At 43.7% G+C, this 144,179-nt stretch overlaps 3 protein-coding genes across 4 annotated transcripts; 2 read left to right on the forward strand and 1 right to left on the reverse strand.

Annotated features, from left to right (window-relative positions):
• Nucleotides 1-19,787: 19,787 nt before the first annotated feature.
• On the reverse strand, nucleotides 19,788-46,571 carry LOC117348545 (zona pellucida sperm-binding protein 3-like). Its single transcript, XM_033920790.1, has 9 exons — nucleotides 46,416-46,571; nucleotides 44,194-44,372; nucleotides 32,094-32,206; nucleotides 29,647-29,750; nucleotides 28,656-28,827; nucleotides 25,025-25,136; nucleotides 21,541-21,739; nucleotides 21,134-21,277; nucleotides 19,788-20,291 (listed from the first exon to the last, which is right to left on the reverse strand). The coding sequence occupies exons 1-9, from the start codon at nucleotides 46,477-46,479 to the stop codon at nucleotides 20,134-20,136; spliced, it is 1,245 nt and encodes a 414-aa protein (XP_033776681.1). The 5' UTR covers nucleotides 46,480-46,571; the 3' UTR covers nucleotides 19,788-20,133.
• A 4,424-nt stretch (nucleotides 46,572-50,995) lies between these two features.
• LOC117348019 (cobalamin binding intrinsic factor-like) lies at nucleotides 50,996-91,471 on the forward strand. 2 transcript variants are annotated; one of them, XM_033919597.1, is made up of 9 exons: nucleotides 50,997-51,186; nucleotides 58,154-58,342; nucleotides 62,913-63,062; nucleotides 67,038-67,187; nucleotides 72,638-72,834; nucleotides 77,213-77,396; nucleotides 85,539-85,683; nucleotides 86,680-86,798; nucleotides 90,877-91,471. In XM_033919597.1, the coding sequence occupies exons 1-9, from the start codon at nucleotides 51,066-51,068 to the stop codon at nucleotides 90,936-90,938; spliced, it is 1,317 nt and encodes a 438-aa protein (XP_033775488.1). In that variant the 5' UTR covers nucleotides 50,997-51,065; the 3' UTR covers nucleotides 90,939-91,471. The 2 variants fall into 2 exon arrangements, with proteins under 2 accessions (XP_033775489.1, XP_033775488.1); XM_033919598.1 differs by lacking the exon at nucleotides 85,539-85,683 and having other exon boundaries at nucleotides 50,996-51,186.
• A 21,574-nt stretch (nucleotides 91,472-113,045) lies between these two features.
• On the forward strand, nucleotides 113,046-139,213 carry TMEM176B (transmembrane protein 176B). Its single transcript, XM_033921106.1, has 7 exons — nucleotides 113,046-113,198; nucleotides 124,427-124,658; nucleotides 128,138-128,248; nucleotides 131,358-131,414; nucleotides 135,507-135,719; nucleotides 138,284-138,403; nucleotides 139,107-139,213. The coding sequence occupies exons 2-7, from the start codon at nucleotides 124,446-124,448 to the stop codon at nucleotides 139,206-139,208; spliced, it is 816 nt and encodes a 271-aa protein (XP_033776997.1). The 5' UTR covers nucleotides 113,046-113,198; nucleotides 124,427-124,445; the 3' UTR covers nucleotides 139,209-139,213.
• The last annotated feature ends 4,966 nt before the right edge of the window (nucleotides 139,214-144,179 follow it).

The raw sequence follows: 144,179 nt of genomic DNA on the forward strand, positions 1-144,179 counted from the left end.
AGACATGATGTCATCTGCGCCAGTGGCGTACCTAGCATGTGTGACATCCGGGACCCATCATTTTTTGGCACCCACCCCCATCTGTACGAAAAATATGATTTATAGTAACAAACCACATGTCACACATGAGTACCTAGGAAAAGGCAGCATCTTACATACTGCAGTGAGAAGTACAGCAGCAATACACCCATTGTAAAGCTAAACAAGCCAGACTAGTACAGATCAATCCTGCAGTCAAGTCTAACAGAAAACCATGTCTTTCAAACACACAGAACACAGAAAACACCTTCGCCTAGTATGGAATGTCATCACAAACTTACCCCTCCCCCTTTTACAAAACTGTAGTGTGGATTTTAGCCACGGTGGTAACAGCTCTGACGCTCATAGAATTCTGAGCATCAGAGCTGCTACCACCACGGCTGGCACTAAAAAACGCTCCACAGTTTTGTAAAACGGGGGATAAAATAGAAATACATAGACAAAGGTTAAATTGAACCTACAAGAAGCTGGACTCTGCATACAATGCAATACCACAGAAACATAGAAACATAGAAACATGGAAAATGACGGCAGAAAAGGGCCATAGCCCATCAAGTCTGTCCACCCACCTAGGCTTACTTTCCTAGAGATCCCACTCCTAACGACCCTACTCCTTAACTCTACCCTCTTAGGGATCCCACATGGGCATCCCATTTACTCTTAAAATCTGGCACGCTGTTGGCCTCGATTACCTGTACCGGAAACTCGTTTCAATGATCAACCACTCTTTCGGTGAAGAAATACTTCCTGGTGTCGCCATGAAATTTACCGCCCCTGATTTTGAGCGGATGCCCTCTTGTGGTCGGTGGTCCTTTAAGACAGAAAATATCCTCTTCCTCTTCGATACGTCCGGTGATAAATTTAAACGTCTCAATCATGTCTCCCTACGCTCTTCGAGGGAGTAGAGCCACAATTCATTCAGCCTCTCTTTGTACGAGAGATCATTGAGCCCTGAGACCATCTTGGTGGCCATCCGTTGAACTAACTCGACTCTCAGCACATCTTTATGGTAATGTGGCCTCCAGAATTGCACACAATATTCCAGATGAGGTCTCACCATGGCTCTGTACAATGGCATTATGACTTCAGGCTTCCGGCTGACGAAACTTCTACGGATACAACCCAACATCTGTCTTGCCTTAGATGACGCCTTCTCCACTTGATTGGCAGTTTTCATGTCTGCACTAATGATCACTCCTAAATCTCTTTCCGTTGAAGACCTAGCCAAGGTCTCACCATTCAAGGTGTATATTCTGCATGGATTTCTGATGGCGAGGTATATGACCTTACATTTCTTAGCATTGAAGCCCAGCTGCCAGGTCGAGGACCAATGTTCCAACAAAAGCAGGTCCTGCATCATACTATCGGGCAAATTGCAATTGCTTACTATATTACATAGTTTGGCGTCATCGGCGAATAATGTTATTTTACCTTGAAGCCCCTGAGTCAGGTCCCCTAAGAATATGTTGAAAAGGAGCGGGCCCAAGACCGAGCCCTGCGGTACTCTACTGGTCACCTCCGATGTTTTAGAGATGGTACCATTAACCACCACCTTCTGAAGTCTACCACTCAACCAATCAGTGACCCATGCAGTGACACATGTCTCCTAAAGCAATAAATAAATAGAAAAATTTTGTTCTACTTTTGTCTTCTCTGGTTTCTGCTTTTCTCATCTTCTTGTTAGTCTCTTCCTTCCATCCACTGTCTGCCAACTCTCTGCCCTATATGGCATCTTCTCTCCTTCTTTGCCCCTTCCAGAAACTGTATGCCTCCCCCTTCCATCTCTCCTTTCACCCCCATTGGGGGGTGTCTCCTCTCCTTCCCCCCTGCTCTGGCATCTCTCTCTCCGCTCCCTTCCTCCTGTTCTTCCCTGGTCTTCCTTCTCAATTTATTTTCTGCCTCTGTCTAAATTCTTTTTACTATTCAGTCCTCAATTTCCCTCTTTCACTGTGTCTACCTATAGCATGTCACCTCTTTCCCTCACCCCTTCCAGTAACTAACTCTATCCTCTTCCCTCAATCCTGCATGTGCCTTTTTTTTCTTTCTCCTCCCCACTTCCTTCCAGCATCTGCTCTCCCTTTCCCTCACATTTCATTCAGCTCTTCCTCTCCCCCACACATCCATTCAGTGTCTGTTTCCCTTTCTCTACCCCTTCCATCTACTGTTCACCCTCTATCTAACCCCTTCAATTCACTGCCTTCTGTGCTCTTTCTATCCAGTGTGCACCCTCTCTCTCTCTCTCTCTTCCATATGGCATCTTCCCTCTTTCTATGCTCCTTCCATAAACTATCTATCCCGTTCCCCTTCTCTCCTATGTACATGATTGATTTCAACTATGTTACCTCTCCGTTTTTCTCTCTCTGTCACCACCCCCTCCCCTATGCTCTGGTATCTCTCTCTTCTCCTTTCTTTCCTTCCCACCTCACGATCTGGCATCATCCCTTCCCTGATTCCCGGCATCTCTCTCCTTTCCTTTTCTTCCATCTCTCCCTCCCGCTCCATGCTCTGACATCTCCTCCTTCCTTTCCCCCTTCCTTTTCCCTTGATCTGGCATACCTTCCTCCTTCCCTCCATGTCCTGGCGTCTCTTCTTCCCTCCAAGACCTGGCATCTCCTTTCATTCCCTCCAGTTGGGTACAGCAACACTCTCCCCAATTCTCTCTCCGTCTTCTCCCTTTCCTCCTTCTGTCACCCAAGGTCTAGTGTCCTGAACTTCATCGGACAGCAGCAGCATTCACAATTCACTGCTGTTGCCCGCTTCAGCCTTCCTCTCTGTCGGGTTCTGTCTTCATGAAAACAGGAAGTAGGCAGGACCCGGCAGAGAGGAAGGCCTGAAGCCGGCAACAGCAGTGAATTGTAAAAGCTGCTGCTGCCCAAAGAAGGTAATGGTGCCAGGGCTTGGAGCACCGAGGCAGACTGCTTCTCCCCCCTCCCAGCCGACCCCCCCCCCTCCCAGTGAGAGCAGCAAACTTCCCTCCAGTAGCGTTGGCTGGTTCGCAGCTTTCTCCTGCCGGTGAAGCGTCACTGATGACATCATCAGTGACGCGGCAGAGGGAGGAGAAAGCCGCGAAGCAGCCGACGCTACTGGAGGGAGGTTTGCTGCTCTCGCTGGGAGGGTGGGAGCGCGATAGGGACTGGGCCAGCTGTGCACCCCGCCTAAGGCTGCACCCAGGGTGGGTCTCCCTCCCCGCCCCCCCTTGGTATGCCACTGATCTGTGCATGACTGGATCCGAATTGTTTTATCCTCAATCCAAACAAGAAAGTCACTTGCTGGAACACTGGCAGCGCCCAAGCCCTGTCACTGACTTCATCTATCCAGAGTACCACTATAAAACTGGTGACGCGTGTTAGATACCCAAGCACTATCATTGATCAAGCCCTTAGTTTTGAACAAAAAATCTCAGTGCAGAGGTCCAGACAGGGCCCTGAGCTTGTTAAACCTGGGAGGAGAGTAGCCGGTACCAGTAGACTGCATACAGGATGTGCCTCTCATAGTTAATCAGTGCTGGCGCCTCTCCTCCTGGCTAGCGTCTCGCAGCACACCCCGAGGATAGGGTGGTGGATGCCTGGAATGCCTTCCCGATGGAGGTGGTGCCAGGTTGACCTTAGGCGCTTTTCAGAAAGAAATTAAGACTGTAGAAGTCATACTAAATTTAATCATTTTATTCTGACTATTCTTGAGAAATATGTTGTACTTTTACTATTTGTAATTTTGAATTCGCCGATTGTCCAGTTCTCTTCAGTGTAAACCGCCTAGAAATCGTCCGATTGTGGCGGTATAGAAGAATAAAGCTATGTTATGTTACGAGTTACACTTATCACAGCACCAGCACCCCTGGACCAGCTGATGATTTTTGTTCATTAAAAGCAGGTGCTTCTTTGGAGAATCACCTTTCGATGACAGAGAGCTCATTGCACTAACATTTTATTAATAATAATAATTTATTTTTATATACCGCCATACCTGAAAGTTCAAACACAATCATGACGGGAATAGCTATCCAAATGATCACGCATAACTGGAAGTGTCACGACAGACTTAATTACACACTTTGGTGGGCAAATGTGTGTACCACATATAAATATGAAAGAATGAATGCGGAATGTTTGGGCTTTAGTAATGCATTTAATAAAGTCTGGAGCCCATTGACTACATTTGTTAACTTACAATAATGGCCATGTATCTTTCTTTCTTTTTCTTAGATTGCCTTACACACCCGGGGAGAGGGGGTGGGGGAATTTATTTTGAAGATTAAAATTATTTAATTATAATATTGTAATAACACAATATGTCTTATTGTATTAATAATTGGGAGGGGCGTGGGGAAAATGTTTGTTCTAATGTATTACTTGTGTAATAATAGTGCGTTTTATGAAATTTTAATGTTAAATTAATTGTAATGCACTGTCAAAGTTAGAAAATCAATAAACATTTAAAAAAAAAACCATATTGAATCTTCATATTAAGACATTTAATATTGTTAATATTAATAATTGATGGATGGGAGGGGTTATAGTTATGGTTCTATATTTTCTGCTTGTGATAGTGTTTTCTTTGTCATAGTTCATGTTATTATTCTAATGTATTGCACTATTGTATTTTATTAAAATAATAAAATTATTTAAAAAAACCCACAACAAACCCCCCCCCCCAACATTTTAATAGTAATGACCTTGTTGTACTACATTTGCAAGATAGAGCTGGAGGTTGGTAGGACTCGGAAAAGACCACAGTGAGTCCTTCAGATAATTGGGTGGTAGAATACCGGAACTGGTTTAGTGACCATCGTTAAAGGCCCAGTAAGTTTTGAGAAGCCGTTACTTAGGTTAAAGTCTCCCAATAGCAGCACCTCCTCTTTCCTTCCAAACTTTTGGATATCCACAATCAGATCCTTATCAATTTGTTGCGATTGAGTCGGAGGTCTGTAGAATACACCCACGTAGATAGAAGTTCCGTCTTCTCTTTTCAGAGTGATCCATATCGCTTCTTCCTTTCCCCAGTCCCCGCTGGGACACTGCTAATTTGGCAGATTGACCTTGTGTAGTGTCTAACATGCCAGGTGCGGTCAGATGCTGCCATCTTGCAAAACAGTGTTTGGAGATAGGAGAAAGTGGGCAACTTTGAAAAAGTTCTTGGGGAGGGAGACTGTCGGGTTTTCTGAAGTGGGATATCAGTGGGGGGGGGGGGTCTACTTAGTGCCTCTAGGGCATTTTTGTTAGGATTGGGGGTAGGAATGGAGGGGGGGGGGACAGGAAACTGGGATTTTATAGGGGGTCAGGAATGAAGACTGAGTGTCAGGTGGCCCACTGGGCTGCTAGTGCGGTTTTGGGGATGGGGGAGAGTTCGGGGTGAGTGGGGAAGCCAAGGTGTTTAGCCTGTTTGTCTCCATTCTCCCAATAGAAAACAGAAGGGAAGACTGGAGATACTATATGTAGCCATTTGCTACATTGCGAGTTAAATGATGTGTTAATTTCTTGGAACAGGTCTATAACTTAATTAAACATCTTGGTCCTGTGTGTTTATTGTTTATCTTTTTTAATTAAAAAAGGTACCAACACCTTTTGTCTGCAGGCTTTTCCAGCTGTGTACAACATAAGAACATAAGAAATGCCACTGCCGGGTTAGACCAGTGATCCATCATGCCCAGCTGTCAGCTCCCACGACAGCCCTTAGGCCAAAGAACAGTGCCCTGAGATTAGCCTTACCTGCACACGTTCTCGTTCAGCAAGAACTTGTCTAATTTTGTCTTGAATTCCTGGAGGGTGTTTTCCCCTATAACAGCCTCCGGAAGAGCTTTCCAATTTTCTAACACTCTCTGGGTGAAGAAGAACTTCCTTATGTTCATACGGAATCTATCCCCTTTTAACTTTAGAGAGTGCCCTCTCGTTCTCTCTACCTTGGAGAGGGTGAACAACCTGTCTTTATCTACTTTGTCTTGAGTCCCTGGAGGGTGTTTTCCCCTATAACAGCCTCCGGAAGAGCTTTCCAATTTTCTAACACTCTCTGGGTGAAGAAGAACTTCCTTACGTTCATACGGAATCTATCCCCTTTTAGCTTTAGAGAGTGCCCTCTCGTTCTCTTTACCTTGGAGAGGGAGAACAACCTTTCTTTATCTACTAAGTCTATTCCCTTCATTATCTTGAATGTTTCAATCGTGTCCCCTCTCAGTCTTCTCTTTTCAAGGGAGAAGGGGCCCAGTTTCTCTAATCTCTAATAAAACATCTTGGTCCAGTGTGTTTCTGGTGATCGGATGCAGATTTGGTGCGGCTTCAATAGATTCCTGACTCTCCTGGGTCCAGTTCGAAGGATGTCCCCTGTCTACCCCCACTACCACCATCACCATCTTCACTTCACTTTAAGGATTAGGAAAACCCCACTTTGCTAAGAGGTCATCCCCTGCCTGTGCTCCATATTATAATTATCCAAAGGAAGTATACTGGCTTAGATCACCAGAGCATTCTGGCATTATCATGACAGGAAGTTTCCTCCAATCTGCTGCCTTCTATCATTGCTTTCCCAGTGTTGAAGTATGCCCTACCAGTAAGTTCCTGAAAAAAATAGCTGTACTTGCTCGTCACTGGAGGTCTCTACATTTAGAATATATAATTAAAAATTGGTATGTCACTATTTAATATCCTCTAAAATAGTGGTAAACATCTGCTCTGACAACAGACATATCCACACAAGGTTAATCAAAAGGAGATTAAATCAATTAAATGAAGGAAAGAATCTCAGAATTGCCACTCCAAGGATCATAACGATAATATCCATATACGGAATTGTGGCATGGGTATCTTTCATTGATCCAAAACCTTCATATACTAAAAATGATCTTTTTTTTGTCAATTTACTGAATCTGATATTTACTACTCGAACACTATTTATGCCAGGGGTAGGGAACTCCGGTCCTCGAGAGCCGTAGTCCAGTCGGGTTTTCAGGATTTCCCCAGTGAATATGCATTGAAAGCAGTGCATGCAAATAGATCTCATGCATATTCATTTTACACCTAAGCAGCAACAAGACCAGCCACAACCACCGAGAGAACACAGACCCGATCCTACCAAGAGTGTGAACTCTTCCCCCCCTGCAATCCGCTATGAAGATCGACTGTCGGCTCCGGGCGGCTTTCCCGCAGAGGAGAGAATCCTGCATTCATCGTGGGCCTCATCTGGGGCAGCCTCCTTGGAGCGGCTGGGGCACGGGCAGTGTGTCTGGGAGGGAATGCATGGATGGGAGAACATCGCAGGGGAGGAGACATAGACATCCTGGGACTGTCGGCCAAGTCTCTTCCCTGAAGAAGCCCTTTTTCTGGAAACTAAAATGTTGTTAAAATGTTTATTTTTATTTTTCCTCTAACTCTACTTTTCACTTCTCTATTACCCTCCAGGTACTTTAGTTAGATTGTGAGCCTTCGGGACAGTAAGGGAATTTTTCAAGTACCTTTCCTATTTCTAATCTTAATGTATATTTTCTGTAAACCGCTTAGAACCTAACGGATGTAGCGGTATATAAGAAATAAATTACATTACATTACATTTTCTTAATTTAAATAATTTCTTAGAAAAAAACTTGGCCATATAACACCCATGGAAAACACTATTTATAATTGCAACCAATATTAGCGGTTGACAATGCTAAACATTCCTTAGTGCAGGGGTGTCGAAGTCAGTCCTCGAGGGCCGCAATCCAGTCGGGTTTTCAAGATTTCCCCAATGAATATGCATGAGATCTATGTGCATGCACTGCTTTCAATGCATATTCATTGGGGAAATTCTGAAAATCCGACTGGATTGCGGCCCTCGAGGACCGACTTCGACACCTGTGCCTTAGTGTATAAAAATATTGGCAACTATTTGTGCTATAAGGTCACAACCAACATTGATAGCTGTAGGCAAAAAGCACTTATCTTTCAGCTTTGTGTCAAACGGCACTGTGAAGCCTCATTCAGTAGTATCTGATGGGGACCTGTTTCTCCGCTAACATGCGGCTTCTTCAGGGTTAACAAATCGGGCTACAATCTTAGCATTAACACACCATATACTGTGTCTGAAGTGTCTTTGATCTCTCTTTTGGGAGGGTTTACTTATCAAGAGGGTGGCAGGTCAAATGCGCGCAAGACAAAAACGCGCTGACAAAAGCGCCAAGACAAGTGAGCGCAAGGATAACAGCGTGCAAGACAATTGAGCACAGGGACAACTCAGTGCAACGACAATTCAGCGCGCCTCAAAATGGCGCATGGCGGAAGTCACGCGCACGTTCACCACATGGTTCCCTTGCCTCTTTGTGCTTTGACTATACGTCACGTGAATGCATTTTCGTTACTATGGTTACGTTTCCTCTTTATATATGTGCTCGGAACAGCCCGCCTTCCTTTCGCTGCCTGACCGTGTCCGTTATAGGTAAAGCTCTGGTTTTGCTAGAACTTGCTCTATAATTTGTCATGCGCGGATTTCACTCGCCTTTGGCGAGAGCAACCATACTTCCAAATTTCTCCATTTGCAGGCATGTTTATATTTTTGGTTCATGGTTCATAGACAAAAGCACGCGGAGAAACGGCCGCGGACAGTATATTTTCATTTCCTTACTTTTGAAAGCTATATAAGATGCGCGCCACAGAACTGCGAGATAACCGAGGGTATAATAATAAAACGCCGAGTGCGCTCGTTCAGATTAAAGTTTCGTTGCTTGTGGTGGTTTGTACACTCGCATAATTAACTTTGACCCGAGTGTAGCGACTATAACGGAACGCTTAGCGCACATGCGCGGATCAAAGTTTCGTCATTCTTGCACCCGCATAATAAAAGCGCGAGAAGGGTGATTTATGCTATGAATATTATATATCATTTAATGCTCTTTGTGCTTGTTCTCAAATTTGGGTGGGAGGGAGAGGGGGGAAAAACATATTCTTTGATTGTGATGTCTGAGATATTAATTGTATGTATAATTTAATGCAGTTATAGAATAGAAAAGCAATAAAGATGTAAAGAAACATTTTTGCATGAGGTAAAAACTCTTATGCCAGCAAGACTAGTATCTGAATATATTTAATTTGAGGGTTTATCTATATATATATAAAATCGGATGTATGTATGTATGTGCCGCGATCACGCAAAAACGGCTTGACCGATTTGAACGAAACTTGGTATGCCGATCCCTCACTACCTGGGGTGATATGTTCTGGGGGTCTCACGGCCCACCTACACATGTGGGCGGAGCTACAAACAGAAAATCAGATTTCACCCATTCATGTCAATGGAAAAAATGTAAAAAGCTACCATTCTCACTGTGACCAATTTGGACGAAACTTGGTATGCAGATCCCTCACTACCTGGGGTGATATGTTCTGGGGGTCTCACGGCCCACAACTCTATGTTGCTTGCTCAAGGGTGGGTTCACCCAAGAATTTATTTGTTCTTGCTCCAGGAGGTGAAACTAAAATTGTTGTTTATAATCACGTTTTGCGTTAGTTGTATTGTATTCATTTTGTCAAATATTTCACATTATAATTTGAATATTGTACTTTTTATTAAGCTGTAAAACAATAATTTCATTCACCACTATAAAGTATCTTTATTTCAATCCGTTATTGTGTTATTGCTATTATTAAATACCCGTGCAACGCCGGGGCATCAGCTAGTAGTTTTATAAAGGCATTTCATATCAGTATTCCATAAAGACAAATAGGTGCCATTGTCTGTTGCAGGTATCGTTCATAAGAGGATATTCACATTTACAGGTATATGAATAGCTTCATTTCATATCATAATATCCTTCATTTTGCTAAATCAGAACAGTAGGATAGGATCATTATGCTGACGGTGGGGCTTATTGGTTTAAACTTCTTGGCTTGAGTGTGTAGTTGTAGTGAGGGTGATTGTCTACCATTGTAGTGGGTCCTTTTTTTGGGCCTCTCTCCCTTCCTTCCGTCTGTGCTTAGGTATAGTGACGTTTTTAATCCGTGATGGTTGTCAAGCCATAATTCTACTATTGGAGGTATGATTTTAAAGGGTCCTGTTTGTCATATCTATGTGCTAACTTTATAAATTCTAGTCTTGTAGGGATGTGCTGAGGGATAGGGATTTGCTGAAACCTGTGTGTTGAGAAGCAGTTAAAGCTTGGAGGTATTATATTCAAGGTAAATACAGAGGTATAGGGATTTGTATTTCATATGTATGTAATAACTTCATATAATCTACTATTGAAGCAGATGACAAGCAAGAGACTACATTCAATGGACAGTGTTTTCCTGCCAGGGATCGCACCCTTGCAGGTATAATGTCTTGTGCCATAGTGCTGAACTCTATATATGTATGGCCTAACCTCAACTATTTTACCCTTGCAGGCTTTTTGTATGCTGGAGGGGGGAGGGGAGGGGCTAACATGAAGTTCACATGCATGTTATAACTCTTGCAGGTACTGGTTCAGGGTGAAAGGTCAAGTACCAGTCCTGAGGATTTCATTGATATACTTCCAGTCTTACGGGTATGATGTTCTTTTGAGTAGTGCACTGTTATAGGGAATTGTAAGTCAAAATAGGATAATATTATAAATTGTATGGTTTCAGGGGTTGTTCATTCTGAGTGAACTGCCATAGAGATGGAAGTAATAACTTCACAGCGTGGGAAAAAGCACTGGGTTCATAAAGGACATTGTTATCATCGTGACCGAGTTATGGCAGACGGTTCCACGTCCTGGAGGTGTGTGCGCTGTGACTGTGTAGGCAGAAGAAAAAGGCACGTCGATGGATCTTCTATTAAGATAACGGCGCATGTGCATGCACCCAACAACGCAAAAATAGCTGCTGAAAGAATGATGGGAGTCATACGTGAAAGAGCTGTGACCACAGTTGAAAAGCCCCGACAGATCATTCTGGGGACAACAGCGGGTTCAACGTTAGAAGCAGCTACATTATTGCCTGCACACTCGTCCATGCAGAGAACAATCAATCGAAAAAGAAAAGCAGGGCATCTAGCAATGGGTAATGCCAGGTCAATAAGAGAGATCCAAGTTCCTGAGCAGCTGCAATGAACCACGCGTGGTGAACAATTGCTTTTGTGGGATTCTGGTGAAAATGATGAGATACGCATTTTCATTTTCACAACCCAAGCAAATCTTGAGGTATTGGAGCAACATGACCATTGGTTCATGGATGAGACATTTAAAGTTGCACCCCATTTGTTTGTACAAGTGTTTACCATCCATGCTTTTGTAGACAATCGTGCACGTCCCATGGTGTATGTGTTGTTGAATAGTAAAAGGGAGGAGGACTATGAACGTGAAACCAGAAACACGTTGGCACCATTGACTATTCTGATGGACTTCGAGAGAGCAAGCCATGGACTTTGAGAGATGGACTTCGAGAGAGCAAGCTTCGAGAGATGGACTTCGAGAGAGCAAGCTGCCAGCAGAGTATTTCCAAATTTAGACAATATTTTTCTAGGCATTTAAACTAGAAGGTGGGGGTGGTGTATGTACGAAGGACAATTATAGAGACCACCCCCGGCAAAAGAAAAGATGTGATAGTAGTAAAGGCTGCAACATAAGCAATATCAGCAACTCATTTCTTAGTATTGCAATGGAAAGTGAAACGACACAAAAATCCATACGAAAAAGGAGATTATCACTGAAAAATAGCTGGAAAGCGATGACCACAAATGCTCGCAGTCTAAGCAACAAAGTTCATGATCTGCAAGCCCTGATATTAGAGGCAGATCTAGATATTGTTGCTATCACAGAGACATGGTTCAGTGAATCACATGGATGGGATGCAAACATACCGGGATATAATCTTTTTAGGAAGGACAGAGATGGTCATAAAGGTGGAGGAGTAGCTCTCTATGTAAAGATCAATATCCAAGCGACCGAAATGCAAGGGACCTGGGGAAAGGAAGAAGCGATATGGATTGCTCTGAAAAGAGAAGGTGGAACTTCTATCTATGTGGGTGTAGTCTACAGACCTCCGACTCAATCGCAGCAAATTGATAAGGATCTGATTGTGGATATCCAAAAGTTTGGAAGGAAAGAGGAGGTTCTGCTGTTGGGAGATTTCAACCTGCCGGATGCGGACTGGAATGTTCCGTCTGCGGAATCGGAAAGAAGTAGGGAGATTGTGGATGCCTTTCAAGAGGCTCTGCTCAGACAAATGGTGACGGAACCCACAAGGGAAAAAGCGATATTGGATCTGGCCTCACAAATGGAGAGAGTATCTCTAATGTTCGAGTGGGTGCTCACCTGGGTAGTAGCGATCATCAAACGGTTTGGTTTGATATAATGGCTAAAGTGGAGAGCGGCCGCACGATACTTAAAGTCCTAGATTTCAAACGTACGGACTTTAATGCAATGGGAAAGTACCTGAAGAAAGAGCTGTTAGGATGGGAGGACATAAGAGAAGTGGAAAGTCAGTGGTCTAAGCTGAAAGGAGCGATAAAAATGGCTACGGACCTTTATGTGAAGAAAATCAATAAAAACAAGAGAAAAAGGAAGCCGATATGGTTCTCCAACCAAGTGGCTGAGAAAATAAAGGCGAAAGAGTTGGCGTTCATGAAATATAAAAAAACCCAAGAAGAGGAGAGCAGAAAGGACTACAGGGTGAAACTGAAAGAAGCCAAGAGAGAGATACGTTTGGCGAAGGCACAGGCGGAAGAACAAATGGCTAAAAATGTAAAAAAGGGAGATAAAAATTTTTTCAGATATATTAGTGAAAGGAGGAAGATAAAAAATGGAATTGCTAGGCTAAAAGATGCTGGGAACAAATATGTGGAGAGTGATGAGGAGAAAGCAAATGTGCTAAACAAATACTTCTGTTCTGTGTTCACAGAAGAAAATCCTGGAGAAGGACCGAGATTGTCTGGCAAAGTTACACGAGAAAATGGAGTAGATTCTGCGCCGTTCACGGAGGAGGGTGTTCATGAGCAACTTGAAAAACTGAAGGTGGACAAAGCGATGGGACCAGACGGGATCCATCCCAGGATACTAAGGGAGCTCAGAGAGGTTCTGGTGAGTCCTATTAAAGACTTGTTCAACAAATCTCTGGAGACGGGAGTGATTCCTGGGGATTGGAGGAGAGCGGATGTGGTCCCTATTCATAAAAGTGGTCACAGGGATGAAGCAGGAAACTACAGGCCGGTGAGCCTCACTTCAGTTGTTGGAAAAATAATGGAAGTGTTGCTGAAAGAAAGGATAGTGTATTTCCTTGAATCTAATGGGTTACAGGATGCGAGGCAACATGGCTTTACAAAAGGTAAATTGTGCCAAACGAACCTGATTGAATTTTTTGATTGGGTGACCAGAGAGCTGGATCGAGGACATATGCTAGATGTAATTTACTTGGATTTCAGCAAAGCCTTTGATACAGTTCCTCATAGGAGGCTGTTGAACAAACTTGAAGGGCTGAAGTTAGGACCCAAAGTGGTGAACTGGGTCAGAAACTGGCTGTCGGACAGACGCCAGAGGGTGGTGGTTAATGGAAGTCGCTCGAAGGAAGGAAAGGTGACTAGTGGAGTCCCTCAGGGTTCGGTGCTGGGGCCAATCCTGTTCAATATGTATGTAAGTGACATTGCTGAAGGGTTAGAAGGAAAAGTGTGCCTTTTTGCAGATGATACCAAGATTTGTAACAGAGTAGACACCGAAGAGGGAGTGGAGAATATGAAAAAGGATCTGCAAAAGTTAGAGGAATGGTCTAATGCCTGGCAACTAAAATTCAATGCAAAGAAATGCAGAGTAATGCATTTGGGGATTAATAATAGGAAGGAACCGTATATGCTGGGAGGAGAAAAGCTGATATGCACGGACGGGGAGAGGGACCTTGGGGTGATAGTGTCCGAAGATCTAAAGGTGAAAAAACAGTGTGACAAGGCAGTGGCTGCTGCCAGAAGGATTCCGGGCTGTATAAAGAGAGGCGTAGTCAGTAGAAGGAAGAAGGTGTTGATGCCCCTGTACAGGTCATTGGTGAGGCCCCACTTGGAGTATTGTGTTCAGTTTTGGAGACCGTATCTGGTGAAAGACGTAAGAAGACTTGAGGAGGTCCAGAGGAGGGCGACAAAAATGATAGGAGGCTTGCACCAGAAGACGTATGAGGAGAGACTGGAAGTCCTGAATATGTTGAGCCCTGAATACCCTAGAGGAAAGGAGAGACAGGGGAGATATGATTCAAACGTTCAAATACTTATAGGGTATTAACGTAGAACAAAATCTTTTCCAGAGAAAGGAAAATGGTAAAACCAGGACATAATTTGAGGTTGAGGGGTGGTAGATTCAGGGGCAATGTTAGGAAATTCTACTTTACGGAGAGGGTGGTGGATGCCTGGAATGCACCACCGAGAGAGGTGGTGGAGAGTAAAACTGTGACTGAGTTCAAAGAAGCGTGGGATGAACACAGAAGATTTAGAATCAGAAAATAATATTAAATATTGAACTAGGCCAGTTACTGGGCAGACTTGCACGGTCTGTGTCTGTGTATGGCCGTTTGGGGGAGGATGGGCTGGGGAGGGCTTCAATAGCTGGGAGGGTGTAGATGGGCTGGAGTAAGTCTTATCAGAGATTTTGGCAGTTGGAACCCAAGCATAGTACCGGGTAAAGCTTTGGATTCTTGCCCAGAAATAGCTAAGAAGAAAAAAAAAAAAATTTAAATTGAATCAGGTTGGGCAGACTGGATGGACCATGCGGGTCTTTATCTGCCGTCATCTACTATGTTACTATGCTGCAGTTGCTGGCTGCCTGTTCCATCTGGGGCAATCATTGTGGTGCAAAATTCAACATGAGGGATTGACCGCTAACTATAGGGATGAGAGAATAAGATTGCTCACCAAAATGCCGTTAGCATTAAGTTTTGCTGCTGTTGAAGATGTTACCGAGTGTTTTGAGACGTTGGAGGAGACTCGACCAGATGAACTATTGGGAAGACAATTACATCGGTAGATTGCGGGAAAAATGGGAGACGTATCCCACCTTTTCCTATTTCTCTGTGGAATATGCGCTCCCGTGTTGAAGATGGACTGGCTCGGACCAACAATTCAGTGGAAGGTTGGCACCATGCATTTCAATCTTCAGTTTCATGCCATCATCCAACCATCTTTAAACTCCTTGAGCATATACAGCATGAGCAAGATGACACAGAACAGCTGCTTGCTCGATTCCAGGCTGGTAACCGCGCAGCAGCCAGCAGTAAGTGCCTTGACACCACTCTCAGTAAGTACCTATTAAATACATGTGCTGTTTATATATATTTATAATATGCATGTTTGTTGCGCGGAAGCCAATAATATGTATGCCTATTTCATCCGCATTCCATGAAATTGCGCACTGCCTCTTCATCCACCTGCTGGAAAATTGCGCAGTTCATAATTGTGTCCCTCCGTGTTTTACTTCTTTGAGTTAAATACAGGGGTAGGCAACTCCGGTCCGCGAGAGCCGTATTCCAGTTGGGTTTTCAGGATTTCCCCAGTGAATATGCATGGAAAGCAGTGCATGAAAATAGATCTCACGCATATTCATTGGGGAAATCCTGAAAACCCAACTGGAATACAGCTCTCGGACCGGAGTTGCCTACGCTTGCTTTAATATAATGTTCAACATATCCTCTCTCTCTCTCTCTCTATCATGCCTCACTCATTTCTGTCCATTATATAATAGGTGGAGGATTTGAAGAAAAAGGCATGGGAACTCAGGCTCCACCATTCTGCCTGGGTTCAGTCTGTGCGAAATAATTTGGATAACACACCAGGTATGTTACAGAAACCTAAAGGTGAGGTGTAAGGTGTGCAGTCATAATATCTCTTTGGACTAATAATTTTTTTAAAGCATTAACAGTTCTTCATTCCATACCTATACTTCTGACATTACATGCATTTATTTCTTCAGATGGCAGTGATCCTACCCCTGACCGTCCTTTCATTATTCCTCACCAACGCCCCACTTCCCAAACCCCTTCCACCTCTGCCCAGTCCCATCCCACTGCCCCCCCAGACGCCCTCGCCCACCCCATCCAAGATCCCCCTAAGAAAATGCCCCAAACCCAGCCCTGCCCTGCCCCTTCATTTCCAATGCCGGGTTCCCCATCCTTCCTACGCCCTACCCCCCATTTCACCATTCAAATTTTCCCCCCACAATTGTACTCCCTCAGCCCTCCCTCATCCCCCATTCTTGAATGGTTCAGCGAGCTCTCTGTGGAAAGTGGTACGTGTTCCGATATTTTGAATATGTAATTGCCTTTTCAATTTCAAACTGCTTATAATGGTCTTTGTCATTGCAGATATATTGGCATCCCCCTCCTCTCACACCCTATCCTCTGTTTCAACCCCCCCTTCCCATTCAAAGCCACACCCAATGTCCCACCTATTCTACCCCCCCCCCCCGCCGCCGCTCCACCCTGGATTGTGGGAACAACCCCTCACCACCAACCACTCCTGCTGCAGCGACCACTATTGCGGTTCACACTGCCACAAACACTGATCCTCCGCCCAGTTCAGTAACAGCAGAGGACATTCCTACAGTGGTGGGAGTCCTGAATGCAGATGTGGGGAACCATTCAGGACCTCTCTCAGGAGGTGGTCCAAGCAGTCCAGAACATCAGAGGGGCACTACAGAACATCAGGGACAAACTTGGTGGTGCCCCTCCCACCCCGTGAATGTCTCCCACTGTTACTGATGGAGCTGCACCCTTTTCCCCACCCACCCACCCCTCCTCCCTTCCCTACTCCCTCCCCCTTCTGCCCTTACCCCTCCTGGAAAAAACAAAAAAAAAGGAAAAAAACAAAACAAGTCCCACTCCTCCTCCCTTCCCAATTCCCTCCCCTCTTCACCCAATCCCTCCACACTCCCACCCCCTCCACATCTGTTCCCCACCCTCTCTCACATAAAGCCATCTTTTCTCCAGATTCCAGCATCAGGACTCGCCTACTTCCTGCTGTCTCCTCGGGTCTCCAATCCTCCTGTAAGTGGCTCTCTCTCTCTCCCCCCTGGGCCCAGACGGGTGCTTCCTATCTCTCACAACTGTGCTTTCTTCCTGTGCTGCATCATCACTCCAGCATCGGGACTACTACCTGCAGCAGCCATCTGACCACCAGCATCAGGACTTGCCTGCGTCCTACCGTCTCATCTCACACGTCCGGACTCCACCTGCCAGCTCTTCTTTAATTATCAGAAAAATATGACATCATGTCTGATACTTTTAAAAAGACATTTTGATATACAGTTTGTTGAAAAGGAACCACAACTGTGTACAGGATAAATGCAAAACCTTATGAAACATAATTTTACATGGCTGTCAAGCCCAGAGACAGCAGTACAGCACAGACCTAGGTAGAATTTGTAAAGCTACAAGTTAGACGGCTTATCTTGTTTACAGAGCTTTTTAATAGAGTAGCAACACTTATCATTCCTAACCATTTAAGTATAAATTAGATGAAATGTATAGAGGTGTTATGTTATCATCTTTCCTTTCGTGCCCACACAATGTGATTGCTGTATTTTGTAAAAATGTGATAAACTACTTACCATTAATAAAATAGGGAAACAGGTCGCCTGAAATAATAGCATGAGAATAATCTTTTTCAGGATCCCACTCCCCCAAATGCACTCCATTATCACCAATAGTGAAGGGGTTCAAAAACCTCACAGTGGAGTGTGGTATGTGTTCCCATTCCTATATTTATTACAATGTAAATGTAATAGGTACTTACTGAGTGAGGGGTCAAAGCACTGGAGTTTCCTCCACTCCCTGTCCATTTCTACAATGTTCCTGTGCTTGCCCTTGCAGTCATAGTATCTCTGTTGACTAATTTTTTTTTTTTTTTTTTTTTTTAAATCAGCCTGCCTGACATTGCTTCCTGGATCTCTCACCACCTAAAACAGAGTATGGCTCTTTATCTTTCCACCTAGACCTAATGATAGACTGAAGGTCAACCAATAACATTTGTACAGTGGCCTCTTATGTTTAGTAGAGACTCTTAGCTCTTGAAATGAGAAAACTGCACAGGAATGGAGCGTTATGGAATTCCAGATGCCTAGCTACGCAATTAAGAAGGAAATAATTTTTGAAATTAAGAGCAAGAGTCATAGCTCTTGAGGCATCTTTTTACTTAAAATTTCCATGCAAATGTCTTGTTAAATTACAAGACATTGAATATATATTTTGGGATCCAATTCAATTGCAACAATTCTTAATATCTAAAAAAGAAATGATTTTTTCCTTAATGCTTATTAATGACTCATATATAGGTGGATTTAAGATTCCCAAATAGTATTGAATGGTCAAGATTCTTTAAGAATCAAAACCAATTCTTAGTTTCCTTTATTTTTGTTAGTTGGACAGTTGTATGCCTCTCCACTCATTGTAAGTGGGGATGGAGGCGATTGTGAAGATGGAATTTATCTTAGGTATGTTGGGAGTCCATGGGGGGGATGGATAAATGTCTGTCCCTGTGCAACTTTCTACTGAAAAGTTCTTTGATTCGGGCAATATGAACTCATACCTAGTAAAGCCACTAGAGGTCTCTAAAGCCTTTCTTTTTGCAGAGGAAAATAGAGAACCGTTAAACTAGTTGCCTCTTCAGACAATCAGTCAAAAGCAAAGTCTTCACCATTCCTCTAGTCATGGAGACATTGAGTGTGATTTCTGAAGCGGAGATGGTCATACTTGGGAGTAGCGTGTGTTAGTATTGCATGCTAAGAACGTAAGAATTGCCATACTGGCATAGATTGCAGGTTCATTCCAACAGTGGCTAGTTCTTATCCTAGGAATAAAACAGTGTATTTCCCACATGAGCTTTGGAATTGTTTTGAGTGGCAAATGCAATTGTGTAAGCCCAGGGATATTTATTTTAAATGAAGCTGGGGGAGTTCATAAGTTTCTTGATTGATGTACATTTTATATTTTGTATGTTGATTATAGCTTTGGTTTATAGTAGTATATAAAAAAAGTTTTAAAATAAAACCTTAATAGCTTATGGACTTGTTTTAGAAAGCTATCTAAACCCTTTTTTAAACCCTGCTAAACTGCTTTCACCACATCCACATCCACATCCACATCCACCACAGTGTTGAGTGAAGAAGTATTTTCTCCATTCTACTCCACTTCTCCATTCTACTCCACATTCCAGTGTTGAGTGAAGAAGTATTTTCTCCATTCTACTCCTTGAGACGACTACTCCCCTGCGTAGTTGTCTCAAGGGAGTGTGAGTGTGAGTGTGAGTGTGAGTGTGAGTGTGAGTGTGAGTGTGAGTGTGAGTGTGAGTGTGAGTGTGAGTGTGAGTGTGAGTGTGAGTGTGAGTGTGAGTGTGAGTGTGAGTGTGAGTGTGAGTGTGAGTGTGAGTGTGAGTGTGAGTGTGAGTGTGAGTGTGAGTGTGAGTGTGAGTGTGAGTGTGAGTGTGAGTGTGAGTGTGAGTGTGAGTGTGAGTGTGAGTGTGAGTGTGAGTGTGAGTGTGAGTGTGAGTGTGAGTGTGAGTGTGAGTGTGAGTGTGAGTGTGAGTGTGAGTGTGAGTGTGAGTGTGAGTGTGAGTGTGAGTGTGAGTGTGAGTGTGAGTGTGAGTGTGAGTGTGAGTGTGAGTGTGAGTGTGAGTGTGAGTGTGAGTGTGAGTGTGAGTGTGAGTGTGAGTGTGAGTGTGAGTGTGAGTGTGAGTGTGAGTGTGAGTGTGAGTGTGAGTGTGAGTGTGAGTGTGAGTGTGAGTGTGAGTGTGAGTGTGAGTGTGAGTGTGAGAAAGGGCAGAAATATAGAGCAGAAATTGGGATAAAAATACTTTTATTTCAAGAGCTGAGACAGCTCAGCAATCATCTCTTTTCCAAAGTGATCCCAAATGCAAGGAAACTTTCTGGAACTACTAAACATCTGCCCAGTTTTTAGAAAGATATTTACAAGAATGTTTTCCTTGCCCTTTATGGGGTACAAGAAAAATTTATTCCGTTTACTGGTAAATCCTATGTTCTGATGAGTGTACTCCTGAAAGTTAAATGGTGCCTTGGCTCCCTGGCAAAAAGCCCCCCAAAAAACAAATCCCACCCAAAAAGAAAACTGTTATTTTAGAGTAGACATCTATTTTACTTCTTCCTAGAACTTTCATATTAAAAGGAAAGTTTAACACCATTACAAGATGACAGTCTTATAGAATTCCATGCATGGCCATCTGATCCTTTGCATCTTCTGAAGGACTTGCGAGTGGCTGATAGTCTCGGCGAGCAGCCCAACACCCAATGAAGCCCAGGATAAAGGCCAGCATGGCAAGTAAAGGCAGACTCAGCATCTTCCAGTCTGGAAAGGCTAAACACAAGGATTAGTTCTCAATCACATTCATTGCATCTAGCATGCCTGCTTTTTTTTTTTTTTTTAGTATTTATACCACTTATAAGTGGTGTACATTCAGGCACTCAAAACATTTTTCCTTGTCAGTCCCGGTGGACTCGCAATCTATCTAATGTACCTGGGGCAATTGGGGGGGGGGAATTAAGTGACTTGTCCAGGGGTCACAACACTCTTGTCTCCACAAAGACCTGTCTTGCTTTTACTTGGACTTCTTCCATCACCTCCCCCACAGCCTTTAGTGGAGCCCCTCTGCATTCAAGCTTAAGCCGTTTTAGGGGCGAGGGCCTATTATCTGGTCTTCCCACGTCTTCCCTCTTAAAACATTTCCTCCATGCCAAAATAAAAGGCAGAACAATGCAATACTCTAGTGCGGTAAAAGGGGTGGGGCAGAGCATTCCCCCCCCCCCAGCGGATGGTCCGCACGCGCAGTGTTCTGGTGTGCACATGTCTCAAATGCAATCTCCCCTATACCACTCTCACAGGACCAGGAAGTTGACATCAGGGAAGGCTCGGCTGGTGAGTAGCAGCAAGTAGGAGACCTGCTCACTACCAGGGAAGACTAGAAGATACAGGTGAGGGAATACATGCTCTTATGTTAATATAAGACAGAGAGCAGCTATCCTGGTACTAGTACTGCTGATTGGATGGCCACAATCTGCTTATCCCTAGTGCAGGGGGTCAGCCGCCATTCATGACATGTTAGCCATACTTAGTCCAGAGCAAACCAAGATAAAAAATTAAGCTCATGCTTCAGTGGCACCTGGAAATGACAAGTCAAAATGAAGGTCTCTATTACCCACCTGAGGACGTGCGCGCCGTAGAGTCACCACCTACAGTCATTGAACGCAGCATCACTGCCTGGGCAGATTTCAACGTGTCTAAACCCATTTCAGTTGGCAGGATGAAGATTGGGCCCAGCGATACATTTACCTCCCAGTGAGAACCTGAAAAAGTTTTATACATCAGATAAGAGTGACTGAAGTTAAGACTAGTGAACCTTCTCCCCACTCACCCTATCCTAACCTATACTACCAGCATTTACATAAAACCCATCTAGCACGACCGGTCCCTACCCAATCCCCTCCAACCCTCTCTATACCCTTACCACACTCTAATGTCTAAAATGCTTCTAATTTACCCAATTAGCTCCAGAGAGCAGTTGAAAATTTTAAGTGAGTGTCTGGCCAAGACTCCCATTCAAACTTGCCTTCTAGCACCAGCTGTCGTCTCCTCCTCTTTTCCATGGTCCTGCAGCCTGCGGCGGAGTTACAGCAAGAGCAGTCCTCTCTTGGCTCCTCAGAGTAGAATGTAGTGCTAGAGCTGTTATATGAGCATGCCTTGTTCAACCTGACCTGGGTTATGGTGGTATCGACACTCACCACCTTTAGGTGGCATAACAGAAAGATCTAAAGCAAGAAAAATCTTGGTTACTTTTGAAGGAAATTAGCAGTTATTTGTACCGACTCACCTTATCAAGTAAAGCTCAAAAGACGCTTACAGAATAGCTCAATAAAATTATGTTTCACTATACAAAAAGTGAATGGGTGCGCACCATGTAACACAAGGACACATGCTATGTGTAGTCAGGCACTGGAGGAGCAAATAGAGGTAGGGGGATACGACTAGCCAGCATGAAGTGGGTGACTGGTCAATAGGGTGGGTCTGGGTAGGCTCAGGTCAAGCCAGCGGCACCACCTCCACTCTCTTCTTCCCCGTTGGCCTTCATCTGGTGCACTTCAGTGGCATCTCCAGTGACTACAGCAACTCGCTGCTTGTGTGGCCTCACAGGCTTTTCCTCAGCCATGTCCCAACAGAGAGAAAAAAATTACATCAGCAAGGGTGGAACGCAGTGGAGAGAAAGCCTACAGGGTCACAGGCAGTGCATATGAGTTGCAGTCGCTGGCAATGCCACCGAGGTACACTAGATAGAGGTGGGGATAGGGAAGCTGCTAATCTGTAGGTTGAGGAGAGGTATGATATCTACAGGGGTGGGGTGTTTGTGGTGTAGCTGGTTTAAAAAAAAAAAAGTTTGGACAAGTTCCTGGAGGAAAAGTCTATAGTCTGCTGTTGAGACACATGGGGGAAGCAACTGCTTGTCCTGGATCCATGGCATAGAATGCTGCTATGATTGGGGGGTTTTGCCAGGTACTTGTGCCTTGAATTGGCCTCTATGAAGATGGACCCTTGGTTCTTATCTTAATAGTGCCCATCCAAATACCAGGTCTGGCTTTGTCACCCACCCAGGTACCCTTCTGTTGGTGCTGTTCCTGTTGACAAAGCATTTTCCTTATAACGCAGTAGTTTTTGCCAGCGCCATGTTTTATTAGAAACCAATCTGTTGCTGTATTCAGTTCTCACAGCAGCTTCTTGATTTTCATATAGGCTCCATCAGCTGAGTTGTGTTTGGGGATTCCCATTTGCACTAGAGTTCTCCATAGTTTGTGATCCACAGTCTAAATTTGCTCTAGTCAATGAAGCAAAGGTATAGGGATTTTTGGTATTCTTTGCTCTTCTCCAATAGCCATCTAACATTGCTAATGTCTTGTTCCTCGACCTTTTCTGAAGCCAGGCTGAACTTTGGATAGTTCTGGCTGGATAGTTCTGGCTCAATCTACAATTGGAGCCTTTGTTGTATTTTCAGCAATATTTTTCTGGTGTGTGGAATTAAAGCAATTGTTCTGTAGTTAGTCCTGGGCATCACCTTTCTTTGGTATAGATATGAACAGTGATACAATCAGTTGGTCATGCTTTTTTCCTTCCAAATCTGTTGAGTCGAGTGAGGGACATAATAGCACCTTCTGAGCCTTTTATTAATTCAATTGGAATACCACTGATAGCAGGTGACTTGTTTTTGTTAAAGCTGCTACAACTTAAAAATATCTGGTTCTTTGGCTTCAGTTTCCAGGTTAATTTCCCCAATGTTATCCTTATTGCCTTGTTTGCATAAATTTTCCATATATTCCTTCATCTCTAATGCTTTCTGGATCATTCAATATCATTCCTTTGGCGTGTAAGCCTCCCCCGTTGAGGTTGGAATTTCTGCTGCAATCTCTTACCTCCTGAAGAGAGAATCTGGTTTTTCCATTTACAGGTTCTGATTCAATTTTCCAGACAAATATCCTTGAGATATCATTCTTTGTCTTGCTGAACTTGACGTTGAAACACTTGGTTCATTTGTTAGTTTTGCTTGTCTTGTTTCTTCTGAGATCCAAAGCGGTTTCTTGGCTTTTTGTTCTTCTGGAGTGTTTTAGCTTCATCACTCTGTTAATAAACTTGAATAAACTTGATAATTATAGTTTTGTGTCATTCCATAACTCTATCTCCTGTATCAAACAAGGCAAACCTGTTTAGTTTTAATAATAATAATAATAATAAACAGTTTATATACCGCAATACCGTTAAGTTCTATGCGGTTTACAAAAGATTAGTGGAGTACAAGTTGAGTTAACTTAAGGGATGTGGGAACAATGGGGAGAAAGGGCAAGAGAGGGGAAGGAGGGAAGTGGGTCAGCTGTCTAGGTCTTTCAGGAATAGGTGGGTTTTGAGGCTTTCCTGAATACCTCATAAGTGGTGGGCAATAGGAGTTTTATCCAATAGTCAATAGTCTGATGGAATGTTTTCGATGTCTTCGATGTCTTATTTTGGGAGGTCTCTAATGATGATCTTGCAAAGCTTCACTTTGATCTTGCATGTGAAAAATTTGGTCGCTTCCACAATCAGCTCCTGGTTTAGTCCTCGCAGTCAAAACTCTGTAAATGCTAATTTATAGATGAACTGTATGAATGTTGCTGTAACCTGTATCACTTATGTAGCTTGTTTTGTCTATATATGTTACCTTGTAACCTGTTCTGAACTGTCCGGGGAGGACAGAATATAAAATGAATTAGATACATCTCTGGTGCAGTGTGTCTGTAGAGCTTAAAAAAGTGTAAGCCTGAAAAGTGATATTTCCAGAGGGCAGAAACTGTGCATAGAGTAATGTACACGAGTAAAAATGAAGCAGGTTTATATTTTATGAACATTTGCAGTAGCAATATCCGATTTGGCAATATTTATTCCAGCACGTTCCAAAATAGACGTTAGGTGCTAAAGTGTGGGAGTGTGGGGGTGCAGTGGTTGAGAGCTGCAGCCTCGGCAACCTGAGGTTATGGGTTCGAATCCCACACTGCTCCTTGTGACCCTGGGCAAGTCACAATCCTCATTGCCCCAGGCACATTAGATAAAAGTGGGATCCTGCCGGGACAGTTAGGGGATAATGTTCAAGTATCTGAATAATTTGCAATCTTCATAGAAATTGTAGGATATGCAGAATATAAAATTTTAAAAAATAAATAGTTACAATAAGATTTGCAAGTAAGAAATGGGACGGTATCTCAAGGCAGACGGAGTCAGCTTTTCTGCACAAAAAGGGTGTTCAAAATACATCCATGGTTTTTGCTCTGAAGCACCCACAGAGCTGGATCCTGAGCTTGCAAAAACGCTGGCGCACCAAACCTGAAGCATTAGACCGATTTGCCTACTGGGGAACGCCCTCGCATCTACAAATTGCGTCAAACATATGAATTTGTTTTTCTCTCTAATGGCTTTTTTTCTCCGGGGGTGTTGATGACCAAGTGCCTTGGTTTGATTGGGCAGTCTGAATTCAGACATTATGGGGCACACAAGCAGTCATTTTGCCCCCAAGTAGATACCTGTTTGTCCAGGGTCCCTGCAAAGGTGAAAGCATCCAACTGGAAACGGAGGAAGTCATCTCCCCGTGGGCTGACAAACTTGGAGCGACTCTGCATCCCATCCACCAGACACCTGTGGAGTTAAGGCAGCAAGACTGGCTTCTTAACTTATTACATAAAAAGAATGAAGACTCTTACCATATACCCTTATTAACAATTGAACTACTATTACTATTTATCATTTCTATAGTGCTGAAAGGCATATGCAGTGCTTTACATTTAAGCAAGCAATAGATGGTCCCAGACAGGACATATAGGGTTGGGGAGTTTTCTTGCAGAGAATGATAGAAAGGGCATAGGCGAGAGAGGTAAGTGGGATTTAGGAGTTGAAAGTAGCCTTGAAAAAAAAAAAAAAAAAAAAAAGGATATTTTAAAGCTTTGATTTCAATATTGCTAGAGACAGCTTGACTGACTCAGGCAGTTCATTCCAGACATACGGTGCAGCAAGATGAAGGGACATAGTCTGGAGCCAACAGCAGAGGAGAAGGGTACAGATAAGAGGTTCATGTCCATGTTGGGGCAGTGGGTGGAGATGAGTGAGGAGAGATATTGAGGGGCTGTGGCGTTGATGTACTTGGTAAGTCAGTAAGAGGGAAACTGTATACAGAAAGTGGATGGGGAGCCAATGAAGTGACATAGGGGTAATATACAGTAGAATTTTGAATTGATTAAGGGGGAGAGATGGTTGAGTAGAAGACATGATAAAAGCAAACGCAGTAGTCTAAGCAAGAGGTGATAATATTAAAGAGGCAGTAGTAACAAGGTTTTAGTTATTTGTTGGCTCTCAATAGAGGAGAGGAGTCAAAGACGACCCTGAGGTTATGAGCCAACAGGACAGGGAAGAGGAGAGACTAGTCCAGAGAGAATGGGGAGAGTGGGGAGGTAGATGCGTTTAGGTGGAAAGATAAGGAGCCATACTCTGTTTTACGTGGTAAGAGACATCCAGGATGCAATGTCGACAGGCAGGCTGAGATCTGGCCTCGATTCCTTTAGAGATGTCTGGTGTGGAGAGGTAGATCTAGGAGTCATCAGCATAGAGATATTGAAAGTCATGGGAGGAGATCAATGCTCATGAAGGGCCAGGTCAAATGCAAGTGGACATCAAGTTCTGCATTAGCTAAGAGGCAAGAGATCTGTAGCAGCTCTGCTTGATATGGGGGGGGGGGGGGGGGTTGGGGGTTGCGTCTTGTTTGTACCTTTGCCATTTCCAGATCAGAGGAGGGCTCTCGATCAGTAAGACAGATGCCTAGGGCGAACCATCCCAAAACAGATAAAGGCCAAAGACGCTTCAGGCAGTACAATCTAGAATGATTTGCTTTGCAAATGAAAATCGGGGCAGCATTTAATGATATTGGCTTTTCTTTGAAGAAAAATAAATAAGACAGGAGGGAGCAATTTGGGTAAATTGAAATGAATATAGTGTCTTCCACCCAGTAATTTAGATGCATGTACATTGTTTCCAGAGCACATGTACAGTACAATGCAAGGGGAAGCAGTAGGCAGGAAGGTATGCTCAGATTTCTTCCTACTGGTTGGACCACTTTACTTTCCCAAGGCTTCCCTCCATGAAAGCAGTGATCAAGATTCGGTGTAGTGGTGCTGAGGTTCTGATGAGTTAGAAATAGGGCTCAAAGAGTGTGTGAGAGCTTTCAAATGAGTGAGACTAGGTATCTCTGGTAAGGTAATGGGGAGGCCCATTGTGGAGGGAAATGAGACTGCCATGCAATCCCAAACTAAGGGTATTTGTCTTGGGTTCTTTGGCCCACTGTACCATACAAGGAAAAATGGGTCATTGAACCAGTGCCTGGGTAAACCCATCGAGGTAACTGAGGAGACCACACATATGATCAGAGGAGCACAGGAAGCCACTAATCCTGGAAAGATACATATCCACTGGATCTGAGCACAGATTACAACATAAGTTCAGCCCATTTTTAAAAGGTTTTAAGATGAGTTTCCTGGCAATTAAGTCCTGGAAGATTTTAAGCCAAGTGTTGAGTTTTGGCCTTCTGTTGTATGTCCAGCTTAAAGATTAGCAAACCTTTGGTTCAGAACCTCATGTCTAACATGGAAAGAGTTTAAGTACTGGTGAATAGAGCATATAGATTAGTTCAACAACCCCCTTCCCTCCAGTTATACTGATCCAGAACTGAAAAAGTGCTTAGTGCAGTATTCAGTGAATCACCCTATAAATCAGTATTACCTCCTAAAAGCAAATGGACAACTCCAGACTGGCTAGGATTACAGTACAGACATGTCAAAAGGGTACATGTTTTGTCCTAACCCAGAAGATATTTTGCTTTTTGCAGATCAGTCTCTTCACATCAAGAATATCAAACCGGATGGGGGTATAGATAACTCCTTCTAGCATACCACCTCCTGAAAGTGTCCTGCAGAAGAGATGGGCTAATGACTAGCAGTTGAGAAAGCCAAGAACTCTGCTAGATCAGGGAATGTTCACCAAGGTTAGACTTCTGCTCTAGCTAATGAGCAAGTCATAGAAACATAGAAATGACGGCAGAAAAAGTCCGTTCAACTGTGCTCCCACTAGGACCATCTTGAAACCAACTGATTAGCAGAGATACAGTATTAAAAACTCACTTAGCACCATGAAATTATAGTACCAGCATGCTGGATGGGATGAAGTGAAATCCTTGTTATATAGGAGTTAACTCTATGGTTTCCAACTAGTGACAACCTGCTGATGTGACCAGTCTCCTCACATTGCATTTTTAAAACTCTTGGATGATCTATACCGGTGGCCTCCAACCTTTTTCATGTAAAAGGCTGCAGTATGAATGAGAAAAGCTCCGAAGGTCACCAAAAGATTAAGCTTGATAGCAGATGTTTACCACTATTTTAAAGGATATTAAATAGTGACATACCAATTTTTAATTATGTATTCTAAATGTAGAGACCTCTAGTGACTAGCAAGTACAACTATTTTTTTCAGGAACTTACTGGTAGGGCATACTTCAAAACTGGAAAAGCAATGATAGAAGGCAGCAGATTGGAGGAAACTTCCTGTCATGGTAATGCCAGAATGCTCTGGTGATCTAAGCCAGTATACTTCTTTTGGATAATTGTAATATGGAATACAGGCAGGGGATGACCTCTTAGCAAAGTGGGGTTTTCCTAATCCTTAAAGTGAAGTGAAGATGGTGATGGTGGTAGTGGGGATAGACAGGGGACATCCTTCGAACTGGACCCAAGAGAGTCAGGAATCTATTGAAGCCGCACCAAATCTGCATCTGATCTCCAGAAACATATTGACTGGTGTGCCGAGACCTAAATTGCTCTTCAAGTGGAAGTACTAGTCACATGCCGTTTTATAGTTTGAGTGAAGAGGGTGAACTTTAACTTTCAGATAAGTTAGTTTTCTACTCGATCCACTAAAGGCTACTTTAACTGTTCATTTAGAAAAAAGAAACCTAGAGCTTGGACCTATTTTGGAAGTGAACAGGCAGAGGCAGACAACCTCCTAGCCCCTTTAACCCATGAGTTGTGTCTCTAGCATCCCAGAGCTTCAAGATGCAGTGAGGAGCATAGTCCTTGGGTGCTATGTAAGGGCCCATTATCCTGCCGTACTCACCCATGGTCTGTGATGACCTCATACTCGAGGGTGGAGTCTTCACTTGGCCTTGCCACACACTCGTCCACATAGATCCTCAGTGGTGTGTGGTGCAAGGTAGTTACCGATGCCTGGATATTCAGTAGGTCCCCATAGAAATGGCGTTCATTCTGTTGAGGCACTGTCCATGCATCTGGAATCAGGAGAGAAAGGGGACTCTGGTCTCTGTTTCCTGTTTTAGAAATGGCTACACCTTGATCCCCAATAAAATAAGGCTGCCTTTCTCCAACTACAGTAGGACATCTGATCACTGGGTCAACTCAAGGGCAATCATGTGTCGGCTGCATGTATAGCGTTCTCCCTGAGCTAGGGTAATGGCAGAGCAAATAGGAGGCTTGAAGCTGAAGTCAGAATAAAGAAGGCATAAATTCCAACCTAATAGTCTTGGGAATGTTGTACTAGTGTTTTAATATTAAAACAGGTTCAGACATAGGACACCTCCAGTTGAGACCTAAGTGTAAAAAAGGTTTTATACCAAAGGACAAACATGGGTGCCCGAGAACCTTGAATGAGAATCTCTAAGTGTGGCCCAGCCCCCTGGGCAAAGGAAGACCTTTTTCCTCGAGATGGCAGTAGTCCTTAAACTTAGCAGCTTCCAAAGAAGTGTGCGTGCGTGCGCGTGTGCTACCTGTCTTTACATCGTCTAAGTCCCATTCGATTATCCCTGCCCTAACCACTCCTCCCCAAAAATGCTTTTCAGCTCTGGGCTCACAGCAGGATTCAGAGGCCTAAGAAATCCCTGGATATGTCTAAAAAGCCATTTCGATTTATCAGCACTTGATCTTTTAGATCGTCCAAGTGCTGACTTGGGTGGGTTTTTACACGTACGGTATTTAACTTTTGATTATGAACCCCTTGTCGTCTAGTTGGATGCCAAAACAGATTTACACTGTCAAAAGGATCCCTTTCTCCATTTCAATCCACAAAGAATGTGCATTTGTCAGTCACTTACTGTCATACAGCTGCAGCATGAAGTCCAGTTGCCCCCTGCCATGATAGGTTGATCTGTAGGGGTTCCATGTGGGTTGGATACCCAAAGAGGAGGTATTCCCAGTTCTGAAACAAAGAGATGGTGTTTACGAGTTGACTATAGCAGACCCCACAATTATAAGAAAATGCTGTAGTCTCTGACCTTTTCCTGTCCCTCAGATCAGCCATACAAGAGCTGATCCGAGGGACTTCCCAGGCCACAGATGCAGTCCTACAACTATGGCCAGAAGACTCCATGATACCCAATGTCAGCTGAGCAATAGAGGCATGCGTGTTATTTGCTCCTCAGCATTAGAGAATGAAATGGAAACAAGATTTTCTGTATCCATGCAGGAACTCATTTTCCTGACCCTGCTCCATCTTCATCTGCACAAGCCTCAAAACACTATAAGTGCTCGAGGGTTGTACAGTTAAGGCAGAGCTTAAAAGAATGGGGCAGGGACAGCGACAACTCACAGGGACAAGTTTGTTCCCGTGCATCATTGTCTACTCATCTTGGCCTGCTCTGATCAGGGCTGGCCCCAACCTCTAGGCAAAGTAGGTAGTCACCTAGGGCAGCAAAAAAAAAAAAAAAAAAAAAAATTATGGTTAAAGTAGTGTGTAGCTGTTCGAACTTGTATGTTTATCTGCAGGAAGAATGGGCAATTTTCAAATAGCTCATGTACCTTTGTAAATAGCTTTCAGAAAATATTTACAAAAAGGTTGTTTTAATATTAAAAGTCCAAATATGTTTTTATAAAATTGAACCCTCTAAAATCTAGATCATAATTGAGTTTAGTTATCAAAATCTTGGAGGAGTGGTTACTAGACGTCTATAGTTAATTGACATGAGGTGAAAGGCTGGAGGATCTCCTAGGGTACTTAATATTCTTGTTATCAGCTCCATCTGCAGTGCCATTGAATACAATCTGTCCATCTTGCAAAGAATAACCTTTTCAATGGCATTGGATGGTGAGGCAGCCGCCACCTCCCTACATTTGGCTCAGTGTATAAGGCAGAACAGTCGCTCTCATTCCTGCTCTGTATGGGTAGGGCTCGTGCAGGAGTTTGCTAACTTGGGTAAGGCTGCCAACTGGATCCAGATTTGCAGGACAGGGTTGATCCAGTCCTGGATTTGCTTTGTTCGATGTAGGGAATTGCATTCTCTATGAAAAACAAGGCTAGAAGTACTAGAATGCAACAGAGTAGATCCAAGACTGGATCAACCCTGTCCTGCAAAGCTTCAACCTTGCTATCTTCCCCCTCTCAATTATCTTTCATGCCACCTCTTATGTCTAGATTAAACCATTATGATAGTCACTCATGCTAGAAAAACCCTGTAAAGATGTAGATGGACAATATCCCACTTAAACATTAAGAACCAGATTCAGTAAGCATAGGTGTTGGAACAGGGGGCATGCCTCCCACCCCAAAAAAATAAAAAAAATAAAATTGGCATGTTATGATGTCTTCCTACCACCTTCTGTGCAGTTGTTCACCTCCTACACACCTCACTGCCAGACAGCCCCCAGATCTACTTTCTTTGGTCATGCCTTCCTTGTGCATGCAAATCCAAATTGGCACTGATGCAAGTTTAGTTGGGGGTCATTTTACAGAATCCAGGGGAAGCCTATTTTGTATGCATTACTGCTAACCTTTAAATCAAGGCTGTCCACTCTTCAGGATTCATTGATAGACTGATCATGCCTTACAACTCCTATAGATCACTGCGATCAACTACCCAAAATCTTAGCCATATCTTCATTGCATCAAATAGTTCAAGATACCACATGCAAGGCAATTTTTTCTGTAACTTTCCCTTCACTATGGAATTTGTTATGATCCCTTCATGCCAAATCCTCTTTAGATAATTTTAAATCTAACCTGAAACAGATGCATTTGACACTCGCTAATTTCCACCATCTATGAAGAATTTATTCTCTCCCTATTGTATTCACTCTTTCTGTATTTCTATCCGTCATTGTATTTCCCCCTCCTAACCAAATATGATTTACGTGCGTTTGAGTTTTGTATTTGGTACCCCATATTTATTTTTTGTGTACACCACATGGATATCTGATAGACAGGCTATCAAATTTTAAATACTTGATTTAATGAAAGCAGTTTCAAGAGCCATTTTTGAAAACTATGTTCCCTCCTGCAAGTGGTTTATGGCTGTCAGGATCTACCATTTGCATTGGCTGCAGCTTTCCCCCCCTTTCCTCCCTCCTTGCACTGCCCTTCCTTTCCCCCCTCCCTCCCTCCACTGCCTTCCCTTTCCCCCCTCCCTCCCTCCACTGCCCTCCCTTCCCCCCCTCCCTCCCTCTTTGCACCGTCTCTAGGTGACCACCTTGTTTTCCCAAAGGTTAAGCCAACCCTCTGCACAGAATCTTACAGCCACTTACCTCTCGTTTCCACTCCTAGACTCACCTGGGGTAAAAGCAGCTCACAGGCACCGATATGGCATTGGCACGCTGAATGACCCCCGTGTTTGATGGTCGATAATGCAATTGGTTCTCGTATTGGATACTGTTTGGTAGAAACTGCAGAGGACAATTTATTTAACTTCAGCACCTACGACTGTAGACCTGTACAGTGGCATAGTGAGGGTGAGCAGCGCCCTCTTCCCCCCGCCACCCATGTGACCCTTCCCCTGTATCTTTATGACTTCGGTGCATGCAGCCAACTTGCTGCCCGCGTCTGCTTCTGCGTTAGACATCACTTCTGGGATCCGCGCTTAGGAATCGACAGAATGTGCCAAAGCCAACGCAGGCAGCAAGTTGGTGGCTGCTCGGGCCAAAGTTAAAAAGATATGGAGGAAGGGGGCAGAAAGGAGGAGGAGCACCAATACCCCAAGCAAGATGGTGCCCAGTGCGGACTGCCATCCCTTACTAGGCTACTGGACCTGTATGAGATATCCAGTAAATGTATAAAACTCTACTTTTGAGTATCCCCCCCCCCAAGTCTGTTTTCCACTATAGAGCACTCTCGTAACCAACCACCCTGTCCCATGAACAGTTAAGTTCTGCAAATAGCTTTTAAAACAGAGTGAAGGGTTTTTAGCATGGTCACATGATACCCAAACCTGAATTTCTCACTTCTGCACTAGCACAAATACCCTAAGGAACTTGCAGTCGTCACCCCAGTCGTCACCCCACTTGCAGTCGTCACCCCACTTGCTGAATCCCTCCCTCCTTATTGGGAGCAAGACCTAATTACAGCTTTTATTACCCAAAATGGTTTCTTCTGTTGCCCTAAAGCAGGGCCACAGGCATGTCAGGTTTTCAGGATATCCACAATAAATATACATGATAGATTTGCATCTCAAGGAATCCATCTCGTACATATTCATTGTAGATTTCCTGAAAACCTGACCTGCCTGTGGCTCTCAAGGACCGGAATTTCCTACCCCTGGCCTAAAGCAGTCTTTTCTAGCATGAAAACCTGGCAAAGACAGTATGGACCACTAAGCAGACAGACAAGTGTGAGGAATGAATGCCATTTGTGGAAAATATGAGCATAACATCTCTTTAATGTGTTTCAAATTAATCCATTACGCACAATCAAACCCAAAGTAATATTATCAGCTCATACATTCTAGGATATCTAGTCGTTTGATCAGGGCATTCTGAGTTAGTTATGATTATCAAAGGAGACAATTCTGAAAGCTTCACCTGAACAGTCCTAAATTAAAAATGGCATTTTGCAGGATCACAAGTTTTCCCCCACAAATGGTTCACACATCTTAGTTGTGCTCATAAGCTTTGCACCAGAATTTGCACCATTGCAAAACATTCTGGGTTCCTCAGAACCATCAAAATACGCCCAAGCCCTAGTGCCAAACTTACATCCCAAAGCAGTGTGGGTGTTTTAGTTCCCGATTCTACCCGTTAATCAGTTCAGCGGCTCCCATGAAGCACTAGGCCGAGGTTGGCAGGCATCTAGGACTGGTCTACTTGAAGCTCCCTCAGAGCAATGACATTCAAACCAATGGAGGAGTGGTCTATTCTGGAGAAGCAGCCCAATAGAACAGAAGCTCTAGGTTTTGGAGCGAAGCATATATCCCAGAATTCAGTGAGGCATTAAATCTTCCCTCAGGCCCAGGACAAAGAGGCTCTACCCTCAAAGGAATACGAGTAAATTAAACACATGGGATAGCTTGTTATCTTGGGAAAAAGTGGAAACCGAAGCCAATGTCAGACTTCTACAGTGTCTTTTAAAACTTTATACTGTTTACAAAAAAAAACTAAAAACTGTTTCCATCAAGTAAAACAAACCAAAACAAAAATCTATATAAACAGTTTCTTCTCTGCAAATAAATTGCAAGGATACAATAGGAAAAATGATTAAGTAGACTTTCTTCAAATACCGACTAATAAAAACTCAGTTGCTACAATTTTGTGATTGAACTGCTTCTTACAGTCACAATTGGCCCACCAGAGCTTTCTACATTTTAACCCCAGCAATACAGAAAATCATCGCTCTAGTGTCTGCATAATTTCCCTGCGCTATCGGAATAGCTTGATTTTCAGATCATAATGATCTATTAGGCTTATAGAGTCCCACAACGTTATCAAAAGTACCATGCATTTGATGGTAAATAGTCTGGTGGACCTGAAATACAACTGGTAACCGATGTAATGGCTTCAGAATTGGCGTGATGTGCGCCATCTTGTCAACTCCAGGGCAGGATTAATTTGTCGAGGGCCCCTAGGCACACAAGTCCACTGGGCCCCCTGCCCCGCCCCACCATGCGCCCAGGCAGAAACAGCAGCACCGCTTGCACAATTACAGTTCCCGTTGCCTTTCTTACCGGCGTTGCTTGCTTGTCTTACTTTCCGTCGATGGGGGGAGCGGGGCCGCATTGCCGATCGGTGTGGAGCCCGCATTGCCAATCGATGTAGGAGGGGCCCATCGCCGTTTGTGAAAAACAATGTTGATGCCCTCCTTCATCGGGTCCCCCTGACCATTTCGGGCCCTAGGCACGTGCCTACTTGGCCTATTGGTTAATTCTGCCCTGGTCAACTTCCATTACCCATTAGAGGCATTTTGTACCAATGTTAACGCTCTTCCTCTCGGATAAAGACTGAAAGATTTGACAAGGGGGATGGAATTTGATAAATTGCCTTTCTGCAGTTACAATCAAAGCGGCACACCTTCTGGTAGCTGACCCTGCAGCTGCTCAACACCACTGTGCAGCTGGTGGAACTGGGACCATCACCTTTTCCCTCCCTCACCTTTTCCCTCCTTTTTCCTTCCCTCCTTCACTGCTGCTGCTTTTCCGAACCAGCGACTGTCTTGTATATTCCTTGGGCTGCTAGCCCATACCCTCAGATGTCACTTGCTCCAGGGCAGAGCTGGCAGCCATGGGTATGTACAAGGTTCTGCAATCATATTTTGGTTTGCCACCACTGCTGTTGGTTTGGGAAAGTAGCAGTGGGGACGCAAGGGGCAGAATAGGGGCAGACACTAGGTGGAAAGGGGGAATAAAGAAGTAGGACATGTGCTTGATGGGGGGGAGGCTAAAGCTAATGAGATACTAGGGGCATAAGAGGAAAACGGAAATGAAAGGAGAGCTGGGGTGAGGGAAAGTTAGCAAGCTGTAGATAAATAGTGAAGTGGGGGAAATTGAGGATTGGATGTAAGAAATAATTTAATCTAGACAAGAGGCAGAAGATAAAATTGAAGAAAAAAAAAAAGAAAGAGAAAAACTGACAGGAAATCCTAGCAAAAAAGGAGCAAAGAGAAAATTAGGAAAGCAGAAACCAGAGGCTGGGACCAACACAATCGGAAAAACACAAACAAAAACCCTCGCAAAAGGTAAAATGTCCCCCCCCCCCCCATTTAAAAGCAGTGTGGTAGCTGTGTTAAACATGAATAAAAATAATGTTATCCTTTTTGATTAATTTTTAGATTTCAAAACCTCCTCCCTCAGGTCAGGACAGGATACCATGACAGCCATATGCTGTCCTGACCTGAGGAAGAGGGTTTTGAGAAATAATTGAAATTTGCATTTAGTCTGATGGTGTTTTCTATTCTTTGTATTTTCTTAGTTTATAATGTGGTGAATGAAATATTTGCTTTTGAATTTTGAATTTTACATCTGCTTTTTTTTAAAATATTTTTCAAAGTATCAGGGGACGTGCATCACAAATTTTGTTTATCTAGTGTTGCACTGTATGCAAAGTCTGGCTTCTTGGGGGTTCAGTTTAATTTTATTTCTATTTTTAGTTCATGGTTGTTCTGTACTGGGCAAGGGCCTGTGTTCTTCATGTTTGAAAGAGACATGGTTTCTTGTTAGCACTGAATTCAGGATTATTCTGTACTAATCTGGCTTTAGTTTTCCATTCAGTGTCTTGATCTTTTAGTGACCACTGTAATGCTCTTATCCCACTAGGTCCTTGAAAGACTCATGGAAGTTATGCCACTCAGGATCTACAGATCCATGTCAGAATACCATATTTGAGGGGGTACCGAAATTAAGTTCTGAGCATTATTTTGCCACTGTAGCTGAAAGTGTTCTTGTGTTGATAAGTGCCAATTTGCAGAAACAAAATTCTCTTTTGACATTGTTTCAAATCATTGATAGATTCACATCCCCATCACTCTCTTCTTGGTTGAGCCAAGAACTTCAGCACCCCCTCCCCCCATCATCACTCTTCTTGGTTGAGCCGAGAACTTCAGCACCCCCCCTATCATCACTCTCTTCTTGATTGAGCCGAGAACTTCAGCACCCCCCCTATCATCACTCTCTTCTTGATTGAGCCGAGAACTTCAGCACCCCCCCTATCATCACTCTCTTCTTGATTGAGCCGAGAACTTCAGCACCCTCTCCCCCATCATCATTCTTCTTGGTTGAGCCAAGAATTTCAGCACCCCCTCCCCCCATCATCACTCTTCTTGGTTGAGCCGAGAACTTCAGCACCCCCTCCCCCCATCATCACTCTTCTTGGTTGAGCCGAGAACTTCAGCACCCCCTTCTATAGTTGTGACCCCCCTGAAAAATGCCTCTGCCACAGAGTAAGACTGAATTTTTTTTTTTTTTTTTGGGGGGGGGGGGCTGTCAGAGTGCATGTACTTGTGGATGTAGCATAAAATGATTTTGGCTAGATTTAGCAATTCTAAAATAATTGCCTGAACCAAAGTGTGTTTCTAGGAGACTAGCTAGATATATGCTGTAAATCCGAAACAAAGGAGTTAAGCACCTAGTCATGGAAGAAAAAAAAACAACCCCAGCTACAACTTCTCCCTCCGTATTCACGGTGGATGCCGGTGGAACATAGCTGCGAATGTGGAAAAACTGCAAATAATTTATGTTATTCGCATTTTTCTGTAACAGCCAGTAGTTTTGTGATTAAAACTGCGAATAACTTTTCAAAATGTTGTACTGTTTTCTCAAAAAGGAAAAAAAAAGAAATGTTCAATACTGAGACATCTGTACTCAGGCAGTGTCTTCATCCTCATCGTCCTGTACAAGTACTGCAGGAGGAGGAGACTAAGCAGATAAGCTAGCACCAGGGACCTGTACGCAGGCAGTGATTCGACAAATTATCAGGCAAGCAGCGATTCCCAGCAATTTTCTGGGTAATAGCGATTTTCTCCACGCATGCTGGGAAGCGGCGTTTTTCAGGGTGAAAGATTTGAAGCATCGATTTGGTGGGAGAAAGCATGGAAGCGGCGATTTTCAGAGTGAATGTTGGTAAACGTTAAAAACGTATTTTGGGTACAGTAAGAGGAAAGGAACTTTAATCATAATGTAATTTGGGGCGGCGGAGCCAGCATGCGAAAAATCACGAATAAGTGAAACCACGAGTGCAGAAACTGCAAATACGGAGGGAGAAGTGTAGTTTAACAGAACTTCTCTGCAAGATACTCCCCTGGTCTACATGGACGTTGCTTAGTAATCGAGGAGCTGAAACTCAGGAACAAAAGAAAAACAAAAAACTTAAAGCCATTTAAAACAAAGACAAAAGCCAATGAAACCTTCCAGACAAAAAGAGACCCTATAAAAAGTCAATCAGGCACTGCCCTGCTAGTAAATCAAACACAAAGCAAACCAGATGACCTCAATTATAATTCAATCAGGCACTACACCCTGCTTATAGAAACAGAAAGCTTTGAATTTCTGAGAAGTGATTGGAATCTATGCCAGACTCCTTGGGGATTGGACATTTCCTACCTACCAAACATCAATCCCCCATAATCCATAGAAGAGGAAAATTCACCTAGGCTTTCTCTTGGGATTATCGCTGAACACTGGACACCACATCTTCCTGAAGTATCTCCTCCACAGGCCATGTGCCCCTGAAGAACTTTGCAACTAGCATGGCCCTGCACCCAAGTGAGTTACTTTTAATCCAGTTTAAAATCATTCTGATTCTCTAGCAATATTTTAGCTTGTGGCACATTTCCCTTGTGCGAGATCCCTAAATTGTGTCTAAAGTTTACTGCTTGCCTGCCTGATCTTATACGTTTTTGCTCTGCAAAAATAAAATTCTAATCTTTAAATACTTTAGGTTTCTGTTATTATACAGAGCTAAGCTTTAAATAGGCAGTGCATTCCCCAAACATTTAATATAAAATAGTCTCTAAGATACAAGGTACAGAATCTTTCCAACACAGATAGAAGAGATAAGTGGAAGGCGTTGGAGGCCCCTTAGCCAGAGTAGAAGGGGTACAGTATGAAAGGGGAGTTAAGTTTTAGCCCAGAGGTGGGCAACTCCAGTCCATGAGTGCCAGAATCCAATTGGGTTTTCCGGATTTCCCCAATAATATGCATTGAAAGCAGTGCATGAAAATCCGTCTCAAAATGGACACAATCCAGGAGGAAAGAATTTTTGCAATTTCGTTCTAAAGTGATTTCCTTGGGGGCAATTTTTCAGTTAAGGTTCCCTTGCAAATGTTTTTATTTCCCATCAAGGGAATAAATATATATTTTTTGAACCTGCCCAATTAGGTTTTTTTCTTGGAGTAAAAACCTTCAAAATCATGAAGGGTGTAGAAAAAGTAGATAGGGACAGATTTTTCAAATTATGGGGAACTACAAGTACAAGGGGGCACTCTGAGAAATTGAAAGGGGACAGGTTTAGAACAAACGCCAGGAAGTTCTTTTTCACACAGAGGGTGGAATGCGCTACCAGAAGAAGTGATAATCAGGAGCACGCTACAGGGCTTCAAAGAAGGTTTGGATAGGTACCTAGAGGACAAAGGGATTGAGGGGTACAGATAGGAGTAGAGGTAGGTTATAAGGATAGGATTAGAGGTAAGTTACAAAATTAGTCTGGGACCACTGTTCAGGCGATAGGCCTGATGGGCCGCCGCGTGAGCGGACCGCTGGGCAAGATGGCACCTTCTTATGTTCTTACTCCAACGCAGCCAGAATGAATCAAGTTTAGTGTGGAGTTTTGTTAAATAGTAGGTTAATAGATAAGTGTACCTCTTGTTCCTTAATTGGGGGATCTAACAGTAATCGCCTTCTTTACGTGAAATAAATCTAGACCAGTGGTTCCCAACCCTGTCCTGGAGGACCACCAGACCAGTCGGGTTTTCAGGATAGCCCTCATGAATATGCATGAGAGATCTGCATATAATGGAGGTGCCAGGCATGCAAATCTGCTCCATGCATATCCTAAAAACACGTCTGGCCTGGTGGTCCTCCAGGACAGGGTTGGGAACCACAATCTAGACAACTGAGAAGACTCAAAAAAAGGTATACTCAACTCCTTTAAAATTCACAAGACATTTACAAGGCAATCTGAGTGGAAAAGTAGCACCCAACTTTAAGGGCTCCTTTTTCAAAGGTGCGTTAGGGACTTAACGCGGGGAATAGCGTCGCTAAAATACCACGTGTGCTAGCCGCTCCCACCACCTCTTGAGCAGGCGGTATTTTTTTGGGTAGCACGCGCTAATCCTGTGCATGCGTTAAAAAATGCTAGCGTACCTTTGTAAAAGACCCGAGGTCTAAGAATTAGGAAATGCTTTCTTTTCCGATGGGTTATTCCAGCTACATTCTTATCTTTTGAATCTAAAGCTAATTGTACAAAAAAGTGTTTAGATTAAACTGGAGTAAAGTTAAGAGATCCAATTTTTTTTCTTACGCTCTTTCTCCCTCAAATAGTGGACTGAAAAACAACAAAAAGTGAAATATCTGTTTATTAATGTGTTATGGTTATTTTTGGATGTTGTTCTGTTTAATGTGTATGATTTTTGTGATCATGGAAATTGAAACTAATAAAAATAATTAGAAAAAAAAAAAAAGGTCAACATCTAAATACTGCTCCTTGTCTTACTTTTTTCTTTTTACTTATATCCCCTCCCCCCAGGGGGTTTTCTCGTTTGTGTCTTGCTTTTCTCTCTTAATAGAAAACTATATAAGTTGGTGGCAATTCAAATGTGCGCAGACAATTGAAGACAACCGAGCGCAAGACAATTGAGCGCAGCTCGCTATTGACTTGCGTACTATAAAGATTTGCGCGCATCCGACTGTGTATTTGTCTTGTGCGCAAATGACTTATGAACCATATAAGTTATATATTGCTTTGTACATTTTTCCTTTAGTCAATGTTGACTAAATTATATCCATTCAGTATTTCTTGTCCAACGATATTGGTTGTATAGAAATGATAAAATTAAATTAAAAAAAAAAATTAAAAAAAGTACGTATTACAGCATAGCATACGCCAACATCTTAATAGGCAGCATAGCGTACAATCAAAGGTGGAACAGATACGATAGTGCAACAGAAATTAGATTGGGGTGGGCAACCTCAGTCTGAGGGCTACAACCCAGTCAGCTTTTCAGATCTCCCAGCGATTCTACACGAGATCTTATTTCTTCTGTTTTCAATTCTCCCAAGGGAGCTCAGAATGGTTTACATGAATTTATTCAGGCACTCAAGCATTTTTTTCCCACCTGTCCCAGTGGACTCGCAATCTAATGTACCTGGGGCGATGGGAGGGGGTTAAGCAACATGCCCAGGGTCACAAGGAGCAGCATGGGTTTGAGTCCACCACCTCAGGGTACCGAGGCTGTAGCTTTTAACCACTGTGTCACACTCCCCTGAACACAATGGAGGCAGTGCACGCAATTAGACCTCAGGCCTATTCATTGAGGAAATCCTGGAAGTCCAACTGGGTTATTGGCCCTCTAGGACCAATGTTTCCCCCCACACCGGAGTTAGAGGATAGGGAGGACGCAAATAGAAGTATGGCTGCCAACCATTTTTCTACAGATCAGGCACGTCTTGTACAAAGGAGCATAAGAACATAAATGCCTCTGCTGGGTCAGACCAGAGGTTCATCGTGCCCAGCAGTCCGCTCACGCGGCGGCCCAACAGGTCCAGGACCTGTGTAATAGTCCTCTATCTGTACCCCTCTATCCCCTTTTCATTCAGAAAATTGTCCAATCCTTCTTGAACCCCAATACCGTACTCTGTCTTATTATGCAGAGCAGAGAGAATACCTGTTTGGCAAGAGAAGTGAAACACGCCACTGAAAACATCGAGAGGATGACTCAGGAAACCAAGGATTGGTTTTTAATATCTTTAAAGTATCAGTTTTTAGACTCATTTTTATAATCTTGTTATGGTACTTACTGTATTTTGTGCTCCAAAATGCATTCCCCCCCCCCCCCCAAAAAAAAAAAAAAAGTGGGTGGAAGTGTAGGTGTGTCTTATGGAGTGCATATAACACACCCCGGTACCTTGTTTTTTAAAAAAATAATTCTGGCGGTCCAGCACTATCGGCAGGAGCTTTCTGCGCTCCTGCCCCTCCCTCGCTGGATAGCTGCCTCCTCATCTCTTGCGGCCGAGAGGTGCACAAGGCAGGCGTGAGCTTTCATGCTCCTGCCTGGACCTGTGTCCTTCCCTGAATGGCTACTGTTAGTTCTCGCAAGAGATGAGGCAGCTGTCCAGCGAGGGACCCTCTGTCCAGTGAGGGAATCCCTCCTTAAAAAGAGGGACATCTGTGACTGGTATGCTCTACCTTCAGCAGACTCCATGTGTGCCTGTCACAGCCACCTAATATGATAGTAAAGGGCCATCCTCTGCCCCTACCTATCAGGTAAGTCTGGTATTAACAACCCGCAGGCTCTAATGTTGCAACCGAAGTGGGGGGATGTGTTGTGAACTCACACAGGAGACTAATCCTTCCTGAAGTGTCATCCTCAACCCTACAGCTATCCAGGTATCCGATCACATTGAGTCACATACCAGCCAGGCATCTGTTTCCCGAAATATATTACCACACTGATGACCTAATCCATTGTGGTGAAATATAAAAGCTGGCTATCGCAGTCTGCCGATTTGTTGTTAATAGGAGGGTTTCCAGAAAACTCGTTTCTATTTGTCAAGCTTTTCACAGCCCAAAATCCCCATGATGCTCAATAGACCTTGGCAAGTTGCCTGGAGCATGCCTCGAACATTTACACAATACCTTAAAGCCAGGTCACCCTATGATAAAACTTGGTTCCTGAAAGGAAACAGGTTTGGCCAAGGTCACAAACAGCAATTTATTATTATTTTGTTTTCCAGTGGGAGAGACTGGAACCAGCCCTATTTCCTTGTTGGTGTTCTGGAGGGTTTATCTTTCCATTCTCTTGTCTTGTTTTTACATGACATCATATGTACCCCACATTGTCCTCCTGAAGGAGGTTCAGTGTGGTTCACAAATTCTAAGAGGCTGGGCATATGCTGGGAAAATACAAAAACAAAGTTACAAATATGGAGTATCATTAACAAAATCCTAACCCCCCCCCTCTTTTATTAAGCCATGTTGGAGGTTTCTATGTCTCAGACTGTTTTCAACTCCTAACTCCTCTCACTTTGGGTTTTGCATTCTTGTGTGGGCTCAGGCGTACCCAGCAGCATACATCTGTGTTACCGACAGGGATCCCCCCCCCCCCAAGTCCCACCAGTTGAAGATCTTTCACCAGATCTCTGGGCCATCTGAACATTGGCAGTCAGTGGCCATGCTCCATCTGCCGACGCCGATACCAGCGCTTTGCCTCCTAACCCGCCCCTTCTACCCCATACATTCAGTTCTCATGTATTCTCAGCTTTTTTTTTTTTTGGGGGGGGGGAAGATGGGGGCTCAACCCATTTCATCCCTGGCCCTCCCTAGATATTTTCTTTTGGCTATGCCACCAAATCATAGGTGCCAGCTTCCCTGTTTTTTCCTGTAGCTCTGCAGCATGGAACTTCGCTGCCCCAGATCTACTGACTTACAGGGAGAACTATTGGGGGTGCTCAGACACTAAAGAGCTGGCACCCATGATTGGTGGCATAGCCAAAAGAAAATATCTAAGGAAGGCCAGGGATGAAATGGGTGAGACCCCATCTTCCCCCCCTAAAAAAAGCTGAGAATACATGAGAACTGAGCGTATGGGGTGGAAGGGGTGAGCCCCCATCACCATCCCCCCCATAAAAAATATGTAGGTCTGGGAAAATGCATCCTGAGGGAGGTGAGAGGGTGTGTGTGTCATGATGGAGAAAACAAGACATGAAAGTGAAGGAGTAAGGCTTAAAGCAAGACGAGAAACTATGAACATACTTGGAGGAAAAGAAATGGATGAAGGAAGACTAGAAGAATTCTTTAAGCGGAGGAAATTGGAGGTCAGAGAAAACCAAGACCAAGTGGCGAGAAGACTGAAGCTAAGCTACAGAAACAAAAAGTTGGAACGTTGTTTTAAGATTTTAGTAAAATATTTCTGGGCTGGATCAAAGTTTGGCAATAGCTATATTTTGCCCTTCTCCTCCAGCCCCGTAGTCATCAGAATAGGTTATGGTACTGGAAGGACATGGGAGAGGAAGGGATTGTGCCAGTATTTGGAAACTTATCTTTAAAACTGCTTCTTTTTGGCAGCACGAGTCTGAAATTAAAAAGTGAATATAGAGCACCACTTTTTTTTTTTTTTAAATGCACAAAACCCCCCACTAAATTCCTTTGTTACATAGACACCTAGAAATATGATGGCAGATAAAGGCCAAATGGCCCAGCCAGTCTGCTCATCCACCATCTCTTCTCCCCAAGAGATCTCACATGCCTGCACCACGCTGTCTTGAATTCAGACAGTGTCTCCATCTCTACCGGGAGCCTATTCCATACATCTACCACCCTTTCTGTAAAAACGTAGCTCCTTTGATTACTCCTGAGTCTATCACTTCTTAACTTCATCCTATGCCCTCTCATTCCAGAGCTTCCTTTGAATTGAAAGACTTGCCTCATGGGCATTTATGCCATATAAGTATTTAAATGTTTATCAAATCTCCTCCCAAGTATGCATATCGAGATCTTTAAATCTGTCCCCATATGTCTTATGACAAAGACCACTGACCATTTTAGTTGCCTGCCTCTGAAGAGATGGGGGAGGGGTGAATGATGTAGTGGTGGGCATAATGCCCCCCCTGTTGCCATCCCAACTGTTTACGTCTAGAGACGCCACTGATCACACCACCATCGATAAACTTGCGAGACGGTGCAACTGGCCCTATTGGCAAGGCAGTCAACAAGCAAGCATGTCCACGCTGCCTTACCTTCCTGACTGCATCACAGTCTTGCAGCAGATAGTCAAAAATGAGTTTGTCCTCGAGCTCTTGGGACACCGAGCAATTCTTTCCAAGCACCAGTTCCTCTGGCCGGACCAGTACACCAGTCCCAAAGAGATCCATTGCCACAGTGATAACCAGTCGGGAGCTGCCACAGTTCAGCGAAACTTAAAAAAAACAAGGAATAAATCATCAATTTTCCATCAGGCAATGGGAACCCATGCCAGGATTTCTTAATCACCACTATAGGACCTATAAACTAGAGCTCCTTCCAGAGAGAAGCTCCAGGTCAAAGAACCTGTGCTCTTTTCTAGGAATCCTATGCAATCCAAAGGATGAAACGCCCCCTTCCCCCCCCCCCCAATATTAAGATACAAGCCAATTCTTAAGGTAGCAGAACACCGTCACCGTACAATGTTGAATACAAAAAAGGAGAAAAACCTCAGCAGAGTTAGTAGGCCTATATTACCAGCGACACTTATCTTGCCCTCATCTTCAATCACAGATTTAAAAAAATATCCCCATTTATTTCAGTGCAGTGGTTAGATCACCCCAAGTTTGCGAGTTCAAATCCCACGCTGCTCCTTGCGACCCTGGGCAAGTCACTTAATCTTTAACCTTACCCTGCAGCTAATTGCTTGATTCTTTGATGTTTTAAGTTGGACTTTGAAGAAGCAGAGCAGTATTTAGCAGGACAGGAGGGGGATTAAGAGCCGGTGAGGATTCATTCCCTTTCGGGGATCTAAGGCTTTCCCCTTAGCATAATTTAAAGTGCCTGATGTAGGAAGATGTTTTTCCAATGAGTGTATGTGTCCATTTCAAGACTTCTTAAACACATTTGATAAAGGTATTATTGGCATTGGAATTTGATCTTTTCTTTCTCATTCCTGTATATGATTTTTGGTGATACAAGTCACTTAATCCCCTATTGCTCCAAGTACATTAAATAAGAGTGTGAGCCCACCAGGACAGATGGGAAAAATGCTCGACTACCTGAATGCAAACCACTTAAAGCTATAATAAATGGTATATAAATACGTAAATAAAAATGTGATCTGAACTAGAGAGTTGCACGGGGACAGAAATCCCACCCATCCCCGCCAGGATCCTCTCCATCCCCACCTGTCCCCATCAGGATCCTCTCCGTCCCCACAAGGAATTACCTCCATCCCCACCCGTCCCCATAAAAAGCAGCAGTTACTTCTAACAGGATCATCAATTCCACAGTTTCTTTTGTGTTTGCCCTGCTGTTTTCCTTGTGGAATCTCTTTTTTTGTTTTCTGTTCAGGTAATTAACTTATAAACCCCCCTCTTTTACTAAGGCTGACGTGTCCATTATATTATACGGACGAACCCTGCTTCCAAAGCCTTCCATCCCCGTGGGAGTCCCGTGGGCTAGAGGGGGGGGGGGGTCCCTGTGGGAGTCCCGTGGGTTAGGGGGGATTCCCACAGGACCCGCAGGATTCCCACTATCCCCATTCTCGTGCAGACCTCTAATCTAAACTGCACAAAATACGTTCTTCAGGCTCCGCAACATTAAACAGAGGAACACTTATCTCAGCACTAAGTGTTTTTTGACTTAGGATTGAAGCCGAGGGCAAGATGAGGGTCGCCTGCAAGGTAAGCGCACTAACCCCACCAAGATTTTGTCTCCCTTTTTGTATTCAACCTCATCACCAATCAATGTCCCACTACCTTAAGAATTGGCTCTTTTATTTATTTATTTTTTTAGAAAGACAGGCTCAGACAATTCAAGTGAGGCTATAGTTTTAAAATAGTCATATAAAAAGGATCGCAAATCACTGAACAGCTTGAGCTAGAGAGCTCAAAATACATATAGCCACCTCAGAGAGGGAGGGAGAAAAAACACTTATCAGGAAATTAATTGTACCATATAACAGAAAGTACTTGCTTGTCCCATAAAAAAGCAACATATAGCAATACAGGATTATTAAAAGGTGAAGTTGAAGTCAGACACTGCTTTAGCACATCAAATTGTCTGTCTCCACTTCATCACTTTGTAATGCTACAAGTATATATGTATTTCATTTCTATATCAAACTACAAAGTTAAAGGAAAAACTTAATTTAGCATAATAAAAGCTTACTAGTACTTAATACCTTCAACACAACTTGTTAACTACTACTGCAACCCAAACCCCCTTACCAAAAACATCATTTCAACACCCCAGGTCTTCAGTCACTTTTTACCTGATGCATTCTGGGCCAAAACACAGCAGACCCCTAAGAGTACCCATAGCGGCAAGAGAACCATCCTAGACCTGTCTTTCGTCAGCAGACTACAGCCCTAATTGCAGGAAAAAAGAAAAAGCCTCCACCTGCACCTGCTTTATACTAATCTCCCACAGCTATTCTGGCTCAGTGAATTATCAGGTGCTTCCAATTCACAGAGAAAGAGTTTTGTAATGTTCTTGGTGCACAGAACCAGTTCTTTAAGGGAGGGGGGGGGGGGTGGTTCATCTCACTTCCAGAGAAGCCACTAATGAAATCTAGCTTAGTTTCTAGCTATAAACCAGGCACAGCACAGTAGTTTTGTTCCAGATTAACGACAGCCTTTAAGGCAGGGGTCCCCAAATTCCCTCCTTGAGGGCCGAATCCAGTCGGGTTTTCAGGATTTCCCCAGTGAATATGCATGAGATCTATGTGCATGCACAGCTTTCAGTGCATATTCATTGGGGAAATCCTGAAAACCCGGCTGGATTCAGCCAAGGAGAGACTTTGGGGACCCCTGAAGTAGGTTACCATATGGCTCCAGGAAAAGGAGGACGGATTGAGACATCCGGGCCTTACTTCCACTGAAAGCAGTGGAAGTAAGGGGGTCAGATTAGAGACATCTGAAGTTTACTTGCATTGAAAGCAATGGAAGTAAATCCTGGATGTTTCAATCCATCCTCCTTTTTCCGGAGCCATATGGTAACCTTATAAAAGCCTTTGGAGCAGGAACCATTTGGGCTGCTATAGGGATACAATCAAATGTGTGTACTGTTTTCCTACAATGTAATTGCTAGCTGTTTTTGGGCTCTGTTTTTGTGATATAGCTTAGTCTCTATGGGGTTTTTTTTGGGTTTTTTTTTTTGGGGGGGGGGGGGGTTTCTCCTTTACAGACGTAGGCAGCATAATGAGGTGGGGTAATAGCACAGTTTATTGCCCCATATGTTAAAAGCATGTAGAGAGCTGGGAGGGTGTGGAGGCAGGGCCGGTGTTAGACATGGTAGAGCTCAGGGCAGAAATTGAAAACGGGGGCTCCAAACAAACCCTACCAGCAAGCCGTGCCGTGTTGAGCAGTCTAGGGCCTCCTTTGGCATGGGGGCCTAGAGCAGGGGTAGGCAATTCCGGTCCTCGAGAGCAGGAGCCAGGTCAAGTTTTCAGGATATCCACCATAAATATGCATGAGATAGATTTGCATCTCAAGGAAGCAGTGCTTGAAAATCCATCTCGTATATATATATATATTCATGGTGGAGATCCTGAAAACCAGACCTGGCTCCGGCTCTCGAGGACCGGAATTGCCTAACCCTGGCCTAGAGCAATTGCCCTGTTTGCACCCCCTAACACCATCCCTGACTGGAAGTGGGCTTATTTAGCCCTCCTAGACCAAAAAGATGTTGCACCGCCCTCTCCCTTCTTTACAGGATATCTGTGGACAGTAGCTATGACTGTCCACAGATATCTTGGATGATATCTTGGATGATGGGTGATACTACTTACACACACCCTTGAACACAAGAATAGCCATACTGGGTCAGACCAATGTTCCATGTAGCCCAGTTTCTATTTTCCAACCGAGGCCAACCCAGGACACAGATCCTGGCAGAAACCCAAAAGTTACCTATCCCAGGGCAAGTAGTGACGTCCCCATGTCTGTCTCAATAGCAGACTATGACCTTTTCCAAATCTTTTTAAAATCCCGCTATGGCAACCGCTGTTTCTCTTCCGGCAACAAAGTTCCAGAGCTAAATTTTTCTTTGCGTGAAAAAGTATTTCCTCTTATTTGTTTTAAAGGTATTTTCCATGTAACTTCCTTGAGTGTCCCCTAGGGGTCCTTTTATCAAGCTGCGGCAGGGGTTTTAACGCACGTAATACCGCGGCTGCTAATGCCTGCATTGAGCAGGCGTTGGGTTTTTTTTAGCCGGCCGCAGGGGTTAGCGCGTGATGAAATGTCCGACGCGCTAACCCCGCTAGCGCGGCTTGACAAAAGGACCCCCTAGTCTTCATAATTTTGGAAAGAGTAAAAAAATGGATTCACTTTTACCGGTTCTACACCACTCAGGATTTCGTAGAACTTCATCGTATCTTCCCTCAGCTGTCTCTTTTCCAAACTGAAGAGCCCTACAATGATGTAGCGTGGCTTGTAGCCCCGGCCATGGCGGTGACAGCTCCTACGCTCATAGGAATTCTACGAGCGTCGGAGCTGTTGCCACCGTGGCTGGCACTAAAAATGGAATCTAGATGGTTATAGCCCCCGAAAATGGGAGCATATTACTTGAAACTTCACTGGCTGCCGATTGAGGCCAGACATGAAGTCTGCAAACCAAGTGGAGCAAGCTTCATCCAAAGCAAGGCAAATCATAGGTTGCATACGCAGGAGTTTCGTCAGCCGTAAACCTGAAGTCATTATGCCACTGTATAGATCCATGGTGAGACCGCACCTGGAGTACTGTGTGCAATTCTGGAGGCCGCATTACCGCAAGGATGAGCTGAGACTGGAATCGGTCCAGAGAATGGCCACCAGGATGGTCTCGGGACTCATGGAGCTCCCATACGAGGAGCGGTTAGGGAAGTTGCAGCTCTACTCACTCAAGGAACGTAGAGAGAGGGGAGATATGATCGAGACATTCAAGTATCTCACGGGCCGCATCGAGGTGGAGGAAAATATCTTCTTTTTCAAGGGTCCCGCGGCAACAAGGGGGCATCCGTGGAAAATCAGGGGCAGGAAATTACATGGTGACACTAGGAAGTTCTTCTTCACTGAAAGGGTGGTTGATCGCTGGAATAGTCTACCACTTCAGGTTATTGAGGCCAGCAGCGTGCCGGATTTTAAGGCCAGATGGGATAGACATGTGGGATCTATCCGCAAAGATAGATAGGGAGGGTCATTAGAGTGGGCAGACTTGATGGGCCGTGGCCCTTATCTGCCGTCTACTTCTATGTTTCTATGTTTAGAGTTATGTTTAAGTTTGCTTGTATCTGTTTCAAATCTGTTTTTGGCTTGTCACCCTGTCTCCCATTTTTCTCTGAACCACCCAAACCCACGCAGAGTTTTTTAATTTACATTTCCTGTTAAATGATGTCGTTACAAAAGATTTCTGGAGAGAACTCTATCTTTTCAAGCTGCTATAGTGAATGGTTGGTTTGGTAAAATTATGCTAGGATCTTCGTATCTTGAATTTAGAAAATTATTGAAGACCCAACTATTTGAAAAATTTGCATCCTAACTGGTTTTCTCTTTTAAAAAATTCCATGCTTCTTTTATGTAATGTATCACCTTTTAATTTGCATTTTTACTGTACGATCGGTTCTTATTTGCTGAAAACCGTTCAGAACCATTCTTTTAAATTGTACTTTTCTTTTAAATCATATTCGCCACTGTAGGATCAGTTCCTATTCATTGTACATTGCTTAGAATTGTATTTTCCTTTTAAATTGTATTCTTCACGGTATGACTAGTTATTATTTGTTGTAAACCGCCTAGAACCATTTTTTAGATGGGCGGTATATATAAAAAAAATTATTATAATTATTATTATTAAATGCTGATTAAACATATCACACACAGTCTTGGCGGAGGGAAAGGGGGGACAGTAGACTACCAGGCTTTTTTTGGGCTACATTTATAACAGTGGTCTCAACTTGCGGCCCGCCAGGTACTAATTTGAGGCCCTTGGTATGTTTATCATAATCACTAAAGTAAAATAAGTTTCTTGATCATATGTCTTTAGCTATAAATGACAATACTATTATTAAGACTTAGCCGAAAAGAAAGATTTATAAACTATAAAGAGTTTTTACCTCATGCAAAATTGTCATTTCTTTAATAAGACATTAACTATTTTTTCTGAGGCCCTCCAAGGACCTACAAATCCAAAATGTGACCCCCGCAAAGGGTTTGAGTTGGAGACCACTGAATTATAAGGAGCTGTGGCTGGTGGCAGGTCCGAGAGCTGCTTTATTGCCCTGTCAGTGCCTGAGCCAATCAGCTCTCAGATCCTGCCAGTACGTAAGAACATCAGAACATAAGCCGTGCCTCTGCTGGGTCAGACCTGAGATCCATCATGCCCAGCAGTCCGCTCATGCGACGGCCCAACAGGTCCAGGTAAATATTGGCCTTGTAAATGTAGGGTTGTTCCTTTTTAAAAATCACCCAGAGAGGTCATTTTAATATCAATGACCTCGTTAGACTACAGTTTTAATATTAATGCCCTCATTGTACTAAATTTGCATACCCCCTCCCCTTTTACAAAACCACGGGCGTGGTTTTTAGCGCAGGCCAGCGCGCTGAATACCATGCGCTGCTCCCGACACTCATACCCGACACGTGTCCAGTTATGGCATCAGTTAACCAGATAAGCGCCTTTGAACGCTAGCTGGGCTGTTTATTGTACCAGTTGGGAATTAGAAGTCAATAGTGTAAATTATTGTGTAAGCTCATTTTGTGCTTAACCTGTTCCGAAGAGTAACATTGACACAGCAGTTTTGTTTGTTCTCACCCACTTGCGTCTGGTATGACATGACGTAAGATAAGCGATTATGAATAACTTCAAAAGGAGGCGAGGGAGCACGTTGGTAGAGTGTGGTATGCTTCTGGGAGGGGGCAGAGAAGGTATTTAGACAGGACATGACATGAGACTTTCTCATTCACCAGACTCAGCTGGAAAAATCCCCACGATGCTGCTGCTGCTGCTGCAGGCCTCTGTTTTTGTCCTGCTTTCCGTCTCCATACGAGATGTTTCTGGACTCTGCTGTGAGTACCCTGAAGCTTTGCTTTGCTTCATTTCATTCCCATTTTCCTGTGGTGCATTTCTAGTAATCCTGGTGCTGGAGAAAGCTGGAGTTTCTTATTTTGAAAGATCTTTTTCTCTTTTTAAAAAAAAACTTTTTATTTATAAGATTTTCCAATTTTACACTCAAGCATTCACATTTACCACTTCATACAGATCACATAGCCAGTTTTGATAGTTGAAAGACTCAATTTGAGGTTGGTGTTCATGATAGATATGGCCTGCCAGAGCGCTTCCATATGTATTTTATCTGGCTTTTTCAACTCCCCAAAACTGATGGTATTACCTCTTGAAGCACCTCTCACTTCTCCTTCTACGGTGCTGGGAGAATGCTGACATAAATCACCAATACCTTCCTCCTTAGACTCTAGTGGTGGTGCCTCTCCACTGCTAAAGTGTAGCCTTCCCTCAAAGGGCAGCTGAACTCCGGCGTCTCCCTGCACCAAGTCACTTCTGGGTTGGGGAGGAACCAATCTCTGTTCCAGGCTCAGTGACGCCCGGGCAGCTCCCGCGCCGAGATCTCCTGAAGAATCCGGATTCTCCTCCAAGGTAAGACGGGTCTTCTCATCTGAACGAGCAAAAGCGCTCGTAATCATTGTTCGAACCAAGCACTGGGAGGTTCCAAGCGCCAGAAGGTTAGGGCGGGAGGTTCCTTTTCTCTTTCCTGTTTCCACCGGGAAAGAGTCACCACAGCAGCGTCCGCTCAGGCAGACGTCCTCGACGCCAGCTTGATCTCTTCCTCGAGATCTTTTTCAATGGCAAATGTAACCCTGGTCCGGCTCACACACCGGCCAGTTTGTTGGATCGGGCACCCGCAACCAGGACTTGCAAAAATAATTTATTTGGAACAGTCTTAAAGTCTATGAGCTGGGCGCAGGCTGGGGCTGGACTTACTCTGGTAGGCCGAAGGATGACAGTCCCAGGGTTCAATCTCCACACTCAGTCCTTTACTTGATCACTTATCAAGGAACCAAACTGAGACCAAGGTGCAATTGATAACTAGAATTTTTACTTGAACATGATTGCAGCGTCAATGCACAAACTATTTACAATTTCTTTGCTGTGGATACTGAACCTGGTTTTGCAAGCTGTTTATGATAAAGTGGGGTTACCATATGGCTCCAGAAAAAAGAGGATGGATTGAGACAAGTAGGTCCAAGTATATCTATATAACAGTGTGTTTATCTGTTAATGACATAGATATAGTAACATAGTAGATGACGGCAGATAAAGACCTGAATGGTCCATCCAGTCTGCCCATAAGTTATACCCATTAAAAATACATGATTAAATTAACTTGTCTCTTCTTTGATATTTCTGGACCATAGACTGTAAAGTCCACCTGGTATTGTCCTAGGTTCCAAATGCTGAAGTTGCCATCTAATTAAGCCATTGTGACATCACTGCTGAGGTTGGCTCTTAGGCATTGGTGGAATGAGGCATTATGACATCACAATCTCAGCTCTGGAATGTTGCTACTCTTTGGGTTTCTGCCAGGTAACATAGAAAATGACGGCAGATAAAGACCTGAACGATCCATCCAGTCTCCCCATAAATTATACCCATTAAAAAATACATGATTAGATTAACTTGTCTTTTCTTTGATACTTCTGGGCCATAGACTGTAAAGTCTGGCATTGTCCTAGGTTCCAAATGCTGAAATTGTCATCCAAGCTCACTCCAGCCTATCCAACCATCCCGTTCTTTGCAGGACATCTACCGTAAAGTCTGGCCAGTAACATCCTCATGTTCCATATTAGTGGAGTTCCCATTGATGTAGGATTTCCCCGGACCTGTCTTCCTTTTGAGGACATGTCCGGGGGTCCGGATGGCTTTTCAAAACCTGGCACTTTGTCCAGGTTTTGAAAAGTTTTCCTTCGTGCAGTAGAGCACCCGTGCATGCGCGGATATAACGCGATGATGTGCGCGTGCGTGCGCGTGATGTCATCGCGACACATTCGCGCACGCGCGGATGTCCTGCCTGACGAGAGCAGTGGGCGGGGCTGGGACAGGATTGGAGTTGGGGTTGGGGGCGGGATCAGGGTGGAATTGGAGGCGGGACCAGGGTGTTATAGGGCAGGAATGGGCGGAACTGGGCGGGCATTGGGGCAGGTGTAGGGGGATCCGGATTTTCCAGATGGAAAATCTGGTAACCGTACATTGATGCCCACCCCAGTCCATCATACACCAAATCACCATATATGGGACACAGACCGTGCAGGTCTGTCCAATACCAGCCTTAGTTCTTTAATTTAAGTCCTTCGTTTTCTAATTGGAGGTCTTCTATATTTATCCCACGCTTTTTTGAAGTCCATTGCCGTTTTCCTCTCCATCACTTCCCTCAGGAGGGCATTCCGGGCATCTACCACCCTCTCCGTGAAGAAGAATTTCCTAACATTGCTCCTAAGGGGTCCTTTTATCAAGCTGTGGTAGGGGTTTAAAGCGCATAATACCGCGCATTAATCCACCTTCCACGCTAGCCGCTAACGCCTGCATTGAGCAGGCGTTAGTTTTTTAGCCGGCCGCGGGGGTTAGCAGTGATGAAATGTCCGATGCGCTAACCCCGCTAGCGCGGCTTGATAAAAGGACCCCTAAGTCTTCCTGCCCTCTAGTTTTAGGGATACTTTGCTATACGTTCTACTCCCTGTTTCCTCGGTATGAGGTACAGAGAGAAGACATTAAGGGCCCCTTTTACATAGCTGCGTTAGCGATGGTGCCGCAGTAAATGCACCGAAGCCCTTAGGAACTGAATGGGCTTCGGTGCATTTCCAGAGGCAGCATCCCTTCCATGACTTTGTAAAAGGGGCTGTAAATATTGATGCTGCCGAGAGTTTTGCGTTATAAACAGGACTTCTAATAACCTCAGTTTAAATCTTCTGTACGTCTCCAGAAAACTTCAAAAATGTCAATAGAAGTCTTCCAAAATTAGAGTTACCATATGGCTCCAGAGAAAGGAGGACGATGAAACCTTCCGCCCAATGTGCTCTATTTTGTCGAATCCTTTTAGTATTTTAAAAGTCTCTATCATATCCCCTCGCAGTCTTCTCTTTTCGAGGGTGAACAAACCCAGTTTTCCAAGTCGTTCCTTGTAGCTCAAAAGGTATGGAGAATCTGAGCTACAAGGAACGACTCGGGAAAACTGGATTTGTTCACCCTCGAAAAGAGAAGACTGCGAAGGGATATGATAGAGACTTTTAAAATACTAAAAGGATTCGACAAAATAGAGCAAGAAACATCATTATTCACATTGTCACATGTGACACGGACGAGAGGTCATGGACTGAAACTGAGGGGCACCAGGCCCAGGACAAATGTCAGGAAGTTCTGTTTCACACAGCGTGTGGTGGATGCTTGGAATGCTCTCCCGGAGGAGGTTGTGACGGAGACCACCATTCTGGGATTCACCTTTTCTTGCAAATCACATTGAGGGATACGGGTTAACAAGGTCTTCATCAGGGAACACCTAGCTTAGCCTCCGCGTGTGCGGGTCGCCGGTCTAGATGGACCTAAGGTCTGATCCGGTGAAGGCATTTCTTATGTTCTTATGGATGCTAGGAATTGTTAAAAAAGGGATGGGTAATAAGACTAAGAATGTCATAATGCCCCTGTATCGCTCCATGGTGCGATCTCATGTGGAGTATTGCGTTCAATTCTGGTCTCCTAATCTCAAGAAAGATATAGTGGCGCTAGAAAAGGTTCAAAGAAGAGCGACCGAGATGGTAAAGGGGATGGAACTCCTCTCGCATGAGGAAAGACTAAAACGGTTAGGGCTCTTCAGTTTGGAAAAGAGACGGCTGAGGAGAGATAGGATTGAAGTCTACAAAATCCTGAGTGGAGTAGAACGGGTACAAGTGGATCAATTTTTCACTCCGTCAAAAATTACAAAGATTAGGAGGACACTCGATGAAGTTACAGGGAAATACTTTTAAAACCAATAGGAGGAGATTTTTTTTCACTCAGAGAATAGTTAAGCTCTGGAACGCATAGCCAGAGGATGTGGTAAGAGCGGATAGCGTAGCTGGTTTTAAGAAAGGTTTGGACAAGTTCCTGGAGGAAAAGTCCATAGTCTATTATTGAGACAGACATGGGGGAAGCCACTAGTTGCCCTGTATTGGTAGCATGGAATATTGCTGCTCCTTGGGTTTTGGCCAGGTACTAGTGATCTGGATTGGCCACCGTGAGAACGGGCTACTGGGCTTGATGGACCATTGGTCTGACCCAGTAAAGCTATTCTTATGACGGATTGAGACATCCGGGTTTTACTTCCACTGCTTTCAATGGAAATAAAACCCAGATGTCTCTATTTGTCCTCATTGATTCCATTGCTTTCAGTGGAAGTAAAACCGTCTAAATGTCTAATCCGTCCTCCTTTTTCTGGAGCCATATGGTAACCCTATCCAAAATGATCTAAATATTGAGATGGTTTAATTGGCTTAATCTCCCTTTTATCCTACTCTCAAGGCATTGGTTTCAGGTTCCACAGGCAGAAACGGTAATGCTATTTATAAAATGATAAGAATGTGTGTTTTGTATGTGACTTTGATGCAGGTGTGCTCAGGCACAGGTTTTGGGAAGAGGTCAGGCAGAGTCTTGATTTAAACGTATAGAGGGCCATTTTTGAGAAGGACATAAAAGTCTGACTTGAACATTTCCCACACGATGTCCAAAGTCGGAAGCACAGATACGTCCATTTTCGAAAGCTGAACCACTAGAAGTCCAAAAATATTTTGGGGGGAAGATCACCTAGTTGGTTGTCTTAGCCGACAGGACTTCTAGCCCTTGGGATGCCAAACTTTATGCCCCATTTTCGACCACAGAAACTTCCAAGTTGAAAATGTCCAAATTTAGATCATTTGGACATGGGAGTGCCCATCATTGTGATGGACTGGCTACACAGACATACCAACAGAGCATTGGGCTACCTTCCATAGCAGTGGAACATCTTCCCATATGAGTGACCTTAGGCACCTGAGCCAATCAGAGTCAAAGGTCCCTCCCAGTGCATCCTGGAGAGGAAGGCCTATCATTTTGAAGAGGCAGGTCTGCCGGCAAGAGGGAGTGGGCATCCCTCCTTTTGGATTGTCATCTAACAGGTATGGAGTTGTGGGAGGGTGTTGGGGTTCGGAGTGGGGTGTGGGGAGTTCAGGGAGGTGTTGGGGATGTGGGTGACCCTGAAGGCAGGATGGAGAGGCCATCCCTCCTACCGCTATTTAATTTAAAAGTGGAGGTGTCAGGGGTTCGCAGGCGGTGCCGGCATCCTTCCTGCCGCTCTTTAATTTAAAGGTGGGGTATCAGGGATTGGGGAGGGGGGTTGCCCGGTAGCAAGAGGGAGTGGGTTTCCTTCTGCCACTCTTTAGTTTAAAGGTGGGGGGTCCGGGTGGCTGAGGCAGGAGGGAGTTGACTTTTTTTTAAGTTAGGGGGTGTGGGCAATCATCAGGGGGGTCCCGGCATGGCTTTAAAAAAAAAAAGGCACAGAGGTTGTGCGTGTATAACACACGCACATCAGTGCTCATGAAAAAAACCAACAACAACTGCTCTTCTGTTCCGAACGGCTGAGCGACAAGAGGCTGCTTCAGGGTTTCTCCTGCCACTCAGCTGTTTGGGGCTTCCCCTGCCAGCTCTGCTCTTGTGCCAGTCGCTTTCTCCGACGACTGATCGGATGGGATTACAGTGGAACTCCAGGAAACTCATTTGCATGCAAAATTGTTTTTGAACATCTATCACCATTTTCAAATTGGACATTAATCTGCCCCCACAGGATTTTAATAACGATTTTTGTGCCTGCAGCCCTCAGTGAACGCAGAAATCTCCTCCCTCACAGGAGGACGTGTCTGGGGGTCCGGACCCGGCTTTTCAGAACCCGACACTTTGTCCAGGTTTTGAAAAGAAATCGCATCAGGAGGGGGCAACCGTGCATGCAACACGGTGATGCGTGTGATGTCATCACGTCACATGCGCAGATGCCTTTCTGCCTGATGAACAGGCAGCGGGGGAGAGGCTGGGGTCGGAGCTGGGATGTAACGGGGCAGGGATGGGTGGGACTGGGCAGGCCTGGGTTGAGTCTAGTGGTCCGGATTATACTGACGTAAAAATCTGGTAACCCTGCTCACAGGTATATAAAGGAGGTGCTGTTTCTGGCGACACGATTGCCGTATCTTTCATGGTGCTCGCCGGAAAAATACGACCGCATTACCACCGCCTTCCGAGCACGCGTACAATACAAATTCAACTGCACCCTATTCAAAGCCCTAAATGGAAACGGACCAAGCTATCTAGGCAACCGCCTAATCAGGAAACGCACATCCAGACCAAGGAGAAGTCAGGCACACTTTACCCACCCCCCAATCAAAGATATACACTTCTCCCTCGTCATTCGCGGGAGATACGGGCAGAGCCAGACCGCGAATGCCGAAAATCCGCGATTATCTGGCTCTGACCCACCCCCACCTCCCTGCCGCCTTCCCAGCCTTACCTGGTGGTCTAGAGGGCTTTTGGGGCAGGAGCGATCTTCCTACGCTCCTGCCCCGTGCAGATCGCCATCAGGAAATGGCTGTAGGGAGTTCCCGACGTAGTCTCGAGAGGGAGGGGGAAGTGTACAAAGCAAAAAAATATAAGACGGACTATTAGCCATCAGAGCAGCGAAACTAGACTGCCGCCTCTCCAATCTGTTGACTATGACACCCAACTACAAAACATTCAGGAAAGAACTGAAAACTTTTCTATTCAAGAAATTTGTCAAATGATCGAACTAAACCCGATCGACCCTCCACAGACCCCCGACGCATACAACATCTCTTAACCATGTATTCTCCCTGGAAATGCCCAGGCCAACTCTTGTAAACCGCCTAGAACTGAAAGGTATTGGGGGGATAGAAGACACCAATGGAATATAATATTTGTGGTTTCATGCTTTTTCTTTTTTTTTTTTAGCTGTCCCAGCTGATCAGCAGTCTCAAGTCACTGCTCTCCTGCACCAGATGATCAGCTCTGTGGGCACAAGCAGTCTGCCGGATCCTAGTGTCCTCTTGGCCATGAACCTTGCCGGGAAGTTAAATGCGGACGCCGAGAAGCTGCTGGTGAAGCAGCTAAAGGAAGATGCAGTGAAGAGAATTTTAAAGAGTGAGAATTCCCATCCCTGCAATTTGTCATCCAGCCAGTCTCAATCTTTCTCTCCTTTCCTCTAGGTCTCTCACGTTCTTCCTTTTGTTCTCTTTGGTTTTTTTTATTTTATTTTATGTTTCTCTCATACTGTCCCTTTTTTCTCTCTGTTTCTAATTATGTCACTCTTTGTCCCCCGCTCCCCCCTTTCTCTCTGCCTTTTGTTGTTCTCCATCTCTCCGTCTCTGGTTTTCTTTCCCGCCTTCAGCGCCCCTTGTGATCACATGGTCACACAGCGATCTGTCGTTTGTTCATGGACCGCACTTAGAGGTTACCAGGCGTCCGGATTTCCCCAGACCTGTCCGGAGGTCCAGTTAGCTTTTCAAAACCTGGCACATTGTCCGGGTGTTGAAAAGCTTCCTCGAAATTGCATTGGGCACGCGTGGATGCCCTCCTGCCCGATGAGAGCAGGCAGCGGGGGAGGGGGGGGGCTGAGGAGCCCGTATTTTACTAAAGTAAAAATCTGATAACCCTAACTGCAGTACAAGCACAAGGCTCCTTTTAGATCAGGGCTGCCTAAGTCCGGTCCAGGTTTTCAGGCCATCCACAATGAACATGCATGAGAGAGATTTGCATACCAAGAAGGCAGTGCAGGCAAATCTCTCTCATGCATATTCATTGTGGATATCCTGAAAACCTGGCCTGACAGTAGATCTCGAGGACCAGAATTGGCAGCCCTGCCCTAAGGATTGTCAGGGCTGCAGGATGATTTCCAAGGCTATTGGGGGGGGCGGGAGAGGGGAGGTGTCTGGCTTGTCTCAGGGGGAGGGGGATGTAAGGGACTGGCTTAAGAAGCAGATATCGTGGTCTCCCTTCCTTGAGGGAGGGGGGGGCCTCCCTTTCTTGGGAGAGTGTCGTAGTCTCTGGTTTGCCTGGACCATCAGGGCTATGGTTTTGGTCTAGTGGATCACCAGGCCCCTTTGTGAAGGGGGCCAGGAGGGGGGTCTACTAGACCGCCATGAACATTTTTTTAAGGTCAGAAAGGGGTCACCCAATATTTGGGTTTTTTTTACTTTCTTGTAAGTGCCCGGACCAATCAGGAAAGTTAATTCAAAGTAATGAGTAGCAAATTACTGCTACAATTTTGACGCAGCATGAATCTGCACACTTGTTACTCCGAGTATGTCCACGCTGGTTTTTCAGCGCTGGATTTGCTGTAGAGTTCTCTCTACCGCAAGTATTTTTTTTAACATGTGGGCACTGGTATAGGCTGCAGAGATCCTGGAGGCTACCTTCAGATCTGCAAGTGAAACGACATCGCCAAGGCTATTACCAAAGCAGGACGGTAACTTGTTTCTCTGCTTTGACGCAGTGGTTAAAGCTACAGCCTCAGCACCCTAAGGTTGTGGGCTCAAACCCACGCTGCTCCTTGTGACCCTTAATCCCCCCCATTGCCCCAGGTACATTAGGTAGATTGTGAGCCCACTGAGACAGACAGGGAAAAATAGTGGAGAACCTGAATAAATTCATATAAACTGTTCTGAGTTCCCCTGGGAGAATTAGTATAGAAAATTGAATAAATAAAGTGTGAAAAGCTTCAGCCTCTGATAACCAGAGCTGGTATTGTGACATCATAATGCCTCATTCCACCAATGAGAGCCAGCCTCATCAGTGATATCACAATGGCTTCACTGTCCTATACTTGGCTCACTTTGATTTCTAGAGTGGTTACAGCTACAGCCTCAATCCCCTGAGGTTGTGGGTTCAAACCCACGCTGCTCCTTGTGACCCTGGGCAAGTCACTTAATCCCCCCATTGCCCCAGGCACATTAGCTAGATTGTGAGCCCACTGGGACAGACAGGGAAAATGCTTGAGTGCCTGAATAAATTCATGTAAACTGTTCTGAGCTCCTTTGGAAGAACAGTATAGAAAATTTAATAAATAAATACTGTGAAAAGTTTCAGCCTCTGATAACCAGAGCTGATACTGTGATGCCTCATTCTACCAATAAGAGCCAACCTCATCAGTGATGTCACAATGACTTGATTATCCTATACTTGGCTCACTCGATTATGATTTCTAGAGTGGCGCAGTGGTTAAAGCTACAGCCTCAGCACCCTGAGGTTGTGGGTTCAAACCCACCTACTCCTTGTGACCCTGGACAAGTCACTTAATCCCCCCGTTGCCCCAGGTACATTAGATAGATTGTGAGCCCACCGGGGACAGACAGGGAAAAATGCTCCAGTACCTGAATAAATTCTGAGCTCCCCTGGGAGAATGGTATAGAAAACAGAATAAATAATTAAAAAAAAATTTTATTTGCTGCTTCTCAGGTCTCTCTTACTTCTCTTTCTGGCTGTAGTTTTGCTCTCTGTCTTTGGCACCTTTACATTACATTACATTAGTGATTTCTATTCCGCTTGTGCCTTGCGGTTCTAAGCGGATTACAAGTTAGAAGACTGGACATTTCCAGTAGCATTGCAGTACATATAAACAAGAATGCGTTAAGTTACAATTGTTGTTCTGGACTTTTCCAGGATAAATTGGTAGTAGATAGTAGATAGTGATAGGTTGTTTAGACGAATAGAGATAATATTGTCCGGATTCTGTTGTTTAGACGAGTAGAGATAATACTGTCCGGGTGTTTCTGGTGGTGGTGTTTGGGTAGTCATGAGAGCATTTTCTAATACTTTTGTGAGGTTATGATGATGGGAAGTGTTTTTTGAAGAGATGAGTTTTGATTTCTTTTCGGAATGCTTTAATGTCTATTGATTTGGTCAGTAGATTGGTGATGGTAGTATCGATCTTTGCTGCCTGTGTCGCTAAAAGGCTGTCATATAGTTTCTTTCGTCGTGTTCCTTTGAGAGGGGGGTGAGTGAATAGGCTCTGGGTTCTCCTTAATCTGTGTGAGAGGTTACGGTGTAGTCTGTTGTTTAGGTAGCTGGGTGCTGTTCCATGTATTACCTTGTATAGTAGACAGTAGAATTTGAACTGAGATCTTGCTTTTATTGGTAGCCAGTGTGAGTCTAAGTATGCTTTGGTGATGTGGTCGTATTTGCCTAGTGAGTAGATGATTCTGAGGGCTGTGTTCTGAACTGTCTGTAATTGTTTTATCATGTAATTTGGGCATGATAGGTATAGGCTGTTACAGTAATCTACAATACTCAGTACTAGGGATTGTACTAATATCTTGTATTGATCTTTGTTGAAGAATTTTCTTATTTTTCTTAGGTTACGTATTGTGAAGAATGCTCTTTGGATGATTTTGTGGATTTGAGACTGCATTGTGCAATTTCTGTCTAGTAGGATTCCCAGGATTTTGAGTGTGCTTTGCATTGGGTACTTGATTGTGTTTACTTCTAGTTCTGTGAGAGATGGTTTTTTTTCCCTTTCCAGTAGAAGGAATTTAGTTTTTTCCGAGTTCAGTTTTAGTTTATGACTTGACATCCATTTTTCTACCGTTTCCATTATCATTTTCAGGTGGTTTGTGGATAAGGGGTCTTGAATATTAAAGGGGAGGAGGATAGTTATATCATCTGCGTAGCTGAATGATACTGTGTTTAGGGCGTCTATGGTTATGCCTAGGGATGCTATGAAGAGGTTAAATAATATGGGTGATAATGGTGATCCTTGTGGTACTCCACATGGGTTTGACCATGGGTCGGATATGTGCTCTTTTGATTTGACTTTGTAAGTTCGTGTTTTGAGGAAGCTTTGGAACCATTTGTGAACTTTACCTGAAATTCCTATTGCGTCTAATATCTGGAGTAGTGTGTGATGGTCAACTAGGTCGAATGCCGCAGAAAGATCGAGTTGAATGAGAAGCAGCTTGTTTCCTTTGCTGAGGTGTTGTCGGGCAATGTCTAATAGTGATACCAGTAGAGTTTCTGTGCTATGGTTGGATCTGAATCCAGATTGTGATGGATGTAGTATGTGATGGTCTTCAAGGTAGTTGGAGAGGTGTTGTGCGACAAGGCCTTCTGTTATTTTAATGTATAGAGGGATTGAAGCGATTGGTCTATAGTTTGCAGGATTATCTATAGGACCTTTGGGATCTTTTAGGATAGGTGTAATTATGATTTCTCCTAATTCCGGTGGGAAATGACCTTCACTTAGTGTTGTTTGAAGCCATAGTGTGAGGCTAGCTTTAAATTTGGTGGAAGCTGTTGCTAGTAAGTATGAGGGACAATTGTTCAAGTCACATGAGGATTTGCTGTATTTTTTGTAAAGCCTGTTCAAGTCTGACCATTGTATCTTTGGGAAGTTTGTCCATATCCTGTCTGCTGGGATTGCTTCATCTGTTTTGGGATTGATTCGTATTTCTTCTATGTTGATTCTTGGATTGTTGAATGTGGATCTGGTTGTGATGATTTTGTGTTTGAAGTGATCCGCTAATTGGGTGGCTGTGGGAGTTTGGTTTCCTTGGGTGGCGAGAAATGGTTTGGTATCGGTGAGATTTCTTAAGATGTCAAAAAGTATTCTTGTATCAGGTTTTTCGGTGCTGATGAGTTTGGAGTAGTAGTTTTTTCGTTTTTCCTTTAGTTTGGTATTGTTGTGCTGATGTATCTGCTTATTTATTTCTATTTCCAGAGCAGAACTTCTCCTCGGGGAAAGTTGCGCTCTACGTCCTTGCTCTCAGATCATCTTGTGAAAATCCCTTCAAAGTCTGTGCCCTGGACAAAACGGTTGACCTAGTGTTAGAGCTGGAGTTGAAAATGAAGGAGGAGATAGCACACATAGGTAAGAAGGGGATCCAGAAGAGCTTTCCCTCGAGCGGGAGGCTCCCTTGACTGGCGTGACATGCGGAATCGAAGGATGGGCAGCAGAGTATTTTTTTTGTGATGGGAAAGGGATACATTTTATTTTGTTTCTTTTCTCACTTCTCATTTTGGATTTCAATTTTAGTGCTTTTTAAATGAGCTTTATGTGCGGTACAACTGTTTAGCATGTGTTAAAAAACAATTTATAAGGTCAATTTCAAAGCAATCTATATATGTGTATAAATTATTTAACTTATAACTGACTGCCCTATTTGCAGATAAAAGATATGGTTGAAGTCTACAAAATCTTGGGTGGAGTAGCACGAGTACATTTGGTTCGATTTTTCACTCCATCAAAAATTACAGACCAGGGGACACTCGATGAAGTTAAAGGGAAATGCTTTTAAAACCAATCGGAGGAAATTTTTTTTTCACTCAGAGAATAGTTAAGCTCTGGAACGCATGGCCAGAGGATATGGTAAGAGCGGATAGCGTAGCTGGTTTTAAGAAAGTTTGGACAAGTTCCTGGAGGAAAAGTCCATACTCTGTTATTGGGAAAAACATGGGGGAAGCCACTGCTTGCCCTGGATCAGCAGCATGGAATGCTGATACTTTTTGGGGTTTTGCCAGGTACTTATGACTTGGATTGACCTTCGTGAAGACAGGATACTGGACTAGATGAACCATTGGTCTGACCCAGTAAGGCTATTCTTATATTCTTACCACAAGGCTGCAGTTGGTTGAATAGCCCCTTCTGTGATGTTAGAGCTTTTTGGGAAAGGTTGTCAGAACTCTCCCCTGTGCTGTAAGAGCTCTTCCACACTGCACTTGGCGTGCTGAACTGGCCGCGCTGATACGGCTGCAATGAAATGGCCATGCCTAGACCCAGATACCTATAGTCCAGCTGGTATCAGAGCAAAAGCCGCACCAATCCAGACTAAAGCAGAATAGGTAAAAACAAAGAGAAGAGAGGAATGGTCTAAACTGGTGAGATGAACCATAGTTGACCCAATGACTCCACAGTAGAGAAATATGAGCAAAACAAAAGACTCTGTGGAGAGTTGATGCTCCTGATATAGACTTTATTGTTAAAACAGCTCCCCCCTCCTGATTTACGGTTTCCCCAATTGCGAATTCGGTTATTCATGATTTTATTTTTTTTAGCCTTGATTTTTAATTGAGAAACGCTACCCCGGACATCCCCCGGACCTTACCTGGTGGTCTAGCGGCGACACGGTGCAGGAGCGATCTTCCTACGCTCCTGCCCCGTGCAGAGCCGTGCTGTGAGTTCCCGTGGTCTCGCGAGACTACAACGGAAACTCCCGTTGTAGTCTCGTGAAACCACGGGAACACACACCACGGCTCTGCATGGGGCAGGAGCGTAGGTAGATCGCTCCTGCACTGCGTCATTGCTAGACCACCAGGTAAAGTCGGGGACGCAGGAGGGAGGCGGGGTGGGTCAGAGCCGGCCCCAAAAATTATTTGTGATTTTCCCTATTCACGGGCCGGCTCTGCCCCTATCCCCCGCGAATATTGAGGGTCTGCTGTCCAACTTAATAATCTACCAAAAACCATGTGGGACCCAATTAGAGAGTTGCATGGGGACAGAAATCCCACCCGTCCCCGTAAGGATCCTCTCCGTCCCGACCCGTCCCTGTTAGGAACCTCTCCGTCCCCACCCATTCCCGCAAGGAATAACCTCCATCCATGCCCGTCCCCATAAAAAGCAGCAATTACTTCTGACAGGATCATCAATTCCACAGTTTCTTTTGTATTTGCGCTGCTGTTTTCCTTGTGGAATCTCTTTGGTGGAACTCTTTTTTTGTTTTCTGTTCAGGTAATTAACTTATAAACCCCCTCTTTTACTAAGGCTGACGTGTCCATTATATTATATGGACGAACCCTACTTCCAAAGCCTTCCATCCCTGTGGGAGTCCCGTTGGCTAGCGGGGGGTCCCCGTGGGAGTCCCATGGGTCAGAGGGGGGTCCCCGTGGGAGTCCCATGGTTAGGGGGGATTCCCATGGGACCCCCGCAATTCCCATTCCCATGCAGACCTCTAGACCCAATCCACTAGAAACGTGGGACCCAACTGATCCATATACTGCATAAACTCTGCGTGAGCTGGTGATCAGTAGATAATCCACGAGTTTTGTTTTATGGACCACGGGGACCCCTGAAGAAGACATCTTTGTCAAAACACGGACCGTGTTGGGTCCCACATTTCTAGTAGATTGGGTCCTACATGGGGTTTTTTTTTGGGTGGATTATCAAGTTGTATTAACAATAAAGGGTTCCTTTCACAAAGGTGCGCTAGCGTTTTTTAGCGCACTCACCGGATTTGCGCGTGCTAACTGAAAAACTACTGCCTGCTCAAGAGGAGGCGGTAGCGGCTAGCGCACAGGGCATTTTAACTTGCGCTGTTCCACACGTTAAGGCCCTAACGCACCTTAGTAAAAGGAGCCCAAAGTCTATCAGGAACATCAACTCTATACTGGTGAGAGTAAGGAGGGCAGAACTGGGCTGGCTGAAGTGTTGCCGCGAGTGAGAAAGGCTCACAGATAGAAGGCTATCCAAAGAGGAGGTATAGTCGTGCTCATTACTTTACATACCTCTGGCAGAATTTGTAAGATGCTTACCATTTGTGGAAATTCTAAGTCAGGGGTGTCCAACCTGCGGCCCAAGGGCCGCATGCGGCCCAGTGAAGTATTTTGTGCGGCCCCGGTCGAGGGCAATGCAGTGTTTTCCTCTGCTGCCCCTATTTGTTTACCGTCTTGCCGGCTCCCTCCTCTGTCTTGCTGCAGCGTTTGCAAGTTTGTGCGGCCCAAGAAACATTTCTTTCGGCCAATGCGGCCCAGGAAAGCCAAAAGGTTGGACACCCCTGTTCTAAGTGATCCTGCCAAACACCATTCTTTCATTTTGCAACGTCTATCATCACAGAATTGTGCGTGCTCTTTAGTAATCATAATAGATTAACTCACACAGATGCCCTGATCAAAAGTTTACATACCTTGAATGTTTGGGCTGATAATATAGCAAAAAAAACCCAAAAACCCAACAAAACAAAAAACAGGGAGAGAAATCTCCACAAGTACAAACATGAACAAAAAGCAACAGTGGAGACGTTCCAAGTTCCTGATGTGCAACTTTATTTCAAAATTCTGCCTAAAAGTGCGAAGGCTCGCTGCGCACGTGTTTCGGCCTCTGTGGCCTGCCTCGGGAGCCTACATTGCAATTGCCGCACAAAAATGAAGACATATTATAAGAACATTAAAAAAAAAAATAAACCATGCATAGAAATAAATGCCAGTAATCGCATAATAATTTCTTGCCATAAATTAACATCTAAACATTCAATAAAACATCAAAACATAAAAATTAAAATTCAAAATGAATTCATTGTTTTATGTGTAAATTGTGTATTTAATAGTGTGTTTTGTGAAATATTTTTATTCAAGTTTGTATTGCACTGTCAAAGTTTAAAAATCAATAAAGATTTATAAAAAAAAAAAAATGAATACATAAACATTAAAATGCAAGAGATGATAATAAAAGGGAGGACTGCATAGTGTATACATTTCACCACACGGTTGTTTTATTGTCTTGTTCTGCTCTGCGTGGGGTTGAATTTTCCTTTCTGTTGTGGAGACAAATAAAGACAGACATACTATGGCGAGTTCTGCGTTCTATCTGGGCAGTTCGGTTTAGACAGACTAAAGGCTCCTTTTACTAAGCTGCGCTGGCATTTTTAGCACACGCACGAAATTACCGCACGGTACGCTTCTAGAATAACGCCAGCTCAATGCTGGCGTTAAGGTCTAGCGTGTGCTATTCCATGCGTTAAGGCCCTAATGCACCTTAGTAAAAGGAACCCTAAAAGTGGGAACTAAATATAAATCCAAAGACATTCATGAAGGGTCTTGATTTTAAAAAAATGTCTACTTTCATTCTTTGCAGAAAAGTATCAGTCCCCTTTGACAACATATTACCAGGTGGCATTGGGTGTGCTGGCGCTGTGTGAGGAACGAAGCAAAGCTGCGTACCCAGCAGCTGAGATCCTGGCGAAGGCTGCTGTGGGCAGCCAGCTAGAACCTTCTTTCTTTGTGGGTGAGTGAGCACTAACATCCTCAAATCTGCACATAAAGTTCTACTAGTGATCTTCAATCCTGCCCCGCTTCACCCCCCATCTCTATCTGTACCCCACTCCTCACACACTTCAGTTCCGAACAGCCGCACACCAAACCTTTCAGGGCTGAGTCCTATGCACAGCTGGGCAAATGTGCCTCAGGCCTATCAATACGGGGGATCCTCTCCCTATGAGCTCTGGCCTGACCCGTAGCACCCCCCTGCTGTCCCAATTCTGGGCTCTTCCCTCTCTAGCAAAGGATTAACCTACCGACACAGCGAGATACAGGCCCTTCTTTTGCTAAGGTGCGCTAAGCGTTTTAGCGTGCGCTAAATCAAGGCGCGCGCTAACCGCTAACACGTCCATACGATAACATCCACGCGTTAGCGTTTAGCGTGCGGTAAAATTTAACGCGCACTAAAAAGCATAGCGCACCTTAGCAAAAGAGGGGGAGAATTATAATGCTAGATCTAGATATTTAATGGAGTTCATTTCTTTTAATATATTATATTATATTAATATATTTAATATAATATACATGGACAGGAGACCATCGCAGGGGAGGAAACATAGGCATCCAGGGACTAACAGCCAAATCTCTTCCCTGAAGAAGCCCTTTTTCTGGATACATCATCGCTCCTCCTAAACTTACTTGCTCCACTTCATCAATGACTATGAAACCGTGGATTGAAGACTAAGTTTTATTTTTATTTTTCTTTCCAGCTTATGATTTATCTTTAATTTTATCTATTGTTTTGCCATTTGTCTTTGTTTTGTTCTATTTCTATCATTTAAATTTCTCCAGAATTCTACTATTCAACGGTTCCACCTTTTGCATCTATTCCTTTCTCTCCTATCTTCTATCTTCCAAAATATTTAGATCAATGCTGTTTTATTAAAAATGTTTATTTAATATTTCCTCTATCTCTACTTTTCACTTCTTTATTACCCTCTAGGTACTTTAGTTAGATTGTGAGCCTTCGGGACAGTAAGGGAATTTTTCAAGTACCTTTCCCATTTCTAATCTTAATGTATATTTTCTTTAAACCGCTTAGAACCTAACGGATGTAGCGGTATATAAGAAATAAATTACATTACATTACATTGTAAACCGCCGTGAACGGTTGTATGCTACTGCGGTCTATGAAATTTTAATAAACATAAACATAAGAACATAAGGAGTGCCTCTGCTGGGTCAGACCAGAGGTCCATTGTGCCCAGTAGTCCGCTCGCGCGGCGGCCCATCAGGTCCAGGACCTGCGTAGTAGTCTTCTATCTGTACCCCTCTATCCCTTCAATCCTTTTTTTTTTATCCTACCTTATCTATATCCTTCTAATTGTACCCTTCTTCATCTTATATCTTTCCTATCTATATCCTTCAATAACTTATTTCAAGAATTTATCCAATTTCTCTTTGAAACCCTGTAAAGTACTCTGTCCTATCACACCCTCCAGAAGCGCATTCTAGGTATCCACCACCCTCTGAGTGGCATTGGTTCTAAACCTGTCCCCTTTTAGTTTCTCTGAGTGCTCTCTTGTTCTTGTAGTTCCCCGTAGGCTGAAGGATCTGTCCCTCTCCACATTCTCAATGCCCTGCATGATCTTATATGTCTCTATCATGTCTCCTCAGAGTCTCCGCTTTTCCAGGGAGAATTCTAGATAAATTAGCATTTTTTTATTTCTTCACTGATACTCTAGGGTCAAAATTGTTACCATGTGTCTCCATACTGACCATTTTTCCAAGGTGGAGGCCTGCAGTTTGTTTTTCGTTTTTGCTTTGGCTGGCGGTACTGCAGTTTTCGTTGGATTTTGTTTATGTGTTGGGCTCATTTTTAAAGCCACTAGGTGGGTGAGAGTATTGACCATCTGAAGCAATGCAGCTAAAACTATACCCATTGCTCTTTAGCGTGAGTGGTTTTTTTTTTTTACCCACAATGAGAGCAGGTATCCTGCGGATATGTTTGTGCAAGTCTGGAAAATGCAGCGATGAAACAGCGGAGATGACCAAAGAACCAGCGTGTAGCCAAACGTATCTTCAGAAGAATTCTTTCTTCACAGAAGCTCACATAAGACACTTGGAGAAACACAGAACCGTAGGAAAAGGATTCGACATGGGCCGTGTTTCAGTTGTTCTGCTGGCATCGGGAGTCTGAATATAGGTCTAGATCGGCGTGAAAACAGGCACGTAGCAGATCAGGTGTCATTGTAGCCTTTCCCTCTCAAAACAGTCGCGTCACGTCGAGTGGTTGACAGGGAAAGCCTACAGCCAGATCTCAGACAAGAGAGTTCAAAAAGTGGTTCGTTCCCATCAGGCTATTCCGGCGAGGGTTTACTGCGATTTCATCCAGATTAGATTGCGGATATATGTGGTCGGAAGTCTTGATAACTTTTTACAAAATTCTTAGTTTTGAGAACGGTTTGCAAAAATTCTTAGGGCTCCTTTTACTAAGGTGCGCAAGATTTTTTAGCGCGCGCTAACCACGCACTAAATGAAAAATACTAACGCAAGTTCTATAGCGCTACAATGCCATACATGCTGAACGCTAACACCTCCATAGAGCTTGCGTTAGTATTTTTCATTTAGTGCGTGGTTAGCAAGCGCTAAAAACTCTTGCGCGCCTTAGTAAAAGGAGCCCTTAGTTTTTGTAAAATTCTTAGTTCAGACTAGAGAGTTGCGTAGGGACAGAAATCCCACCCATCCCCCACCCAGGATCCTCTCCGTCCCCACCCATCCCCGCCAGGATCCTCTCCGTTCCCACCCGTCCCTGTCAGGATTCTCTCCGTCCCCACCCATCTCCGCCAGGATCCTCTCCGTCCCCACCCGTCTCTGCCAGGATCCTTTCCCCACTCATCCCCACAAGGACTTACCTCCATCCCTGCCCGTCCCCATAAAAAGCAGCAATTACTTCTCACAGGATCATTAATTCCACAGTTTCTTTTGTGTATCCTTGTGGAATCTCTTTGGTGGAACCCATTTTTTGTTTTCTGTTCAGGTAATTAACTTATAATCCCTCTCTTTTACTAAGGCTGACATGTCCATTATATTATATGGACGAACCCTGCTTCCAAAGCCTTCCATCCCCGTGGGAGTCCCGTTGGCTAGAGGGGGGTCCCCGTGGGAGTCCCGTGGGCCAGAGGGGGGTCCCTGTGGGAGTCCTGTGGGTTAGGGGGGATTTCCGTGGGATTCCCGCAATCCCTGTTCCCGTTCAGACTCCTGATGCAGGTACTTTAGTTGAAACATGGTCCGTTTCGAGTCAGTGAAGAATGCAATATAAGAATTTTTGATATCTGCTGCTGACCATTGTCCTCCAATGTATTCATTTGCTTGTGTTGTGTTGGAAGTCTATTCTTCAGGTTTTTTTTTTTTTTGGGGAGGGGGGTTATGCGCTAATGGCAATATTAGCATACGCCCCAAATCATCAACTGGGATAAATGTATCTCTTCGGGTAGATCAAAATCTTCAGACTGGCTTGAATGTAACAAGATTACCCATATGGCTATCACCATGATTTCTCTACCTTCATAGGTTCTGAGCATTTATAGACATAGTTACATTGTGATAGCCATATGGGGGATCTCGTTACATTCAAGCCAACATTAGAAAATATGGCCAGTGATGCAAAAAACCTGAAAATTGGGGTGCTGTGTTTTTGAATCACTAACAGGGTACAAAAGATGGTGAAGTGAGGTAAACTGGAAACATCCACAATGGCAAAACACCCCACTTCCGAGGGGGCCAGTACAGGACGGAGGGCTACAACAGAAAGTGTTTTCACTTATCTTTTAATGTGCGACAAGTGAAAACACTTTCTGTTGTATTGTCTCATTTGAAATTATTTATATAAACAGGAAACAACAGGAAGCGATAAGCAATACATTAAGGAAGAGGTGACCAGTAAGGGCCAAGGATGGATATCAGTACCCATTAAGCTTTGGAATTACACAATCAGTGTTGAATTAAGTGGGTTTGGAGACCTTTTCACCCTCCTTCCTGGACTGGACCCTTGGAAGTGGGGTGTTGTGTTTTGGCCCATTGTAAAAATGCCTTAGAGCCTGGAAACGACTCATGTAACAGCATTCTAGGACCCCTAATATTGGAACAAAGTCTACCGGTGAAACCTGATTGTTGACATTACACGGGAAGGGGTAAAACGCGGACCTCATGGACCTTACGGACCTTGCGGATCTAAAACCGCACGTCCTTAAAAATCAGAGGTCCTAATGCGTTTCCCTCCCTATGCTGAGACTAGCGGCAAAACTTTTGCCCTGAGGTCTGTGCCACTTTTCGTCTCAGCATAGGGAGGGAAAAGCATTAGGATCCGTCAGCGCTAAAATGTCATAGAGGTCTGTCAGAGCCAGAGACTAAAAGTGGCGCGGACCTCAAATTTTTTTTAAAGATGTGCATTGTGCAGTTCAGATCCGTGAAGTCCGCGAGGTCAGATGCACTGCAGACCTTTGCACATATTTTTAACCCCCCCCAACCCAGCTATTTGATCCAGTGTCATATCGCGGGGGCTCTCAGAATCAGTGCGGAGGGAGAGATCTGGAGGAAAGGACGATCGGGCTAATTAGCAAAAGCCACGGTGTGCCTCCTCACTTCTTAGCCATTAAGGAAGGCAGAGCCGGGGGCCTGAGCTGCAGGGAAAGCGGTGGAATAAGGGTCTAGGTAAAACAAGCTAAAAGGCGGGTTTGTCAATGCACGGACCTCAGAATTTTAAGGACATGCGGTTTTAGATCCACGAAGTCCGTAAGGTCCGTGTTTTACCCCTTCCCACATTACACCAAAATTCACAGGTTGAAGATTACTGGTGGGCATAAGTGCTCCAGAAAGGGAATGACACGGTGACAAAATTCATCACCGTCCCCGCGGATAACCGCGGGAAATAATCCCATGTCATTTTCTAGTGTCTATTTCAACCTCGGTCCTTCTATACCAGCATTCTTCAAAGCAAAGCTTGCGGGTCAGTGGTTGTGGCCATTCATACTCTGATTCTTATGGGAGCCAAGAATAATGAAGCCATTGTGACATCACTGATGTGATTGGCTCTTAGACACTGGTGGAATGAGGCATTATGACATCACAATATCTGCTCTGGAATGTTGCTGCTCAATCTCAGCATTCTTCAAAGCAAAGCTTGCGGGTCAGTGGTTGTGGCCATTCATACTCTGATTCTTCCCTCTCTCCTTCAAGAATGACATGAAGATGGTTTCCCGCGGTTATTCGCGGGGACGAGAACGGTGATGAATTTTGTCACCGTGTCATTCTCTACTCCAGATCTATTAAATACGGTTATTTTTATCTATTCTAAAGTTCTCATAGTTCTCTCTTACCTTGTCTTGACTTATGGTGTCTGTAATTGCAGGTGAGAATAGTCATCTTTTTAATCAAATGTTGTGGTTTGCGACACTCTTTGCGTTTGGGTTATTTCAGACACAGCATCTGTGGCAGTTATGGCTCTCACCTGCATCTTTAATGGAAAGTCGGTCGCCGATGCTGGGACAGTGGAGGATGGGAAGATGCGTAGCAGTGTGAAGGAGGCCCTCGCTGTGCTCACTTCAGGGATCCTGAAAGCGCAGAAGAGCGACGGGCTCATAGGAAACATCTACAGCACTGGCCTGGCCGCCCAGGTAGGGGTGAAGGGAGACCATAAAGAAATGCAGAGAAGGGTAGGTGGGGATAGAAAGGTAAAAAGAAGTGAAAGAGGTTTAAAGATGGAGGGATTATGGAGATAGGGGGAGGGAGATTCATTCATTAATTACTCCTCCCTCCCCTTTTACAAAGCGGTAATCGCTCCAGTGTCCATAGGAAATTAATGGGCGTAGGCGTGTTTGCTGCACGGCAGCCGCTAGTCTATTTGTTCTGTTGTCCCCTCCACTTTTTAATTTTTTGTTTTATTTTAACAATATTTTGATAATTTTGTATATTTTGAATATTTGAATATTCAATATTTGAATATTCATTATTTAAATATTTAAATATTTTGAATATTCAATATTTGAATATTTGAATATTCCGTATTTGAATATTTGAATATTTTGTATATTTTAAATATTTGAATATTTTGAATATCTGAATATTCAATATTTGAATATTTGAATATTTTGTATATTTTGAATATTTTGTAAACTGTTTAGGTATGCTTTTGATAAATGGTATATCAAAGATTAACCTCTTGTTTTACTAAGGTGCGCTAACTGATTAGCACGTTCTAACGCAGGGGTAGGGAACTCCGGTCCTCGAGAGCCGTATTCCAGTCGGGTTTTCAGGATTTCCCCAATGAATATGCACGAGATCTGTTTGCATGCACTGCTTTCAATGCATATTCATTGGGGAAATCCTGAAAATCTGACTGGAATACAGCTCTCGAGGACCAGAGTTCCCTACCCCTGGTTTAGTAAAAGAGGGAGGGGGAAGTGTGTTGGCTTCTAGAGCAGGGGTAGGGAACTCCGGTCCTCGAGAGCCGTATTCCAGTCGGGTTTTCAGGATTTCCCCAATGAATATGCACGAGATCTGTTTGCATGCACTGCTTTCAATGCATATTCATTGGGGAAATCCTGAAAATCTGACTGGAATACAGCTCTCGAGGACCAGAGTTCCCTACCCCTGGTTTAGTAAAAGAGGGAGGGGGAAGTGTGTTGGCTTCTAGAGCAGGGGTAGGGAACTCCGGTCCTCGAGAGCCATATTCCAGTCGGGTTTTCAGGATTTCCCCAATGAATATGCACGAGATCTGTTTGCATGCACTGCTTTCAATGCATATTCATTGGGGAAATCCTGAAAATCCGACTGGAATACGGCTCTCGAGGACCGGAGTTCCCTACCCCTGGTTTAGTAAAAGAGGGAGGGGGAAGTGTGTTGGCTTCTAGAGCAGGGGTAGGGAACTCCGGTCCTCGAGAGCCGTATTCCAGTCGGGTTTTCAGGATTTCCCCAATGAATATGCATGAGATCTATTTGCATGCACAGCTTTCAATGCCTATTCATTGGGGGAAATCCTGAAAACCTGACTGGAATACGGCTCTCGAGGACCGGAGTTCCCTACCCCTGTTCTAACGCATTCATAGACTAATATGCGCGCGTTAGCATTTAAGTGCACGCTAAATCGATTAGCGCACACTAATCGGTTAGTGCACCTTAGTAAAACAGGGCCTAAATAAACTTGGAAACTTTGTAAAAGTGTGGGGGGTGGGGTTAATTAACTATACTGTCTCTATGAATTGAAAAGATTTACAATGATAAGGTTCATTAAATAATTAAAAATCTAAGGCACGGATTCTCAAAACTTACCGTGCCTTTAACGATGGTCGCTACACCGGTTCCAGCTAGTTTAGCGTGCCAGTATTTTACCGCCCAATTATCTGAACGGCTCACCGTGGTCTTTTCCGCGCTTCCTAGCAGTCTCCGACTCTGCCATGCAAACGTAGTACAATGAGGTCATTACTATTAAAATGGTAGTAAAATGGGCTCATTAATATTTAAACGAGCACTCGGGGTGATTCTCTATCATCGACGGGTGATTCTCCAAATGAAGCGCCAGCTTATAATAGAGAAACATAGAAACATAGAGTTTGATGGCAGAAAAGAGCCGGCGGCCCAACAAGTCTGCCCACTCAATAACCCTCCCTCCCACAAGTCTACTCAAGACAAACTCCCCCACCTGAAGTATCCATCTTTTAAGCAAAACTCTGTGGTACCCCCACCTGTTGGGCCCATCGACGCTTGAAGTCAAGCACGCTACTGGCCTCGACCACCTGGCGAGGAAGACTATTCAATCGATCGATCACCCGTTCGGTGAAGAAGTATTTCCTGGTGTCGTCATGGAATCTTCCCCCCTTAAGATTTAATGGATGCCCTCGTGTCAATGTGGGACCCTTCAGAAAAAAATGACCAGCTGGTCCAGGGGTGCCGGTACTGTGAAAAGCTTTATACCAACAAACCCGAGATAGAAAGATGAGTAGATCAACTATATAGAAAAATCTTTCAAAATAACAGGCTACGGAGACCTTAATTCTGAAATAATAATATAACAACTTTATCATTAATATGTGTGGAGGATCCTTAGTCTTAAGACCGAGCTGTTAAGACTGAGGACCCTCCACTCATATTTATGATACAGTTATTATATTATTGTTTCAAAAACATTTTCTGTATGAATTAAGGGCTCCTTTTATCAAGCCGCACTAGCAGGGTTAGCGCGAGCAACTTTTAATCACACACTAACCCCCGCGCTGGCCAAAAAAACGACATCCTGCTCAAGGCGGCTAGCGGCTAGCGCGGCCGGCGGTTTAACGCACGCTATTACGCGTGTTAAACCGCTAGCGCGGCTTGATAAAAGGAGCCCTAAGTTTTCCGTAGCCTCTTATTTTGAAAGATTTCTCTATATAGCTACTGTGAAAAGTGCGTCTCAGGCATGTGAATCCGGTTGTGGCTCGTAATTAACCCCCCCCCCCCCAAAACCCCATATTCACATAAATTCTAGTAATTTAGGGCTCCTCTTACGAAGCCGCGTTAGTGGTTTAACGTGCGTAATAGCGCGCCCTAATTTTCGGCCACGCTAGCCTCTTGAGCAGGCGGTAGGTTTTCAGCTAGCGCGGGGGTTAGTGCACGCTAAAAATGTGCATGCCATAAAGCCGCTAACGCGGCTTCGTAAAAGGAGCCCTTGGTGACGGGGAAAAAAAAATCTTAAAAGCGAACGTCTTGAGCGCATGTATTAAAGGCGTGTCTCATACGTGCGCGTTGAAAGCTGACGATTGCACCTCCCCTCCCTCCAATGGCGCTGACCCGCCTGTGACAGACACGACGTAGCACTTGCTGGTCGTTCCCCGCCCTTCCTATCCACCCACTCTTCTTTCCGTGGACTCTTCTGCGCAGGTGCCGACTGATCTCATATAAATTGGGTGACCCTCCGCAATTTCCGCGAACCTCATTTGCATGGGTGGTTTTCTTGAGCATTGTTCGTCTTTTCTGGACCATTAAATTTGCAGCCCGCTACAGCGACCCGTCAGATTTTTACCGGTGATCTTAGAGAATTCGACCCTAAAACACATAAGAGTATAAAAGCATAGGGTCTGATATTGAAACTGTGGGAGGTAGCCCAGCTCCCTTCCGTGCTTGGTAGCGATCCCAGATGTTCAATGCCGGGATCACTGGCATTGAGTATCTGGGCCAATGTTCAGCGGCTCACACTTAGCCAGCAAAGCCGATTTTCATTGGTTGGCCGGCTAAGGCTAAGGGCCACATTCTGAGTCTAGGCACCCTTTAATTAAAATGTGCTATGAAATGGGCTTAGTGTGTTTCAATGCAGAACTTTCCTGCATGCTATACTCAAACCTATCCAGCACAATCAATCCCAACCCAATATCCAACACTCTATTTACCCTTAGATCTCTCCAATACTCTTTTATCTTCCAAACGTTATCTAAAACCCATAATTTCACCCTATTCTTATCTCCTAAAGACCTCCACTTCCCTTTGGTAACTCTTTACCCAACATATATTACCTTAAAAATTCTATGGCATCGCTTATTCTATTCCTTCAAAATTTGAATGTAATTTTTGCTTTAGTTTGGATGTAAAATTAAAAAAAAAAAAAAGAAAAGAAAGAGAAGATGAGGAAGGCAGAGCATGAAAAAGGATTTAGGGGCTCTTTTATTAACATGCAGTAGGCCCTAAGGTGCGCTAGCGTTTTTAGCGCACGCAGGAAATTACCGCACGCTACGCTTCTAGAACTAACGCCATTCTGTGCGTTAAAGCCCTAACGTGGCTTAGTAAAAGGAGCCCTTAGTCCACCCGCCAGCATGCGCTAATTGAGCTCTACTTTTTTTTGTAAGTTTTTGGGAGGGTATATGTCATGGGGGAAATGGGCGTGGAAGCATTGTCCGGCTAGGTTGTCCAAGTGGTTTTTGGAGGCGTCTTAGTTATTTTGATCATGCAAAACATTACAGTAACTGTTCTCGCCTAGTTTTGATATTTTTGGCACGCGGTTACAATTGGATCGTCTCTCCTCTCCAGGCGCTGACCGCCGTATCGGATATTTATCCAGTGTCCGACTGGAACTGTCCAAACACCATGGCTAAACTCTTAGCTGAGATCCCCCAGGGCGCATTTTCTCTGCCAGCGGCCGCCTCTCAGGTCCTCCCATTCTTGAACGGAAAGACCTACCTCGATGTGACTGGCGTCTGCGCACCAGAAGAGGGTAAGAACCTGCCCACTCAATGACACTCCAGTACTGGTGCTCTTTTCTCCCGCTTTGGGCTCCGTTTACGAAGGTACGCTAGCATTTTTAGCGCGCGCTACAATGCCCCGCGCGCTAACCCCGCGCTACGCGGAAAATACTAACGCCAGCTCTATGGAGGCGTTAGCATCTAGCGCGTGCGGCATTTTAGCGTGCGCTAAAAACTCTAGCGCACCTTCATAAAAGGAGCCCTTTCTCTCTGCAGGAATCTCCTTTCTTTGTATATTTATATTTCTTTACTCCCCTGTAGGGTTTATAATGCATTTGCGTCTCTATTTCTTTTGCCCTTTATTGTTTTTTTTTTTCTCTTTGCAACTAGGTTTTGTTTCTTTCTATGCTTCTTTGTTTATTTTGCTATTCATCTTTCTCCAGGTCTTTACCGATATATTTTCCTTAAGTGTTTGTCAGCATCTTTCTTTTGACAAATGCTCGGGGCACTTTTACCAAACAGTGGGTCATTCCTATAAACTAAGCCTATTTTTCCATTGGGGTTAAATGTCTGAAATACCTATTTTTTGGTTTTAATGGCCATGCTAATTGTGTCATTAGCAAATGGCTATTACAACAGATTAGCGCAGGGGTGTTTACCGTCTTGCCGGCTCCCTCCTCTGTCTTGCTGCAGCGTTTGCACATTTGTGCAGCCCCAGAAACATTTTTTTTGGCCAATGCGGCCCAGGGAAGCCAAAAGGTTGGACACCCCTGGATTAGCACGTAGGCTGTAAGGACAAGTCTTGCTAAGCATGTACTAATCAGTTAGCAGGTAGAAATGTAGCTTCAGGGCGCAGAACACACCCGCTCTCTGACCCCCATGACCCCCGTGGCCCCGCTCTCTGCCCCACATGAAATTTTATTTTGGGGGGGGGGGGCGGCCAGAAAATACTGGGGGATACTTCAGTATACTTCACTGTACGAGGTTTGACAATTAAGTTCATGAACTTGCCACCTTGGGCTTGTGTTGACAGCACGGTACAAACAGCTCAGTAAGATCACCCAATCAAATTTGATAATATGACATAACACAACACCGCGTAGCCATAAGTTCAACACGGTTTACAAAAGATTATTAACAGTAAACATGATCCATGATCCCTCCCATTGCCCCAGGTACATTAGCTAGATTGTGAGCCCACCGGGACAGACAGGGAAACATGTTTGAGTATCTGAATAAATTCATGTAAATCATTCTGAGCTCTCCTGGGAGAACGGTATAGAAAACTGAATAAATAGTGTGACAAGTTTCAGCCTCTGATAACCAGAGCTAGTATTGTGATGTCATAATGCCTCATTCACCAATAAGAGCCAACCTCATCAGTGATGTCACAATGACTTGATTGTCCTATACTTGGCTCACTACATTTTGATTTCTAGAGTGGCGCAGTGGTTAAAGCTACACCCTCAGCACCTTGAGGTTGTGGGTTCAAACCCACGCTGCTCCTTGTGACCCTGGGCAAGTCACTTAATCCCCCCATTGCCCTAAGGTACATTAGATAGATTATGAGCCCACCGGGACAGACAGGGGAAAATGCTTGAGGACCTGAATAAACTCATACAAACCATTCTGAGCTCTCCTGGGAGAACGGTATAGAAAACTAAATTTAAAAAAAAAAAAATTTAGAAAAAAGATGTCTTCAACTGCATTCTAAGAACATAAGCAGTGCCTCCGCCGGGTCAGACCATAGGTCCATCCTGCCCGGCAGTCCGCTCCCGCGGCGGCCCAAACTGGTCACGACCTGTCTGTATCACCAGAAGGGGCCCCCTTGCTACCTTGGTTTCTCATTGAAGTCCTAACCCTCCGGTCTTGCACATGCACGACCTGGTTGGCTTTCTATACTTATTACCTGGTTGGCTTTCTATACTTATTACCTGGTTAGCTTTCTATACTTATTACCTGGTTGGCTTTCTATACTTATTACCTGGTTGGCTTTCTATACTTATTACCTGGTTAGCTTTCTATACTTATTACCTGGTTGGCTTTCTATACTTATTACCTGGTTGGCTTTCTATACTTATTACCTGGTTGGCTTTCTATACTTATTACCTGGTTAGCTTTCTATACTTATTACCTGGTTGGCTTTCTATACTTATTACCTGGTTGGCTTTCTATACTTATTACCTGGTTAGCTTTCTATACTTATTACCTGGTTGGCTTTCTATACTTATTACCTGGTTAGCTTTCTATACTTATTACCTGGTTGGCTTTCTATACTTATTACCTGGTTAGCTTTCTATACTTGTGTTACATCCCAGCTCCTCCCCCAGTATCCCATGATCCCTTTATCCCTCAGGAATCCGTCCAATCCCTGTTTGAATCCCTGTACCGTACTCTGCCTGATCACTTCCTCCGGTAGCGCATTCCAAGTGTCCACGAACCTTTGGGTGAAAAAAAACTTCCTTGCATTTGTTTTGAACCTGTCTCCCTTCAGTTTCTCCGAATGCCCCCTCGTATTCGCTGTCCCTTTCAGTCTGAAGAATCTGTCCCTATCCACCCTCTCTATGCCCCTCATGATCTTGAAGGTCTCTATCATATCTCCCCTGAGCCTCCTCTTTTCCAGAGAGAAGAGCCCCAGCCTATCCAACCTCTCGGCGTATGGGCAGTGTTCCAGCCCTCTTCCCAGTTTCGTTGCTCTCCTTTGGACTCTCTCAAGTACCGCCGTGTCCTTCTTGAGGTGCGGCGACCAATACTAAAGTTTATAAGACTATGGGCTCCTTTTACGAAGGCGCGGTAGCGGTTTAACGTGCGTAATAGCGTGTGCTAAACTGCCAGACTCTGAGCCTTCCCTCTGACCCACTAACATAAGAACATAAGAATTGCTATACTGGGAGAGACCAAAGGTCCAGTATCCTGTTTCCAACAGTGGCCAACCCAGGTCCCAAGTAGTAGCAACCCAAGTAGTAGCAACATTCCTGAGCTGAGATTGTGATGTCATAATGCCTCATTCCACCAATGCCTAAGAGCCAACCTCAGCAGTGATGTCACAATGGCTTGATTGTTCTATACCTGGCTCACATAAGAACATAAGAATTGCCATTCTGGAAGAGACCAAAGGTCCATCTAGCCTAGTATCCTCTTTCCAACAGTGGCCAATCCAGATCCCAATACCTGGCAGAAACCCAAAGAGTAGCAACATTCCTGAGCTGAGATTGTGACGTCATAATGCCTCATTCCACCAATGCCTAAGAGCAAACCGCATCAGTGATGTCACAATGGCTTGATTGTCCCATACTTGGCTTGCATAAGAACATAAGAATTGCCATTCTGGAAGAGACCAAAGGTCCATCTAGTATCCTCTTTCCAACAGTGGCCAATCCAGGTCACAGTATCTGGCAGAAACCCAAACAACAGAAACATTCTATGCTACCGATCCAAGGGCAAGTAGTGGCTTCCCCAATGTCTGTCTCAATACTTGACTATGGACCTTTCCTCCAGGAATTTGTGCAACCCTTTTTTAAGCCAAGCTGTGCTAACCCGTGTTATCACATGCTCTGGCATTGAGTTTCAGAGCTTAACTATTCTTTGAGTGAAAAAAATCTATGCGCCTACTATTATCAGTAACATTCATTGGTAAGTATAATAATTATGAGATACCAATCCCATCCGCATTAGATGGCTTTAGTACCTCATTCTTTATTTGTCAAACATTTTATTGATTTTTTTTAGATATAAGATAACAAAGTAAACCACTTAACAAAGATGCTTATCATTTTGAATAAACAAGTTATACTGCAATGGAAATGGCTATCGGTAAATAAAGAGCACATTACATTATCTTGCAATATAACAAAAAGAATTTGTAGGCGCCCACGTCTTCAGAACTTGCAAAACATTAGGATTTCTTAAGGCTATATAGCTTCTTCAGATTTTCTTATTGAAGTTAGGTAACTCCACTGTTTAGATACTTTTAAGGTACGCCAACCGATTAGGGCGTGCTATTCGGTTGACACACCTTAGCAAAAGAGGGCCTTAGTTCTGAATTATCTTTCCAGTAGCAAATGACCCAATAAGTAGCTAATATTAACAAGTTCAACGTGGGCAGCAGAGATTTTTAAACCAGGAGTCAACGAGCATAGAACAACTATTTCCTAAGAGACGGGTATATTTTTATCTCATTTAAATATGGCAGTCATTTTATCCTAAACAGAATTCCAATAAGAATGCACATTGGCACAATAAAACAGATGCGATAGTGATCCTGGGTCTTCGGAACATGACCAGCATAAATTGGATGTATCTTCACAAGAATGGTGCCTCACTAGTCTGTTGCTGAGATAGTGATGTCATAATGCCTCAGAGCCAACCTCATCAGTGATGTTACAATGGCTTCATTGTCCTATACGTGGCTCACGTAAGAACATAAGAATAGCCTTAATGGGTCAGACCAATGGTCCATCAAGCCCAGTAGCCCGTTCTCATGGGTGGCCAATCCAGGTCACTGGTACCTGGCCAAGGAGTAGCAATATTCCATGCTACCCATCCAAGGATTGGCTTCCCCCATGTCTTTCTCAATAACAGACTATGGACTTTTCCTCCAGGAACTTGTCCAAACCTTTCTTAAAACCACTGAACGCCAGATGATCAGCCATTGTGATATTAGGAATCCTCTCTCCATTTGTAATATCATCCCCTCCCGTGTGGTTTGCAAATGCCAGTACAATTTCCCCTGCAGAGAATCCAGAAAGCCTGTGTAGTTGGAATATGAGGCTAAGTTTTCCATATACACTTTATAGCAAATTTTCAACTAGCATAAAGCACCTATGCCAGAGATGTTCCCTTAGATTCAAACATGCTAGTTCAAGAAAAGCCAGGAATGTATGTGGTTTATTTCCCCAAGTGAATTTCACCAATAGGAATGCCTCTCTTAAATGCAACAAAAAAAGATCATCTGTGAACAGTAAGAGCTGGATTAAATGGTTTTAAGTGGCTCGATAATTGGTTGTACAATTAAAAAAACAATTAGGTGCTGCTGGTCAGCCTCCTAGACTGGCACATAGGTCCATGGCGCTTAGTGACACCAAAGCACGGAAGAGGGCGTGTTTAGGGGTGGTACCAGACTTTGACGTCACTGGGCGCCTCTGGCCACGATTCTGCAAGAACCCTAGGCGCCGGAAATTGTTGCTGTCAGGTGACATTTCCGGCGCCAAGGGGCCTTGCTAGCCACGATTCTGTAAGTGGCGCCTGTCCGTGATTGGCACGCGGCAGGCACTCGCTTACAGAATCAGCCTGTAAATGTACCTTTTAAGTGATCTGAGGAGAACAATTTTCAGACAGAGCAGTTGGTAAATGGCTTCGAAAATTCTACTTGTACTGGTCGAGTTTCGAAATGTTTTAACCAGCCAGAAATGGCCGCTGACCAGTTAAATCGCTCGTTCGAGCCTATCTGCTCATACTCAGCGGCACTTTACGGGTTATCGCCGCTGGAAGTGAGCAGTTAGTCCCTAATCGAAAACTATCGCTTTTGGGGAGGGCTCCACACTTTGGCCTCCTTTTACAAAGGTGCGCTAGCGTTTTTAGCGCACGAACTGGATTAGCGCGCGCTATAGCGTGTGCTACCCGAAAAACTACCGCCTGCTCAAGAGGAGGTGGTAGCGGCTAGCGTGTGCTATTCCGGGCTTTAAGGCCCTAACGCACCTTGGTAAAAGGAGCCCTTAATTGACCAAGGAACCGCATAAAACAGAGTCCTGTCTTTATGTGGCAACCCACGGTAGGTTAAGTTCTGAATAGCAACTTAACCGGGTATGAGTTAGCCAGCTCTGCATAAACCAGATATTCAGCACTGAACCCGGACATAGCCCAGCATTGAATATTTGGGAACAATGGTGGTGTCAATCAAGAAAACACTGATACCATCTGAATATTTACTCCTTAATGTTTAAATGCTGTGCAGGAGACTGCAGTGCTTGTTTTCTCACCAGCGGTAACTCAGGTGACCGGTTCTTTATCATCACCTCTCCTTCTTTGCAGATGTAAGACCAAACAAGGATCAGGTGTGTGCAGGGTGGGTGGTATTTAAATAAGTCACAGGATATTCTCTAGATCAGTATCACTTCTGAGCTGTGCTGTAAAGGCTGCCACCATGTCATCCTTTACACTTTGTGTCCTGCTTGCGCTTGCTGTAAATGTTTGGGGACTTGATGCAGCAGCAGCTAATGGTGAGTCTAACGAGATAAGAAATAGGTATGTTAAAATCAGAAAGATAGAAGAGAGTCTGAAATATGTAGCAGGAGAACAGGAAAAGCCTAGGGCAATTGACATCAGATGTCATTACTGGGGGGGATAGGTTATCATGCCATTGTATGGGCAATGTATAATTAAATTCTGGAATTCGCTGCTGAAGAATGTGATAAAAGCAGTTAGCTTAGCAGGGTTAAAAAAAAAAAAAAACGGTCTGGATAATTTCCTAAAGTAAAAGTCCATAAGCCATTGGGGGAATCCACTGCTTATTCCTAGGATAAGCAGCCAAATTTTCTTTGCATATATGCTTTTCTATATATGAGAATAAAATTTCAAAATCATTTAGAGGATGTTGGCAGAAAAGAACCATTTGGTTTACCCAGTCCAAATGGCCCTGTTCTGTGTGATGCAAAAGGTTATACAGGTAAACTGACTGTATCCACCTTTTTGGATTTTCAGCTGATCAATAGTTCAAATGTTATTTTATAAGACGTGTGCATTTGGCTGATTTTTTTTAACAGATATTCTCAGACATTCGCTAGGTCTCAAAAACAAATCGATGCCACCTTACATAAAACTTAAGATGCTGGTAGGAATATAATGGGTATCTTAGCATTTAACGTACGCCAATGCGGATAGCGCATGTTGAATCGGTTAGCACCTCTTGATGAATTCTCCCCCCCCCCCCCCCTTTGTTATCACACACTCATTTTTGCACAAAGTTGCTACTGAAGCATGAGATGCTGATTAAAGAATGACACGGGGACAGATTTGTCCCTGTCCCCACAGGAACTCAGTTTTCCCATCCCCACAAGATTTTTCCCTGCCCCTGTCTTTGCCCCATTCCTGCAAGCTCTGCCTTAACCTCACAGGCCTTGACCACTTATGATGTTAAAGTGTTTGAGGCTTGTGCAGATGAGGACGGAGCTTAGGCACTGGTGGAATGAGGCATTATGACATCACAATCTGAGCTCTAGAATGTTGCTACTTAGGATTTTAAAGAGTTTGAGGCTTGTGCAGATGAGGACGGAGCTTAGGCATTGGTGGAATGAGGCATTATGACATCACAGTCTGAGTTCTAGAATGTTGCTACTTATGATGTTAAAGTGTTTGAGGCTTGTGCAGATGAGGACGGAGCTTAGGCATTGGTGGAATGAGGCATTATGACATCACAGTCTGAGTTCTAGAATGTTGCTACTTATGATGTTAAAGTGTTTGAGGCTTGTGCAGATGAGGACAGAGCTTAGGCACTGGTGGAATGAGGCATTATGACATCACAATCTGAGTTCTAGAATGTTGCTACTTATGATGTTAAAGTGTTTGAGGCTTGTGCAGATGAGGACGGAGCTTAGGCATTGGTGGAATGAGGCATTATGACATCACAGTCTGAGCCCTAGAATGTTGCTACTTATGATTTTAAAGTGTTTGAGGCTTGTGCGGATGAGGACGGAGCTTAGGCATTGGTGGAATGAGGCATTATGACATCACAACCTGAGCTCTAGAATGTTGCTACTTATGATGTTAAAGTGTTTGATGCTTGTGCAGATGAGGGCGGAGCTTAGGCATTGGTGGAATGAGGCATTAGGACATCACAATCTGAGCTCTAGAATGCTGCTACTTATGATGTTAAAGTGTTTGATGCTTGTGCAGATGAGGGCGGAGCTTAGGCATTGGTGGAATGAGGCATTAGGACATCACAATCTGAGCTCTAGAATGCTGCTACTTATGATGTTAAAGTGTTTGAGGCTTATGCAGATGAGGACAGAGCTTGCAGGAGTGGGGCAGGGAAAGAGCAGAACACGCGGGGACAGGCAATTGTGTTCCTGGAAGGACGGGGACAAATTTGTCCCCATGCCATTCTCTATTGCACCTTGCAGGGAAATGGGCATAGAAATAGCATCTGTGGTAACATTTCCCTTTATATTTCTCCCCAGTTAACCACATCACGGTAGTTTACACAGTTGTTAACGGTCATACGGGAGAAGATTTCAAGTATTCCATCTCTGTCGTGGTGCAAGAGGGGTCTGTGCTATTGGACGTGATGAAAATGGCTGAGAAGCTGAAACCCGATGAGTTCAGGTAAAAGATGGGGGGAAATAGTCTTGCATTGAGCCTTAAAGTGGGAAAAGGATACAAGCGATATTCAAGCAATTTTAATTATTGGAAACGACTGGGGATTTCTGTGATCTGCTACCTGGCGGTCGACACACGGATACCGCTTCTGCTCTGGAGATCGTTTCTGGCAGTGCATCGCAGCTTTGTGGCGCAGTGGTTAAAGCTACCGTGAGGTTGTGGGTTCAAACCCACGCAGCTCCTTGTGACCCTGGGCAGGTCACTTAATCCCCCCATCGCCCCAGGTACATTAGATAGATTGTGAGCCCACCAGGACAGACAGGGAAAAATGCTTGAGTACCTGAATAAATTTATATAAACCATTCTGAGCTCCCCTGGGAGAACAGTGTAGAAAATTGAATAAAGAAATAGTGTGAAAAGTTTCAGCCTCTGATAACCAGAGCTGCTATTGTGACATCATAATGCCTCATTCCTCCAATGCCTAAGAGCCAACCTCATCAGTGATGTCACAATGACTTGATTGTCCTTTACTTGGCTCACTCGATTATGATTTCTAGAGTGGCGCAGTGGTTAAAGCTACAGCCTCAGCACCCTGGGGTTGTGGGTTCAAACCCACCTACTCCTTGTGACCCTGGGCAAGTCACTTAATCCCCCCATTGCCCCAGGTACATTAGATAGATTGTGAGCCCACCAGGACAGACAGGGAAAAATGTTTGTGTACCTGAATAAATTCATGTAAACCGTTCTGAGCTCCCCCGGGAGAACGGTATAGAAAACTGAAAAAAATAAAAAATAATTCATTGGCCAAGTGAATGTAGTACTTACCACCTCCTTTGCTAACGCATGGCAGCGGCGCTAAGTGCTCCGACGCTCATATACCCAGAGAAATGTAGTATACAATTGCCTTTCCCCTTTTTCACGGAGCCCAGTAGCGACACAAGCTGCCATACGGCTGTGGTCTGTAATTCTAAAGCTTCTTGATTTTCCTTTTGCATTTTCTAGCTTTACAACAGAGGAAACGACTTGGGGACCCTTTGTCACATCCATCCACGGTCTCTATGGTAGCACCAATGAAAAAACCTACTGGCAGTTTCTAAGCGGCAATGTTCCCTTGGAGCAAGGTGAAGAATTATTATTTTTTTTTTTTTAACACAAACTTGATTTTTTAAAACATTTACTGACCCTGATGCTCTTGTAGGTGAAGAATTATTATTTTTTTTAACACAAGGTTGATTTTTTAAAAATATTTACTGACCCTGATGCTCTTGTAGATATTCCAACTCAATCTAAACTGGATTCTATTGGACTTCAGCAATGTGAAGCTCCATTCACAAATGCTTATGGTTTTATCTTTATTTTTCCTAAGGACAAGAAGGATAGGAAATCCTCCCATGATGTCACAGATGAAGCCCACACTAACCCCCTCTTCTACGAAACTGCGCTGGCAGTTTCTAGCGCGGTGAGTCATGCTGAATGGCCCCCGCTTCGTCCGAAGCTCATAGGAACTCTATGAGCGTCGGGAGCAGTGCGGGCTATTGAGCGTGGTTCCCCGCACTAGAAACTGCTAGCGCAGTTTCGTAGAAAAGGGGATAAGTGGCCATTGTATTAGAATCTGGGCGTAATGCATTATAATACAGAATTCTATGGCACACTAAGACCAGGCTTAACAGAACACTTGTTGCGGGTAGTCCCTATATATTTTTTTTATTGCAGGTCATACGTTAATGTTATTGTTAGCGTGTGGTACCTGCACAGAATTCACAAGAGATCACTTACGGACTCCTATTTAGGAAGCGCTCAGTGGTCCCACATTAATAGTGACTTAGCCAGATAGCGTGTCGTAAGTGGTGATCTTAAGGTGGCCAAACAGGTAGAAAAGGTGAGAACAAAAGCTAGAAGGATGCTTAGTTGCATAGTGAGAGGAATGACCACTATGAAAAAGGAGGCGATGACGCCCCCCTGTATAAGACTTTGGTGAGACCTCATTTAAAATATTATCTACAATTCTAGAGACTGCACTGTAAAAAAAGATATAAACAGAATGAAATCAGTCCAGAGGAAGGCTACTAAAATGGTCAGAAGTCTTCAACTTAAAGCATATGAGGACAAATTTAAACACTGGCATAGAAAGGTGAAGGGGGGAGTGGACAGCCCTGGGTGCTGCTTTGTTGGGGGTGCTGGCGCTTCTCCTCTTTCCACCTCCCCATCATGCACACCTCCGTGCCCCCATACCTCTTCAAATCTTCACTGGCTGCACGCGGCATCTCTTACCTACTGCTCATGCCAGCCTCATCTTTCTCTCTGATGTCACTTCCTGTTTGCAGGGACCAGGAAGTGACATCAGAGGGGTGATGAGGCCTGCACAAGCAGCGGGTAAGAAATGCTGCTCCTGGCCAGCAAAAATTTGAAGAGGTATGGAAGGAACGCACAGCACAGTGATGCTGGGGGACACGTGGCATAGCTATGCCGGGGGTCTCCACCTTGGGTACAAGCTTCCTTGCTACACCACTGGACTTAAAGATCTCAATATGTACACTTTGGAGTCAGGAAATATGATAGAGATATTTAAATACCTATGTGGAATAAATGCACCTGAGGCGAGTCTCTTTCAATTGAAAGGGATCTCTGAAATGAGGAGGGCATAGGATGAAGGTGAAAAGGGACAGACACAGAAGTAACCTCAGAAAATGGTGAATGCATGGAATGGCCTCCCGGTGGAGGTGGTGGAGACAACTTATTTTGTTTTATTTTGGTCACACCATCAGAAGAGAGAGATCACTGGAGAACGACATCATGTTTGGGAAGCTCGATTTAACTAGGTCAGGGGTAGACAATTCTGTATATCCACAATAAATATGCATGAGATAGATCTGCATCTCAAGGAGGCAGTGCATGCAAAGCCATCTTAGATATAGTCAGACCTCGGTTTGTGAGTACTGCGGTTTGCAAGACGAGCAAAACATTTTCGCAAACCGAGCATTGACTCGATTTGCAAGTCCCCCCACACGTAAACCAGCATCACCCCCTCGGCAAATGCCACCCTCCGTGAACCTCATTATATAAGATCAAGGAATTTCTTTAACATCAACGATCTTCCAAAGTCTTCTGATATATTATGATTTACTTGAATGTTATATTGTTAATCCTTTCAAATGTCACTTTTCATTTCTCTTCTTCATACAGTCTTATATTCTGGTTATGGGATATGACCTCTGTGGATGGATCTTTGATCTAAACACTGTTAGTCCGGCTGGACTAAATAGTGAGGTTGAATGGCTGTCTCTGACCTAAGTTTTATAAATAAAGTTATTCCAGGGCTTAGTTGGGTGTCCTGTTATGATTGGTTCAAAAAGTCACATGATCTCGGGATATTTAAAGTAACTAGTAGGCCGCCGCCGCCATGTTAGAATGAAACAGAGACTGGCTGCGAGTCTGTTTGATGGTAAGAGAAGCTAGAGTAGAGATACGCTTGTTGAATATTTGATATTCTAACTATTTGATTGTCTTTTGTTATATTGGAGTCCCGTTTTAATACTGCAAGCACTTTAAAGCTAAAATATATATTAAGTTATTTATGACTACTAAAAGCACTTTATATGATAAAGAAATAGATTTGAGTGGTAGGCAGGGGGATAAGACCAATGAGGAGGCTAGCTACACTGAAATTCTGTACTTTCAACAGATTTATTCTGTACAGAAGTAGCCACTGAGGTCATATCCCATAACCAGAATATAAGACTGTATGAAGAAGAGAAATGAAAAGTGACATTTGAAAGGATTAACAATATAACATTCAAGTAAATCATAATATATCAGAAGACTTTGGAAGATCGTTGATGTTAAAGAAATTCCTTGATCATATATAATGAGGATATAGTAAATAGATGGTGAATTGTTTAGTTCCTCATATAAATAGATATTGGATGTGTGCCCCCATGAACCGGCATTGCCCCCCCCCTTGTAAATGCCTGCCTCCCCCCCCGCGTGAACCGGCATCCCCCACCCGCCCAAACTGAAGGCTTACCCCCAATCTGGCACTGGCATGCAGCACCAACCCATAGGAGGTGCCGGTGCCGGAAGATCCTGCCTCTTCCTGGACTGGGCCTTGTGCATCTGCATGCTCAAGGCCTTCTGGCTCTCGTTCTCTCTGAGAATCTCTGAGAACATCCCTCCCCTTCATTGGCAGCAGGAGAGGGCGTCTTATTAATGCATCGGCTGCTGCCGTGGGACCAGTGCCATAAGAAGAGCTGCAAAATCTTGCAACTCTCTTGTCACAGGATTGATCCCAGGAAATGACATCTTATTAACGCATCTCCTTCGGCTGGAGAAGGAGACGGTTTATTGGTGCCAAGGCTGCAGAATTGAAGTTTGCCACGGAATGGAGCCAGAATGGGTGGGACTGGGCAGCGAGGATGGGTGGAGTGGGGCAGGACTGGGCTGGGAGTATACTCAAAAAGCTGGATCCCTTAACAGCTCTGCTTTAGCCCAACTGTCCTAGTGAAAAGAATCCCTGCTCCTCCACTTTGCAGTATTGTTACTGAGTCACCAGGCTGGCTTTATAGAGCTTTGTTAAGGGTAAAAGAGGATCAAGGCAATAAAAAAAGCTACCATGCATTTTACTCTGGAAAATAATGTGATTCCTTGATATCTGGGCCCTTTATTCTTAGATAAATCAAACCTTTGGCCTGTGATAGTTATAAACCAGTGTCTCTTGAGCTGTGTGCCCTGAAGAGATTCCAGAATTCTACTTTATTTTTTTTAAATTCCCTTCATAAGCATACCCTAGAAAAGGGGGTGCTCGGCAAAGGAGGGGGGGTCGGTAAGGAGCGAAGAGTAGAGAAGAGGGCGGGGGAGGGGCACCACCGCCTCCCCTCCCAGGCTCCACTCATTCTCGCTACGCCACGGCACTTAGGTTAAAATTTAGCATTTATACTCATGCAAGTATATGTGAAAAAACCTACGTGTATGTGCATGCAGGTATTCTGAATATTACATGCACAGTGTATCGTTAAATTTAGTGCCTGCTTTAGAGAATCCCCCAGGACAGGGTTGAGAACCACTGCCGTATAGTTAACCAAGGGTATATGAATTTTTAAATCAATAAATAATGGCCAGCCCTGCATTCTAGCTCTATTTCATGCTTTTGCTCTCTCCAGCCTCATTTTAATAGTCCCGATTTCCTTCTTCTTTTTCTCACAGGTGTTGGAAGTTATAAACCCAAGAACCATGAGCATATCCAGGCCGTCTTCAAAAATTACTGATGCCCAAAGCTTTGTTCTCCGCTGCAAAAGGCTCATCCTTTCCTGCCTCTCAAACTTTCTATCTCTAGCAGGACGGGTGAAGTCTCTCCATGCTTCTGGACGCTCTTTCCTTCCTTTCAGTCACGACACCCTACGTTTTGATAAAGAACTGAGAGAGGAGGATCTTTATTGTAATCTTACCTACTCCAAATGTAATCTATTTGTTTATATCACACAGTTCTGCACTGTCAATTTGCTATCCAACTTGTAAATCCCCTCCAGCTATATCTCCTCTGTTGTTAAAAAAAAAAAAAAAAAAAAAATTGTATCTTCACTGGAAAATGTCTAGTCAAATCTTTTGTAATCCGCCTTGAACTGCAAGGTATAGGCGGAATAGAAATCCGTAATGTAATGTAATGTTTATGGATATCTTGCTTTGCATGAATAAAGTGATTATGGTAGATAAATAAACGGGGTTCTTCCAAAAAGCCCTCTAATTTACTAATGTTCAACTTTATGTCTTCGGTTTAATCTATTAAAAGGTTTCAGCATTGTCAACGTGTGATGTATCAAGTTTTCTTCACACTACTTGTTCTCTCTCTCTTTCATCTCCCTATTCTGTTCCAAATCCCTTTCTGGCTCTGATCTATAAATGAACATCCCATACCTGGTCTAAATGGGATTTCCTAGTTTCTGCTGACATAGAAACATGATGGCAGATAACGGCCAAATGGCCCATCTAGTCTGCCCATCCGCAGTAACTAGAGAATGACATGGTGACAAAATTCATCACTGTTCCCGTCCCCGCAGATAACCGCGGGAAATAATCCCATGTCATTTTTTTGTGTCTATTTCAACCTCGGTCCTTCTACACCAGCTTTCTTCAAAGCAAAGCTTGCGGGTCAGTGGTTGTGGCCATTCATACTCTGATTCTTATGTGAGCCAAGGATAATGAGAGGGAAAAGAGGATGAGACGAAGAAGAAGTCCTGGTGAGATACAGGTGAAGCAAGATAAGTCCTTTGGATAAAGGTGAAGTAACCAGACCTCACAAGAGAAAAACCCCCTCCCCTCCCTCTTGCTCTAATAAATCAGTATATGAACTGTAAAAGATATTTCATAACCCACTTGCCAGCTGGCCTATAGTGATTGAGAAATATTCTGTTTCTGAGTTAGCTATGGTAAGCAAAAACTTGTAAGAAACAAGACTTAAATTCCGATGCATGGCACCTGGCCGGATATTATGCAAAGAGGAACACAGCTCATGGTCAGAAAAACAGAGTACTCAGGAACATTATTTAGCAAGATATATCATGTGTTACCACAGCAGAGAAGGAATTTTAGACTCGGAATTGCATATATGATAAAGGGAAAAGGGCATTTGCAGGAAAAGGTTAGGCCTTATGGCAAACTGAACAGACGTATAAGATGATACAAATAGATAAGCCAATAAATGAATCTACTTATGTATTGACGTATAAGAAAAATAACCAATAAAGATGTATCATGTGATTTAGGCTAACGTGGTATTAACCACCAAGAAATGTATAAAACCAGGCCTATAAGCAGAAATAATCAGAACAGACATCAGAGGACCCTCAGGCCTGAGGATCACATCTGTTACATTATATGCTGAATAATTTATTCTTGTAAGCTGTTACTGATTTGTTAATAAATGTATACCTATTGAAACCAGTATATAGTGTGTGGAGTCTCCATTCCGAGGTAGGCCTAGACAGCGGCCTACTTCAATAATGAAGCCATTGTGACATCACTGATGTGATTGGCTCTTAGGCACTGGTGGAATGAGGCATTATGACATCACAATATCTGCTCTGGATACCAGAGACTGTCATTCTGTAGTTTCTGTTTCAGCCTCAATCCTTCTACACCAGCATTCTTCAAAGCAAAGCTTGAGGGTCAGTGGTTGTGGCCATTCATACTCTGATTCTTATGGGAACCAAGGATAATGAAGCCATTGTGACATCACTGATGTGATTGGCTCTTAGGCATTATGACATCACAATATCTGCTCTGGATACCAGAGACTGTCATTCTGTAGTGTCTGTTTCAACCTCGGTCCTTCTACACCAGCATTCTTCAAAGCAAAGCTTGAGGGTCAGTGGTTGTGGCCATTCATACTCTGATTCTTATGGGAGCCAAGGATAATGAAGCCATTGTGACATCACTGATGTGATTGGCTCTTAGGCATTATGACATCACAATATCTGCTCTGGATACCAGAGACTGTCATTCTGTAGTGTCTGTTTCAACCTCGGTCCTTCTACACCAGCATTCTTCAAAGCAAAGCTTGCGGGTCAGTGGTTGTGGCCATTCATACTCTGATTCTTATGTGAGCCAAGGATAATGAAGCCATTGTGACATCATTGATGTGATTGGCTCTTAGGAACTGGTGGAATGAGGCATTATGACATCACAATATCTGCTCTGGATACCAGAGACTGTCATTCTGTAGTGTCTGTTTCAACCTCAGTCCTTCTACACCAGCATTCTTCAAAGCAAAGCTTGAGGGTCAGTGGTTGTGGCCATTCATACTCTGATTCTTCCCTCTCTCCTTAAAGAATGACATGAAGATGGTTTCCCGTGGTTATCCGTGGGGACGGGAACGGTGATGAATTTTGTCACCGTGTCATTCTCTAGCAGTGACCTTTTTTTTTTTTTTGGCCACTGTAGCTGAAAAAAGTGTTGGCGTATTTTCTTAAAGTCTGCAAATTGGAACTTTGCAAAACGACAATAACACTCTTTTCAGCTGCAGTGGCAAATGAACATCAGATGTAGGAAGTTGGTTAGCCTGATAACCTTTCAGCACCCCCTCCTACATCTGAACAGCAGGGCAGAGGGGCATTTAAGGGTTACTGCAGAAACAGTCACATTAAAAGTCCCTATAACTTGCGTCTATTGTATGGTGAGCCCTCCAAAATCTGTACCCACATAAAGATGACACTTGCAGGCCTAAGGCCTATTGTGGTGTACAGGTGGGTACAATAAGTTTTGGCTGGGTTTTAGAGGGCCACCATACAGTATAAGCACTCGCTTCAATCAATTTGAGTAGTGAGATTGTATGGGGCAGGAGCATAGGAGGATGTACTCTTGCCCTGGCTCATCACTGGACCAGCAGGGGTTAAGGTAGGCCTGGGGAGAGGCCTGCGATAGGTTCATGTCTGTTTTATCATTTTCTCTTTGAGAAATTCCCTAACCTTTATTCATCCTATTTGGCTGTTGTTTTTTTTTAATAATCTTTATTAAATTTTCCAACTACAATTGTGCACAGAAATAATTCATGTACATATATTACAAGAAAAGCACAATAACCTTACATATATTTTTTTTTACATATTTATTTATTTATTTACATATTTACATATATTTACATATATATATATATATAAATATATATATATTACATATATATGTTTGACAACCTTCTGGCAACACAAGCAGCAAAAATCAACCATTCCATCTCGAATCTTATGACAATATCAGACAACTTCAAAACATTCAGAAAAGAAATCAAAACCCTGCTTTTCAAAAAATTCATCCAAATATCTTAACCCCTCCTCTTTTACCTCCAGAAGATTGTAGCGGTATATAAGAAATAAATTACATTACATTACATATAGTAATAAGCAATTATTTTTCCCCACCCTCCCACCTAATAATCAAGAAAGTAAATTACCCACAAGAAACTATCTAAAAATTCCCCCCAACAATTCCAGTACAAACCCCTCCCCCCTCCCTCCCACCCTGGAGGTGTATATTTAAAGGTCAGTGAAATAAAGTCAGTTATCATTCCTTACAAAATTTAGTCAACGGCTCCCAAACATTCATCAATTTCCTGTACCTTCCCTGCTGTATAGCCATCAGACGCTCCATTTTAAGAGTAAAACAACGGGATTCCCACCAGAAAGTGTAAATCAACCTATCCCAGTTCTTCCAATTCTTCAAAATAAGTTGTATGGCAACCTCTGAGAAGTTTGTTATTCCGAGCAGTTGACTTTTAGCTCTCATTAACGCTCCAAATAGGATGGTATCGTACGTCAATGCCACTGGATGTTCCAATATATTGTTCACTTGATCCCAGATAGATCTCCAAAATTTAAGTATCAAGGGACAACAGTATAATAAATGATCCATAGTCCCAGCTTCGAGATGATAGTGTCCCTATTTGTCTGTTTTAATTAGATTGAAAACTCTATTGAGCAGGGATTGGGTCTTACATGTTTAATGTACAGCACTGCATATATATCTAGCAGAACTATAGAAATGATACAAGTTTTGAGCCAGAATGCATATAATTTAGCATCGCACACTTGCTCTGCTCGTATAGAATCATATATTTCAGTACATAACATGAGCGTTCGCATTCCCGTCACCTGCAACTGAAAGCTAATCACCATCAATCAATAATCACACAACTCAGTTTTATTGGAAGAAATATTTGGCCGCAGCTTTATTATCTATCTGAATATTATCTTCACTTACAATACAATCTGTGTCCAAAAACCAACAAACCCCCCAATGCATATTTCACCCCCCCCCCCCAGGGAGCTATTCGGTGTCAAAACTAGCTCCCATTAAGTCTATAAATTTATAACATTCCCCCAAACATGGCCCACGGTGACGCAAGGCCATGCTTCCCCTCCCTTCCCCCCAAACATGACCCAAGGTGACGCAAGGCCATGCTTCCCCTCCCCCCAAATATGATCCATGGTGACGCAAGGCCATGCTTCCCCTCGCAGTGGTATCGCCTACGAGTGTAATATTTATTTATTTATTAACTGCTCATTTCCCAGATACAACTGGGCCAAACCCCATTTTCTGGCCCACCCAAAGCTACGACCACCTCCCCCCAACCCCATAAGCTCCACCAAACCCACCCAAGTCGATATATAACATGTACACTCCCCACCCCACAACACTGACACAAAACATAACACCAGCACAAATGGGAGGGAGGGAGGGTTAATCTTTTCCTGAAGAGACTACTCTACTGTTCCCTTTCCTGTCAGAATTCACTCCAGACTGCCACAACATCCAACCAATCACGTGACTGCTCCACCCCATCACCTTAGAAACCTCCCTAATCATTTCTCTTTCTTACAAGCTCTGTCTATTAACCCTTTCTTACCTCCTCTTATAAACTTGTCAATCCTTATTCTACAGACCCTTAATAATACCTCATATATTCCCCTCCCATTTTACCCACACCATCATTCAATAAATATTACCAGCCGGTGACATCAGCTCAGCTAATGTTATATCACACCAGATGAATCTGGTGTTCTTCTTTATTTAGAAAGAAAATGGAAGCGCTACCAGATGACAACAGGCAAAACATTCTCCTCCTCCCACCCCGAGTTTTGCCCCCCCCCCCTTGGCACTCCTTCCAGTATCCACACTTTAACTTCTAGCATGATCCTCGTTCACTGTGGTGGTATGAGAATGAGATATTAGCAAAAACATCAGGCAACATGAATTCGATTTCTTGGCCAACAGAAGAGGAAAATGTGGCTTGAAGACCAATCTTTCCCTCCTGTCTGAATGGGAGTGGGAGGGGAATCACATGGGGAAGGGAATACTAGGATTGAGAGGAAGAAGGAGGATCGTGGGTGGTTTATGTTTAATTGTGTTTGATATACCACCATTCATAACAAAATGGTTAGACCACTGGAACCACAAAATGGCCACCACCCTACTCCACGGCCTTCCAAAGCTCGCAGTTCTTTGAATAGTCTAATGTTTCTTGAGATGTTTATGCTGCCTTTTCCTGCTCAGACACTAATTTTGGCTTCATTAACCAATTGCCACTTAGTCTGCTGCTGGGCAGACTGCCAGGACTGTCAGACGAAGAAAACATCCCCACCACGAAGATAAATCAAGAAACGAGAAAATGAGACACATCGTTAGTTTACAATTCTAATAAATTTATTAAACATACAGGCTATACGGGGATCATGGGCATAGCCAGGATCCAAGCCAGAGGTGTGCAAACAATCTTGGACTGAGAGAACTCTAGTCAGAAATTCTTGGCAGCTACTACTGCTGCTGCTTTGTGCCAACTGATTCGAGACATGGCTCTCAGAGGCTTCATGCTTACATGACTTGGTAGCACGTGAATGGCTTAATGATGAAGGAACCCAAGACTCCTTGCACTGACGCAGAAACAGGAAGTAATAAAATGCAGCACAAGCACAAGGCTCTTTTTAGATCAGGGCTGCCCAAGTCCGGTTCTCGAGATCTACTGGCAGGCCAGGTTTTCAGGATATCCATAAAGAACATGCATGAGAGAGATTTGCATACCAAGAAGGCAGTGCAGGCAAATCTGTCTCATGCATATTCATTGTGAATATCCTGAAAACCTGGCCTGCCAGTAGATCTCGAGGACCGGACTTGGGCAGTCCTGTTTTAGATGTTTTGAATATGCAAGCCAGAGGTTCTTTAGCCACTCGTATCTGAATTTTCTTTTCGACGAGATAGCATCTTCTGGAAAAAAATGTAATTTTCACCAGGTGTCCAACAATGCTTTAATATTTCCATCTTTAGACTTGTGGTCATTAGTGACGAATTGCCTACTCATTTCCCCAAATCAAGGGTGCAACATCCCTCACCGGCGTCATTACTATGTGATGACATCAAAGGACGCACGGCTTGATCTAGAGCAGTAGAAAAAGCATCTGTCTTCATGTCTTCTTCACGCTCGCTTTCACCACTGCTTTTTTTCTATTTTCTTCCTCTTCATTGCTGAATTATAAAATAACAAAATTAATTATTCATCTGAGTCCAGTGAATTCGCTTTGTTCGTTTTAATTAGGCCTGAGCAAAATCTAATATGTTTCAAAGCTATCTAAAAATGATGTTAGAGACAGTCACAAGATTTAAAAATTAACCTTCAAAAAAAGTCCTTATAGCCATTGTTTCACTTAGAAACACCAAAAATTCAAAAATCAAGAAACAAAAGTGTCAGCGTATGCGGATGTATCCTACTTTATATTTCTCCGTCATCACTTCCTTATCTTCTTTCACTCATCAAAAGATGCTCGGAGATATCTGGATATAAATTAAACACTAGCAAAACAGAGGTAATACCATTGAATTGTCCTGGAGCTAAACAAGAGGTACTGAAGCACGGAGTCAGATGGACAGACACTAAAATGAAGTACCTGGGAGTCTTCTTTGGTCCCACTATAGGTAAAACTATTCATAGAAACATAGAAACATAGAAAGATGACGGCAGAAAAGGGAACACCTGATAGAACATTGTCAAACATACTACAAGTAATTGGTCCCCACTCAAATTGTCTTGGTGGGGACGCCTTGAAACCATACGGATGATGATTTCCCCAAAAATAAATTACGTATTAAACATGCTTCCCTTCCATTTACCGTCTACCTTCTACAAAACTATTGACTCACTTCTCACCCAATTTTTATGGAATAAGAAACAACCTCGTATTCCATTGGCAAAATCTTGTTTTTTCAGCCTCCACATGCTGAGGAAAGTTAGATCCTATTTTCACCAAAAACATTTCACCGTCCTTGTACAATCCATCATCCTATCCAAACTCGATTATTGTAATGCCATCTATTTATGCCTAACAAAAAAAAGTCTTCGCAGACTCCAGCTTATCCAGAATACTGCGGCCAAGCTCATTTTTGCTAAACACAAATCTGACCACGTCTCCCCACTACTTACCAATCTTCACTGGCTCCCAGTACTTTCCAGAATTCATTTCAAATGCTCCTGCCTGGCTTTCAAGATCATTCACGGCATCCTTCCGCCCCTAATCCCTCTATCCTTCCTCGCCCTGACGCCTGCTACCACCAGATCAGCCCACAGACATAAACTACCCTTCCCCTCTCTACACGGCATCCTCCACGCAGGTAAACTGGGAAGATCCCTCCTCTCCAAAATCACGGGCCTTTGGAACGATCTCACTGTCCCGCTGCGGAACCTGAGATCCCTCCAACTATTCCGAAAACAACTGAAAACCTGGCTTTTCTCTAGCATATAACATCTCTTCTCCCGTTTACATCCCCTCTTTTTATATGCTTTTGTAAACCCTTTCTCCTCTCTCCTCCTATTTTTTTAAGGTTTGTAAACCATGTCGAGCTCCACTTCCGTGGAGATGATGTGGTATATAAACTTAAGACTTAGTTTAGTTTAGTTTAAAAGCTACTCGTGCTGATGGAGGAGTAAACTTTCCATGCTTTTATCAATATCACAATGCTTTCCTTGTGAGACACTGGGCTCAAGGACATAATGGAAGCAGAAACAAAACCCTCTGGCATGGCTTTCGCTGGAAAGAGCGATCCATGGAGATGTGAGGATGCAATTTCTAGCAGGACTAAAGCTAACCAAGCAGGATAAGAGAGACCCACTACTTCTGGCATACAAGACAGCTATAACTGCGGTGGAATCTACGATGACCACTACTTGGACCGAGTCTGGCCTAATACCCATATGGAACAATATGATGTTTAGGATTCAAAATGAACTGGTTGTATGGCAAAAATGTGGCATCTGGTTGTTAGAAGACTTATGGGATGGAAATGGATGGATACCGTTTTCTGAATTATCCAATTCCAGGAAATTACCGAGCACCCAATATTTTCAGTGGGTACAACTGGTGCATTGCATTAAAAGCACGATACCTGCTTCCATCGCTCAGAGCAATGGTCAGACCACACCTGGAGTACTGTGTCCAACACTGGTCTCCTTACCTAAAGAAGGATATAACTCTGCTGGAGAGGGTGCAGAGGCGAGCCACGAAGCTAGTAAAAGGCATCGAGAATTTGAGCTACAAAGAACGCCTCGGAAAACTAGGATTGTTCACCCTCGAGAAGAGAAGGCTGCGAGGGGATATGATAGAGACGTTCAAAATACTAAAAGGTTTTGACATAATAGAGCAAGAAGCATCATTGTTGACGTTGTCAAATGTGACTCGGACGAGAGGCCATAGACTGAAATTGAGGGGCGACAGGCCCAGGACTAATGTCAGAAAGTTCTGTTTTACACAGCGAGGGGTGGACGCTTGGAACGCTCTCCCGGAGGAGGTGGTGACGGAAATCTCCATCATGGGGTTCAAGTGCAAGTTGGACGCACACCTGCTTGCAAATCACATTGAGGGATACGGGAAAACAGGGTCTTCATCAGGGAACACCTAGGACGTAAACAGGGAGCACCTGGATTGGCCTCCGCGTGTGCGGGCCGCCGAACTGGATGGACCAATGGTCGGATTCGGTGGAGGCATTTCTTATGTTCTTATGAAATCACCTAGCTTACATACATTTCTGTGCAAATTCTCATTAAAGCATAACAAAGCTTCTCTATGGTATAAATTAATGCAGAGAGATACTTTCAAGGCTCCTACTGAAACTGAACTTAAATGGCACGCCGAATTAAATATTCCATCTGATGCTATTGACTGGTCGATTATATGGTCAAATATTTATTCATCAATTCGTTCGGCATCTCTTCTACAATCTATGTTCTTCCTCCTACATAGAGCGGTTTGGACACCTGTTCTCTCTAATAAAATGGATCCGCTGAGTTCTCCCTGCTGCTGGTCTTGCAAACAAGAACAAGGCACGTTGATACATCTAGTTTTCTCCTGTAAACACTTAACCCTATATTGGGGAAAAAGTGTGGACTACTATATGTGATGTCATGAATATATCTGATCAATTTAATAGAAATAGGAACTTCTTCCTTATTCCAATTAGCAATCTGATACTATGAATTTATTATTAGACCCTCAGCGTCACCACTCAGAACTCAAACATATCACCGTTCTGAGCTTTACGTGACCAATCCTCACTGGGTCTAAGTTTTACTTATTTTCACGTTTTCAAGAGCTTTATATATTTAATTACTTATAGCTTTCTAATAATTTTACTTCATTTTAGTTAGCCTATTTTACTTAGCTTTAATGTAGATGTCTCTGGTAGAGATATTTTTAAATCAAGCAGGGTGACATAGCCGACATGTTTCGCGGGAAACCGCTTTATCAAGGCTCCACCCCTACAAGAAATACAAAGAAGAGTAATGTAATGACTCCTGCAGGAAAACTGGGTTATCTGAACAAAGTAAAGATACCAAATTTGCTTAGAATAACCTTCTCTCTCACCTTTAACACTATCGACCTCCTCAAATGCTTTAAAGAGGAGCCGACAGCGTTCTCCCTTTTTATTACAGGATACCGGTGTTGAAGCCACGCCCACCGAATGACGTGTGAGCCTGACGACAACCACCGGCTGTTTGAGTTCTGAGTGGTGACGCTGAGGGTCTAATAATAAATTCATAGTATCAGATTGCTAATTGGAATAAGGAAGAAGTTCCTATTTCTATTAAATTGATATTTAAATAGCCATCTGAAAGTCTTATATGCTATTAAGTTGATGAATATATCTGATAGCATCACAACTATACAGCTCCTTGAGCGAAACACGTCGGGTCCTATTCCCAGGTTTGGCTGACCATGAAATAAAGTTTAAGCGAGCTTCAAGTTAAGTACTATATATTTAGGCATTTTGAAAGCACATATTTATTGAAAATCATAAATTATTATAAATCACACAATAATTATTTTAAGTAAACTAACGGGGACGGCCAATGATGAAGCACCACGTAATACTTCCCGCGGTTGCAAGACTATATAGCGGTGGAGTGGTGGGGGCTGAGGCTTCCTTGAGATATATTTGAACAAAATTACTTATCCAGAGCCTATCAGTTTATAAATTATGAATATATCTGAGCCTATTAATCCTTCTGTTATTGTACTAATGGCACAAGGCCTGTTACATCCCCTTAGCAAGTTTGAAAACAGATTGCTCACTATTATGTTAGCACTGGCAATACAAAATGTTCTATATTGCTGGAAAGATCTCACTAAAGTGGAATTTCATACCTGGTGGAACACGCTTTGCCTGAATAGTAAACATGAAAAGGCTTTAGCTGAAAGAGCTGGTACCCTATATACTTTTTGTAGTATTTGGTCGCCTCTGGCTCGATATTGTAGTTAGTTAATCAGTCCTTTGACGTTCATAAGTGCATTCTCTGACCGAGCTGAATTTCTCTGTCTATTCCATAAGGTGTGTTTAGTGCTGTTGAATATTATGTGTCTCCTTTTACTTCTGTATGTAACTGATAGTGTGGGCCATGTCTCATTGATATACACTGTGAGAAGTATCTTTTGTATTTGAGTTGTTTTTCTTTGTTCTGTATTTATTTTCTTGGAAAACCAATAAAAAGTTTTGAACAAAAAAAAAGAAACTCCAAAAACCAAGTAATTACACTGAACTGCTCTAAGTCACTTCACAAAGTTGGTTTTAGATTGACTGACTGAAAACTGAAATTGAATAACAGAAGCACTAATTTTAAATAAATTTCCAAAGTGTAGACGCATCCATTTCCACTCACCCTACCACCTCCCTCGCTCACATTTCTTCCTCCCTTCTCACCCTCCTTTGTGATCTGGGTCACTTTCTTCCTTCCCCACTTATGGGTCCAGCATCCATCTCCGTTCCTTCCCCTTCACCCTGTGGGTGCACTGTGGTTGGAAGGGTTTGGATGGGAGAGATGGAAGGGTCCACGGGGGTTTGGCTGTGTGGTGGGAGAGGGGGATGGGAGAGAGGGATAGAAAGATGCTGCAGATGGAAGGCACGAGGGGATGGGTGAGAGGGGAGGAAAGATGCTGCACATGTGGGGGGAGAGAAAGGAAATAGGAAGAATTGGGATGGAGGAGAGGAAGGGAGAGATAATCATTGTATAAAAAAAAAAAAAATAAGACCTCGCCGAAAATAAGACCTAGTGCCTTTTTTGGGCCCAAAATGAACATAAGCAGTGCCTCCACTGAGGTCAATCGTGCCCAGCAATCCGCACACGCGGCGGCCCAACAGGTCCAGGACCTGTACAGTCAAGATGTGTGCAATTTCTATAGTAAAGCTTCTTGTAAAACACAGTAGTAGGAGGGTTGCACATTGAAGCTCCTCCCCATTTAGTGATTTCAGGGAAACACGGTAGGACTGCCACCAACCACCACATCAGGATCAGGAGCCAGGATCAGGCAAGTTCTACTACTGGCCTATCTTTTAAAAACCAAAGAGAGATTCTCATTCCTTGCACAATACGGTTTCAGTGCGTTCTGCCCTTCTTCTGGAACCTTTGTAAAGCTAACTAGCCCTTGCAAATAAATTCCTTAACTGAAACTCCCAGCCCCCTTTCCAGATCAGTGCCAGCATCCACAGCTTAGCTAGTCAGTCCCTCTCGCAGGCTCAGGCACTCGACTTGCCTTGCCAGTTCCGTCTTTACAGCGCAGCCAGGCATAACCATGGGATTCATAACCACAGCTGCAGCCCTTCTCCTGGCCAAACAGGAACTTACACAATTTTAGCCAGTAAACAGCAGTACATTTTTAGACAATGCTGACTTTAAAACAGCTTTCATCAGCTAATTAAAAACTAAAGTCTGGCTTTCAGTTCAGAGAAGCTTGCCTCAGGTACCAAAATCTTCTTTAAAACGCCCCAAAATAGATTTACCAGTGTCTTCCTTACAGCACAGCCTGTTTTGCAAAAACAAACAAAAAAAAACAACCCCAAACTGCTCAGGTAAACATTTGTCACACAGCTTCCTCTCACAAGCTCGATCAAATTAGACACGAAAGAACCTTTTCAGAGCTCTCACACTCAACATCTCTCTCTCTTCAAGTTTAATATTTTTATTAGTTTTATAATAACAGTGAATAAAAAATACATGTACTGTGTGCCCATGCACATATGTATACAGAACTGCAAAGGAGTATAAGTCATCATATAAATCTGTATGTGCAATAAACCTAGTTACACAGAATAGTGCCTACAAACTTCAGCATTAAAGAATAGTCAGTCATGTATTGAGTGCAGTCATCATAGTATTTTACAACGCCACAACCCTGAGATGGAGTACTAACTCACGAAGATTCACAAAAATCATTCAAGGCACCCCATATTTTATAATACTTATCAATGCAATTATGCTTTTCAGCATGGGCTTTTGCAAATTTAGCTGTCTGACACACCTGGGCCCACCAAAGATGATATGAGAGATTACTACAAGATTTCCAGTTGGTCAAAATAGATTTTACAGCAATAAGCAATAGACATCTCAGATTTTAAGCCAATAAGATTTAATAGGTGGGCAATCATAAATCATGTGTCCAAGAGTACCAATTTCTGATTGACAAGACCAGCACAAGTTCGTGGTCGATTTCGGCAATTTGCTGAGTTTGTATGGCGTCCAAAAGGCCCTGTGTATAAGAAAGAATGCCGACTGGGATATGCTAAATAAATAATATATGAACCGACTTCGCATTCAACACAAACCTGTCTATGAAGTGTAATCTATATGTTTTAAGTTGCTCAGAAATGTGAAACTCAACAAGGGGGGAACGCAGCCCCCCTAGAATGGGAACAGAGTTTACCTCCCAGTCATTGCAACTGTTTCTGTAGAGATCACACTTCAAGCCAGGATGTTAGTTAATAAAAAATTGTTACAGTCCTTGAAATGATATAAAGTATAGGATTTTCTCCTTTCTTCTTATGCTTGTTTTATACTTGTCAGAACATCACTTAAGCATGATTAATAGAATCATAACTTAGCTCAAATGAGGGGTTTGGGGTCCCGACGCGGCCCCGTTTCGTTGTCCTTCGTCAGGAGACCCACTCACGATTGCTGGAAAACTGGCTGTAGTCTTTTAAACTTCAGTTGTGTTAAAGTTAGTGATACGACAACATTTCTGCAATAAAAAAGTCATTTACAATATCGGGTGTGAGTAAAAATCCATAACCACACCTCGATGAAAAGTATTACTTTTTAAGGCTAAACTAGAGGAGGGAATGCACAAAATACATACCAAAACTGAAAAGCTCTCACACCACATGCTGGTAAGAGGGCTGGAAAACTTCCCATATGCTGAGAGGCTGGATAAACTGGGGCTCTTCTCTCTGGAAAAAAGGAGGCTCAGGGGGGATATGATAGAGACCTTCAAAATACTTAGGGGCATAGAGAGGGTGGACAGGGACAGGTTCTTCAGGCTAAAAGGGACGACAGGTACGAGGGGGCACTCAGAGAAACTGAAGGGAGATAGGTTCAAATCAAATGCAAGGAAGTTTTTCTTCACACAAAGGGTCGTGGACACATGGAATGCGCTCCCGGAGGAAGTGATCCGGCAGAGTACAGTACAGGGATTCAAACAGGGATTGGACAGATTCCTGAGGGAAAAGGGGATCGTGGGGTACTGAGGGAGGTGCTGGGGTGTTGCATAAGTATAGACAGCTCACCAGGTCGTGCAGGTGCAAGGCCGGAGGGTTAGGACATTGATGGGAAGATAGGACTTCGATGAGAAACCTAGGGGGCAAGGGGGCCCCTTCTGGTGATTAAGGCAGGTCATGACCTGTTGGGCCGCCGCGGGGGCGGACTGCTGGGCGGGATGGACCTCTGGTCTGACCCGGCAGAGGCACTGCTTATGTTCTTATGCTTATGTTCTTATGTTCTTAATGAAGAGAATGCGTGGATTCATAGCAAATCAGTTGCCATTCCTTTTTTCCAATTGCCTGACCCGTATCTATTGACCAGATTTCTCTTAAAGTCGAGGAGCTTTGAAACTTAGTATCAATAAGGTAACATCTCTCTCTTCATATCCAGGTCCCAACTGCCTCATAAGAACATAAGAATTGCCGCTGCCGGGTCAGACCAGTGGTCCATCGTGCCCAGCTGTCCGCTCACGCGGTGGCCCTTAGGTCAAATGGTTTTCCTCATGCTGGGGAAGTCAAAAAGTACGGGGAAGAAAAGGGGCATGCAGCAAGGAGAGAAGCGGAGGAGAGGGTGTGTGTGCCATGCCCTTAGCAAGACAGCGCCCGGGGCGGACTGCTCCCCCCCCTCCTTACTACGCCACTGATAATGGCATATCCTTCCAACCCCCCCCCCTCCCCCGACAACCAAGTCTCCACCACATGTTGACCAAGTCTCCATTGCCAGTGTCAGAGAATCCAAAAGAGAGTCTCAGATTTTACAGTGTTTGAAGCAAGTCCTGTATGCCACGCTGCCAGTCACGTCGGTGAACTGCTGCTGTGCGGTTGCGGGGGAGAAACTCTCTGGCCGGGGCTGTTACTTCTAATCCAGGAGACGTAGCAGACTCTCCTCTCTACCCAAGTGTCTCAAGCAGGCTGCCTTTTCCAACTTGTCTGCAGACCTTGTGACCTGGGTCGGCCACTGTTTGATAACAGGATACTGGGCTTGAGGGACCTTCGGTTTGTCCCAGTATGGCAACTCTTATATTCTTGTGTGAGTCAAGTATAGGCAGTCCCCAAGTTACAGACGCCTGACTTAAGAACGACTCGTACTTAAGAACATGGCTGTGCTTCATTTGATTTCACTGAGTGGTATTTCCAGTGGCATAGACTCCTACACTTCTCTTGCAGCAGATTCAGGAACGATGCATGGCCACATTAAGAACAGTGTGTGGTTGTGCATGCTGTACCTTAGAGGGAACCCTGGTAGGGACAGGTGGCCCTTTTGTCAGCTGGAAGCAGAATCTTAAAATCTACAAGTTCTGAGCTACATTCAAATCCGACTTAAGAAGTGACTCATTCTTAACCCAGGGACTGCCTGTAAAGGAATAATCAAGCCATTGTGACATCATTGATGAAGTTGGCTCTTAGGCATTGGTGGAATGAGGCATTATGACATCACAATATGAGCTCTGGAATGTTGCTAAGAATGCGGTTGCGGCTTCATTTGATTCCACTGAGCAGTATTTCCAGTGGCATAATAAGACTTCTACACTTCTCCTGCAGCAGATTCAGGAACGATGCATGGCCACATTAAGAACAGTGTGAGTTGTGCATGCTGTACCTTAGAGGGAACACTGGGACAGGTGGCCCTTTTGTCAGCTGGGAGCAGAGGTAAGCAACAAGAATCTTAAAATCTACAAGTTCTGAGTTACATTCAAATCCGACTTAAGAATTGACTTATTCTTAACCCAGGGACTGCCTGTAAAGGAATAATCAAGCCATTGTGACATCATTGATGAAGTTGGCTCTTAGGCATTGGTGGAATGAGGCATTATGACATCACAATATGAGCTCTGGAATGTTGCTACTTAAGAACGGGGTTGCGGCTTCATTTGATTTCACTGAGCAGCATTTCTAGTGGCATAGACTCCTATACTTCACCTGTAGCAGATTCAGGAACGATGCTTGGCCACATTAACAACAGTGTGTGGTTGTGCATTCTGTACAGGTAACACTGGTAGGGACAGGTGGCCCTTTTGTCAGCTGGGAGCAGAGGTAAGCAGCAAGAATCTTAAAATCTACAAGTTCTGAGCTACATACAAATCCGACTTAAGAACAGCTTTGAAAACATAACTTGTTCTTAACTCAGGGACTGCCTGTACCTCCTACAAAGCTCTCAAGCAGTGCACATTTAGGTAAAGTAGGTATTTTTCAGATGTTGTCTTCAAGGTGCTTGAATAGTGGGGATGAATGTTGGGGGAGGTGAGCCTAGGGCTGTAAGCTAGCAGAGATGAAGAGAGGGTGTTAGGGCTGGGGTGTCCACTAGGCGAGCCAGGAAATCACCGAGCAGTGCTTCTCACCCCATTCCTTGGGGTACACCTAGGGTTGCGAACTTTCTGATGAAGAAAAAATCCAACACTTGCTCTGCTCCATGCCCCTCCCCAAATCCATGGCAACACCTGTACCCTTCACTGCCCCCACCCCTCTATAGCCAACTGCCTTTACCAGGGTTAGCATCTCAGAAGAAAAAACGGCCACATCTACAGTATCTGTGTTCTACAATTACTTCACAAACTTTATATAAAAGAAACAGAGCTCCAGTAACCAAATCCTGCAAACAACAAAAAACATTCCAGACTATATAGAAAAAGCTTTCATTAAAAAAAAACAACAAAAAACAGCTCTAATGTCCAGGACTCAAATAGCAACAACCGGACCTATAAAAGACAGCGCTCTAGAACAGTGTTCTTCAACCACCGGTCCATGGACCAGTGCCGGTCCACAGAAATTTCCTGCCGGTCCACAGGGCCAGCACGTGCATCAGGCCCAAAGCAGTGTTCTTCAACCGCCGGTCCACGGTGCGATCGATGTGGCGTTATCTTCGAGCCAGCTCCCTCTTCCTCACTGATTCAGTGCACAAAGCCACGGGCAGTGGCTCCTACAGGCGTCCTGCGCCTGAACCGGAAGCCTTCCCTCTGACATTGCAACGTCAGAGGGAAGGCTTCCAGATGAGGCACGGGACGTGCAAGGTGCAATTAATACTATTATGGGGGTGGGGTCTGGGATGGAGATTGGGTAGAGATGGGCCGGGTCTGGCCCACGACTTAGCCCAGTGTTCTTCAACCGCCGGTCCACTGAATAATTCTTTTATTTCTGCTGGTCCATAGGTGTAAAAAGGTTGAAAAACACTGCTCTAGAATGCTAATATACTTCCAGTTCAAGTCAGACTGCTCCTACAAAGCAGAATACCTCACAGACACTGCATGCTAGCAGGATACCCACTTTCATCACATGTGCAAAAACACCGACAGACCCTGAACAAGTATGAAACATGTGACATGACAAAGGACCACACATCAATAATAAGGATGTGAAAGCAAACAACTGAACTGGCAACCTCAAGAAGTCAGACTCTGTGTATACAGCAATATTAGAGATATAAAAACGGATATCCAAAGCTCCTCATCTATTCCAATTAATAAGCGAGTAAAATATATATTTGTTTTATCTTTGTTGTCTGAGCATCTTTTTTCTTCATTTGCTTTGGTCCCAGTGTCTCTTTTCTGCTTTTTTTAAAAAAAATTTGTATTCTCTTGCCAGATTTCCTGTCCTTTGTGCCCATCACTCATCTTCCCTTTGTGTTCTCTTATGTGTCTTATTCAGCATTTCTCCTCACATGTTCCTCATTTCCTTCTCAATGTCCTTATTCCCCCCCCCCATGTCAAGCACTGCCCCTCTGTATCCCTGTCCCTATGCTCTCTCCATGTCCAGCATCTTTTCTCTGTCCCTGTAATTTCTTGGAGCACCCCCTACAGCATGCAAAGCTCAAGGAGCTACTTTAGGAGCTCAAGGCCAGAACCTACTGGCTATCTGGCGTTCAGCTCCTGTGGTTAGCATGGACCCCGTATCCTTCCTGTCCCTCACCCTGGCACTGTACCATCCCCCCAAATCACATGATCCTGTTCTTTCCCATCCTCCAATATATTTAGTAAGAAATTCCCATGGCACACATGTGTCTAGTGGCTGGACCAGGACTGGGACCCCCCATCAGCCTTTCTCCCTCCCACCTGCCTATCCAGAATTTTAAAAACATGTCTCTGGTGTCTACAGTAGTGGCAGGCACCTCTTAATGGCAGGAGTCATGTCCACTGGCTCCTTCCTCTGCCACAGTTGTGAAAATGGCAACCCCCTGCTCCACCCAGTGCATTCTGGGATGAAATGGGCAGGACCAGAGTGATTCCCCCCCTGAAAAATGCCTTTGCTGTAAAAGCAGTTGTGGGAGATTTTTCAGGTGATCACTGAGATTTCAGTTTGTGGCTAGCACCTAGCACAGACTGAGAGGGAGGAGCAGGAGGTCCCTTTGTCCAAGGGGAGAGTGGGGGGGAGGGAAGGTCATTTAATAAAAGGAAGGTGAAGAGAGAATTCTGAATCTTTGGTGATCCCTTTTACTCCTGCCAAAGTCCTGAATACTGAAGGTAGGGTTGCCATATTTTGGACCGCAAAACCCCGGACACTTGGCCCCGCCTCGTTCTGCCTCTAGTCCCACCCCATTCTGTCGCAGCTTCGCCCCCCAGCCCTGTCCCCACAAAGCCTCCTTTCTTCTTCCCCGACAAGCTCCGACTGCGTCTGGAGGTTCCTGGAGCATACATGGACGTGTATGATGTCATCCACGTATGTCCAGAGGCTCTCCGGTTGAGGCTAGAGTTCGTCGGAGTTTTCCAAAACCCGGACAAACTGCCGGGTTTTGGAAAGTCCATCTGGTCGGCCCTCTAAAAAGAGGACATGTCCGGGTTTACCCAGATAGAGAGGAAATACCTGTGAGTGATGAACTGATTTGTATCTAAGGACTGCTGCCACCTCTGGATATGTAAATATTTGACTGTTACTATCTTCATTCAAGTTAATAAACATTTCAATTTATTCCAGTTACCTCTTGGTTCCTATCTGTCGTTCACCTCAGGGGGCCAGGGACAATGAGGCAGCGATTGGAGCACCAGAATCTTCATTTCCTCTGGCCTAACGGATTTATCTGTCCCAGACTCTGGAGCAGTGGTCTCCAACTCCAACCCTTTGCAGGGCCACATTTTGGATTTGTCGGTACTTGGAGGGCCTCAGAAAAAATAGTTAATGTCTTATTAAAGAAATGACAATTTTGCATGAGGTAACACTCTTTAAAGTTTATAAATCTTTTCTTTTGGCTAAATATTAATAATAATATTGTAATTTATAGCTAAAGAGACATATGATCAAGAAACTGTTTTATTTTACGTTTGTGATTAGGATAAACATACCGAGGGCCTCAAAATAGTACCTGGCGGGCTGTGAGTTTGAGACCACTGAGTTAAGGGGAACAGTTAATCTGCTGGCTGGGTTGGAGGACAGAGGGGAGAAAAGGACAATCAAGCCATTGTGACATCACTGATGAGGCTGGCTCTTATTGGTGGAATGAGGCATTATGACATCACAATCTCAGCTCTGCTTCCCGAAGACAAACAGGATGTCATGATTACAGTTTAGCCAGTGGTCTCAAAGTCAAACCCTCTGCAGGGCCACATTTTGGATTTGTAGGTCCTTGGAGGGCCGCAGAAAAAATAGTTAATGTCTTATTAAAGAAATGACAATTTTGCATGAGGTAAAACTCTTTATAGTTTGTAAATCTTTTCTTTTGGCTAAATCTTAATAATAATATTGTAATTTATAGCTAAAGAGACATATGATCAAGAAACTGTTTTATTTTACGTTTGTGATTATGATAAACATACCAAAGGCCGCGAGTTTGAGACTACTGCTCTGGAAGAACAGTGAGTGACAGTAAAAGTGAAAGTGACCGAGGGCAAGATTCTCAAAACATTAACGCCGTCGCTAAACTGTTTTCCGGCGGTTTAGCCTGCACGCATTGTAGCGGCGGATTATCATAACGGATTATCTCTGTCTTTAGTGAGGTTTCTGGCGGTCTCCGACAATGGGATGCAAATATGCTCTTTAACATTGAAATGCGCCCTCCGGGTGGATTCTTAAAAATCGCCGACAAAAAGCAGCGACTGGCCGGGGGTGCCGTTACAGGGCCAGCATTTGTGTTTTGACTGTGGCTCATGAAAAAAAAAAAAAAAAAGTGTATCTATGTATTTTTAGTGGAGGGTAGTAAAATCACGCTTCTTTTGAGTTTTTGGGAGAGACAGGCACGTTTCATGCCCGCTTGTTAAAAGCCAACGTTTCTTCTTGAGTGCGTGTATGATACCCTTGTCTTGTGTGTTTCTGGGCCTTAATTCGATTTTACATTCAAAACAAATGACAAGATTTACCTGAATTATAGTAGTTCTTTGGAGAGAAAGGCTTGTTTTATGCGCGATTGAAAAAAGTCAACGTTTCTTCTCCCCTCCTCTCCCTTCCATTCGTCCAATAGTGCAGCAGGAGAGTGGGGTTTTTTTTTTTTTTTTACGGCGTTTTTCTACGCATGTGCCCATCAGCGATGAGCACATGCAAATGTAGGAAATCTTTGCTGCTGTCCGCCGAGCTTATTTGCATTCGTGATATTTTTAAAAAAAGTCTTGGGTTTTTAGATTCGGTATCAAAACGGCTGCGGCAGCACACCGTCGCTTTTCGGCGCGGGTTTTTGGAAAATTCTGGCCTGAGCCTTGATTTGCCTGTTAAACATTTTATGGGCTCTGGTGCGGGGCAGGTGAACACCCCCTTCAGACCCCGAAGAGCTGGCCGGAGCCCTGCGCTGTGTGGTGTGCTGTGGGCGGGGCAGGTGATCAGGGCTATACCAGTTTGCCATATAAAGGAGAAGTTCCCTTATATAATAATAATAATAATATAATAATAACTTTATTTTTCTATACCGCCATAGTCAGGTGACTTCTAGGCGGTTCACACTGTAAGAAGGCTGGACATTCAGCGAATAACAAGGTCACAATACAATACAATAAGTCAACATACAATACAAGACAAAACAATATAATACAATACAATACAATACAATGAGTGTATACAACACAGTACAATATAATACGAGTCTAAATATAATACAATACAATAAGTCTAAAGACAACACCATACATAAGTCTAATACAGTATCGTACAATGAGTCTAAATATAATACAATAGTGAAGAGGGGAAAGTTACAGATTGGGGTTCAATGGGTAATGAGTAACTGAGTATTTCTTTAGAACTTCCATTTGAATTGGAGTACTATGGATAGCGAATATCTGAGTACATGAGGGGCATCTTGAGAAAGAAAGAAAGGCGTTTAAAGGGAGGGGAGTCCTAGTGCGGGAGGGGACGATTTTAGTCCGTGAATTTTTCGAATAGGGCGGTTTTGATCGATTTGCGGAATGCACTGTAAGACAGGTTGGGTGAGAGGGATCTGGAAAATGCTATGGCATGCTTGTCTATTTTTTTTTTTTTTTGTACTGTCACCCTTCCTGTCAGTGCTCAGAGACAGACAGGAAAGGTGATATTAATCCTTGAGCTGGGCAGCGCTGCTCTGATTTTAACTGCTGCAATAATTTGCATGCTCATTGACATGCTGTGGTATTTCGCGGTATAGCTGCAGCTCTGCTGGGGGGGCTTCCTTCCTGCATCTCCCTCCTCTCTAGTCATGAAGTGCTCAGGGTTTTACTCATTTCTTTAGCATTTCTAGACATATGCAGCACTATACAAGGGACAATCCCTGCTAGACAGCTTCTAATCTGTTCAAAGACAGAGAAACAGGACAAACAGATCTGTAGCATCTGAAATCTCCTGCTAAGGGTGAGATGAGGGGAAGTGGTGGATGCACAATGAAGCCATGAAAAGAGTTTTTTTTAAAAAATTTGCATCTGTAGTTTAGCAAGTAAACAGCTGTTCCCAGCCTCCTCATTGCCCTCCCCTGGCCCTCCTCTTTCTGGGCTGTCCCTTCAAGAGCTGCTCTGAGCATGTTTGCTCTTGTGTGTTTTCTTCAGTCTGAGCTGTGTCTTGAGAAGGGCTGTTGCAGATTGTTTCTGTGGTAACAGGTAGGTGCTAAGGGCTTTGTGTTTTTTTAAATTTAAAGTCAGTAACTGCTTTGTGCAGTGCAGGTTTCTACCTCTTGACAGGAAGTCGGGAAAAGGGTCAGACTGCACAGGCAGCCCAGGCAGGGGAGGGGATTTTTCCAGGGTCCTGTTCCTGGCAAAGGAGGTTGAGTGCCAGTAAATCCACACCACGTGACAGTGAGATCAGCTTTCCTGCAGGATGTTAAGGGCCTTGGCTGTGCAGGATTTCCTTTTCTCGCTGCCCAAAGCAGGCTTTTATGTATCGGGTATATTAAATACATTGAACTTAGGTACTTTGGACCTAGGCTGGCCATTGTTGGAAACAGGATACTGGGCTTCATGGACCTTCGATCTGTCCCAGTATGTTAATTCTTATGTTCTAATTCAGTGGTCTCAAACTCAAACCCTTAGAAGGGCCACATTTTGGATTTGTAGGTACTTGGAGGGCCTCGGAAAAAATAATTAATGGCTTATTAAAGAAATGACAATTTTGCATCGGGTAAAACTCTTTATATTTTTATAAAACTTTCCTTTTGGCTAAGTCTTAATAATATTGCCATTTTATAGCTAAAGAGAATTAACCCCCCCCCCAAAAAAAAGACATATGATGAAGAAATGTTTTATTTTACTTTTGTGATTATGATACACGTACCGCGGGCCTGAAAACAGTACCTGGCGGTCCGGATGTGGCCCCCGGGCTGCGGGTTTGAGACCACTGCTCTAATGCATTGAGTTCACGCAATATCAAAACCCCAAAGGGGAATATCAAAACAATAAAAGGCTAGAATCCCCAACTATAAACTAAGAAAGGTAGACGGCACTGCACATCAACCAGCCGTGACCCCCAAATAAGGGCAATGCAGCTATAAATATATATGTAATGAAAATATGAAAGGCGAGGCCGCAGTGCTATAGTGAAAGCTATGGTGCTCTGATTACCGGCGCTCCTGGCTTACCATTTGAGAGTGGGGCTCTTTCTCGAGCCACCATGGTGGGCCTCAACCTGTGCACAACTGGACCAGTTGAGCTTTCACTGGGCCTTCGGGCCTTGTTTGGAAACAGTGATATTATTCTGAGAAGCTGAAAACGTTGAATATGAATCGGACTGGCAGCCAGTGCAGATCAGTTCTATTTTTCGCTGCTTTGAGTCCTAACTTTGAAATGTTGACAGCATTTTTACTAAGACTGTTTAGATTTTTTTTCTATTTATACATTCATTAATGCACTTGTGCACAGGTGAGGCCCATGATGGTGCAGAGTGTGGCTTGAGAAAGAGCCCCACTCTCAAATGATAAGCCAGGAGCGCTGGTAATCAGAGCACCACAATAGCACTGAGGCCTTTCATATTTTCATTACATATAAACTTATAGTTGCATTGCCCTTATTTGGGGTCACGGCTGGTTGATGTGCAGTGCCGTCTACCTTTCTTAGTTTATATTTGGGGATTCTAGCCTTTTATTACTAATGCATTATTTGTGACATTTTTTTGTGGCATTTGTGTGGCATTTTTTGGTGCTCGATTCAGTGCATTGAAATTGGTAGAGCAGTTCCCGTAATGCACCACGATGGTCTGTTTTTTTATTTTTTTTGTTTATTGATTTATATCCCGCCCTTACCCAGGGCGGGTTACAAAATTACATACAAAATCAGCAAAAAAGAAACAATACAAGACACTATTAACAACCCAAAGCAAAAATACAAACAACGAAATACATAGGCGACCAGCACCTTCCTGTCATCATCTCTTCCTTATTATCACCACAGTCTGATGCCCTGTATTTCATCTGGCAAAAAAAGATGTATAAAATTCTTTTAAAATTCTGTACATTCTGTTGCCGATGAATGTACTCTGGGAGACTGTTCCATTCCCTAGGCCCTATACAGCGGAATATACTATCCCTAGACATTAAGGAGGTGGCCTAGAACTGGACCCGGCAAACTTAGCAGCTCATTTAAAGTAAAACCTTCTCTGATTAATGCTTTTTGTCATCTTGGAAGAAATATTCTGGATTATTTTACTGATGGACAGAAAAAAAAGTCATAGCTTTGTATTTTCAAAATGCCTTTCCTCCTCGTTTTCTGACGGTAGTATTTTTCTTAACCTTTAAGTGCATTTAGTTCCGTTATATGGGATGTACTCATCTGATTGTCCTAGTGGCAATTTGTGCCATGTTTTAGTTGACACACACCTTCTAATTCAACCTTACTAGATAGGCCTTTTGAACTTTTCAGGTAATGTGTTTAAAACTGGTTTCTAATTGGCTGCTGAAATCAACTAAGGCAGGGTATTGCCTGGGGAGCTCCCTGTGTAATTTTTTTTTTTTTTTTTTAAACTTTATTTATTGCAACTTGAAACAGTGTATAAACATGGAACAACAATCATGGCTCGAAACACAGCAACACTTTCATATACAAAAAATCGTCATACAACATACTTTTTTCATCCATCTAACCCAGTGGTCTCAAACTCAAATCCTTTGCAGGGCCACACTTTGTATTTGTAGGTACTTGGGGGGCCGCAGAAAAAATGTCTTATTAAAAAATGTCTTATTAAAGAAATGACAATTTTACGTGAGCTAAAACTCTTTATAGTTTATAAATCTCCCCCCCTTGAAGGACTGCATGTTCCCCCCTTCTTTGCAGCGACCTCCAGCTTCTCCCCTGGCCTCCCAGTCTTAGTTTCAGCTAATTACTGCAGCCTGCAGAAAGGATCGCAGTGCTGTAGCATTCCTTGCAGGCTGCCATCGGCCTCCGCAGCATGTTCCCTCTGCCGTCGGAGGCAGGATCGCAGCAGAGGGAACATGCTGCTGAGGACAATGGCAGCCTGCAAGGATCGCTACAGCACCAGCAATCCTCTCTGCAGGTTGTGGTAATTATCTGAAGGTAAGAGCGGGAGGCTAGGGGGGAAGCCGAAGAATGGCATAAAGAGCGGGCAGCACTAGTACAGACAGTACTAGTACAAATCGCGGGCCACACAATAGTACCTGGCGGGCCGCATGTGGCCCCCGGGCCGTGAGTTTGAGACCACTGATCTAACCTAACCAATTTCTGTTTTTATCCCACAGTTTTTACCTATGTTTCATTTTTTTAGCGAACTGTAAACCGAGTCGAGCTCCTTAGGGAGTAGATTCGGTATACAAAATGAAGATTAGATTAAATTAGACGTTCAAATAGCATCTGAGCACAAAAACAAAGCAGTACCTGCATTAAGTTAAACAATTTTACAATTTCCTCCCAGAACTCCCCCCCCCCATGTCCAACACCCCCCCCCCCCTTACCTCCCATCCCCCCCCTGAAGCTGCAGAGTGAACCGTGTACGAGGTCCTACAAAGTTAGTTCAGGTTGGTCTTTTTAACAATTTCTTAACAGCCCTGAGGTTAGGGAAAGACAAGGAACTACTGATTCCACGACCCACAGTTGCATGAAAGTACACAGCAGCAAAAAGACAAATCTCTTCTTGTACAGGCGAGATATTCTGGGAAAGAACCCAGCTCCTAAAAGTTCTTAACTGAAAGTCCATTAATATCTCCTACTGTACTTTAGAGTGAGGTAGATGTTTCCTTTTCAGTTGTGGCTGTTTTTCTCTTAAGGTCACTAGCCTTTGCTTGGGGCCTAAAGGCTTAAGAATATAAGTTTTCACGCCACGATTGGACGGTCTGTTTGTGGTAAAATTCAGAGCCCCTGCTCTCTCAATATCTAAACTAAAATGAAAACAGTCTTCTGGGAGTTTCCACAGTCTACTGGGAATGTCCGCTTTCCTTAATCTTAAGAAGGGGTTTTCCTTCGGAAGCTCATCATAAAATGCATCGAGTTAGTCCTTTGTTGGGGATTTTGCTTTTTGTTTTATTTCTATATATCACATTTACCAAAAGTGGATCTTTTTTTATTGGGTGGAGGAGGGGGACAGGAGGAGCGGGACTTGAATAGGGAGGCATGTTCTTCTAGTGGCAGAAGCCCTGAGGAGAAATTCCTGTAAAATCTGCCCAGCTCTGCTACAGCCTGTCCCCCTTGTAGAGGATTTTGACCTAATAGGAAGAGGCGGGGATGGGGGTTCTGTGCAGCTTTCAAGCTTCACTCTGCATTTCTGTTTGCTGCTTCTGTCTGAAGATTGCATGGAAAAGGGCCGGCGGAGAAGATAAGGGTGGGGGAGGAGTGCCAGTGCGATTGAGGGAACAAAGTTTGTATCCCTCGCCGTGCCTTTAGGCACCCTTCCAACTTGTAATAAACTTCAGTATATCTGTTCTCATTCCCTCTGTAGCCCCCACCCCCTCTCTACCTCTTCATCCCTTTATAGTTCCTTTCATGAGCAGTATATATGATTCTCCTTCTGTCCTGTGTCCAGTGTGTCTGTCATAATTAGATCGTGAGCTCTTTCGAGCAGGGGCGTTTAACGTATAGTGCTGCATGCATCTGGTAGTGCTATAGAAATAATAAACTGCAGTACACTTCCCCCTCCGTGTTCACAGTGATAGGGGAACAGCATGGCCGCGAATACAGAAAAACTGCGAATAACTTTTTGCATGCTATTCGCAGGTTTTCTGTAAAAAAAAACAAACAACCAAACAAACCCTAGAAAAGGCACAAAACCGCGAATAACCTGACCTGTTCCTGTGCGGCTGTAAAGGAAAGTGTGGGTCTGGATCCTGAGAACTGCTTCCAGAACAGAGCGCAGGGCTACCACTGCGCGAGGGAGAGAGCAGTAACCGGCTGTGGTTTGGCAGGGGACTTCCGGATCAGACTGCGCGCCTGGCGCTGGCAAATGCCAGGTACAGAGTCAGCGCGTGCCTGCTGAGTTGCAGGTGCACGTGCGCTCGGTTGCGGGCCGGGGCCTCTGGGAACAGCGCTGGATCCTGTCAGTTCTTCGGCCTCCGTGTCGGCTGCAGGTTTCGGGCGATTCCTCCAATTTCCTGTGACGTAAATTTGGGGGAGGAGACCGCGTTCAAAAAAACTGCGAATAACTGAAAACGCGGGTAATGAAATTGCGAATATGGAGGGGGAAGTGTAGTAGTAAGAACAAAGGTGAATTGATAACTAGTAATTGTATATATAGCAAGTTAAATATTCACCAACTTAGAGTCCAGTTCATAAATCAAACTAGCAAGGAATTACCACCACATGAAGCTTCCTTAACTGGCTTCCCTGCAGTCTAGGCCTTGTATAAGCACTTGTCTGCTGCAGCTTGTGGCCAGCTTTTCCAGGTGTGTCCAGTCTTCCTTCCATGCAAACACCTCCCCTCCCAGACACACACACTTCCTGAAACACTACTTTTAAGCTAAAGCCATCACAGCATGCTCATTGCTGCAACCTCTGATCCATATAGCTGACCTGGCTGCTCAGCCTGAGAGGATCAGACTGCCAGACCACGGGAAGCCCATCCCTTGTCATTGTTTAGTGTCTTATCTTCTCAACCTCAGCCCTTCTACACCAATGCAAGACTTGAGGGTCAGTGGCTTTGCCCATTCATACTCTGATCCTTATTTGATCCAAGTATAGGATGATGAAGCCATTGTGACATCACTGATGAGGCATTAGTGTAATGAGGCATTATGGCATCACAATATCTGCTCTGGATACCAGTGTCTTATTTCAACTTGAGACCTTCTACACCAGCATTCTTCAATGCGTGGCTTGAGGGTCAATGGCTCTGCCCATTCATACTCTGATTCTTGTTTGAGCCAAGTATAGGATAATAAAGCCATTGTGACATCACTGATGTGATTGGCTCTTAGGCATTGGTGGAATGAGGCATTATGGCATCACAATATCTGCTCTGGATACCAGTGTCTTATTTCAACTTGAGACCTTCTACACCAGCATTCTTCAATGCGTGGCTTGAGGGTCAATGGCTTTGCCCATTGATACTCTGATTCTTGTTTGAGCCAAGTATAGGATAATAAAGCCATTGTGACATCATTGATGTGATTGGCTCTTAGGCATTGGTGGAATGAGGCATTATGGCATCACAATATCTGCTCTGGATACCAGAGACTGTCATTCTGTAGTGTCTGTTTCAACCTCAGTCCTTCTACACCAGCATTCTTCAAAGCAAAGCTTGTGGGTCAGTGGTTGTGGCCATTCATACTCTGATTCTTCCCTCTCTCCTTAAAGAATGACATGGAGATGGTTTCCCACAGTTATCTGCGGGGATGGGAACGGTGATTAATTCTGCCACCTTGTCATTCTCTATGCCAGACTTCCTGTTTGCTTTATCTTTCCGTTGTGTAATTGATGGTGGACTGATATAAAACATCACCTTAAAGATTGATCTAGATCTTCTGTTTGAAGGTCTCAATTGTGTTCACAGAAATCATCTGTCGGAGGTGTGAGCCAACAGTGTTTACAGGGGAAGGAAAGTCTGATCAAATCTTGGAAGATGAGAAAATTGGTGGAAGGCAACTGAGGAGACCTGAAATATAGAGAGGGATGGTGGACAATGGTGGCTCGCCAATCTTTCTGCAACCACAACCTCAAGTTTGTGAAGCCACAGAGGCCTGGATTCTAAAAAATGGACACGTGTCGCTCTGTATCGAAGGTAGACGCCAAAAAAGTAGGCCAGGGTTTTAAAGGACTACGTTTCCGGCACCTATCTTCGACGTCCAGTCACGCTTAGTGGCGTTGAATGTCAACCCCGCCCATAACCATGCCTGTCTTGATGTTTGGTGCTGCGTAGACGCGATTCTGGCGCCATGTTTTGTAGGCGTCTCATGGTGCCTCTTTTTTTTCCTTTAAATTGTTTTTTAACGGCGCAGTTAATTACCGCGCTGTTAATGGCCAATTAAAAGAATGAACTTAGGTGCCGTTAGGCTGCATACTGCACCTTCCTAACGGTGCTGTTTTTTAGAATCTGGGCCAGAAAGTGCAACACCCCCTCCTCTTGGGAGTAACCTATGACGTGCTATGGAATACCTGCCCAGGTCATCGCCCACTGTTTGGGAAGCTAAGCCGTTTGCATACATACAAAACAAAACACAGTACTTAATCACATAACTAATGTAGTTTCTGAATAGCTTGAACTGTTGGGGGTTCCAGGATGGTGCTGAAATAATCGTAAATTGTTAGAATGGTAATGGTGACATTGTCACTAGCCAGGTTCCCTTTTAATTGGCGTGGGAGTTAAACCGCAGAGCCTGGCTTGCATCCGTGCAAACTTCCCCTTGTGCAGCTCACCACAGGGAAGGTGCTGACTGGCCGAGTCAAATGTTATACCATGTCAGCAACAAAATATGTTATCTGGAAGGAATAATGTTTTTCAGCAGTAATTTCTGCAATTTAAAGGAGAGCCTTCCTTTGCATCGGAACCCCCTTCCTTCTCCATGTTACAACTGAGGGAAAGGATACAGGAGGGTCCTGTTATACAGAGGGAAGGAGTAACTGTTGAATAAATCTTAGACTTCTTGGTTTAATATCTGTAAGGGAAGGGGATGGGGCCTTGATATATCACCTTTTTTGTTGTTACAATCAAAGCAGTTTACATATACAGCAGGGGTGTCAAAGTCCCTCCTCGAGGGCCGCAATCCAGTCGGGTTTTCAGCATATCCCCAATGAATATACATGAGATCTATTTGCATGCAGTGCTTTCATTGTATGCTAATAGATCTCATGCATATTCATTGGGAAGATTCTAAAAACCCGACTGGACTGCGGCCCTCGAGGAGGGACTTTGACACCCCTGATATACAGGGTAGGCTAAATATAGAAAAAAAGTATTCATATTTTTTTATTTTACAGGTATTAAATAGGTATAATACAGTACAAAACGGTGTAACTGAAACTTTGCACAAATGTTGTTTGTGATACCTGTACCATAAAAAAGAAATAAATACTGTATACCTGCTTTTGGCCCACCCTGTACACAGGAACTTTATTTTGTACTTGGGGCGATAAAGTGTCAAGTGACTTGCCCAGAGTCGCAAGGAGCTGCATTGGGGATAGAACTTGGTTCTGTGTAACTGTAAGAGCGGTTAAATGTAGCTGCTTTTTAAAAAAAGGGTTGGACAAGTTCCTGGAGGAAAAGTCCATAGTCTGCTGTTGAGATGGACATGAGTTGGTAGCATGGAATGCTTTACTATTTGGGTTTTTGCCAAGTTCTTGTGACTTGGATTGGCCTCCTCCGAGAGGGGATAATGGGTTAGATCAGTGGTTCCCAAACCTGTCACAGGGGACCCCCAGCCAGTCAGGTTTTCAAGATATCCCTAATGAATATGCATGAGAGAGATTTGCATACCTGTCACTTCCATTATATGCAAATCTCTCTCATGCAGTATGCAAATCTCTCTTATGCATATTCATTAGGGATATCTTGAAAACCTGACTAGCTGGGGGTCCCCCATGACAGGTTTGGGAACCACTAGGTTAGATGGACCATTGGTCTGACCCAGTAAGTTCTTATGTGAGCCAATTAGAGGACAGTCAAGCCATTGTGACATCACTGACTTTGGCACCTAGGCATTGGTGGAATGAGGTATTATGACATCACAATCTCAGCTCTAGAATGCTGCTATTTGGGTTTTGCCAGGTACTGTTACTTGGATTGACCTCCGTGAAGACGGGATACCAGGCTAGATGGAACATTGATCCTTTGGGATGTTTGATCCTTTGGGAGTGCAATAGCATGGTATCGTGAGACTTCACTTGGAGTAGAAATACTGGCTAAGTTGTGCAGCATTTTATTAAATCTACGTGGTGTATTGACATTGCAGATCAAAGCACAGGAAATGTGATTATATCCTGCAGTGGTTCCCAAAGCTAATCCCTCAGGTTTTCAGATGTCCCCTTCAGTTAAAGAATTTGAGGAGTTCTTAGTAGATCCTATGAAAAACATGTTTGTTCTGCATTGTACTGCATTCAAGAAAGTGTGGAAAAAGCACGTAGGATCTCTTAGGGCAGGGGTGTCAAAGTCCCTCCTCGAGGGCCACAATCCAGTCGGGTTTTCAGGATTTCCCTAATGAATATGCATGAGATCTATTAGCATACAATGAAAGTAGTGCAAGCAAATAGATCGCATGCATATTCATTGGAGAAATCCTGAAAACCCGATTGGATTGTGGCCCTCGAGGAGGGATTTTGATACCCCTGTCTTAGGGAGAGGTGAAGATACTAGATAGGCCAATTTGGCCTTTTATCTGTCATTAATTATTTTTTTTTCTGGCACTAAATGCTTGGCATAGACTCGGAATACTTTAGCAGTTCTTAAGGTGAAAGCAGTTGTGAGGAAATTTTCGCGTGCTCACAATTCTGTTAAAATTAAATTTTAAAATCTCCATTTTGAAGAGCACTGATGTGATGGTTTGAATTTTGTTTTTATGTTGGGTGGTGGTATTACAACTATTTAGGTTTCCTCAAATAAGATAAATATTAATGTAGATAACCCCCCTCCCCCCTTCTTAGTGGTCAGTATTCAGCTGGTAGTGATAGCATTTTGCTGACAACAGTCAGCTTTATTTCTGGATTAGGGAGTTGTGCGGGGACAGAAATCCCTCCCGTCCCCGCCCGTCCCCATGAGGAATCCCCTCCTTCCCCGCTCCCCCCCCCATAAAAGTTACCTGTTCCCATAAAAAGCAGCAATTACTTCAAAGTTTTGATTTTTTTTTTTTTTAAGTCTTGGTTTATTTAAACCAGGGGTAGGCAAGGGGTAGGCAATTCAAGAGCCGGAGCCAGGTCAGGTTTTCAGGATATCCACAATTAATATGTATGAGATGGATTTGTATGCAATGCCTCCTTGAAATGCAAATTATCTCATGCATATTTTAAAAAACCTGACCTGGCTCTGGCTCTCGCGGACCGGAATTGCCTTCCCCTGATTTAAACCAACAATAATATACAATCTTTTTTAACACACCCCTCCTCTCTATAAAAAAAATTTTTTTTTAGTAATAATCCATGAGTCACACAGCAAGGGTGTAACTAGGAAAAGGCAGTATCATAAACACTGCCGTGAGCATTAGACCATCAATAAACCCATAGTTAAACTGAAACCAGATTAATACAGATTAATCCTGCACAGTCAATGCTAAAAGAAAACAGTCCTCTTTGTACAAACAGAACCCAGATACACCACAGATCAGATGCTGCTCTCTTCTCAGTCTACGACTTAAAACTTCTGGTTAGAAACAAATTTCATGGTCGGGGGGGTGGGGAGGAGAAAGGTTTGCAAATCAATGCAAAAATTCATAGGAGAGAAAGTGCACTGCACGGCTCTCCCCAGGGAACCATCAAGCCTTAGGCAAACAGAAGAGGCTTTGAAAAGCTGCTGTGTATTTACAGTACGTAAGTCTGGAGGTGGGGGGTTAAGATGAAAATGGGCAATAAACAAAACCACTCCTACTAATAGACTTACTTTGGCAGAGCGTGTGCTTTGATTAAGTAGGGTACTACGAAAAGGCAGAATAGTCACAGGTTCAAGAAAGGGGTCGCTCAGAAGAAATGTTATACCCTGCAATACTAAACGGCAAAATACTTTGTATATATAGGGTGCCCTCAGCGTGAACGAGCAGCAACGGGAGACAAGCTCCAATGCTTCACAAGACAGGCAGAGGTCATGAACCCCCACCCGCACACCATCACTGGGCACCCAATGTGTGCAATAATTAAATAAAGTGAAAACACTCACAACTCAACTCAAAAAATCAATTAGGGTGAGAAACAAATGAAAAACCAAACTTAACTGAATGTGATAAACATATCTGAAGCACAGAAATACAACGCAACAGAACACCAGGTTCAACCAGCCTGGTTTCGGGGACAAGCCCTTCTTCAGGAACCCATACTGGAAGCTGTGAAGATTCGAGTCAGCTGGAAAGGGGCCGGAGCTTTCTTGAACCTGTGACTATTCTGCCTTTTTCGTAGTATCTTATTTAGGTTGTGGCAGTTTCTTTTGGAGTGTATTTTGTTTTTGTTTGATTAAGTAGGGGGACATGATCGAAACATTCAAGATACTGAAGGGAATAGACTTGGTAGATAAAGACGGGTTATTCACCCTCTGTGAGAATCGGCCTGTAAGTCTCTGTACTGGCAGAGCTATGGTCCGCCAGTAATCTCGATGCTTGAACGTGTTTGAGCAATGTTATTCCTTTTGGTAGTAATGATGCAAAAGGTCCGTAATAAATTCTTTGTTAACCCTGTTTTTATGGAACTTCATATTCTTATGCTGACTTAACGCTACCAAATGAATTCACATGTGTATTTTTGATTTATGTTCTCTCTCCTTGTAGGTGAACATTTTGCCAAACCATGTCCTCCTCCAGTGTTGTGAGAGTGAACGGTACGGATGTCGGAACTGATGCCCCTGACCGTACCGTTATCAACATCACCATAAACCAAGGCTCGTCCCTTGCCTGCCTGATGGACTCTATGAAATCTCTGGGTCAAGGTATTGGATCTGTCGGAGCCAAAACACCAATACCTAAAATTACTGTGTCCAAGGGCGAGCAAAAAACACTTGGAGTAAGTGATATCATCTTACTGTTGGAGAAAAAAAAAAAAGAGGCAGGATAGAAAAATGCGCTGAGTAGATAGGGCTTTATAAAACATGTTTTGTTTTTTTTTTCTTTTCATAAAAGCTCACCTCTCATTCTCTATGCAAGGTCATATTCCAACAGCCAATGAGATTTCAGCTTGACATTGAGGCTTATTCCGAGGTGGGCAGTATGAGAACTGAACTGTGAAACTGAACCAGGTTCCAATCCCATTACTGCCACCATCTTGCTCTGTAAGCTTACAAACCTTTTACAGGTCAAATGCACAGTAGAGATTGGAGAGGGGGATTGCGTGGAAAGTGAAAGAGAATGCGTTTTAATAGAGGGCATGGAAGAGAGAGGATTTGGTTTTTTTTTGTCTTTTTTTTTTTTTTTTTACTCCATGCATGTTCTTCCATGCAACTTGAAACAATATTTTTCCGAGGTCCAGTCTGTTTGTATCTGAAACAATGGAGAGTTAAATGACTTACCCAAGCTCGCAGGAAACTGCAGTGGGATTTGAACCAGACTTCCTGATTCATCATTCTGCTCCCAACCTTTAGCCTGCTCCGCCACGCCAAAAGTAAAAAGATACAAAGCAGCCAAAAATGTAGTAAAGGGAACTGGCTCAAGAGATTGTTTGCAAAAGGACAGTGCACAGGCTTCCTGGAGTAATTTGGTTTCCTGGAGTAATTTGATATCAAAGGGGGCAAGTAAGGGAATCGAGTTTGAAAGTGATTCATGTTGGTAATCACACCCTGCTTCAGGGAGAAGAGGCTGCTGAGGTTTTTTCTCTCCATAGTCTGGTATAAGCCTCCCAAATCTGATCATTCCTAGAGACGCAAAACAAGAAGAGATGTGGAAGCAATGCTCTAGATAATAGACGTTTATTATTAAATTGAAACGATTGCTAAAAATCAAGCAGTATAGCTGATACAGTATGTCCTAAAAAGTCAAAATTACTGCTATACAGAAGAATGCATGTAATACAGACTCTTGTCCAGAGTAAATAGCAGGCTTGATGGTGGAGTAGAGAATGACACGGTGACAAAATTCATCACTGTTCCCGCCCTCGCAGATAACCGCGGTAAACCATCTTCATGTCATTCTTTAAGGAGAGAGGGAAGAATCAGAGTATGAATGGCCACAACCACTGACCCACAAGCTTTGCTTTGAAGAACGCTGGTGTAGAAGGACTGAGGCTGAAATAGACACTAAAAAATGACATGGGATTATTTCCCGCGGTTATCCGCGGGGACGGGAACGGTGATGAATTTTGTTACCGTGTCATTCTCTATGGTGGAGCATAATACTGCAAGGGGACAGCCTTGATACAGCCGAGGAGGCGAAACATGTTGGCAGGTCCCGAGCCGACAGAACTTTCACAACAGATAAGTGCCTGATTTTGGGGCGTTTTAAAGTATAATTTAAATAAAAAAGCAAAAAGTATTTATACTAATATTATGAAAAAAAGAATAAACATGTGTATATATAAAAAATAAAGGATTGATGACGATTTAAGCAGTTTTTCTAAGAAATCATGCACTCAATTCTGAGGATTCTAAAAGTGGTGAAACGATCATTAAAAGGGCTTAAATTAAGTACGATTGCATATTTCTATGATATTTAGATTTGTAATACAGACCCGACATGGTCCGTGTTTTGGCTATAAACAGCCTTCTTCGGGGGTCCAGATGTATGGAAATAAGTTTTCAGGTTTCAAGTTTTTATTGATATTTGATATTAATCTCTTATTCAATTTGCTAAGTGATGTACAACCATATAAAAGAGAAACTAAGTTACAACAAAAAAACTAACGAAGTAACATGAATCTTACAATTAAAACAAACATGAATTGGGGAGGAAAAGAGGGAAAAGTTACAATTCTTTCTTAGAGGGAATAAACAAAAAAGGATAAAACAAAAAGGGAAGGGAGAGAGTTAAAAGCATAAAACATTACATCATGTCCAAAATTTAAATATTAAAAGCGTCTTTAAAAAGATAAGTTTTTAAAAGATTTTTTAAAAAGAAATAAGGTCCTTTTCGTCTTTAATATATTGGGGTAATGAGTTCCACAATTGAGGACCCATTACGGAAAACATATCGTGTTTTCTGGTGCCTAACGGAGATGAATTGGATTGCAATATAAACCCAGTGAAACAATAGCATCCAGCATACACAGACAGTTTTAGCAAGCACATAGGAAGCAATTCATATCTCAATTAAGATGGCTATTTCCATATATTTGGATCCTCGAAGAAGGCTGCTTATAACTGAAACGTGGACTGATGGGTCTCTATTACTATCATCTTTCTGCATAGCAGTAATTTTGACTTTTTATTGCTTGATTTTAACTGTTTCAATATACTAAAACTTTGGCTTTCTTTTACTAAGGTGCGCTAAATCAACGCTTGCGCTAACCGCCAACACGTCCGTAGGATAACATGCACATGTTGGCGTTGAGCGCGCGCTAGAAATCATAGCGCACCTTAGTAGAAGAAGGGGGTTTGTCATCCAGAACCTTGGTTCCGCATCTCTTCTTGTTTTTTTTTGGGGGGGGTACCTTCTTCTGTGGAACCGTTGGTGGTTTTCTTTGTTTTTGACATTCCTGGAGACCAAAATGTAGGTTTTACTTGGCGTGCCATCAGGTTAAAGAAATTCCCCTGGATCACACGCAGCAGGGACAGCACAAAAGTCTAACCCAAACATTTGGGCAGATTGACTGGCTGTTGTTCCAAAGAGCAAAAAACAAAAGGAATTGACCCCAAAATATCCACAAAGAAGAAAATCCAGAGAAAACCAAAAAAAAACTCTGTGGAGTGACGATGTTCCCATAAGGACTTTATTTGAAAGGTTCCAAAGGTACACTAAAATCATCCACATAAAATAATTCCATCCACATAAGAGCCTTAAAGGACCTAGTCCGCTAGGGATACAGGACCCAACACGGTCCGCGTTTCGACAAAAAGTCTTCTTCAGGGGTCCCTGGGGGTCCTATAAAGGTGTGTACGTGGGAAACAATTGTGTGGTGAACCGGAAGTGAGACACTGCTTGCATTTAAGGCTCTTATGTGGGTGATTTACTTTTATGTGGATGGAATTATTTTATGTGGATGATTTTAGTGTACCTTTGGAACTTTGATACTTTCAAATAAAGTCCATTTGGGAACATCGTCACTCCACAGAGTTTTTTTGGTTTTCTGTTGTTCCAAAGAGGACAGGTAAGAAATATGTTTCTTCCATGACAAATTTTGAAGTGGGTGATTTTTAATGCCTAAATGCTGATTTTGGGAAGAGAGCGAGTGCCTTTCACACAGAAATTGGACTGTTCTCATTTCCTGGAACACTTGGACGCTTGACGCGGCTGGCGCTAAGGCGTCTTCGGTAACGCGTGCACTTGAGCTGTGGGTGATGCTTGCTGCCTTGGGAATGAGAACTTTGGCCATTCTTTCTGTCTCTTCTATTACAGGCAGTGCAGATAATTGCTGGCGTTATCCTCGTTGCCTTTGGAATTGACCTTTACTTTGGGCCTTACAGCGCATTAACGTGGAATGGAGTCCTCTTCTGGACTGGTGTCCCGGTGAGTATTCAAAAAGCTTAAATTGCTTTTGAAAAGTGAGCTGCACTGATAGAGCCACTCGCCACCTTACTATTATTGTTTAACCTTTGACTGGGGTTTTTAAAATTTTGCCTGTTTTTACCCTGTAATCTGAATTTTCATTTTGGCGGCGCGGATGATCACGCCCATCGGCTCTGCATCCTGGTAGATGCCCTTTAAATTGGTTATTCCTGCGGCACACAACTGGAACCAGAGGAAACAAAGCCGGAATCCCATATTTCTTTCTCTTCTAATCCCTTCTCTTTTATTGTCCTCGTCGCCATGAATGACATCCCTGTATTATGGGGGCGAGGACCAGCCCCCATGGATAACCCATCACATGATCGTCCCTCTTGCCTCATTCCCAAACAGCAGAAAGCCCGAACGAACAACTACGCCACTACAGCGTCCTCCTATAAACATCGGACTTATAAACTCAAGATCAATAAAAAAGAAACCATCATCCTATATAATAAAAGGCTAGCCGCGCATGTGCACTTCTATTTGCGTGCTTCTGAGATCAGTAGGTCTGTGGCTGCAGGAGTGCGCATGCGCGCTAATACATCACCAGCCACCGATCGCCTTCTCAAGCCGGCTAGCTTCCGATCTCCGTTCCTCCAGTGGAGGGGGGGGGGGGGTCTGGGAGGAGAGGGATCGCGGCTGCTCACCGAGCCCAGCAAGTTTCCGCTGCCCGGGACCCGAGTCCTTTGCCGCCCTCCCCCCTTCCCTTCCCGCGGGCCCGACTGGTGATTCAAGCAGCGTGTGCAGCAGCCTTCACACGCTGCTTCAGGCCCTTCTACTGCCCTGATTTGCTCTGCCACATCTCTGATGTCGTCAGGGACGTGCCAGAGTCAATCAGGGCAGTAGAAGGACCCGAAGAAGCGTGTGAAGACTGCTGCACACACTGCTTGAATCGCCATGTGTAGTCGGGCCCGCGGGAAGGAAAGGGAAAGGGGGGGGGGGGGGCGGCAAAGGACTCGGGACTGCGTTTGTAGTCGGGACCGCGGGAAGGGAAAGGGGGGGTAGAGGAAACGCTAATGCTGCTGCACAGGGAACTGGTGTGGGGGAGGGAAATGGAGGGGGAGGAAATGCTGCTTTGGACAGACAGACAGAGGGAGGAAGGGAGACAGAAAGAAAAGAAGAAAGACACAGGGGCAGGGAGATACACAGAAAGACAGACAGACAAAGGGGGCCAGGAACAGAGACAGACAGAAAGAAAGACAGCGGGAGTCACGTCGGAGGGGTGCGGGATGCGGCAGAGGGCCAATGGCTGCAACTGGGCGGCTGTCGGGAACCTCTGATCAGGGGCAGAGCAAGGTAAGTGTATCATAGGGATAAGAAGGAGGAGGGGGGGAGAAAAAGGAAGGGATGCCTACTGCTGGACAGGGGGAGAAGGAAAGAGGTGCTGATGGACAGGGGGGTGAAGAAAAAGGAATGGAGGCCTAATGTTGGACAGGGGGAGAAGGAAAGAGGTGCTGCTGGACAGGGGGGAAGTAAAACAAAGGGAGAAGGGCTGCTGCTGCATAAGGAGAGCAGTGAAGGGGTGGTGGTGGACACAGGGGAGGTAAAAGGAAGGGACAATGGACAGGGGGAGCAGGCAAGGGGTGGTGATGGACAGCCAAGGAAAAAGAAAGACAGAAAGAAAGCGGCTAAGGAGAGAGAGAGAAAGAAATAGACACACACACATATATTCTAGCACCCGTTAATGTAACGGGCTATAAGACTAGTTTAATAAAAAGATCTTATCACCCAAAATAAACTAGATGTCCTCTGCATCACTGAAACATGGTTAACAGAGGGCTCCTGATTGGTAAGGCCCGACTTTAGTACAGGAAGAGGCAGTCGGAGCATACAGCGAGTGATTTCCTTCACTCACCGGTGCTCCGGCTGCTCTCTCCTGCCTCTCCCGCTTCCCTTTCCAGTCTCCCCCATGAAAAACCGTATTCGCGGTTTTCAAGATTCGCGGGGGTTCCTGGAACGGAACCCCCATGAATTTCGGTGGAGTACTGTATAGAAGCCAGGGTAGCAGAGTGATCATGGTTTGGTGTTTTGTTTTGTTTTTTTTAATCATCTTTTCCTAATTCCCAATATTGTTAGGTTTTGGCCGAGCAGAGAATTCAATCTACACCTAGGACACGGTGGTACCTTGCATCGTGTAGCAGTTTGATTGCTCTTGATTGATTGATTTTATTTCTTATATACCGCTATACCGTGAGGTTCAAAGCGGTTTACAATGAAGATAGATTAAAGATACATTAAAATAAAATAAATACTTTGGATTTCCCTAGCTGTCTCGAAGGCTCTTCACAGTGGTTTTACCTGAAACGCCACATGCTGCGCAATGCCCTGGTCCCACAAGATCTTCCTGCAGTTTCTCAGTTTAATGTATCGATTTTTGAATAACGTCATCGTCTGCAAATCTGCAGACCTCGCTCCACTGTTATTTCCAGATCATTTATAAATTGCAAAAGCCCAATAAGAACTTTACAACATTTAAGGATGATAAACGCGTAACTGGAAGAGTTATGATCGACTTAATTATACTTTCTGGTGGGCAAACGTATGTTCTAGCTACAAATATGAAAGAATGAATGCCGAAATTTTAGGATATAGTAGTGCATTTATGGAGCCCGTTGACATCATTTATTGAGTCACAATAGTTGTCATGCACCTTTTTTTATTTTTATCTGTCCTCCTTACACATCCAGGGAGGGAGATGGGAAAACATAATTATTATTCATTATATCTATTTTATTGAAATTATACATGTGGTTTTATTTTAATTAGTTAAAGCGGGGGTATGAAAATGTTTTGTTGTTGAAATATTTGTATATTTAAAGTGCTTTTCTTTGTTTCGTTTATGTTTAAATTCATTGTATTGCACTGTCAATAATTGAAAACTAATAAAGATTTACAAAAAAAAACAACAACAACAACTTTAAACATTTGGAGAGGATAACTCTGTTAAACTTAATACTGTACCTTCAAAACAGAACATTTTATTGTGTCCTTACTGTTGTACATTTCTGCACGGGAAAGTTTTCACACGGTGGATTTGCTTACGATGTCCTCTTGTTCCTTTCTTTCCCAGTTCATCTTGTCTGGTGTAGTTTCGGTGCTCAGTGAGAGACGTCCATCCTGCTGCTGGGTGAGTAACTTGACTGCTATTCTTCTTTTTTTATTTTTTTTTATTTAATACATTTACAATATAATAATAATAATAACTTTATTCTTATATCCCGCCTGTAATCTTGCGACTTCTAGGCGGTTTACAATAAACTAAACTGTAAATACAATCAAGAGAAGTTTTACATACAGTGAATTAGAGAGTATAGCGGTTTACATCATAAAGATATCAAGAAAAAAAAGGTTTTCCATACAAATTTTTCAAAAACAAATCAAACAGCAAACAATCCTTTACAAGCCCACTAAAAGGGGGAAACATGTTGCTCATTTATCAACTAAATTTAAAGGAAAAACAAAGAAATGGGTTGAATTCCAAAGAACCCAAATCATTCCCTACTATATTTAGGACATGGACATACCTACCCTATTTTCTCAATAAAGAATGAATGAAAAGGAAAAAGAAATCTCACTTCTGTTCACGAGCTAACAAAAATTGTTGCAGTTGAATGGGATCCCAAAAAACAAATTCAGTATCTCGTATCTTAACCAAACATTTACAAGGAAACTTTAGATAAAATGATGCTTCAAGTGCTAATACTCTATTTCTCAATTTCAAAAATTCTTTCCTTCTAAGCTGAGTAGCTCTTGAGACATCTGGAAATATACTAACCAAATCCCCACAGAACTTGGTCAGTCTATTTTTAAAGTAAAGTTTCATTAACAACATTTTATCTGTCTCACTCATACATGTTAAAATCATTGTGGATCGAGTCTGAATAACATCTTGAGAATCTTCTAAAAACTCTTGTCAAGTTAACATCTGTTACCAGATGGTCCACATCCTGTACAGTTTCCTTTTCTTCTGGGGAATATAATAACAATTATTTATTGGAAAGCTATCTGCATTGGGTAATCCTAGTATTTCCGTGAAATACTTTCTTAACAAAATTTCTGGTAATAGCAAATGTTGTTACTGGGAAATTAACCAAGCGGAGATTCTTCCCCCGATGCATATTTTCTAACATTTCCATTTTTAAATGCATTGACGTGGAATCTTTTACAGCAGATAGTGAAACAGCTTGTAATGTGTTACTTTGCATTTCAATCACACCTAATCTAGTTTCCAAACTATTTAAATTTGCATCTACATTCTCAAACTTTTGTGCCACAGATTGTGAGAAATCAGATGTTTGTTTCATTGATTCTCTGAGAAACCCCTCAACTCTAGAAATACCTAACCAAAGATCCTTTAAAGTAATATCCTGTTTTTCCACAGCTAGTGGTTGTTCATCCACTACACTAGTAAATTCAAGTGATTTAGGTATATCAGTAAACATCAATTTACTTGTTGAAGTGGATGATGCCACAAGACCTGTGGAACTAGTGGGGGTTATATTCCCACTAATACCAGATATTGGATGAAGGGGGGGTGTCCTCTGTAGAGGACTCATCGATGCTCCGGGTGTGGGAGAGTTCAAATCAGATACATTTGGCGTTGGAGAGTCTAAGGAAAAAGTCAAATGTCTGTCCATAGGACCTGTGACAACAGGAGTCGAACTCTTAGATTTAACTTTCCTTTTCCCCATAGTTAATTAGCTTATACGACTTGGTATCCTGCTCATCAGCTCCACGGTGCTCCAAGGGGCTCCCAAGGGGCGTGACCTGCCCCTTCGGCCACGCCCTGCGGCCGTGCGGCTGCGGCTGCAGACCGCAATTTAAAGGAAAAATCCAAGGCACAAAGACGGACCCGATGACGTCAGGGGTCCGTCCTTAGAGATGCCTGTCCGATTTTACAAACAACTGCAGCTGCAGAGGGCTGGTCGGGGCAGCGAAAACGATCCTCCGGCGTCCCAGACAGTAACAGCAAACTGGCTCCCGGTCTCTCCGCGGCTGCAGACCGCAATTTAAAGGAAAAATCCAAGGCACAAAGACGGACCCGATGATGTCAGGGGTCCGTCCTTAGAGATGCCTGTCCGATTTTACAAACAATTGCAGCTGCAGAGGGCTGGTCGGGGCAGCGAAAAACGATCCTCCGGCGTCCCAGACAGTAACAGCAAACTGGCTCCCGGTCTCTCCGCGGCTGCAGACTGCAATTTAAAGGAAAAATCCAAGGCACAAAGACGGACCCGATGATGTCAGGGGTCCGTCCTTAGAGATGCCTGTCCGATTTTACAAACAACTGCAGCTGCAGAGGGCTGGTCGGGGCAGCGAAAACGATCCTCCGGCATCCCAGACAGTAACAGCAAACTGGCTCCCGCGACTGCTATTCTGCCTGCATTTTAAAGACTTGTAGTCTGCTTCTTAACACTGAAGTTCCTCCCTCTCACACCCTACTCTCGATTCAAGAGATTTTTTAAATAAGACATTTGCTGAGAAACGCTGTTCTAGTGTATACTTATGAAGGGAATTTTTAAAAATAAAGTAAAATTCTGGAATCTAATCTAATGCTTAGTTTTGTATATCGAGACTTCAATCCAGGAAAGCTCGACTCGGTTTACAATGATTTAAGTTAGGCCAACAAGGGCATATAGAGAATTATCAAGAAAGATCAGTTTCCAAAATGTTTAGTAAACAGAATGGTTTTCAGAGACTTACGAAAAAAGGGAAGGGAGCCAGGGGTGTCCAATGTCGGTCCTCGAGGGCCGCAATCCCATTCGGGTTTTCAGGATTTCCCCAATGAATATGCATGAGATCTATTAGCATACAATGAAAGCAGTGCATGCAAATAGACCTCATGTATATTCATTGGGGAAATCCTGAAAATCCGACTGGACTGCGGCCCTTGAGGACCGACATTGGACACCCCTGTCTTAAGCAAAGTGGAAGGTCTTTCCAAAGTCGAGTCAACTTAAAAGACAGAGATTGACCAAGAGTCTTGATTCTTTTAATACCTTTACTAGATGGACAGGACAGCTTGCATTGTTGATCACCCCTTGCAAAAGAGAATCGATAAAGGAACTAGGGGAGTAAAAATACCACAGAGGATTTTAAAAGTGACACAGGCACATTTAAACTGGATTCTAAAATATACAGGGAGCCAGTGGAGATTATAAAGCAGTGGGGTCACATGATCCAAACTTGCATTTTCCGAAAATCAATCCAGCAGCTGTATTCTGGACCAATTGTAGTCTAGAAAGACAGGTTTTTGTAATAGTGAGGTAAAGGGCATTACAATAGTCAAGATGAGATAAAATAATCGACTGAACCAAGATGGAAAAATGGTGTTGATGAAAAAGGTGTCTGACCTTCCTCAGCATGCGTAAGTTGAAAAAGCAATTCTTAATCACAGAGTTGATTTGATCCTTGAAAGAAACTGAGGAGTCCTAGGATCTTAGCAGAAAACTCCAATTTGTAGGGAGGATCCAGAAGCCAGTACTACAGAACTAGGGAGACAATCTAATTTTGGGCCGAGCCACAGCGGTTTCTCTTTGGGGCACACAGTTTGAGAGACACTGGCCTACAGACTGCCCGGATCCTGTCCTCTGCTGCAACTTGCCACACGTAAAAAGGAAGTTGTATCAGAAAGGCAGGAAGATGGAAGGTTTGAGCAAGCCAAAAGCAGTATTTGAGATCTAGGAGATGCCAATTTAAGGTTGACAGGCTTGATATATAAGTACAGTGGTGCCTCACACAACGAACTTAATTCGTTCCAGGAGCAAGTTTGTTATGCGAAAAGTTCGTTATGTGAAACGCGTTAAGCGCAGTGACTAATGACTGCCTGCAGTGCCTGCGCGGAAGGATTCAATACATCGGCAGCGATCGTGGAAGCTCGGGCGACTTCGTTGTGTGAAACGAAGTTCGTTGTATGAATCAAGACATGAAGTTCGTTGTGTGCAGCGTTCGCTGTGCGAGGCGTTCGTTATGCGAGGCACCACTGTACTGACTTGTTTGTCCCACAAAGCTGCCAGAGTTTTACTAAGCAATCGTTTTATAAACGCAACCCTTTGCAGATGGGAAGCCAAAAAATCGTATCTCACGCAAGCGTTTTCTGCTCCACCACTGGTTAGTATTCCTATTATGCAAATGCTAAGAAAGGAAATAGCTTCTCAAATGCTGACAGATCCCTCATGATTTTCTTTACCTTTATTGGGTTTTTGTTTCTGTCTTTTTCTAGCTCTTCCTTTCACCATGGATGAATCTCCTGAGCTTTGCTGTTTCCATAGCAGGAATTGTTTTTCTTGCAAATAACCTGACTTGGTGGTTCAATTCCGAATTGTGTGAACGACGTCGCTCTTATTATAGTAACGAACCCACAGCCGGATATGAAGGATATGACCCGGACAGTTGGAAAGTGGACGATTGCAAAAACATGATGGCTCGTTCCGTGGTAAGCCATTATGCATGTGCACTAGACTAGGTAGATGGTACATCTTGAATGTTGTGCCCTGTGTACTATGCAATAGAGAATGACAAGGGGACAAAATTTTCCCCGTCCCTGCGGGAACTCATTTTCCTGTCTCTGTCCCGTTCCTGCAAGTTATATCCTCATCTGCACAAGCCTCAAGCACTTTAAAATCATAAGTAGCAACATTCTAGAGCTCAGACTGTGATGTCATAATGTCTCATTCCACCAATGCCTAAGCTCCGTCCTCATCTGCACAAGCTTTAAACACTTTAAAATCATAAGTAGCAACATTCTAGAGCTCAGACTGATGTCATAATGCCTCATTCCATCAATGCCTAAGCTCTGTCCTCAAACACTTTAAATTCCTAAGTAGCAACATTGTAGAGCTCAGACTGTGATGTCATAATGCCTCGGAGCCAACCTCATCAGTGATGTTACAATGGCTTCATTGTCATGTTTGGCTCGTGTAAGAACATAAGAATAGCCTTACTGGGTCAGACCAATGGTCCAAGTCCAGTAGCCCGTTCTCACGGTGGCCAATCCAGGTCACTAGTACCTGGTCAAAACCCAAAGAGTAGCAACATTCCAGAGCTGAGATGGTGATGTCATAATGCCTCAGAGCCAACTTCATCAGTGATGTTACAATGGCTTAATTGTCCTACACTTGGCTCACGTAAGAATATGAGAATACCCATACTTGGTCAGACCAATGGCCCATATAGCCCAGTAGCCCTTTCAAACGGTGGCCAATCCAGGTCCCTAGTATCTGGCCAAAACCCAAGCAGTAGCAACATCCCATTATCTCAGAGTAAGCAAGATTCCGAAACCCCAAATGGGAGCCACATTCCATGCTACTGATCCAGGGCAAGCAGCGGCTTCCCCCGTGTCTTTCTCAATAACAGACTATGGACTTTTCCTCCAGGAACTTGTCCAAGCCTTTCTTAAAACCAGCTACGCTATCCGCTCTTACCACAACCTCTGGCAATGCGTTCCAGAGCTTAACTCTTCTCGGAGTGAAAACCCCCCAGGACTAGCTTGCCCCACACACTAACTACATCGGTTCTTAATACCTTATTTAACTGTATAAACAAATTGCCTTTAGCCTCCCATCTGTTATGGCAGCTCACTCTGTACCACCCATCTTGTCCCTATCTAATATCTGCATTTGACCCCTCAGCTATAGGATAAGCTGTTTTATAGAAAAGCATTTTGAAGTTCTGATTTGTGTTGATGTCATATTCCCCCTTCCACCCTTTTCTTTAAAATTTTGTTTTTAATAATGTAATTATTGACCCTCCCATCCCCTTATTACCCTCAAGTTCATGTAAGTATTTGTCAATTGTCTTTTTAATGTTCACTCCTCCCCCATATATAATTATTATTTTACCTTTTTTTTATATTTTTTTTTTAGCATTGTAAACTGGCCAGGTACATGCTGATGGTCGGTATAAAACTTAAAACTTGCTTATTAGATGCTTCATAAGTATTATCTCCCTTTTTAGTTTGTATTATATTTCTTACTTGAATTTCAGTGCTCTTAAGTCTGTTTTTGAGACTGTTGCATGCTAGTCCTGTTAAGATGCAGTTTTCTCATTCATTGTATTTGTTTATTTGGTCTTTTTACCACTGTTGTGCTTGAACAAAATTGTAAGATTTTTTTTATGTTTGAATTATACCTGCTTTGCACTGCCTTGGAAGAATCTTTTCATAAAGGCGGTTCATAAATCCCAATAAACTAAAGCTTAACTTTGTCTGTCGAGTCATCGTTCTGAGAAGGCTCGACTCGGTTTACAGCAATTAAATAAACAGGGAATGATTTGCAAATGATAAACAGAAGATAATAGCAAAATTTCGAAAGAATTAATTTTCAAAATGTTTGGCAAATAGAGTCGTTTTAAAGATTTATACGGAAAAATTGAAATGAACTGGAACTCCTTAAAAAAAAAAAAAAAAGGAGAGATCATTCCAGAGTTGAGAGAATTTAAAGACCGAAGATTGACTGAAGATCTTGACTCCTTTAATCCTTTTTTTAGAAGGAACGTAGAGTTTAAATTGTTGGATACCTCTTGCAAAGGAGAATCTGTAGAATTTCAAAAGAAATACAAGCGCATTTAAATTGAATTCTAAAATAAACCGGGAGCCAATGAAGACTCTGAAGCAAAAGGGTCACATGGTCAAATTTACATTTTCCAAAGATCAGCTTCGCAGCAGTATTCTCAATTAATTGTAATCTATGAAGACAAATTTTTGTAATGCCGAGGTAGATAGCGTTACAGTAATTAAGACGAGATAATAGAATTGATTGAACTAAGATAGAAAAATGAAGGTGATGAAAAAGATGTCTAACCTTCCTCAGCTTGTAGAATTTGGTCCTTAAAGGAAAGAGAGGACTCCCAATATCTTAGCGGAGGACCCAGATACCAGAGCTACAGTAGGAGGAAGACGTCCAATCTTCGACCTAACCAATAAATAAATAAATAAAATTGATATCTTTTATTGTTGACTTGACAGCGCGTTCTCCTCTTTTTTCTCCCCATCCTCTGCAGAATTATGGAACTGGTGCCAATATCATCCTTCTGCTTTTGATGATTCTTGTACTGTGCATCACTTTCTTCTCTGTGGGTTATGGCTGGAAAGTTTTGTGCTGTGGTAAATCTTCTCAGCAGGTAAGAGGAGTTGGGTGGGTGGGGGGGAGGGGCAGTTACTGAGCTGTTGTAAAATATGGTTATGTAGCACGACTTAGTTTGTCACAGAGGCCCTAAATTGCAGTGACACAGATCCCTGGGCTAGTTACTCGTGGTAAAAGAAACGCGCAATCGCACAAGCTGTGTTCTGCGCGCCAAAAGATTGGGCTGCGTAGAGAATGACACGGGAACAAATTTTTTCCCCGTCCCCATGGGAACTCATTTTCCGATCACCCGTCAAAAGTGGACTTTGGCGTGCCGATAATCCCATGGTGCCGTTTGCGCACAGGACATATGCGTGCCACTGCTTTCAAGCCGTACTGTTAGTGTTGTGAGGTTGGTGGGGGGGGGGGGGGGGGGGGGTGGAACCACCACTACATGTACAAATCCTCTCGCTCTCGTTGGGGGATGGAGGTGTGGGGGGAACCCCTCCACTACACTGAAAAACTCCCGACCACTGAAAACTGAAAGGAAAACGGAAGTTTTCAGTGTACTGGGGGGGGGGGGGGTTCCCCCCATAGCCCTCACAGCGCTACCAGTAAGACTTTTCAAGCGGCAGGAATGGAACTGCCGCAAATATCGGGGGAGTACTGTATACCCATTATTTTCTTATTAGAGATCCTTTGTTCATCCCACAATTGTAGATTTCCATCTTGCTAATGCTTTTATGTGTTCCTCATTTCAGGATGAAAGTGTCGAGGCAAATGAAAACGCCGAACCGCTACTTGCTTCCGAAGCTCATCCTCCGCCTTATGAGGAAAAGATTGGGAATGTTGAAACAGTTTAAAAAATTAAATAGCCGGGGCAATTGATCCTATTAAAGCGGATGATCACCATAGCCAGATCTGGCAGCAAATCTTATATTCCTGCATTCATAGCTGATTATATTGTTCACTAGGGGCGGCGATTCTATAACCGGGTGCCTCTTAGTTATATACAGTGAAGACACAATGGTAGGTGCTGATACCAGGTTATTCTCGAATTCTATCGTGGAACCAATACAGGGAAATTCTATAAAAGGCACCTAATTTAATTAGTATATTGGCTTCAATTATGCGCTTTAATAATGGAAAAAAAATTAATTGGGTGATTCTACATAAGATAGGTGCCTAAGTCCAAAGTAGGCGTGTTTAGGGGCGGAGAAGTACTTAGGCGCCATTAGACACGGTTCTTTAAAGTACTTAAGCACCTATGATATAGGCTTTTAAAACCCTGGCCTACATTGTAGATCCTTAAATTTGTTAGGCACGGTTCTTAAATAGGTACCTATCTTTTTAGGCACCCAATTACAGACTCTGTCCCTTGGGTTCGGTTTTAGAATAGCCACTGTTTTAGCTCCGGCAGACAGAGCAGCCAAAGAGTTGGTCGAAGCGTTCGACGATTGTTTTGTAAGTGGGGTGGGGGAGGGGGGCCTAACCTGTGTCCTGACCACACTGTGCCCCGGTGAACATCACGCTTGCAACTACCCCCAGTGGGTATGTTCATGCATACATACTTGCTCGTATTCTAAATCTTTACATAGGTGACGCCCGTTTTTTTGCATGTGTTTTAGGTTATAGAAATGCCTTTGAGAAATGCACATCTCTGCTTCTTGAGTCTGGCTTTCTGTATGGCTGAAGCGATGCATGTGTAATCTGAATTTTAGATCCGATGGAGGCAGAACTAGGGCTTCAAACACAGCTGAAAATCGAGCTCTTAAACTGCTTTTGGAAACCAGGTCAGGCCCCTCCAAATGCAGCATGGGATTTGTGGTTTCTGTAGTGATACTACAGAACACAGTCAAATTTGGGGTAGGAGTGACACCACTATTATGGGGGGGGCGAAGGGGGGGGTCATAAGGGTAACACCACATTTATATTTCTGCTTAGTGCTTTTATTGTACATCACCTTCTTTTTTTTTTTCCAATAAAATTTCTTACTAATATCCACAAGTCTCCTTGTCAGTTTACAGATGTGGAATTAGTTGTCTATACAATACATGTGTTTTTATTTCAGATACAATGAACAGGTATCTCTCAACTCCTACATAACCAGAGTTCACTGTTCCCACCCCCAAACCCCCCCCCCCCCCCGTCAGTTCTGCTTGCTCAGGCAAATGTCCTGCTCAGCACTCTTCCGTCTGTGCTTGAAGCCAAGGAATAAAAGTGGAAACAAAATTTGAGGTTAAGAATGTAAAGTCCTTCCCAAGTGTCTCTCAGAGTCATGGGCTGCAAGCCATTGTATTAACTTTGGCATTTATTCATACATAAATTCGCACATTTACAATCGCAGTTAAGGCTCTTTCCAGTGCAATAGGTGTGACATTCTAGACCAGGGGTAGGCAATTCCGGTCCTTAAGAGCCGGAGCCAGGTCAGGTTTTCAGGATATCCACAATGAATATGTAAGAGATGGATTTGCATGCACTGTCTCCTTGAGATGCAAATCTATCTCGTGCATATTTATTGTGGATATTCTGAAGACCTGACCTGGCTTTGGCCAGCCATTAATTCTTCAGCTCTGCCAGACTTCGGTCTGCAGCTGACAGGTCAATCCCTGGTAGGGCCTGTTGGCTTGCCTGCATCTGCTTCTGATGAGTCTTGGGCCATCCCCGCATGTACTTTTCCGGACAAAGTTTGGCGCAGGCTGTTGGGCATAGCTAGGAGACTCGGAGTGGAAGGGGACATACATAGATGGATCAGAAACTGGCTGGCGAACAGGAAGCAGAGAGTAGGAGTGAAAGGTCACTATTCTGATTGGAAAGGGGTCACGAGTGGCATCCCGCAGGGGTTAGTGCTGGGACCGCTGCTGTTCAATATATTTATCAATGACCTGGAAGCAGAGACGAAGTACGAAATTATAAAATTTGCGGACGACACAAAACTCTCCGGTAAGATTAGAACTGTTGAGGAATGTAGAGAACTTCAAAGGGACCTGAAGAAACTGAATGAGTGGGCAAATAAATGGCAGATGAGCTTCAATGTGGAGAAATGTAAAAGTCATGCACATGGGAAAAGGAAACCCGATGTACAGTTACACGATGGGGGGGGGGGGATATTATTGGAGGAAGGCAATCTAGAAAGGGACTTTTGTGTTATTGTAGATAGAACAATGAAACCAGCGGCACAATGCGCCGCGGCCTCAAAAAAGGCGAACAGAATGTTGGGCATTATCAAAAAAGGTATCACTACCAGAAGCAAGGAAGTTATCCTCCCGCTGTATAGGGCGATGGTGAGACCGCATCTGGAGTACTGCGTTCAATACTGGTCGCCGTATCTTAAGAAGGATATGGCGGTACTTGATAGGGTCCAGAGAAGAGCAACAAAAATGATAAAGGGCATGGAGAACCTTTCGTATGCTGAGAGATTAGAGAAGCTGGGGCTCTTCTCCCTAGAAAAGCGGAGACTTAGAGGGGATATGATAGTAACTTACAAGATCATGAAGGGTATAGAGAAAGTAGAGAGGAACAGATTCTTCAGACTGGCTGGGGAAACGAAAACTAAAGGGCACTCGGAAAAGTTGAAGGGAGACAGATTCAGAACAAATGCCAGGAAGTTCTTCTTCACTCAGAGGGTGGTGGACACCTGGAATGCGCTTCCAGAGGAAGTGGTAGAACAAAGTACGATTGTGGGATTCAAAATGGGTCTGGACAAGTTCCTGAAGGAAAAGGGGATTGGGGGGTACAAATAGAAGGGTACTATGCAATACAAAATGCTTTAGAGTAATAGATAACTTGCAGGTCATTGACCTGGGGGCCACCGCGTGAGCGGACTGCTGGGTATGATGGACTTGTGGTCTGACTCAGTAGAGGCGATGCTTATGTTCTCTGAGAGTTCATCAAGTGCAGAGTGCTTGTAACAGCAGCAGCTCTACGTACTTATTGATTCCAAGTATTTCCATATCTGGACGATTGGCTAATAACAGTTGCCTCGCCTCTAGAAGTACTTTGCAGCTGACGATAAAATTTCTTCAACAGCTGGGATTCAAATCAATTTTCCAAAGTCTCAACTTCAACCCTCTCAAGCTCTGCAATTCATAGGAGCCTTCTCGACAGTGCAGTTATGGACATTCCTTCCACAGTAAAGACAAGACCCTGATTCATCTTTGCAAGAAGGTTTCTACTCTACAAACCATTCAGCCAAGCAGATGATGCCACATAGTGTCCACAGTCTATCTCACCCCCTTTGCAAGACTCTACCTTGGACAAGCTCTGTGGACCATAGCTTCTCAATGGTCTCGAGCTCTCGACGCCTTTTCTCAAAAGATTGCAGTCACTTCATCTCTTTGACAGTCTCTTCAATGGTGGATGGAACTGACCAATCTTACCCGAGTTCTACTATTTCACATCCCCACATTAGAAAGTGCTTACCACAGATACGTCCATGTATGCTTGGGGAAGTCATTGGTCTGTTAAAAAAAAAACCCTTTTCACATCAACCTGTTGGAGCCCAGAGTGATTCGATATGCTCTTCAAACCTTTCAGAGCAGCCTATCCAATCAAGTCCTCTTGGTCTACACAGACAACGAAGTAGCGATTTATTGCATCAATAATCAAGGAATAACAGGCTCTCTTCTGTATCAGGAAGCTGAGTACATTTGGAACTAGGCCATTGCTCGCAACATATTTCTTAGTGCTGCATAGGTGCAGGGGTGTTAGAACACTCTAGCAGACAAACTTAGCAGATTTCTTCGACCTCACGAATGTGTGCTCAATTCCAGAGTATTGTGCCACATGTTCTCACTATGGGGGACTCCTCAGATAGATCTGTTTGCATTTGCCACTCCCCATAATCACACATTGCCTCGCTACTGTTCCAGACTCTATTCTCCACGTCTGGAAGTGGATGCCTTTCTTCTGGATTGGACAAGCAAGTGCCTATATGTATTTCCTCCCACATTAGTCAAACTCAAGACAGTCAGCCATCATGATACTAGTAGCTCTTCAGTGGCCCAATCAACCTTGGTACTCCCTTCTACTTCAGCTGTGTGCCAGCGATCCAATGCCCTTGCAAATTTTTCCATCTCTGCTTACTCAGAGTCGAGGATCTCTTTTACATCCCAATCTGAAATCGCTATACCTTGCAACTTGGTACCTCTTGGCCTGATTTCGACAGCTCCTAACCTCTCTGATCCTTCCAGAAAACTTTCCACTTTGCAATGTTTCCAGCAAAAGTGGACACGTTGCAGTATATGGTATACTCTCCAAAATCAAGATGCCACTTTGTCCTCTTTATCGTCAGTATTGGATTATCTTTTCCTATCTTTCCAATTCTGGACTAAAAATTGCTTTGGGCAGAGTTCACCTCCGTGCTGTGCTATTGATGCTTTCCATAATCCTCTCAACGATAAATCTCTGGCCTCTCATCCTCCTTGTTTCCAGGTTTATGAAGGGACTTTTCAATTCCAAACTTCTTCTCAAGCTGCCTGGGATCTGAATATAGTCCTAGCCAGTGTTCCCTCTAAGCGGGCGGGTGTTGTGAGCAAACTTTTTTCACCGTGAGCCAAAAATATCGGGCGCCAGCAAGTTATGAGCCAACTCGCCCGATTCTCCTCTCGCCGCCCTGCCATCTGCCGTACGCCTCTTCCGATCGTGCGCTGTGACGAGAAACGTGTGCGCTGCGATGTAATATTTTGTGCGCCAGCGCACGCCAGCGCAGCTTAGCGGGAACACTGGTTCAAATGGTTTTATTTATTTCCCCAAATTTATTTTTGTTATACGCATTGAAAATATTTGATATTGCGTTTAAATCAAAATCTCAATAAACTTGAAACGAGTGCCCG

Source organism: Geotrypetes seraphini, chromosome 14 (assembly GCF_902459505.1).
Source record: "Geotrypetes seraphini chromosome 14, aGeoSer1.1, whole genome shotgun sequence".
Classification (NCBI taxonomy): Eukaryota; Metazoa; Chordata; class Amphibia; order Gymnophiona; family Dermophiidae; genus Geotrypetes; species Geotrypetes seraphini.

Excerpts from the sequence above, each read along its gene's own strand:
- LOC117348545 (XM_033920790.1), bottom strand. The coding sequence starts at position 46,479 with ATGGTTCTCTTGCCGCTATGGGTACTCTTAGGGGTCTGCTGTGTTTTG. Across the intron at positions 28,828-29,646 it reads CATGCTGCAGCTGTATGACA|ATGCATGGACAGTGCCTCAA; the intron begins GTAAGTGACTGA and ends TCCTGATTCCAG. Across the intron at positions 21,278-21,540 it reads ACGACAGCTGGTGCTAGAAG|GTTCTCACTGGGAGGTAAAT; the intron begins GCAAGTTTGAAT and ends AAACTTTTTCAG.
- TMEM176B (XM_033921106.1), top strand. The coding sequence starts at position 124,446 with ATGTCCTCCTCCAGTGTTGTGAGAGTGAACGGTACGGATGTCGGAACT. Across the intron at positions 124,659-128,137 it reads GCGAGCAAAAAACACTTGGA|GCAGTGCAGATAATTGCTGG; the intron begins GTAAGTGATATC and ends CTTCTATTACAG. Across the intron at positions 128,249-131,357 it reads TCTTCTGGACTGGTGTCCCG|TTCATCTTGTCTGGTGTAGT; the intron begins GTGAGTATTCAA and ends TTTCTTTCCCAG.
- LOC117348019 (XM_033919597.1), top strand. The coding sequence starts at position 51,066 with ATGAGACTTTCTCATTCACCAGACTCAGCTGGAAAAATCCCCACGATG. Across the intron at positions 67,188-72,637 it reads AGAACCTTCTTTCTTTGTGG|ACACAGCATCTGTGGCAGTT; the intron begins GTGAGTGAGCAC and ends GGGTTATTTCAG. Across the intron at positions 77,397-85,538 it reads CGTCTGCGCACCAGAAGAGG|TTAACCACATCACGGTAGTT; the intron begins GTAAGAACCTGC and ends ATTTCTCCCCAG.